The sequence below is a fragment of the Lepidochelys olivacea genome, assembly GCF_965140295.1.
Source record: "Lepidochelys olivacea isolate rLepOli2 genome assembly, chromosome: 9".
Lineage (NCBI taxonomy): Eukaryota > Metazoa > Chordata > Testudines > Cheloniidae > Lepidochelys > Lepidochelys olivacea.
The window spans coordinates 50,972,834-51,115,075 of NC_140419.1; the positions used below are offsets into that span (position 1 = coordinate 50,972,834).

At 48.9% G+C, this 142,242-nt stretch overlaps 4 protein-coding genes across 5 annotated transcripts; 3 read left to right on the forward strand and 1 right to left on the reverse strand.

Annotated features, from left to right (window-relative positions):
• Positions 1-2,021: 2,021 nt before the first annotated feature.
• PROCR (protein C receptor) lies at positions 2,022-7,152 on the forward strand. The gene is made up of 4 exons (XM_084638827.1): positions 2,022-2,270; positions 2,954-3,193; positions 5,102-5,383; positions 5,670-7,152. The coding sequence occupies exons 1-4, from the start codon at positions 2,216-2,218 to the stop codon at positions 5,780-5,782; spliced, it is 690 nt and encodes a 229-aa protein (XP_084494953.1). The 5' UTR covers positions 2,022-2,215; the 3' UTR covers positions 5,783-7,152.
• A 12,781-nt stretch (positions 7,153-19,933) lies between these two features.
• On the reverse strand, positions 19,934-39,759 carry DNAJB11 (DnaJ heat shock protein family (Hsp40) member B11). The gene is made up of 10 exons (XM_084640236.1): positions 39,464-39,759; positions 38,337-38,493; positions 32,817-32,914; positions 31,333-31,465; positions 29,462-29,604; positions 28,807-28,889; positions 26,862-26,919; positions 25,178-25,289; positions 24,621-24,780; positions 19,934-20,309 (listed from the first exon to the last, which is right to left on the reverse strand). The coding sequence occupies exons 1-10, from the start codon at positions 39,529-39,531 to the stop codon at positions 20,245-20,247; spliced, it is 1,077 nt and encodes a 358-aa protein (XP_084496362.1). The 5' UTR covers positions 39,532-39,759; the 3' UTR covers positions 19,934-20,244.
• A 273-nt stretch (positions 39,760-40,032) lies between these two features.
• TBCCD1 (TBCC domain containing 1) lies at positions 40,033-60,158 on the forward strand. 2 transcript variants are annotated; one of them, XM_084640234.1, is made up of 8 exons: positions 40,033-40,425; positions 41,094-41,483; positions 43,772-43,927; positions 45,673-46,039; positions 47,269-47,455; positions 47,613-48,110; positions 51,678-51,838; positions 59,609-60,158. In XM_084640234.1, exons 2-7 carry the CDS (start codon positions 41,148-41,150, stop codon positions 51,805-51,807), a joined length of 1,674 nt encoding a protein of 557 aa, XP_084496360.1. In that variant the 5' UTR covers positions 40,033-40,425; positions 41,094-41,147; the 3' UTR covers positions 51,808-51,838; positions 59,609-60,158. The 2 variants fall into 2 exon arrangements, with proteins under 2 accessions (XP_084496360.1, XP_084496361.1); XM_084640235.1 differs by lacking the exon at positions 40,033-40,425 and adding an exon at positions 40,453-40,544.
• A 197-nt stretch (positions 60,159-60,355) lies between these two features.
• CRYGS (crystallin gamma S) lies at positions 60,356-71,493 on the forward strand. The gene is made up of 2 exons (XM_084640237.1): positions 60,356-66,776; positions 71,140-71,493. Exons 1-2 carry the CDS (start codon positions 66,687-66,689, stop codon positions 71,410-71,412), a joined length of 363 nt encoding a protein of 120 aa, XP_084496363.1. The 5' UTR covers positions 60,356-66,686; the 3' UTR covers positions 71,413-71,493.
• Positions 71,494-142,242: the final 70,749 nt, after the last annotated feature.

Below are 142,242 nucleotides of genomic sequence, written 5' to 3' on the forward strand. Positions count from 1 at the left end.
CTGGGGGGTGGGTCTGTGGCAGGGTTTCCTCCCCCTTCCAGGTTGTCGGGGGGGAGTGGGGAAAGCAGCCACTCAGAGGGTTGAAATGTGGCCCCTCAGCCGGCTGGAGTCATTATTTGCAGGGTCTGTGTCCCCTGGGAGCCCAGAGAGTTTGAAGCCCCCTCGCAGAGGTAGTAGAACCTGTCCCAGACTCCCCCGTTCCCCAGCAGTGGAGACAGCTCTATTGCTAATCCCAGACGTTCCCAAAGCATGAGTCAGGCTTCAAAAATCATGAGACTGGCTTCAAAATAATACACGTTGTGTCCTTTCCCTTCGCCTTCTGGCTGCTGTCGAGGGGCACGCAGGTCACATGCTCAGGCTCTTCACCCAACTATGAGGGCGAGAAACTTAGCTTTTGTAACTGAAAGCTGAGGCTGGCTCCCCCTGACCTGCCAGTGCTGGGAGGTCTAGCCCCAGGCAAGGAAGGGGCTGCTGGAGTGGTGGGGCAGGCGGGGGGATCCCCATGGAGGTCACAGCTGAGCGGGAGCCAGGGAGAGCGAGGCCAGAAAACCAGTCATGCTACAGGCCCAGCTGCAATGACACATCTCCGCAGAGCTGTGAGCAGGTGCTGCCAATGGCACGGCACAGGGCAATGGGCCAGCCAGCAGCAGGGTCACCAGGGAGAGAGGCGAGCCCAGGGCAGAGCCCAGTCCTCACAGATCGCTCCCCTTCTTGAAGCCCACTGGGAGTGACGGGGCCCCTCGGAGAGGAGCAGGCCTGGGCTGTGGAGCAGTAGGGGTTAAAGACCTGTGGCCAGCAGCTGAGAGCGGTTTCCACAGCATCCTGCACTACAGCCTCAGCTCCCCCTGTATTGGGGGGCAGAGTGATCATGTGGGGAAGATCCCAATTGTCCCAGGCCAGGCAGGCCGGGGGAGCCGGTGTCCACGCCCAGGGCTCAGCATAAATGACCCGGCTTGCTGTGCCTCAGTTTGTCTGGTCACCCCCCATGTGTGGCTAACTGTACGTGCCCAGGGCGGGAGTCAGTAGCCCCAGCCCTGCCCCTTGGGAACAGGACCACATCTGTTTGCTCTGCCCCCACAGGAGGGGCTGTGTTGTCCCTTCCGTGCCAGAGGGGCGAGCAGTGTAGTGTAACGCCCAGCCCAGGCCAGAGAGGAGAGGGGGGCCTGCAGGGAACTGAGCAGCTGTGCTGAGGGCCAGCCATTTCCTGACACAGGCAGGGAGGGGCTGGGCTGCTCCAGGGGGTGACTCCCGAGCCAGCCAGCTCCGTGGTGCGCCGCACAGAGCCAGAGCATGGTCAGGATTCAAGCACGGAGCAGGCTTCTCTGTCCTCTCTGGAGTAGGCCATCCAGGGATCACTGTGCAGTTCATAGCCAGCCTGCGCGTCCACCCCTGTGCCTCACGTCCCCTTGGAGGGTCCATAGCCATTCTACAAAGGAGAAAACTGAGGCACAGAGGTGAGTGACTTGCCCAAAATCACACAAGGAGTCCGTAGCAGTGGTAGGCATAGAACACAGGAGTCCTGCCTGCCAATCCCCCTGCTCTAACCCATTAGTCCACACTCCCCACCACAGCTTGGAGCAGAACCCAGGAGTCCTGCCTCTGTCCATCACTCCAACACTCCTCATGTGAGCCTGGGAGTGGAATCCAGGAGTCCTGACTCCCACCCCACTGTTCAGCCCATCAGAGCTTGGCCTGGCAGCTGGGGTTAACAAACACTCCCCCCTGGGGGGGAAGTGCTGGGTGCGGGTCCTGGTACATCATGTTTGCTGGGGCCCCATTTCACGCATTACATATATTCAGGGGGGTCTCCAGAGCTCAGGGCCCCAGAATACTTCCTCCCCTCCTGCCATCAGCCCTGGGTGTGTGAGCTCCAGGGTCCAGCCCAGCTGCATTGTGGGGACAGCAGAGGGGAGCCAGGCCCTGGGCTGGCAGAGAAGGGGTGTCAGCAGCTGCGGAAATGGAACAGAGCTGCAATAACAAAGCTGGACTAACATTCCCGCCCTCTTCATCCCTGCCAGCCCCAGCTCCCTCCCACGGCCCTGATTGCTCCACAGCACTGCCCCTGCATTTATATCCTCTGCACAGCTCGGCACAGAGGCATGGGGCACGGGGTCCCTGCCATTGCTCTGCCAGGCTCCGGGACCTCCCACCTCCTCCACCAAGGGCACCAGGCTAGAACTGAGCAGTGACTGGGCCCCCCAGCCAGCCCGCGGGAATGCTGCTACTTCTGCTCCTTGTCGGTGTTCTCTGCCACCAGGGAGATGGGGCAGGTAAGAGGGGTCCCCAGCACCCCTAGTCAAGGCCCCATGCGGCTCTGATGGCTTGGCCATGGAGACAACCCCTCGCTCTGATCAGCCTAGCTGAGAGAGAGTCAGATTCCCAACGATGTGGCCGAGGGATGGGGTGGGGGGGGTCTCAGGCCAGGTTTCCCCTGCAGACACTGTAACAGCCCCCATCCCCCTCCAGCCCCTGTGACAAGAGGAAGTGGCAGGGCATGTCCCAGCTTAAATGCTTTTCCTGCACTCAAAGCACCACAGGAAAGGCTGGTGCCAGCCAGTCTGAAACGGCTCCCGCAATGAGATACCAGCGGTGCTAGCATGACTGAGAGACTGGCAGTGCTGGGCCGGGGAGGGAACAGGATCCCTGAGAGGGGAGGTGGGCAGGGAGGCCCCACAATGAGTGAAGCAAGGCAGGGAAATCCCAGCAGCTGCTGAGCCCTCCTGCAGGAATTCCGTGTGGGCTTCTTTTCCCATGCATGGCTGAGTGTGGGTGAGCCCGAGCAGCTGGCCAGTGCGCCAGCAGGGGAGGCTGGGGCCTTGTTGCAGTGATGGAGGAAGGCCCCCTGGGAGGGAGGGCTTTGTATGGCAGGAAGCCCAAAGTCAGCTGTTGGGGGGGATGTGCGTGGCCCAGCGCCTTCTGGCTCTCTGATTCTCTGGGTGTCTGTTCCTCCCAGCCCTGCACACCTTCACCATGATTCAGCTCACCCACCTCCCAAACAGCAGCGCCATTGAATTTTGGGGGAACGCCACTCTGAACGGGGTACTGACCCACAGCCTGCAGGGCTTCAATGCCAGCCAGCTGCTCCCGCTGGAGCCCCCGCCGCAGTGGCAGGAGAGGGAGAACAGCCTGCAGACTTACTTACACTCCTTCCATGCCTTCGTGCAGGTGATCACCAAGGAGAGGGAGGTGCAGTGTAAGTACCAGAGCGGGAGTGGTGCTGGGGGCCATGGGCCCCTGTGACACCTGGAGCTGGTGATATGGTATGGCCGAGGGGGGGGGGGCAGCAAAGTGGACGAAACAGAGTTCGCATCAGCCAGATGGCATTGGGGGGCATGTGTGGAGTTTGTCACCCATAGATGGGTCAGCCAGGCAGGGTGCTGCGCTGTTGTGTCTCCCCCCCGCCCCCCGCACTGTGTGTATCGTGTGGGCAGGGAGACACAGTGGGGGCATGGGTGTTATTCTTTCCCAGGATTCCCAGGTGAACGTTTTTCAAGTAATTGGTTTTGGTTGAAAAATGCATTTTTGTGTCCAAAACCCAGGGCCGGCTCCAGGATTTTTGCCGCCCCAAGCAAAAAAACATTTTGGCCGCCCCCACGTTTTTTCGTGCCCCCTGCCCCCGGCTCCACCCCTTCCCCAAATCCCGGCCTGCCTCCTCCCCCGAGCGTGCTGCATTCCCCCTCCATTGCTTCCTGTGGCTCCCCGCTCCTGCAACAGCTCCCCTCCGCTCCACCTGGTCCCCGAATACGCCGCCGCTCCGCTTCTCCCGCCTCCCTCTCAGGCGAGGGAGAGGCAGCGCGTTCAGGGGAGCAGGCGGAGAGGAGGGGAGCGCGGGAAGTAAATGGGGAGGGGGATAGAGAAACCGCTTCCTGCCCCAGCTCGCCTCCGCTCCATCACCGCTGCCGCACGGCTTCTCCTCCCTCCCTCCCACGCTTGCCGCGCCAAACAGTGGTTTGGTGCGGGGCAAGCCTGGGAGGGAGGATGGGACGGGGGAGGAGCGGTGGTGGCGGGGCGCTCAGGGGAGCAGGCGGAGGCGAGCTGGGGCGGCGGGGGCACATTTCTAGGGGCGGCATGGCCGGCGCCGGAATGCCGCCCCTAGAAATGTGCAGCCCCAAGCACCTGCTTGTTTTGCTGGTGCCTAGAGCCGGCCCTGCCAAAACCTCAAATAATTTCGGCTTGAAATTTTGTGTTTCGTTCAGACTGAAACGTTACATCACCACTTTTCTACTCCCAACACCGTTTTGAGTTTAAATGTGGCCCGTTCAAAAAAAAACAACCCCAAAACAAGGGTGAGAAACACTTGAACTGGCCGGCTCAAAACAAAACATTTAGGGGGAAAATGGGTTTTGAGCCAACTCGATCCCTTTGAAACAACCTTTTCCCCTGCGTTGTTTGATTCCAGGAGCAAATTGGTTTTGGTTCAGATCCAACCGGATTTTTTGTCACATTTTTCAGTTTGGCCCCATTCCCTGCTTGGCCCCAAGAGCTGCCATAGCCTATCAACAGCAGTGACTTAGATCTTGGCCAAAAGGAAACAGCCAGGTGGGCCAGAGTCACGGCTCTGTGAGCAAGCACTGTGTGAGTGTCTCCTGGCTCCAGGCTGCGCCCACCCGGTGAACAAAAAGGCAGCTGCCACCCAGCTTTCCCGGGACTCTGAGCATGCCACGAAAGGGGAACAGAGACACATCAGTTACCTGGCAGCGTGTGGCACCCAGTGGGGTGGGCAGCATGCTGGAGATGGGGAAGCAGAGAAAGAAGGTGTGGGGGAGTGGGGGATGGCAAGGGAAGGAGGAGGGTAGAGGGATCAGGCCAAGGGAGAGAAAAGGGGTAAAGGAAAGCAAGTGGGGGATAGATCTGGGGAGCGCAAAAGGAGTGGGGGTGGGATCGGGGGAAAGAAGTGAGGGGACAGGGAGATGGAGCTGAGCCCAGGGAGCAGATAGCAGTGGGGAGGGTGCTGCTGAATGCCTCCAATCTGCCTGAGGGTTGCTCTGGCAAAACAAGGAGGCGTTGGGGTGCTCCCCCATGTCCCTTCCTTCTATGTGCCCTCCTGACCCCTGCATCTGGGCCATGCCAGCCTGACCCCTCTGGCTCTGCCCCCTCACAGACCCCCTGCACTTGCGCTGCAAGCTGGGCTGCCAGCTCTCCCCTGATGGCACCTCCCACAGCTTCTACGAGGTGGCACTCAATGGAGACGACTTCCTGAGCTTCCGGGCGGCCAATGCCAGCTGGGCACTATTGGGGCACAAGGAGGGGGACAAGCTGGCCACATTCGCCCATGCCCAGGTGAGCCGGTACCCACAGACCACCTCCGAGCTGCAGTCCTTCCTGGAGACGACGTGTGTGGAGTTCATGAGGCAGCACAGCAAAATGGATGATGCCAGGACCGGTATGTGAAGGGTGGGACTGCTGGGCATGGTTTCCCAGGGGTTCTGCATAGGGAGGGTATTGCAGCCCAGCAATCCCTGCGCCAGCCCATGCCCTCTGCCCAACAGCAGGAATATGAACCCCCTATCACACTGGCAGTGGCTCCCTTCGGGCCCCCAGCCCAGGGGAAGTAGAGGAAACATGGGAATGGAACCTGGATCAGTCCCTCGCACCAGGCCCGGCCCCCACTGTGCGCAGCCCTTGAGAGCGAAGCCCAGCTCTGAGCCCATTCCTCTTGTGTCTTGCAGAAGGACAGCAGAGGCGTTCGCACGCTCCTCTGGTGCTGGGCATCACCTTGGGAGCCTTTGCCCTGGCAGCCTTGGCCGTAGGAGTCTTTCTCTGCACGGGAGGGCGAAGATAGCGGCACCAGAGGAGGCCACCCCCCACCCAGCCCTTGCGGTGCAGCGTGGCGGGGACTCGGCAGCTGTTGCCCCCAGCGAGGGGAAGGGAACGCTGCTCAGTCCCCACCGCTGATCAGCTCTGTGTGTGGATCACCTCCCCTAAAGTACTTGCTCCACAGCTATGCACCTGGCTGGCACCTGACCAGATATGGGGCAGTACCTGTCCACTGCTCCCACCGCACCCTGTTCTTGTAGCCACCCCCGGCCCCCTGCCAGTAGCCATCCGGCTGCCCTCTCCCATTCCTCGCCTGTCCCTATGCGGAGCCCAGGGTCTCAAGCAGTGACTCAGACACCAAGTAGCCCTCCTGGAGCCACGGCAGGATTGGGCCCTTTGTCCGTCCTTGGGGGGCTTTGCCCAGCCCTGGTTTGGAGTACTCCCAGCAAGGGCCTCGGCCCTGCTGGGGTGGGTGATGTGGTTGGAGACGCGGCCAGGACCTTTGCATGGTCCGGGGTGAGGGCGGTTACATTGACACAGATTTCTGTGAGGGACGGGGCTGCCCATTCTGGGCCAGAAACTGGGAGGGTGGCGTGGCGTGGGGGCGTGTCAGCACCCAGGCTAGCTGACACTGAGCTGCGAAGAAGCACGTCTGACCACGCCAGAGAGGAAGCCAACACACCCCCGGGGACAAACCTGGCATCACCCAGCCAGGAGGGGCAAGCTCAGGCACTAGCGCTGGGCGAGGAGGGGGCAGCTGGACCACCAGCCAGCTCCTCCCCTTTGGTAGCGGTGGAGAGCCATGCCTGACTCATAGGCAAGGCCTCACAGACGCTCCCAGTGCTTCTCCTTTGACTGAGCGAGGGCACTGGTGGTTGTAACCAGTGGCACCGGGCGTGGCCATCTGGGTGCCTGGCACGGTTTACGCTCAGCCGGGTCAGGGATGGTTCAGTCTGTGCTCTATTAGCCTAAATCCGGTGTTGTACATCCAGAGTGGACTGTGTGAACAGCCAACAATTTCTTGGCACTGCCTTGGGGTGGCCCTGAATCAGCTCAGGAGCCACCTGCCTCCTTGCCAACCAGAGAGGGGCTCTGCAGTACAAAGAGAGGATTCAATCGTTTGGAGGAACGAGGTTGAGGCCATGCAGCTCAGTGAACCTGCTGGATGAAGACATGCAGCATCCCACACCCCCAGGGGTCAAAAAACAGTGTTGCCAACCCTTCAGGATTGGCCTGGACTCTCCAGGAGTGAAAAATTAATCTAATTAAAGATTATGTCATGTGAAGAAACATCCAAGAATACCTCCAACCAAAACTGGCAACCCTAAAAAGCATGAGTCAGGCTGCAAAAAAGGCACAGGATTTAAAACTCTAATAAATGCTGGGTTCGTTTGACTTGTCTCGTTTCTCTAAGGGGTGCATGCGGGGTCACGTTTTCAAGTGGGTCCCTGCAACCATGTGATCTTGAAACTTCCGTTTTTCAAATGAAAACTGGGTTCTCCCACAATCTCCGGATTCCAGGAGTGAAGAGGGTGGTTAGGAAAAACACCAGGTCTTGTGAGGCTACCGATAAAACCATAAAACTTGGCAACACAGGGGTTGTATGTTTGTTACACTGCAGTTACTTTAACTGTGATTCTAAAGGAGAGAGGAGTGACTCCTTTGGGAAATGTAAATATGCTGGCCAAGATTTAAAATACAATAGGAGCACCATGTCCCAGTTTGTTCTCAATTCATTGCCATTTGGATAATTCAGTTTCATGGGACTTGTTCATTCTTTCCACCTGCTTGAGGGTGGAAGGGGATGTGTAACGGTAGGGGAACACTGGCCCATGTACCCACTTTGGTACACCTGACCGATGAAAGCTGGTCCATTATCAGAGTCAATAGTGTGTGATAAACACCATTTAGGAAAGATTTCTATTAACACTTTTGCAGCTGCCAGACTATTCTCTTTCCACCCATTTGCTGAAGCTGTCACAATTACAAACATAAATCTATTCTTCCTAGGTGTGGTGGGCAAGGGTCCCACAAAATCCATCTGCAAGCGCTGCAAGGGACCCTTTAAAGCCTGATGCATTAATTCTCCACACCTTTTCCTTCTAGCAGGGTCTTGTTTTGCACAAGTTAAACAACTATCAATATGCACATCCAAATCCTCTTTCATTCCAGGCTACCAGCCCATCTTTTTAAGTTTTTCCAATGCCTCTTTTAATTTCGGGTGTCCCCCCACAACAGAACCATGTATCCACCCCAAAGGGAGGTGTTGCATTTGCTAAGACTGCTAAAACCCATTCATTGTCTGGTTTTGCCATAATTAAGCTTCGTTCTTTTTTCAATGGAATGCCCTGCCACTTTGAATGGCATTCTACAATCCATTGCTGAACCAACACAATTTTTGCCTGAAGGTCCTGTAATAATAGCAACCCTTCCTGGTTGTTTTCATCATTTTTTTGTTCTGGTTTTGCTTGTGCCCAGGTGGTTCCTGTCACGAGCACAGCTTCCAATATTGTACCAGTGATTGCCACTTCATTTACAAGCTTATCTGCCTGTTCATTTCCCCATTGTAATGGACCTTTTGCTTTGTGTGATCTTATTTTAACCAGTCTGAACTTATTAAAATTGGCTGCCAATTCTTCCATTCGGTGCCAAAGGATCTTGTGATTAATTTCAGATGCATCAGTTCCTGTAAAAGTCATAGTTTTCCACCATGGAAGATAAATGGTGGTATCTTTATAAACATAACCCAAATCAGTTCCAATAATTATTTCAGTTTGTTTTTCATTCTCTCCAAAACTTCTACAACTGCTGACACATCTGCAGACTGTGTTCCTCCTGTCTTTAGCTTGTATTGAAAGGATTTGCCTATCTCCTGTCACTGAATCCTGTAATTCACTTTCCTTCTTTATAATATAAGCTACCATCCACAAGCCAGATTGTTTTCCCAATTACCTGTTCAACCGGAGTTGTCATAAAGACAGGGTGTGCTTTAGATTCCTCCTGGGGCTCACAAACATGTTTTTGACCAGTTAGGGTCAGACTCCATACAGATCAGGTTCTTTCAGGGTGAGCAACTGGACATTTTCTGTCCTGAGAGCAAAGACCCATTATATAGCCTTATCCACTCTCAAATGAATAAATTTTCCTGACTTAGGATAAATTTGGACACATTTTCCTGACTTAGTAGTTTTCCCAGAGCATGATGGCTTTTAACAATTACTTTACTTGCTCTGATAATTCCCTGGGCTTTCCGTAGTGTCCAGTAAGCAGCAAGAGCAGTTTGCTCACAGATTCCCAGTTTGCTTTCTGGAACCGTTAGTGCTCTGCTATAGAACGCAACCAGTCTTTGTTGGGGGCAGCCAAAGCAGATGCTTCCATTAACCCCCTTTTCAAGCTTTCCCATGCACTAGTTGCTTCTTCTGTCCAGATCCATTGCAGCCTTTTAAGCACCTCATACAAGGGTCCTGCCTTTTCTGTATATCTCACCATAAATTCTCAGCAAAAGTTAGTGAGCCCCAAAAAAGACTGCAAGGATATAGTATCCACTAGCATCAGAAGGTTACACTTCACTCTGTCCTTATCTACTGATCTTCCCCCCTGTGTGCAGAGTCTAATTCCCAGATACTGCACTTCTCTCTGTTTGATCTGGGATTTAGAAGGGTTACATTTCAAGGTGTGTGCTTGGCAGCAACCCAGTAACTGGTGCACTAACCCTTCATGCTCTTTTTCTGTTTCACTTACTACCAAGATATCATCCACCTACTGAACTATCTTTCCCCTTTGCAACAACCCTCCTTTTCCCCAATATATTCCTCTTAGCAGCATGGAATATAATGGGTGCATCGCAGTATGTCATAGGCAAAACATTTCAGCAATACAGTATTGAGTACCCTGGAACACAATGTTGCACTGGGTGGGTAGCACTGGTGGCAGCAGAGGTGAAAGTAAGCCGGTACGCCCCAGCACTGGCAAGAGCCGGTGCACCGTACTGGGGCAGCCCGGCTTCCCCAGGGGGCAATTCAAAGGGCCTGGGGCTCCCAGCAGTGGCTGGAGCCCCAGGCTCTTTAAATTGCCTCCAGAGCCCCGCTGCTGGAGCCCTGGGGTAGTGGCTGCAGGGCTCCAGGGGCTATTTAAAGGGCTGGGGCAGTAGAAGCAGGGGAGCCCTGGGCCCTTTAAACAGACCCCAGAGCCCTAGGGTAGGGTGTGGGGCTCCAGGGGCTAGTTAAAGGGCTGGGGCTCCAGCTGCCTCTACTGCTCTGGTCCTTTAAATAGCCGCTGGAGCCCCGCCGCTTCTCCAGGGCTTCGGGGGCTATTTAAACAGCCCATGGCTCCCCTGCTTCTACCTGGGGAAGCGGCGGGGCTCCAGCGGCTATTTAAAGGACCGGAGCTGCAGCTGGAGCCCCTGCTACTCCAGGGGCTATTTAAAGGGCCAGGGCGGTAGAAGAGGGGAGCCCCGGGCCCTTTAAATAGCCCCTGGAGCCCTGGGCTGCTGCTGCTGCTACCCAGGTGGGGGCTTGGGGGGGTGCTTACATTTCAGGGTGGGCTGGGGCTGGCTCTGACCCCCTCAACCCTGCCCCTTCTGCCTTAGGCCCCACCCCTTCCGGGGGCCAGAGCTGGCCCCAGCGTACCAGTAAGTCACCCGACTTACTTTCACCCCCGGGTGGCAGAGATAAATTGCACATGGAAACAGGCTTCCCTGTAGGACAGTGAAAAATCCTGAGCTGAAATCTCTGTCAGAAATGGGTCTTATGTACTGTCCCTGACCCTGGGCAAAACCTGTGTGTCTTGAATGAGCAACCCTCGCCATCCTCCAGGAAGAGGGATAACCGTTTCTGGCGAAATGAGGTTTGCATTGCCTGAGTCCAGTGGAAGGAGGGGCACCAGGATAGATGAAAGAGGGGGACTTAAATTTGTGGGAAGATTAACTCAGATCATGTTGCGAGCCCATTGTCTGATGTGGTATTTTTTTTAATATGGTTTGCTGCTTCCAGTGGAGGGGTTACACAGGAGAATTAGCGAGGTTGACAGGTCTCTGCATAGCTCCACCATTTGTCATTATATTGTGCACTAGACCACAGAGTGTGGCCAGCAACTCTTGCTGGTGGCCACACTGACCCTTTTTCCTAAAATACTTAATTAACTTTAGGAAAACCAAATAAATATGCTCTTATACACATCCACAGCATTGTAATTATTTATGTAGTTTTTTTTTTTTTGCAGACTCAATAATAAAAAATAATGCTCTGAAAAGGTGTATGTTCATTAATATCACTTTTCACAGCACACTTAGCCCTGGTCTACACTAGGAGTTGAGGTCGAATTTAGCAGCGTTAAATCGATTTAACCCCACACGATGAAGCCCTTTTTTTCGACTTAAAGGGCTCTTAAAATCGATTTCCGTACTCCACCCCTGACAAGGGGATTAGCGCTTAAATTGGCCTTGCCGGGTCGAATTTGTGGTACTGTGGATGCAATTAGACGGTATTGGCCGGGAGCTATCCCAGAGTGCTCCATTGTGACTGCTCTGGACAGCACTCTCAACTCAGATGCACTGGCCAGGTAGACAGGAAAAGGCCTGCAAACTTTTGAATTTCAATTTCCTGTTTGCATGGTCACCTGCAGCTTGCTACGCTGGCCAGAGCTCATCAGCAGAGGTGACCATGATGGAGTCCCAGAATCGCAAAAGAGCTCCAGCATGGACTGAACGGGAGGTAGGGGACCTGATCGCTGTATGGGGAGAGGAATCCGTGCTATCAGAACTCGTTCCAGTTTTTGAAACGCCAAAACATTTGTCAAAATCTCCCAGGGCATGAAAGACAGAGGCCATAACAGGGACCCGAAGCAGTGCCACGTGAAACTTAAGGAGCTGAGGCAAGCCTACCAGAAAACCAGAGAGGCAAACGGCCGCTCTGGGTCAGAACCCCAAACATGCCGCTTCTATGATGAGCTGCATGCCATTTTAGGGGGTTCAGCCACCACTACCCCAGCCGTGTTGTTTGACTCCTTCAATGGAGATGGAGGCAACACAGAAGCAGGTTTGGGGGACGAGGAAGATGATGATGATGAAGTTGTAGATAGCTCACAGCAAGCAAGTGGAGAAACTGGTTTTCCCTACAGCCAGGAACTGTTTCTCACCCTGGACCTGGAGCCAGTACCTTCCGAACCCACCCAAGGCTGCCTCCTGGACATGCCAGGCAGAGAAGGGACCTCTGGTGAGTGTACCTTTTAAAATATTATACATGGTTTAAAAGCAAGCATGTTTAATGATTAATTTGCCCTGGCATTTGCGGCTCTCCTGGATGTACTCCCAAAGCCTTTGCAAAAGGTTTCTGGGGAGGGCAGCCTTATTCCGTCCACCATTCAGAGGTGCCTGTTCCTGCTGGGCTGTTTGCCTATGGCTGAACAGAAATGTTCCCCGCTGTTAGCCATGGGGAGGGGTGAGGGGCTAGCTACGTAGTGAGGGGAGGCAAAATGCGACATTGGAATGAAAGCACATGTGCTGTGTATGTAATGTTAACAGCAAGGTTTACCATGAAAGAGTGTAGCCATTGTTTTAGAAAATGTGTCTTTTTAAATACCACTGTCTCTTTTTTTTTTCCCCTCCACCAGCTGCATGTGTTTCAAGGATCACAGGATCTTCTCCTTCCCAGAGGCTAGTGAAGATTAGAAGGCAATAAAACCACACTTGTGATGAAATGTTCTCTGAGCTCAAGGAAAGGCAGCTGGAGCACAGACCACCGCTACAGCCCCTCTGTAACCAACCACCCTCCTCCCCAAGTTCCATAGCCTCCTCACCCAGGCACCCAAGAACGCAGTGGGGGGGACCTCTGGCCACCCAGCCACTCCACCCCAGAGGATTGCCCAAGCAACAGAAGGCTGGCATTCAATAAGTTTTAAAATTGTAAACTTTTAAAATGCTGTGTGGCCTTGTCCTTCCCTCCTCCACCACCCCTCCTGGTGCTTCTCTCCTCCACCACCCCCACCTGGGCTACCCTGGTAGTTATCCCCCTATTTGTGTGATGAATGAATAAAGAATGCACAAATGTGAAGCAACAATGACTTTATTGCCTCTGCAAGTGGTGATTGAAGGGAGGTGGGGAGGGTGGTTAGTTTACAGGGAAGTAGTGTGAACCAAAGGGCAGGGGGTTTCATCAAGGAGAAACAAACAGAACTTTCATACTGTAGCCTGTCCAGTCATGAAAGTGGTTTTCAAAGCTTCTCTGATGCGCACTGCGCCCTCCTGTGCTCTTCTAACCGCCCTGGTGTCTGGCTGTGCAAAACCAGCAGCCAGGCTATTTGCCTCAACCTCCCACCCCGCCATAAACGTCTCCCCCTTACTCTCACAGATATTGTGGAGCGCACAGCAAGCAGTAACAACAGTGGGAATAGTGGTTTCGCTGAGGTCTAACCAAGCCAGTAAACTGCGCCAGCGCGCTTTTAAACATCCAAATGCACATTCTACCACCAATCTGCACTTGCTCAGCCTATAGTTGAACAGCTCCTGACTACTGTCCAGGGTGCCTGTGTATGGCTTCATGAGCCATGGCATTAAGGGGTAGGCTGGGTCCCCAAGGATAACTATTGGCATTTCAACATCCCCAACAGTTATTTTCTGGTCTGGGAATAAAGTTCCTTCCTGCAGCTTTTGAAACAGACCAGAGTTCCTGAAGATGCAAGCGTCATGTACCTTTCCCGGCCATCCCACGTTGATGTTGGTGAAACGTCCCTTGTGATCTACCAGTGCTTGCAGCACCATTGGAAAGTACCCCTTGCGGTTTATGTACTCGCCAGCTTGGTGCTCCGGTGCCAAGATAGGGATATGGGTTCCGTCTATGGCCCCACCACAGTTAGGGAATCATAGAATCAAAGAATATCAGGGTTGGAAGGGACCCCAGAAGGTCATCTAGTCCAACCCCCTGCTTGAAGCAGGACCAATTCCCAGTTAAATCATCCCAGCCAGGGCTTTGTCAAGCCTGACCTTAAAAACCTCTAAGGAAGGAGATTCTACCACCTCCCTAGGTAACGCATTCCAATGTTTCACCACCCTCTTAGTGAAAAAGTTTTTCCTAATATCCAATCTAAACCTCCCCCACTGCAACTTGAGACCATTACTCCTCGTTCTGTCATCTGCTACCATTGAGAACAGTCTAGAGCCATCCTCTTTGGAACCCCCTTTCAGGTAGTTGAAAGCAGTTATCAAATCCCCCCTCATTCTTCTGTTCTGCAGGCTAAACAATCCCAGCTCCCTCAGCCTCTCCTCATAAGTCATGTGTTCCAGACCCCTAATCATTTTTGTTGCCCTTCGCTGGACTCTCTCCAATTTTTCCACATCCTTCTTGTAGTGTGGGGCCCAAAACTGGACACAGTACTCCAGATGAGGCCTCACCAATGTCGAATAGAGGGGAACGATCACGTCCCTCGATCTGCTCGCTATGCCCCTACTTATACATCCCAAAATGCCATTGGCCTTCTTGGCAACAAGGGCACACTGCTGACTCATATCCAGCTTCTCGTCCACTGTCACCCCTAGGTCCTTTTCCGCAGAACTGCTGCCTAGCCATTCGGTCCCTAGTCTGTAGCTGTGCATTGGGTTCTTCCCTCCTAAGTGCAGGACCCTGCACTTATCCTTATTGAACCTCATCAGATTTCTTTTGGCCCAATCCTCCAATTTGTCTAGGTCCTTCTGTATCCTATCCCTCCCCTCCAGCGTATCTACCGCTCCTCCCAGTTTAGTATCATCCGCAAATTTGCTGAGAGTGCAATCCACACCATCCTCCAGATCATTTATGAAGATATTGAACAAAACCGGCCCCAGGACCGACCCTTGGGGCACTCCACTTGATACCGGCTGCCAACTAGACATGGAGCCATTGATCACTACCCGTTGAGCCCGACAATCTAGCCAGCTTTCTACCCACCTTATAGTGCATTCATCTAGCCCATACTTCCTTAACTTGCTGACAAGAATACTGTGGGAGACCGTGTCAAAAGCTTTGCTAAAGTCAAGAAACAATACATCCACTGCTTTCCCTTCATCCACAGAACCAGTAATCTCATCATAAAAGGCGATTAGATTAGTCAGGCATGACCTTCCCTTGGTGAATCCATGCTGGCTGTTCCTGATCACTTTCCTCTCATGCAAGTGCTTCAGGATTGATTCTTTGAGGACCTGCTCCATGATTTTTCCAGGGACTGAGGTGAGGCTGACTGGCCTGTAGTTCCCAGGATCCTCCTTCTTCCCTTTTTTAAAGATTTTTTTAAAGAATCCCATTGCAGCAAAGCCATCCACTATGACCTGCACATTTCCCAGGGTCACTACCTTTGACATCAGCAGATCTTTGATTGCGTTGGGTACTTGCATCACAGCAGCCCCCACAGCAGATTTGCCCACTCCAAATTGATTCCTGACTGACCAGTAGCTGTCTGGCATTGCAAGCTTCCACAGGGCTATCGCCACTCGCTTCTCAACTGTGAGGGCTGCTCTCACCTTGGTATTCATGCGTTTCAGGGCAGGGGAAAGCAAGTCACAAAGTTCCATGAAAGTGCCCTTACGCATGTGAAAGTTTTGCAGCCACTGGGAATCGTCCCAGACCTGCAACACTATGCGGTCCCACCAGTCTGTGCTTGTTTCCCGGGCCCAGAATCGGTGTTCCATGGCATGAACCTGTCCCATTAGCACCCTGATGCCCACAATGGCAAGGCCCATGCTTTGAGAGAAGTCTGTGTCCATGTCCTCATCACTCACGTCGCCGCGCTGACGTCGCCTCCTCGCCCGGTATCGCTTTGCCAGGTTCTGGTCCTGCATATACTGCTGGATAATGCGTGTGGTGTTTAATGTGCTCCTAATTGCCAAAGTGAGCTGAGCGGGCTCCATGCTTGCCATGGTATGGCATCCGCACAGAAAAAAGGCGCGGAACGATTGTCTGCCCTTGCTCTGATGGAGGGAGGGGCGACTGACGACATGGCTTACAGGGTTGGCTTACAGGGAATTAAAATCAACAAAGGGGGTGGCTTTACATCAAGGAGTATTTCAGGCAGGACTTCACGGAGAGAGGGAGGGGGGAGCAAATGAGTACAAAACAAATCTAGTCTATTGCTTGTTTTGATCCACTCCATCTATCTTTTAGATCTTTGGCTGGCAGCAGACAGTGCAGAAGGACTGCAAGCCATACACATCTCTTGGCTGCTTGGCACAAGACGGCACAATAGGACTGCTAGCCATCCTCATCTCCTGCTTGCCTGGCAAAAGATGGTACAATAGGACTGCCTGCAGGACTAAAGAGAGTGACCTAGTCGACTCACTCCTAATGTAGTCCCTGCACCCATGTCTGCCCAGGCGCTCCTGGCTGACACAGCCAGGAGCACCTCGGACATGACGATGATGGCTACCAGTTCTATTGTACTGTCTGCTGCTACAAGGCAATGGGTTGCTACTGCTGTGTAGCAATGCAGTACCGCGTCTGCCAGCACCCAGGAGACATACGGTGACAGTGAGCTGAGCGTGCTCCATGCTTGCCGTGGTATGGCGTCTGCACAGGTAACTCAGGAAAAAAGGCGCGAAACGATTGTCTGCCATTGCTTTCACAGAGGGAGGGAGGGAGGGGAGGGCCTGATGACATGTATCCAGAACCACCGGCAACAATGTTTTTTGTCCCATCAGGCATTGGGATCTCAACCCAGAATTCCAATGGGCAGCGGAGACTAAGGGAACTGTGGGATAGCTACCCACAGTGCAACACTCTGGAAGTCGACGCTAGCCTCGGTACTGTGGAAGCACTCTGCCGAGTTAATGCACTTAGAGCATTTTGTGTGGGGACACACACAATCGACTATTTAAAAAGGATTTCTAAAAAACTGACTTCTATAAATTCGACCTAATTTTGTAGCGTAGACATACCCTTAGTAGCTAGCTGGGAGGCTGTGATAAGTGATACTAACAAACATACACACATCACTTATTACAGCTTCCCAGCCAGCTTGTAAGTCTGCTGGAAAAAGTGATACTTGTATGCTTGTTAATATCACTTTTCTCAGCGAGCCCCAGGACAAATTAAGCCCTGAAGAGGGGCGGGGAAGAGAAGGCAGTGGGAGCCCAGGACGATGTGAGGTGGGGTGGAGAACCTGCACGGCCAGAGCTGGTGGTCAGCGCATGCTACTGTGTGGTCAGAGCCAGGGGCTGTGTAGCAGAAGTCAGGTGTTGGGAGCCCGCTGCTGCACAGCCAGCACCAGGGGTCGGCACCCAGGGCTGGCTCCCGTCACATAGCGGCAGGAGCCTGGGACCAGTGGACAGACCAAGGGGCCAGAGGGAGCCTGAAGTCCCACAGCCTGGCTCCCAAAGTCCCGCCGGTGAAGCTTGCCACCCAACCACCCCAGTGCTGAAGCCCAAGCCCCCCACCTCCAAGGTAGATTAGGGCGACCAGATTGCAAGAGTGAAATATCAGGACACATTGGGCGAGCGGCGCCGGGGAGGGGGGGGGGGGGGGGATGAGAGGGGCGGGAAGAGACGGACACAGGTGCACAGCCCCGACCAGAGCCAGAGGCACATTGGTCCGCCTGGCCTTGTGCTACCAGCATGCCCCTTCCTGTTGCAGGTGGGCCCATGCTGCACCATACAGCTCCCCTGCCCAGCACCCCCTGGATCCACTATGCCCAGGGCCCCCCTACAACCTTTACATCACAAATGCACAGTGCTGTGCACACCCCCCCCCACCCACCCAGCGCCCCCCTGCCCACAGCCCCACCATAGCTGCCCAGCTCCCCACACAGAACCCCCCCACTCACTAGTTTCCCAATACACACAGATTTCCCCTCCCTCCCTCCCAGTGCCCTTCCCCACAGCCCCACCACAACTAAACAATGCCCCACACAGACCCCCACTGCCCAGTGCCCTGACACACACATCTCCCCCACTTTCCAGCACCCCCCAACAGGCACCCCAAAACACACAAACCTCCCCCACTGCCTAACTCCCTCCACACACCTTCCAGACACTCATCATCAGACCCTGCCCCCTTCCTTGGCCGCACTCACCAGCCCTCCTGGGAGGTCTCTGGCTCCTAGGGTCAGAGCAGCTAGGGGAGACTCCAGACTCTCCACGTGCTGCGCCCGCCTCAACCATGAGCTCTCTGGCTCCCATTGGCTGGGAAAAGCACCGATGGGAGCTGCCGGAGCCACAGAGTGGGGCTTGCAGGCGCTGGCATCATGGAGAGCCCCCCCACCCTAAGAGCCAGAGGGACCTGCCAGGGGGCGAGGTGGGGAGTCCTGGCGGTGCTTACCTGGGGCAGCTCCTGTCCCAGGAAGCATCTGGCTGGCAGGTCCCTCTGGCTCCTAGGGTCGGGTCGGGTGGGGGGGTGCGGAGGGCTCTCTGCCTGCTCCCGGCGCCTGCAAGCCGTGGCCCTGCAGCATGCGGCAATCCTGCCGGCGGGCGGGTGCCAGGAGCTGCCCCAGGAAGTGGTGAGCAGTCCGGTCCGGAGGGTCCCGATATCGGAACAAAGGGTGTCCCGACTGATGAAGGTCGGGACGTGGGACAAGTCCCCTAAAATCGGGACATTCCCAATAAAATCGGGACGTCTGGTCACCCTAAGGTAGATTGAGAGCTCACCTTGCTCCTGCAACATTGTGCTGCACCAGTCTCTAGAGTCACTGCAGGGCAGCGCATCCAGGAGCGATAGGGAGGGAGGAGGAGAGGCAGATACTTTGTCCCTGTTTCCCCCCCATTACCGCTCAGGAAGCTGTCTGTTGTGGCCAAACAAAAAGCCTCTCGTGGCCGCATTTGAGAAATGCTGCACTAGAGAGAGCAAAAACAGAGGCGCCTCTATGATTGGAAGATAGTGAGGAAAAACCTAGTTGCAACAGATCCCAGAGCAGCAGATGGGAGAAACAGCATTTCCCCCTGCCATTGTCTAACACCACAGGGGACTGGGGAGTAGTAGGCCAGGGGAGAGAGGCACTGAGCTGTTCCCAAGCGCTTTATGTTTGTGCTACTCAGGATATATTTAAGAAAACTAAACTTGAATCCTCCCAGCTCTTCTGCCTCGAGTAAAAAGGCCCCAAAGTCTCTCTTACAGGGCTACAGTGCAGAGAGAGGGGTGGAGAGTGTTGGCTTTTCAGGGGAGAGGAAAGCAGCACTGCAGAAGGGAGCATGTACATTCTGCTCTGTGAGGGTCAGCACTAGCCCCCAGCAGAGCAGAGGAAAGGAGGTGGCACTTGCCCACAGGTGGGATTAGCTGGCTGCCATTTCTCACCCTTTACCCGCATGGAATGAAGTGCCACACAGCCAGTTTCTCCATCTGTATGTGCTTCAAGGCTTTTTCAGCTACGGCTTCCCAGCGTGCTGGGACACACAATGGCACACCGCCATGGGCAGCTAAACTAAGTGAGCAGAGCCTACTCTCCCTCACAAAGGACACCAGAAAGGGCCAGAGAAACCTCTCCCAACCCAGCAGCACAGCCCTCCTCTCCAGCTAAGAGGCTGCAGAGCTGTTGCATTTATTATCAATCAAACGTAGCACAGCTTGTAGGTCACACACCTATTTTCATTAGGGCAGAGCCTTCTTCAGACACCAAGTGCCTGCTGCTACAATAGAGCCAGTTCTACTTAGATGCATAGCCAGTCAATTGCCATTAAACTTTGAGCAGTTTTATTACAGTGGTCCCTGTTGCACCTGTTCTCTTGGAGGACTAAGTGCAGGGGATACCAAACTATTCCAACCAAGCCTTTGTGTGCAAGGAGATGGGGGAGTGGGAAGAATTCCTAACAGAGTTCTAGTCTGGGCACAGGAAGAGACGGGTTTTTTTTTTTTTTTTTTAGAGCTCTATAAAGCAAAGAAAGGGCAAGGTGATTGCTGATATTTTCAAAGACCAGACTAAGTTCTGGCTTGAAACTTTGTGTGAATTTTGCAGGCAAGAGACTATTTTTGGCATTAAGAGAGTCAGAAGAGGACTGAAGAGGCCATCTTCACCACTGCCTCCAGAACTCCATCCAATGCCTCTGTAGCCGCTCCCAAGGCCCTCACTCAGTTCACTTCTAATAGAAACTGACCTCTTTCAGTGGAGTTGTGTGTTCTGAAAGAATACAGACCATTAGGCTCTGTGGGGAGGGACTGAGAGGAAATGTTAGGGGAAGATCAACATGAGAGACAAAGAGAAACGAGGAAAATACATTGAGAGGGTCAAGAAAAGTAACATCAAAATATATTTAAAAACCAGAATTTCCAATTTGCACTGAGTTTAACACCCCCCTGCCCCCATTTTCTTTGCTTAGGGGCTTTGCTCACTGCTCCAATACCGGGAACTCTATAGGCAGCACCAGTTATGCCCTGAAAAAGGAAATATTTTCCTTAAGCCATCTGACAACCTTCACCATTTGCAAAAATCTGCTTGAACCATCGCTCCATTTCCCTCCTTTTTGTTCTACAATGGGCAGAAGACTGCAAATAAATATCACTGATTTCACTTTTCATTTGCAATCAAGTCCAATTTGTTGTGTTAGTACCCCTGCAGTCCATTGTACACCTTCTGCACAGATGCTTGTTTCAACAGCTGTTTGAGACCTGCCATAGAAAAGGAACAGTTACCACACAGCATGAAAAACCCCGACAATATTTACATATCTGACTTGACACAGAAGCCACTTGGGCACCCCAGCTGGCACATCTAAGCAATGGAATACAAACATCTGGCAGTACAACTATCTCACTGGACAGTTAAACAGAAGGGCAGTACAAGTCCATTCTCATAAGGAGAGGTGGCGCTAAGTGGATAATGCTGTTATATTAAAGCCTTCTTACACGTCCTCCCACAACACAGAATAGGCTGAAACACAAAAGGGCTGGGACCCAATGAGACAGTCACCTCTGCTACGAACTAAGCAAGGCAGCAGATGGGGGTGGGGTGGAGACAAAAGAGGCTGGAGGAGATGCTCAAGATTCTCACACACATACTAACACACCACCCCGAGATCCCAGCGGCATGGGAGAAAAGTCGAGCCCAGGATACATTCTCTGGCCTCCTGTGTTGCTAGAACAATCCACTTACCCAGTGAAATGCTAGACTGTTTTCTTTACATATTAATATGGATACCACACTTAGTAAAGTCATGTTTAAGACTATTTCAATGGATTATTTTGAAGTTGTATTCTGATGTCCTGTCTATATCCACCTCTTGTCTGAAAGTGAGGGCTGGGATCTGATTGGCTGGCATGGGGTGTCAGATGCACTGGTTAGCACTCGCAACACAATATCCCACCTATGTGGGTCACTGTATTAAGGGAAAGACAGACAGACCTGCATCTCCTCCACCTAGTGGCCTGTCTTGCAGCCGACATGGGTGGGAGCAGGGGAGATAGGAAAGAGTGTGTACAGCTCTGCTGGTCTGGCGCTCTCTCTCCTGGATCTCAGCTTCCTGACATGAAAGCAGCAGAAATCCTACTTCACTTAGACTTTTAACCCTGTGGAGTGCTGCACGTTGCTTGCTCCCCTCTGAACAGTCCAGCCTGCTCCTTCAGCTGCACAGACGTTAAAGCTCCAAAAGAGTAATAAAGCCAATTCAAAGAGAAGCAATATAAGTATAGAGCTCAGGTGTAAGCATAGGAACCCTCTAGGAAGTAATCTCTGGCCGGCAGGTGGCAGAGAATCTGGTCAAAGGGACACCAGAGAAGCAGAATAAGGAGATAGTTTCCCCATCTTTAGGAGATGCCCTCCGGCAGGATTCTCACTGCTGGAGCAAAAGAAGCTCATGAGACGCCTCAAAAGAAGGTGCACTTAACATTACAAACAGAAGGGCCAGTGGCCAAGAATGAGAAAAGGAAGGAATTTTTCCCCTTGCTAGATAAACAGAAAAGTACAGGACTAAGTATTTCTTGAATATTTAGGCGCACAGCTGCCATTCAGACAGACAGTCAAGTTATGTTGTCGATCCCCTAATGCCTCCAGTAGCCCAGGGGAGACGTGGGTTGATCTTCTGACATCCTCCAGAGTGGTGTTCATCGTCAGTCAGCTCAGAACACATGAAGGCTCAGCCAGTGCAGTTACGCTACAGCTACCTCCACATATCTTGCTCAACCCTGGAGCACTGACACCGGCCCAAGAGACACAACATTGGCAGCGCTGCTCCCTGCAACAAAGTATCCTCGAGAACTCTAGGGAAGTATCCTAGAGTTCCTATGAACAGAGAGATCCAGCCTGCACAGTCACCCACCCTCCCTGAAGGACAGGAGGAGTGCCACTGAGCGCTCTGTGGCAGCCTAGCATAGGACAGTGTCCAGGCAAGATTGCCAAGCACAACTGGTAACCAAAAAGCACCATCACTCCCTCTGCTTCCAGTGCACTAATACAGGAGAGGGAAATCCAGGGCTCTTGATGGAGACCTAATGGCCCCTCCTGCCTTCGTTTCTTTAGTGAAGGCTCCACCTCCTTAGATGGGCTGGAATGCAATGCCACTGCCTTCAAGTGCTATACGTGAGATGGGGGCTGACACTTGGAGGAGCTCTTTGCTTTGGGGGAGATGTGCCATGAATTCTAGATGGGAAACTACCCAATAAGACTTCGTGGCAGGCAGCAGAGTGTGCACTAGTACCAAGTCTCAGTATACAGACTTCATTGACTCAGGATTTATTCTGCAGGGCATTTTGCACTAGCCTTGTGCCAAACCGACAGAATCTCTCTCTCCGGCATGGGTTGAATGGAATTCCCATCCCCATGCTTTTTAAGTGCGGAGTGACATTTGCAAGCATTCTTCATGTCCCTGCGCATTGTGACCCAATCCTAGTCAGGGACATCGCTCTGCTATGCTGGCAGAGCAGCCTTTCTTCCTCCTCTGACATATATGCCAAAGAGAAAGAGGGGCTCTGAAAGCCCAGCACAGATCAGAGCAAGCAACAATGCACTGGAGACAAGGCTCCTGGGGAAAACAGAAAAACACCTGGGAAGAGAGCCAAAGCTGCAGCACCCATCCAAAAAAGTGATGGAGAGCATGAGGCAGAGACCTCACACTTTTAAAATCAGCCACAGAATCAACAGGAGCAGGGAAAGGACTGAAAGGATGCTGGTGCTGCAGCTGTCAGGAGCTCCCTCACTGACTAGTCAAGAAGGAAGCGACTGGAATATTCTCAAGGCAGCATTTCTACACTCTGATGGTGGCACACGACACCACTAAGGGGCTGGCTTCCACTCTACAAACTCTGGGAGATGCAGTTCTGCCATTCTCACACTAGGAGACAGATGCCCAGGAGGGAGACTCCTGGCAGACAGTATCTTCAGAAAAATGCGTGTGGTGGCCCTGAGCAAGCCCAAAGGTAGTCCAGATGCTTCCCTCTAAGCTGCTTTGGAAGTGGAAGAAAAGAGTCTCTCCTGGAGCATCCATACTTAACTGTGCCAGGATCCAATTCCTTCCCCTATTAGTGGCAGAACATGGTTTCCATCATCCCCACTGGAGGGATATGTGGAAGAGGAACTCCTCTCTGCTACTGCCTGGAGTACAGAAGCAACGCCTGCTGCAGGTGCGGGGATGGGGTGCGGGGAGAAGAAGGTTCTTCTAGCAGTATGACAGGTTTCAGAGTAGCAGCCATGTTAGTCTAGGCTTATGCTCAAATACATTTGTTAGTCTCTAAGGTGCCACAAGTACTCCTTTTCTTTCTGATAGCAGTGTTTCAGAAGCTGTGAAGAAGTGGGGGCTAAAGATGATCCTTCTCTGTCCTGCCCCCAACTTTATGAGAGCTACCTGGCCTGCCAATCTTCACCCTCAATTTAGCTCAGACATTCATCCTCTAAAGAGGATTAAGTTGCAGCAAACTAAGTCCACTTTACTCCTGTGTGAGAGCATCAGAGGGGTGGGGGTTAACAGGTTATAATTTATGCATGTCGATTTCATAGCGAAAGCTGATTTTCCTCAGCATTCCTGCATAGACTTGGCCTATGTGCTTAGGGTAAAAAGAGGTGGGGAAAAAGCATTTATTTCCTGATGCAGCACAGCAGCTTCCACCTTAACGTCAGAGCAATACCCAACGCCAAAGAGAAGTGGAGGGAGATGCTGGGAAACTGTGCTGTTAAGTCTGAGATACCATTCTAAAAAGGGTGAAGCCAGTGCAGGGCTAGGTCCAGTTCTAACCCATCTCCAACAAGGGTGCAACCTGTCCCTTGGATGGGAGCTTTGAAGCGGCTCCAGATTTGTCAATGCTATACAGATATCAGACCAGTGGTCCATCTAATCTAATCTGGTAGGCATCCAAGTACAGCAACTGAAACCAGATGCTTCAGAGGAAAGAAGAAATTGCCCACAGTGCACCTAGCCAATTACATTGTGCCGGGGTGGCCAACCTGAGCCTGAGAAGGAGCCAGAATTTACTAATGTACATGGCCAAAGAGCCACAGTAATACTTCAGCAGCCCCCACATCATCAGCTCCCCCTGTCCCAGTGCCTCCCACACGCTGGCAGCCCCACCGATCAGCACCTCCCCCTCCCTTCCCGCACCTCCTGATCAGCTGTTTTGTGGCATGCAGGAGACTCTGGGGATAGGAGGAGGAGCGAGGGCATGGCAGGATCAGGGGAGGGGGGTGGGAAGGGGTAGAAGTGGGGGCAAAGCCAGGGGGTTGAACAGTGAACATCCCCTGGCCCATTGGAAAGTTGGCACGTGTAGCTCCAGCCCCGGAGTCGGTGCCTAGACAAGGAGCTGCACGTTAACTCTGAAGAGCCGCATGTGGCTCCGGGGTCGCAGGTTGGCCACCCCTGTATTATGCTGTATGCAGGGGTGGGGGGAGAGAATTCCTTCCTGATCCCTACAGGCGGTTATCTTAAATCGCATGACAAAGCTCTATCATTGTTCAGAAAATTCTGAGATGATGTGGTAGGTTTTTAAAGCACAAACCTTCCCGCTGTTCATCTGTCAGCTGCTCTTTGGGGAAATCCACATCAAAAGTAATTATCAGTGAGCCTTTGATGTTGTTGTTATCAAAGTTTGGAAGACCTTCTCCTTTTTTCCACAGTTTGGCCCCAGGTTTTGTGATTTTATCCCGGGCAACATGAACCTACAAAGCAAGGGAAAATTGAGAACAGTGTTAGTATCCGGTTATCCTAAATTTCCTTTATGGCAATATTAGACAGGCATGCTCAATACTGAATATGCCACAAAGCCAGTAATATTCAGTACCAGGACACGTAAGAGCACTGACACAGAGCTTAGGACAACATATGCCAGCACATGCCCTCTAGCCTGGAGGCTAACCAATGACTGTGCCCTCACTTGTAGCTTCTGGAGCAGACTCCAGATAGTCAAAATGGGTCTTTTTAAAATCTCTGGATGAGACAAGATTGTCTAGGGTCAACAGCTGCAACTAGAAGTGGACAAGTCCCTGTGGGGAACAGGGAATTCATTACTGAAATAATTTTGCTTGTAGAGAACATGAAAGAAAACTCTTGCCTCACCTTGTGCCCATCTAAATGGGCAATATCCATTTCAAAGCCTATCAGTGCCTCGACCAGCGAGATAGTGACGTTTGTATACAAATCATCCCCTCTTCTTTCAAAGACAGGGTGCCTGTGAACAGATCATAGGAACTTGAACCGTTGACCTCTCACCTCACCTCTTCTGCAAAAGTCAGGACTAGAGCTGAGCGAAATTGTTTTGGGAAATAGTAAAGTCACAGAAATATGCATTTTTCATGGCACTGAAACAAAAAAATGAGTTCAGGTTGAATTCAACGAACTGTTTTGGCTGAAAAAGAACGGAGAATAAAAATGTCAAAGATGTTGTTTCAATTTGACATTTGAAATGTTTCATTTCAACCTGAACAAAGCTTTTCAATTTTTCATTTTGGCGAGAAAAATTTAGAATTGGTTCAAAAGGAACTGATTTTGTTTTTTTTGTTTTTTTAAATATTTCCATTCAGGCACAGAACTGAAAAGTCAATTATTCAGGACCTCTAGGTTACTTGCTTCCCTCCATTTATGAAAAGGCTTGAAGAGTTCACATAAATCTCAGAAGAATGGAGAAGACATTCATAAGCCTGATTCAGCTTCCTTTTCCTGTGCTAGGGGATGTGCATTACTAAGAATCTTGCCCTGTGAACTGAAAGGAGGGGAGAGGTGTGATAGGCACACTCTAGCCCCCACATCCTCCAAGTGTCCCCCTGCAGTTTCCAGCCCCATATCCATTGGACACTCACAGATTTACCAGGCCTGCTGGTCCCAAAGGAACAGTTCTGTGTTGCACCTTAGAACACAGCTCTGTGTAACATAAAACAGAGAAAGCAAGTGTAACCAAGGCTGGCGGAAGTCACAGTAGGGCTGTAGACAGGCTGCTGGGGTCAGAGCTGCTGACCCAGGGCTGTCCAGCACATAGAAACTCAGGATGCAACCTGCATGCAGGTAGCTGCTTGTGAGCATCCCAAGCTGGAAGCTACAGCGGTAAAGCATTGTAAGGCAGCCATGGTTGCAGGGCAAATGGTGACAAAACTCCTCACTGGTCTGGACTGCACTGCACACCATCACATACAGACCTCACTTCTCACATTTTCCATACATACATCTCACAATGGTTATAATGACCAGTGTGACACAGACTTTCATTAGAGACCTTCCATTACATTCTCTAGTGAACTACTATGTAGATCACAGATGAGAGGATCCCTGTAACCCTTATGCACCCCTGTACCCTTTGACAGCTGGCACAAAGAGGGACCTGGGACACGAGAGCTTTGTCAGGCAGTCCCACATGACTCATCCAGCAGCTTCCTTTTTCCTGTTCTAGCGACGTGTTCCATTTCCTGTTCCATTCACAGGGCAAGAGGTGGAGAGGAGTGTCAAAATACCATGTGATTCATCCAGGAGCTACCATCTAATCTTAGATTTTGGGCCAAACAAAACAAAAATCCTGTGAACAGCTGGCAATAATCTCAAAGTATTCTAACACCCTTAACATATGACACTCTCTGCAGAGTCCTGCCTCCAGCCCTCCATTAAAACCATCAGAGGATTGGCTTTCTCGCCTCACTGATGCTGCTGCTGGGTAACAGGTGCCATTTGAACTGCAAAACTGATACAAAAGACACTGGTAAGTTTTCTGTCTCGTAGCCAGGAGAGAAGTGGGTTAGCTAGGCAGCTTACTTACTTGAGAACTTTTATTCGGAAGCGTAAGTCACCCGGCTCCCCATCTACATGGGGTTCACCTGTGGAAGTAAGTTAGAAATGGTGTGTTACACTAAGTCATCAACTGGGGCTTCACCAGCAATTAGCCAGCTTGTCTGACATCAGAGAGACTCGGCTCACTAGATGGCTTGGTCTTGTATTCTTCTTCTAACCTGAAAAAACCCACACCATTTTTATGAAAGACTCCCTACCTACATGCAGCATTCTTAGATGGAAGACCCCAGACTTTTGGAGTCATGTCTCAATGAACACTGGAGCATGAAATTAGTGCAGAAGAGTCACCTACAGACTGTGTGCGTGACAGATATGGCAGTGTCCTGCCACACCCTTGGGATACTTTATTGAATAAAGTTTAAGTATCTTTGAGACCCATTGTGTTAAATGAATGGTTTATGTATTATTGTGGTTGTCAGTTGCAATTATATGTAACCTCTCTGGATGGAGGGGATGGGGGAAGAGAGCAGACAGATGTGAGACTTTGAAGTTCAAAGGACTATATTAAAAATGTGCCAGATGAATGGATTTGGAGGGACAATTAATATTAAGGGGATTTCCAGGGGAATACCTAGGGAGAGGTTGATGCAAATTCTTCCCCTCTGGCTATGTGAAAACCCAGCCTTCTGAAGCTACGCCCTGAGGAGCAGATCATTGTCTTCCGATTACCTGTTCCCAGAGATGAGATCAAAGGCCTGAACTGTACAAAACCAGCTGAACTGCTCAGCCTGGGTTCTGGTTCTGAATCTGAGAGTTATGAACTTGTAACCACAGAGAAAACCTAGTTGTGGGTATTGAAGGACTAACACCTACCAGAGCCAGACTCCTGGTAAGCTTTTTAGCATCTGGGTAGGTTCTTTTATTTATTTTTTTTTTAATATGTTTTCTCTGTAATACTTTCACCTTAACAATAAATATGCTTGCTAAGAAAGAGCTATGTGGTAACTTATAACCGTGGGGAATAGACTAGTCATAACCTCTGGAGAGAAAGCAAAGCGCAGATGCTGGTCTTTTGGGCAGTCTGGCTTGCTGTTGACATCACAGTGTAGAACGGGAACTGCGCAGCCTTGAAGATCCCTCAGTCAGAACAGAGTGAGATGTGGGCCTCTGCCCTAGAGAGATGACTTTTTAGAAGCTGGAAACCTCTAAATGGGTGCTGTTGAGGGACCAAAGTGAAGGAGCACAGGAGCCACTGCCATGAACTGTGACAACGTGGATTATCCAAAACCTATACAGCTATAGTTGAGATACTGTGTAGCACTGCAGCTCACTTTGATGACTAAAGGCAACCAAGGGTTTATTGGGACATGAAGTCATGATATTAGTTAATTCTGTTAAATGGCTAGAAGAAAAATTTTTGCATAATGGAGACTTGCTGATAAAGCAGGTTCTAGGCAGAAACTGGGTCTGTTTCTGAAGCACGTACCTTTCAGCCCCCTTGGAACGTCAAGGGCAAGCTCAGGCATAGGGTGCAGTGATGTAGGATTTAGCATTCTGCTATGTTTTCCCTTTCGGCTTCCTGCTTTGACTCTGTCAGATCTGAACAAGTGATAATGGCGAAAGACTCCACATGCTTGGGCCAGGGGACTTGCATACACACTTCAAATAGAGCTGAGCATTATGGCAGACATATGTCACAGGTCCTCTTTCTGATAGGAATGCTTTCCCTTCCTGTTTCCAGATGTCTAATATAAAAGCAAGGGGGCTGAACTCTTTGAGCAGAGCGTTACTAAAATTGACTGCAGGGTGCAGTCTCTAGATTGAGAGAATGCATAGGACAAACCAACGGCTTAAAAAGGGGCAAGTTCAAAACAATACCCCACAGCAAGCACTGAGATTCCTGAATGCTGCCCTCATCATAATCATCCTAGTGTTACCAGAGCTGATCTTTATGGTGGCAGCTAGTGCCATACCTTCCCCGATGAAGGGGTACTCCATGTCATCCCTCACGCCTGGCTCTATCTCTACCTCTAGTGTTCGCTCTTCATTCACAAGCCTGGGGAGATAAAGAGAAACAAAATAGAAGAGTGGATGCTGTGCTCAGCAAGAAGACAGGTTTTACTCATTTTATTGGACTAGCACAGGCTACTCCCACAGTAGCCTGCTGCTTCCATCATTTACTACCCACTACGCAGAGTGGAGGGCAAAAGGTGTCTCTTACACGGTCTCCACTGGTCAACCATCATAGACAGCAAAGAGCTAAGCTACTGAAACCATCCCATGATCCCATGTACACTACTACTTCAGCAGTCCCCACCTCCACATATCCCAATAGTACTCCTGTCCAACTTTAGCCTCTTTCACAGCAGTGCAGAATGGCCTCTTTAGATGGGTGTAAAGTCAAGGAGAGTGGAGCTAAAAAATGCAAATTAGAAAAATCATCTACCTAATCTGGTTTCTCATTCCTGCCACAACTGCAAAGTATACGATAAAACCAGCTGCTGTTTCCCAATAAGCCACCCCGCCACATGGATCATACTGGTCACACATGCATGTCCTTCCCCCATCTAGTGGCCAGTTGTGATTAGCTATCCATATCACAGTATAGGGCAGAAACACAACACTCACTTGACATTGGGACACTCATCACAGACAACTTCTTGAGTCATCTGGAAACGCCCAGGGCCTAGCTGGGTGGTCCTCATCTCCTGCCGGCAGTTGCATTTCCGTTTGCCAGGAGCCTGCCTGGCCACTGGCTTGTTCCTAACAACCTGCAAGAAACACATACAGCAGTTTCATATCAAGCAGTCACACTGTATAATGATCTCGAGGCTTTGCAAATAGCTGAGTTCCTTCAAGCAACATTCTAGACAACAAGCCCCATGATATCTGTGCTGTACCCAAAACAATTGCCTTTGATCTTGGAAATGCCTTCCTGAATACAGTCTTCAGTTCACTACCTGAAAACCCACTGTGTCCCTGTTATAGTCATGTTCCTTTTAAGCCTGCTTCCCAATGCTTATCCACCTTTCTAAATAAAAATGGTAACATTAGACTGAAACATCTGATGCCTTCAATGAATTATTTTGGGAAGCTGGCTAAAATTCCATTCATTTTACAGTGACTAGGAAAGTTTTTTCTGTAAAGATATTTTTAGAATTTTTTTTTTTCTTCCACATTCACATCTCTGAACAAGCTTGATTTAAATCCGGCTGAGGCACTTGTCACTGAAGACAACACCTGAAGACTGCAAGCTGTGCAAGTGCAGTACTTGATGATTCTTCTTTTTAACAGTATGCCACAGTGCTAAGCTCCTGGCTTTATTTCAAAACATACCTTTATAACTGTTTTTTACTGGGTTTGAGGTCTAACAGGATTTCTATGTCCAGATGCAAGTACTTCTGATGTGCATGTGTGTCCATTTCCATATTATTTGGATGGGAAAACAAATAATTTTTTACACCGAAGAACCCAAGGAAATGAAACGTGAAAACTGTGTTAATCAATGCTGAGATTCAGGAAATTAAGTTATAGTTCCTAAATCTACCACAATTTGGTCATACTTTATATATTAAGGTATACAGTTCATATACAATATTGTATATTGCTGTTTACACACACTGGGCATATCTACACTGCAGCTGGGAGGTGTGATCACAGCATGTGTAATCTAGGTAGATCAAAGGTAGCTCCAGTAACATTAGCAGTGAAGATAACCATATCCACCCAGGGCATACTTCAATGGCTAGCTTGTTGCAACATGTGATGCAATCACACCTGACTGCAGTGTAGACACACAAACCCCTTAAGTTAATGGTTAATTACCTTGGGAACCGTAATTTTGAGTTGCCTGATTTACATACTTGAACCCTTAACTCTAATGCTCGATTAATATAGCTTTTTTGCATTTAATTCTGTACTGGGGATTGCCAGCATCAGAGACATAACTAGTTAAATGAAAGAAAAGGAGTACCTGTGGCACCTTAGAGACGAACAAATTTAAATGAAATCATCGTATATTTGCTAAACACAGAATGTTAGATGTCTGTTGTGACAGAGATGCTTGGCCATGTAAAAATTAAGTTAGATTAATAGTGTGGCAACTACTTTGTTGAAAGAGGCAGGATTTGATATGAGAGGACCTGACTTCAAGAGACTAAATAAGCTTACATCTCGTTTAATGTTTCATCTCTTTGCTGCAGCTTTCCATTGGGTTTCAAAGTGACCTACCTGGGAACTTCCCTTTCCCCACAGTGCTTTTGGTTCCAAGAACAGTACCAAGTTACTTGGCAGCAACAGGAGGATGCACAAGAAATCCCAGCATTGCCTCTCACCCATGTCTGTGTTGTACCTCACCTCTCCTCAGACACACTGTTAGGAAGTAACCCATTTCCATTTCTTTCTAAGAATGCACTATTCCCACCAACAGTTAAGCCAGCAGTCACCAGCAAGCTCAAGGGTTGAACGGGGAGGCCCCAGAAATAGACTGTTACACTTACTTCCACAAAGTTTCCTGAATACACTTCCTCCAGTGTAACTTCCAGGTCCACAATGATGTCACTTCCTCGTGGAATATTCCTGTCTTGCTGACGAGGACTTCCTCCAAACATGAAACCAAAGTCCCCAAAGAAGCTACAGAGTAATGGACATTCATTAATTCAGGAAGAAGTTTAAGTTCACTCCAGCTATGTGGCTTTACAAACAGGATCTCTGTTAGAACACAGAGATCAAATGCAGCAATAGGCTCCCTTGAAGACTTTTCTCACCACCACATAAGATGCACTGTTAAGCAAATTGACCATTGGCTGATATTCCTTCAAACACAAGTTGCGTGCTTTCAAAAACGAACAGAAATCAGTTATTTCAGAAGAGATTGCCTCCAAGTCATCACAGCTGGGAATAAATTTTTGGCACCACATCTAAGGTACTTATATGGCTCCAATAACCCTAGTATCGGAGTGCTTCACAGTCTAACATATTTATCTCCTGTAAAGCAGGAAGTGCTATAAACCTCATATACAGATGGGGACTGAAGCACTGAGACGCTAAGTGACTTGCATCCTCACAAAGGAAGCCTGAGGTGAAGTAGGAAATTGAACCCAGGTCTCCGAAATCCTAGGCTAGAGCCCTAACCACTGGGACATCCTTCTATGCAGTACCAAAGTTCAGACAAGGGCAATATTTGAGGGTGGACATTGAGGGGTCTTCAAAAGTGCATTAACTGCCTTTAGGGGAATCCAGCCCTAGCTGGCAGAGTGTTTAGTGGAGGAAGAGACAGAAACCAAGCATGGCCTTTCTTTTTATTCAGTCAAACTAGTCAATAAGGGCTGCTCTCATCCTTCAAGCAGACCACACCAGCAGATACTGGCACCCTAAAGGACAACTATAGCAAAGATCTCTCTATTAGAAATGAATAATCCACAGGTTTACCCTGAAGCCAGAGGTGCTGTTGGAAGTGTGAGTGAATGAAGAGGTCAGATTTTGCTGTATTTAAACCAGGAAAAACCAGGAAAAGATGCTGTACAGTTTTCCTTAAAAACAACCAACCCCCCACCCATTATCTGTGCCAGTGTAATTAACTGCCAGAGGATACAAGAAAGATTCTGCATATTTAATACAATTACAAATCTATTATACCTCACTCACACTCGCAAATCTGCCAAGTGAGTAATGCTGATTTGTGGCGGGAGAGAGAACAAACATGGTCTTCATGCTCATTACTCAGTGGAAGAAGGGGTGGCATGTGTGTGAAAGCAGCAGCTAGGATATGAGTGTTGAATACACCTCTCAGATTACCCTCTGTCATTAGCTGTCAGTGCTGATTCATTTATCTTTTGACCAGGGAAAAATGAGAAGATCCAGGCTACTAATAACAAAGCATCTGGTCAGTGCTGGAGTCTGTGAAGTAGTATTGGTGTCCTTATATTATGGACAAAATTAGTCTTCCCTGCCTGCAGAGCAGTTTGCCAGGATGAAAGCTTACTGTGAGAAGATGTCTCCATGGGAACCCTGGTGACCATCCTTCAGTCCCTCCTCGCCATATGTGTCGTACTGCTTTCTCTTCTCCTCGTCTGAGAGCACCTGGAAGGGCAGAGGATGTGGGACACTAAACATTAGTGCGTAAGCGAACTAGGTTATTTAGACAAGGCTTTTGAAATGAACCCTGCCGTTATTCCGAAATGAGGAACAAGACAGATTGTCATGACTCCATAATTACCTTTAAGTCAGAAGTTTTCAGTATAGCAAGAGCTATAAACCTTTATTTTGCATTCATCTAATTGAAACAGCAAAAACCAAGACACAATATAATTCAAAACTATTTCAATTTTTCATGGTGGTCCAATGGAAGACGAATTGGTAGAACAGTAAGAGTCCAAAAATACAGCCCTTTTGGCAGTCTTTCACAGAAGTGTGTGTCACCCTTCTTTGTAAACCACATTGCTGCTGCTCCTCCTGCTCCTTGCTCTAATATCAGTGATACAGAAGGAGCATTTGTCTCGAGATCATTTTATAAACTTTAGACAAAATCTCAAGTCTGAGCACTGATGTGAAGCCACTAAATATGACGATAAATCTGCCACGGCACAAACATTGGCACTCACTTCCGGGACAACATGGGGTGAGGGAGGGGAGGGAAGAGAGCAAGAGAGAACATGAAAGCAGTGACCTCAGCTGCATTAAGGTGGAATAACTTTCCAAATGCATGGAATGTGTGACAATCAGATGTACTGATCCATTGATCCAAAAGCATATGAGGAGGCTGTTAAAAGTTTTGCATCAGAGTAGGAGTTTGATGAATCTGGGATACATACAGCTTTTGGGTATCTGTTGGAGATGGAAGCAAAAGCCTTATGGAGTACTGGAGTGTGTTATTGACAGTGTTATAATCAATATTAAGGTGAAAAGGAAGGCACAAGTATTTCCTTTTAACTTCATATTTCCATGCTTTTCAGGTTTCAAGGGGGTAGCATACATCCTGATGCAACCTTAACTGCCACTAAATATAGCTTTTGTTTGCTAATTTATCTTGGTATTAGAAAAATTACCAGCAGCAATAGCTATAGCTAGGCTCTTAAACAGATATTAAATATTTACTACATCTGTTGGGGCACGTTCATAACTTTCCAAAATAACGAGGCGTCCGGTGGCACCTTAAAGACTAAGATTTATTTGGGCATAAGCTTTCGTGGGTAAAAAACCCCAATTCTTCAGATGCATGGAATGAAAATTATAGATCCAGGCATAAATATACTGGCACATGAAGAGAAGGGAGTTACTTTACAAGTGGAGAACCATTGTTGACAAGGCCAATTCAGTCAGGGTGGATGTGGTCCACTCCCAATAATTGATGAAGAGGTGTCAATACCAAAAGAGGGAAAATTGTTTTTGTAGTGAGCCAGCCACTCCCACTCCCTATTCAAGCCCAAATTAACGGTGTTAAGTTTGCAAATGAATTGTAGCTTTGCACTTTCTCTTTGAAGTCTGTTTTTGAAGTTTTTTTGTTGAAGGATGGCTACTTTTAAATCTGTTATTGAATGTCCAGGGAAATTGAAGCATTCTCCTATTGGCTTTTGTATTTTACCATTACTGATATCTGATTTGTGTCCATTTATTCTTTTACATAGAGACTGTCCAGTTTGGCCAATGTACATGGCAGAGGGGCATTGCTGGCACTTGATAGCATAAATCACATTAGTTGATAAGCAGGTGAATGAGCCCAATGGTGTGGCTGATGTGGTTGGGTCCTCTAACGGTGTCGCCAGAGTAGATATGGGGACAGAGTAGACAATGGGGTTTGTTACAGGGATTGGTTCCTGGGTTAGTGTTTCTGTGGTGCATAGTTGCTGGTTTCTGTGGTGCGTATTTGCTTCAGGTTGGGGGGGATGTCTGTAAGTGAGGACTGGCTTCCCTCCCAAGGTCTGTGAGAGTGATGGATTGTTTTTGTGGATACAGACAAACATGGTTACCCCTCTGATACTTTCCAAAATAGAAACCTTCCATACTGGAGTGTTCCATGCTTGGTCTGCCCAGAGCTGAAGTGCTTTGTAAAGTTGGAATACTACTGGTTAAACGGTTTTAATTTAGGGGGAGGAGGCAAGAACCAGACCTTTCCTCCAATTTTATTTTTTTTAAGACCTCGCTATAGTAAAAATGGCTGATACATGAAACGGCCATACTTTTCAATGAGGGCTACTGCTTTGTGTGATTTTGTTTTAATTAAATGGGAGATTTGCAGATGGTCCTTATTCTACATGTACAGTGAGGGAAGATGGGCCGTGCATACACGCACAGCTAACAAATATACACTGCTTGGTTGAAGGCACTTACAACAAGGTCCGATGTGAGTGAGTTTGTAAATTCTGTATGCCACTCAGACATTCCCACATCACCTTTTGTAAACACACATAAGAAACACTGCATTGATGCAATACGAAGATCGCACAGTCAGGAAGTGCAAGAACTAAAGAGCCCAACAGCAACATTAAATCTGCTGCATTGCACATATCATATTTTCTAATTTTAGTTCTGCAAAATATTTAAGAACACAATGGACATGTAAGAGTCAATATTGGTGATGTTATCTGAATTTTTATGTTTCCTTAATGGGATTTAGTTGTGCCACCATGGTGCCTTAAAGAGATTAAATTTCAAGTTGACCATGTCAACTTAAAAAAGAAATTAATGAGTTTAATGTTTCAAAGACTACACGTGCCCCTGAGTCTCCCTGCTGATTTTTGTGAATTTACAATCATACTTTTCCCATTTTTCTAAAGCTATTATTGTGTCTGAGATGCACAGAAAGATGGAAACCTGATTATACAGGGAAAACAGTAAAATTAACTGTACGAAATGGAGTCAAAAGTGTCAGGACCCACATCCTGCGAAGACTTACACATGCTAGTAGCCCCATTGATTTTAAATGGGACTAGTCATCAATGTAAAGCTAAGCATGTGTGTAATTCTTCAGAGATCTGGAACTTTAAGTTTGAAAGAAAATAGGTAAATATTTTTCACATTGAAGAAGTAATGAATTTCATGATTTTCTGTTTGCAAGAGACACAGAAAAAACCCACTTCCCAGGATAATTTAAGAATTTCCATTCAAAGTGACCAAATAGTTTGCTTTAAAAAGAGGTCAAACTCAGCAAGACCAGTAGAAAACTTCCCCGTATTGTTTAACTGAAAATTAGATCTTCTCCTTTCATGCACTCATGTCTATGTACCTGTGCAGCAGTGCTTCTACAGTGAGGAAAGCACCAGATGTGCAATGGCTACAGTTGCGGATCTTAGTCAGTTGCACAGCATTAGGGCCACCATTAAACCACTGCAGAAGCATAAGTGTGATCCGTATCTGTTCTCCAGCACAGTATCTACTCCAGAAGTTTTACAGACATACATACACCAAATAAATAGATTCTTACAACTAAATAATGTGCTGGCCCAGGACAGCTGCTCACTCCTCCTCTACCTGAAAATTACTGTCAGTTCCTCCTCAGGGACCTCTCTCTGCTCCCTTGAGGCTTGAATGGAAAGGGATAGAGAAACAGCCCCAACCACAAGAGCACAGGAGGAAGAGGAAGGGCAGCAGCTGGTTAGTCACCTAAGATAGGAGGATCCAGCCTGCAATAATTTGAGGTGTGTCCAATATTAAACATGGGGGGTGGTACGAATATGAGGATTGCATAAAGTGCATTTGGGATGGCAGGGCTCACCTCTCCTTCTGCCTGGCATTCCACAAAAAGCCCAGGCAGCTAGCACCTCACTAAATTCTTCAGTTGACTGGGTAGGGGCCCCCGACTTCAATTCCTTTTCCTGGGCCACAAACAGCCGAAAAGAGGAATACCTGTGTTGTTGCACCATAAGTGACAGACAATAGTTTTTAAGGATGTTCTCTCACTCCGTGAATTAAATACAGATTGCAAAATGGGTTTAATAGATGTGAAAGCCAGAAGGGAACATTACAATCATCTAGTCTGACCTCCTGCGTACCACAGGCCACAGAATTTCAGCCAGTAATTAAGCCTGAATCAAGCCCATATCTTGTGGCTGAAGTGAAACACATTTTTAGAAGGACATTCAGTCAAAGTAAAGGCTTTAAGTGAGAAAGCACCATATTTGTTGATAATTAACCATTGAAACATCTTGCCTTCACTATTAGTTTGATTCTGTGTCTAACCTGAGTTAATGTAATTTTAAATTTCAGCCAGGGGATTTTGTCAATACCTTTGTCTCCCAGATCAGGGAGAGAAGATGTTTCTAACTAGGTACTTATATACACCACAATCAAATAATCTCTTAATTGATTTAAGAAGAGAACATTAACTCACATAGTGAGAACACCCTTAAACCAGCTTAAGATTGAAAACATTAATTGTGCCATAAGCAACAGACGATAAAAGCCAGGTATCACAGAGTTTGATCATTTGTCACATATTCTGACAATTGCCATTACACACTGACAGGTTTGAAGACTTAGAAGCATGCTTCAGCTCCAAACTTAAGGACAACCAGGAATCAAATTTCAAACCTGTATCTTAGTAGCCTAGAGACAAATGCTAGGGATGGAATAGGGCAGAGGAACTACAAATAATTTTAAATGATCTATTTCAGGTACAACTATGAAATCCCAGAATAGCATATCCTGTCTGAAGATTCCAAAAGAATGGATCGAGATGTCCATTTTATTAATCATGCACTAGTTTCCCTTCCTCAGCGAGAGAACTAACTTTACACCAAAGTTTTGGTGCTCTGAAAGAATAAGCTATTGTTTTCTAGAGAAGAAAATTTAGCCACCTCTGTCCTCGTACATCCTGAGCATCCACAGCAATCAAGCTGTCTTTGGTCCCAGAAAGTCAACTACTGCAACATCTCCTGCAAAATGAAACAAGATGTCCAGATCCCTATATGGGAATTTGCAAACTCCATCAAAGGAAACATTCTTTCTCTCCTACAACATGCAAGAGAGGATAACTTAACTCTGAAAATTAGAATCCAAAAGTTGGCCTCTGACCACTGCTAGAAATGTCAGCGACAGCAATCAGGTTAACGCACACCAGGCTCTTTATGATTTTTCACTATCACCTCCACTGCAGTTTCTAGTCAATAAACCTGTCTTTTCACTTTTGTTGCAACAATTCGTTACCAATATTGCAATGTAATCATTGCTGACTCCTCCTGATTTGGGGGAGAGATAGCTCAGTGGTTTGAGTATTGACCTGCTAAACCCAGGGTTGTGAGTTCAATCCTTGAGGGGGCCATTTAGGGATGTGGGCCAAAAATTGGGGATTGGCCTGCTTTGAGCAGGGGGTTGGACTAGATGACCTCCTGAGATCCCTTCCAACCCTGATATTCTATGATTCTATGAATGCCAGCTTCAAGGATGTCACTGGGAAAGAGCACTTGTTCCACTCTCCCGCAAACGATGAGATTGGCAGAGATGCCAACAATACAGGAAAACCATGTTTGTGTTAGTACTGGGAGCAGATACTGATTAACTCACTGACCTCATAGGCAGCACCCAGATCCTGGAACTTTTCTTGTGCTCGTGGATCATCAGGGTTTCGGTCCGGATGAAGCTGCAAAGCCAGTTTCCGATAGGCCTTTTTAATGTCTTTTACTGATGCACTGCGGGATACTCCCAGAATCTTATAGAAATCCCTCCTGAGAAATACAGAGCAAAATACAGAGGAAAATAAGCATCTAGTTGTGGCCTCTGCCACATAGAACTATTCCATATGTGCAGCACATCTACCACTCATATAACACCACCACCACTGTAGCATCCAAACAACTCAACCAATAATGAATGCATCCTCCTGGCACACCTGGGAGTTTGAATCAGTGCTATTAGCACCCTTTTACAAAGGAGGAATTGAAGCAGAGACATTCAGTGACTGGCTAAAGACAGAGCGTGTGTGTGTGTGTGTGTGTGGTGGTGACACTGACTGTGTGCGTAGGTGTGCATGTGTAACAGGATAGTCAGAGGCTGTGTGTGGGGGATGGATGGTGTGCTGGGATTTTCAGGGGCTGTGTGTGGGGGATGGGCAGGAGCCAAGTTTGGAAGATGGGAGGACCAAGATAGTTGGAAGCTGTGTATGAAGAATGGTCAGCGGCCAGGTGAGAGGTCGGGATTGTCATGGACCGGGGGGGGGGGGAGAGAGGGCTGGGCAGGGGCCAGGTGTGGGAGTGGGGGGCTGGGATTGTCAGGGAATGTGTGTAGGGGATGGATGGGGAACCAGGTGTGGGAGCAGGGGGCCAGAATAGTTGGGGGCTGGGGAGGGGCCAGGATAGTCGGGGCAGTGTTAGGGAGCAGGGAGATAGGCAGAGGCCAGGTGTAAGGAATGGGGGCCCGAGATAGTCGGGGGCTGTGGGGGGGGAGGAGGGGATGGGTGATGGGTGGAGGTTGGTCGCTGCTTGGGGTGGGCGGGGCGAGAGTGGGAGGAGAAGGAGGGGAATGGTGTGGGCGGAGACCGGGGAGGCCCGCGAAGGGTGGGGGCTAGTCGGTGCCTGAAAGGCCGGAGGCGGGGGCTCGGAGTCGGCCTAAGGGATCGCACCCCCTTACGAGGAGCGGACCTAGGCCCCCACAGGCCCCGCTCCCCCGGAATCCCCGCCCGCCCGCGGCCGCACTCACCCGGCGCTGGCCTCCCCGAGGAGGTAGAGCAGCAGCAGGCAGAGAAGGCCGAGGCAGCTGGGGGCCATGACGACGGCGAGGCCTCGCTCCCCGCCGAGGCTGCACGCGGCTGGGACACGGCTCACTTCGTCTGGGGGTAGCGCGGGGGACTTCGGCCGGGTCCCGCAGCGGCGACGACTCAGTCACCGGTAACCATAGATATGAACCAGAACCCGGCGACGAGAGCGGTCCAATCAGACTGCGGCACAGACCGCGACCCTAGTCACACCTTGCCAATCACAGTCGCACACTTCAACAATCGCCCGGCCGTACTGGCTAATAACATCAGTCCACGTCAGCAGTGAGCCTCCTGACCAATCGTGACTATTTGCGTCACCTACCCCAGTGTCCAATCAGAACGCCAGGAAGGACAGTGACATCACTATCAGAAACCAACTAAAAGTGACTGCTCAGAGAGTACTGCTCCGGGTGATAGCCAATCACAGGCTGCCCGTGCCTTCCGGCCAATCACGGAGCGAACAATACTCTCACCTCCACGCTCCTCAAACGCACCAATCAGAACCTCGCTACTATGAAGGCTAGCGCAGGCGCTTAAGTTCCAGCAAAAGACTAGTCTGTGCTGCAGGCTATGTCCTGGGGAGCTTGTGTAAACCGCCCTCTCTTCCTCCCCCCGCAGTGCTCTGGTACTGGGGTCACGCCAATCACTGATAACGGTCATATGTAAATCAGGGGGCGGAGCAGCGCGAGAGGCCAGGCTGGCTGCAGCTCGGTCGGACGTTTATCGTACGGGGCCTCTGAGCCGTTACTTTGCCTGCAGCAGCGGCCAGCCCATGAGGAAGAATAGAAGGCCACGTGCGGCTTAGGGGTCTATGGGATGGAGCCTGTCCTGCCGGTGGTCCGGAAGGGGCCTGGGCGGGGCACGTCTAGCCAATGGCTCGATGGTGTTGGTGGGATCTGCCTAGGTAACGTCTCGCTGGTCTGCCGGCCGCGGCCGCTCAGTGCGCATGCGTGGTTGCTACGTGCGGCTGGGGCGGGAGCGGAGCACCCTGGCCCTGCTTAGGGGCAGGCGCAGCCCGCGCAGGTGAACGCGGGCTCGGGGCGCGGTGGCCGGGGTTGGTGTCGGCCCTGGGGCAGGCGGTCCTGGAGCTCGCCCGGCCGGCTACCGCCCCCAGTGCAGCCCCTCCTGGGGCTCGCAGGCCGGCCGCGCCCAGGCTTCCTGCCGCGGGGTGCAGGGAGCCTTCTCACCCGGGCCGGCTTCCCGGGGGGGCGGGGGACTCGTTCTCGCCTCAGACCCGCCTCTGGGCGCCGGGGGCGGCCTGGCCTTCCTTTGTAGCGCTCATGGCTCCCCCAGCAGGCCGGAGCTCCTGGGTCTGTAGGAGTGGGTTATGAAACACGTGCTATGTCGGGTTGCCCCTTGTAGCAGAGGCTTTCCAAGCATGGTTCCGCCGTTGGTCGTTTGTGGTCTGGTTGGGCTTGTGAGTCCCAAGCCTGGCCCAGGCCCCCTGCACTAGGTGCTGTACAAACCAGGGGCAAAATGCTGGCCCTTGCCCCAAAGAGCTCACTCTGGCCTTGGCGCAAATGAAGCTGAGTGTTTTTGGATCAATGTCTGGTGTTTTGTTTTGTTTGTCAGATCTGCAGGGAAGGCAGTTCAACCCTAGATGTGGAGTTCCCAGAGCTGGTTAAAATGGATCAGTCTATGGTGCACCTCTGGGTGAAAACAGAACCCTTCATAGTGGGGGCTTTGCAGATCCCCCCTCCATCCAAGTTCAGCATGCACTATCTCCGGAAGATGTCCACGTATGTCCGGACGCGGGCCAGTGAGGGCTGTTATCCACGCCTTTTCTGGCCTATGTGGCGGCACATTGCCTGTGGGAAGCTGCAGTTAGCCAAGGATTTGGCCTGGCTCTACTTTGAGATATTTGGCAGTCTAGTGGAACGGACTCCAGAGGAACATCTGGAATGGGCAGAGGTGGTGTCCAGCTGCAAGTCAGAAGAGGAATTAGAGAAGCAGAGGAATAAGGCATGAAATATAATGTTGTAATCTTTCTCTGGTGAACAGTTTTAGGCATTAGAGCATGGGCTGTGCCAGTCAAGGTTGTATGATTAGGTCCTTTTGCTACTCATGCACAGTCATTTGGGATCACGTCCAGCCTTTTGATCTAAAGTGTTGTACAACCACATTTCCAGCAGCCTTTTTCTCACACTCTTCATGGCAGTGAAGCCCTAATCATTCTGCTAACTGTGCCTGTGAATGCAGATCGCGCTACCATTCAAGTTGTTAGTTGTTAGTTGTTTTCTGTTTGACTGGGGTAAATAGCAGTAATCAGATCTGCCCTTCAGAGTCACATTGCTACTTTTCCACTTTAAAAGACAAGGTAGCATTACAGGTAGCATTAGGACCTGCTTTGAGCAGGGGCTTGAACTAGATGACCTCCTGAGGGCCCTTCCAACCCTGATATTCTATGATTACAGAACAAATGCTGTTCAGCAAGATTACATATGGTTGGTATAACCAATAGACACTTTTCTAGAGTAAAACATTTGACATAAAAAATAACAGGGTCTTGCTTAAACCCTCAAAAGCAGAGAAATCCCAAGTCTGGTTTGTTCCTAACATCCTACTATTTTTCTACACAACATGGGAAGAGGTGCACAAAGGAGACTTCTGTAAAGGTGATCTGCAGACGATTTAAATTAGACTAGTCCTTTTTTGCTGGTTTATGATGTATAAAATAGATTTGAACATCTACATTTTTTTCTCTGTTTCACTTTATCAGGATTTTCAGCTATTTTTCCCCTGGTTTTGCTGGCTGACTTGTAGGGAAAAGGGGGAAAAAAAGAAAGGTCTCAGAATGTATGTTCCGCCACAAAGGGTGGGACCATTCAGAAAAGTTATCCTTTAACGTGTTAGTTGGTCTTATCAGAAACGAGATTTAAACAGTCTAATTAAAAATCCACTCCTCTTTTTCTTGCCTCTTGCAATGTCATTTTGCTTATTCTCTAATCATTGTAATACTAGACAGGACCTGAATTTGTAATGGGGCATGGCGGAAAGCAGAAGAAAGCTTTTGTCCTCCTTTGGATACAAAAAGTTTGGGCTGTTTGTTCTTTTTTAAAGAAGGTCCCGTCCCCTCTCTCTCCCCATCCCCCGAGGCACAAGTCCAATATTTTTCCTTTGCATGTCACTGTTAAATAACTCTTTCCACACTTTTTGATAAACTTTAAACACTTTCAGCATTTATTGATTGTGGCCCTGGTGGAAGGGTCTGGATCAAGGCTCGTTCTTGTGGGAGGAACCTGACCTCACTTCCTCTGGTCTGTACTGGAAAAGCCAGTGGTCTTCTGAAATTGAGTTTGTCAGAGAACAGCATTACGTGTGTGGTGCAAAGAGGCATGCTAAGGAGTGCACATATAAAAGATCCATGTGATAGTCCTGAAATCAATTGAGCTTAAACAGCAAGCTCCCTAGTCCATGAGTAGCTGTCCATTCATTATTTGCACTGGCCCTCTGGGTCTTGTGTTCATTCACAAAGTCTATGTGCTATTATCTAGTGGACCTTTGGTAGCACTTGCTGTAGTCAAGATTGCAAAACAGGTTTGTTATAACCATGTTTTTGCACACTGATCTTTGAAATGTACAGCATTTAGGGGGCACGATTTGAACACAGATCAGCCATTTGAGCTAGAGGGTGAAAAACTATATCCATTTGAAAACCATTCTAACACTCATTAAAGACTACACTTAATTGTGTGTGTGTGTTTTTTTTTTTAATTTGACACTTGATAATGGCCATTTTTCATTGGAGGGCCTAGTGCTTTTGTTTGATGGTGTCTCAAACTATGCATATTGAGCCTAAGGAGAAGTGTTTTTAGGAAATTGTGGGAAAGTGGAAAAAAAGGTTTGAGAATGAGGGTCTTCCCAAGGTTACCAATGGCATATGCAGTGACAAATATTGTGATGTAGACAGTGAGAGAGGCTGAGCTTTTTGCATTCCTGTAATGTGGTTAAGGAGGGGTGTATAATTAAAAACAAGGAAACGGAAACAGAAACCATGTAGAAACCAAGCAAGCACTTGTCAAGCCCATAAACCTAATTTCTGGGTGTGTCTGTAAACTACAGCTTTCTTGAGGATTGTTAATAGCTGATAGTAACAGCACATACCTATTTGTGAAGGGGAGCCACAATCAGTTATGATATTGTAGATACCCTGTTGTCTACGTTCTAAAAGAATAGGCTCTTTGGTTGAATTATTGCATGCATTGGTCATGTTCTGGTATGTGTTAATATTGTGTTCCCCTCTCGGCCAGCTGTCAGTAGACTCTCTGCAGTTCCTGCTGTTCTTGTACATTCAGCAGCTAAACAAGGTTTCCTTGCGGACATCTCTGATTGGAGAAGAGTGGCCAAGTCCCACGGACAAATCTCAGTCTGCCAACCTGACTGGAAAATCCACCTGTCAAAATAAGGTATTGTTTGTAACCCTGTCCCCACAGAGGTTACTGTGAGGGAGGGGCTGCAAAGCCTTCACCTTAAAGTGGGGTGGGGAGCAGATCTGCTTTGTGGGGGAAGTGAACTCCTACCCAAGACTTATGTATGCACCTAGGGTGCACTTAGCTCAATTGACTAAGTAATGAATTAGATGGTCACTGTAACATTAATTTTGAAAAATCTAACTTGCCCATAAAAACTTGCAGCAGACTGAACTTTCACATCCAGTCTCAATCTGTGATATTTTTTAAAATTTCCCCCCAAAATCTTTGCCCTTTAAATTAGAGGAGTGTAACAAAGCAGAAAATGTTCATTTATTTCAGAGGCTGCTCCTCCATAATTACATGTTCAGGCTTCTAGGGTAACCATTCTTAGAGTAATTTCTGAATAAGTTACACAAAGCTGGGAGTCAGAGAAATAGATTAGTTAACCACCTACATTCGATTATATTTGACTAAGTCTTGTATCTCACATTCTGAAGTTAGCCAGGTCTGCTGCACTACCATGTTCGAAAGTGAATTACAAACTGACAGCAGCACAATAGAGACACTGAGCTGACCCCACACCTTGAAAAAAGTCCAGTTGCCAGGGTCAGCAGGATTTTGTCAGGGGTGTGACATCAATACCATGCATGTTGTAGTGTCACATGGAACAAGAACTGTTGAACTGCAACTCAAGAGCATCTGAAACTAAAAATAGGGGTTAGTGGACTTTAAACACAAAGACTTATAATAGACAAGAGGGGGAAGTGCTTATCCAGGGCTTTGTGCTGAATGCTTCTCTTTACACATACTGTTCAGGGCATTCAGCATCATTCTATAGCGGATGATTTTTGTTAACTGCAGTTCAAGTTCAAAACTAGACTGGTCCATCTTGTGAAACTTCATGAGTAGATAATGGATCTGCCATATCTATTTCAGAAGCTTCATTCCCCCGCAGGGTGGGGGATTATAGTCCTTGGGGTTATCCTTTTGTGAACCATTGAGGGAATGCACCTACTTGCCGCTAACTTTCTAGGTATCTGGAATGGGCACTCCAGGTGACTGTACCTCTTTGGTGTGGTCCAGTGAGGCCCATCCAGCATAAGCTGATGTTTGTTAGAGTTTTCATCATTGGCTGTCTCATATTCTGGTCTTCCCTTGCTATGGAGACCATCTGCACTTGAACTATAATGATCCTTTGAGATGAATATTTAATGAGATTTTTCCTCAATGGACTATCTGAGGTTTTTCCCACAACTCCTGAGTTAGTACTTGATTGCATCTATTCTGAGCATCCAGGTTCAATAGGAACCATAATTGCCTTCATGGAGGCTTAGACTGTCAGGTGTTTGTTACAGTTCATTCCAGCCCTCATTTCCAAGCACCTATGTGCTGAACCTTTTCATGAAGAGTGGAGTGGTAATCCATTTCCTTCTCTCACTCTAACTAATACAGTGACAGGTTGGTCATGGCCACAGCAAGTAGAACTACTGAACCTCTTCCACTCTGAAGGTGGCTAGTGGATCCAATGTCCTTTATTTGCTGGGGGAGTCTGTTGTGGGTGTAAGAGAAGGCCCGCAGAATCAATGGGGTTTGGGGGAAGGAGTGTATTCTGCGTCTACTGCTTTCTCCTTTTAGAGCTGCTGTGGGTGGGATCTGAGCAGGATGCAATGGATAGTGCATTAGGAAAGTGTCTCAGCCTGGTAAGAGCTCCTCTGTTTGTTTTTGTTTTGATTTCTAAGAACTGGAATGATTACACCCACCAAGCGTTTGTGCAGAACCACCTGTTGGATCTGCTGGAACTGCTACTGGACCCGGACCAGCTCACGGCCTCTTCCCATTCCACTCACAGTAGCTTGGTCTCCCCTGAAGCTGTTCGAGCTCTCAGCTTTCTCATTGAGGGGACCGTGAACAAAACCAGGACTGTCCATCCTCTTCATGAGCTTGCTCTCTGGCAGCCCTTGCATGCGAAGAACGGCTACTCGAAGATTTCCAAAGCCTTCTCTTTCCCCAAGCTAGAGGCCTGGCTGAGGGCCTGCCTGACTGGGAGCCCATTTGGGACGTCTGCCTGCCTCAAGTCTGGGAAGAAACTTGCATGGGCGCAGCAAGGTATTTGAAAGCCTTGGCTTTGCTCTTTAGTTTTAGGATCAGACTCCTGATCCACCGGAACAGAGGAGAGTGGAAAGTTGGTTTGTGGGCATTGGTGCTCTTTTGCCTGTCCTCTTCTTTACAGGAGAGAAGGGGGAGTTCACAGCTGAAAGAGCTGTTCATGCAAAATGCCTTATCCTCCTGTTTCCAAACTCTCCTATTTAACACTCATTACTCCTTCTGTGTTCTCTAGCTTGCATGTGTCCCCCTTCCCCACTTCAAGTTGATATCCAGATCCTGTGTGGTGTATATTGGCTGTTGCTAGCAGGCTTTCTTATTCTTAAAGACTCATTTGTTTGGAAGGTGCATTCTCCTGCATAGTGAATGTTAATGCCCAAGAAAGCAAACGATTGATTGCACAGGCTAAACCCAGGGTTAGGTGGAATTGCTGTATCGGCTGCTCCATATAGCTCTGTCAATGTAATTCAGACCTGACTAGTGTTACTACTTTTCTGTTCCTAAGTGGGGATTAACAGATAAATGGGGTGGCTCTCTAGCTGTTCAGGTACTTCCATGGCCTCAGTCACTGTTGTATCTGAGTGCCTCACAAACATTAATGGATTTACTTTTAAACACCCCTCTGAGGTGGGTCAGTATTATTACTCCCATTTGACAGATGGGAATTGAGGCACAGTGTAGATTAAGTGACTTGCCCAAGGTCGCAGAAGGCAGTCTGTGGAAGTATTTGCACTGCAACTGTGACCGCAGCATATGTTGATGTACCTAAACTATCTATGAACTTCTGTCTGTGGGAGTCAGAATGAAGACTCCTGATCTCATTTAACATGCAATTATAGGTTTTCAGAGGGAGAGAAAACTAGTCTTAATCCATTCCATCAGTAAGAATGGAAGAACATCCTGTGGTAACAAGTGCCCTGAGGGCTGTATACCTACAGGGAGCACACCACTTGGTAAGAATACATTGGAACAGACATGCTCCTATTTCATCAGCACAGTGGTGAAAATTTGCAAACTGCTGTAAATCTCAGTTTGGCAGAAAGAGCCCTGATGTTCAGGAGGAATTTTACAAAGAGAGTTGGGATCTAAATCCCAAGCATCAGGATGACTTTGTTTTTTTGATAGGATATTTTCTCTGTGGCTGCCTGGTGAAATGTGATGTCATGGTCCGCCTGCTTAGGAAATATGTTCAGACTTTTTTTGTGCTAATGTGTGTAACTTTTGCCTTGCAGTTGAAGGAACAACCAAGAGAGCAAAGATTGCGTGCAATGCCCATGTGGTCCCTGAGGTTCACCGCATGGTGGTGATGAGCCAAGTCTACAAACAGACGCTGGCCAAGAGCTCGGATACCCTGGTGGGTGCTCATGTGAAGATCCATCGCTGCAATGAGTCCTTCATATATCTGCTCTCTCCTTTACGGTGAGTTTACATTCTCCTGGAATGCAGTGAAACCTCTTCGGGTGGGTTGCATTGGTATTTCCTGGTTCCCATTAGACATGGCAACCCCACTTGAACAGTGTATGGCCTTGTCCTGTTCTTGGGGATCCTGGCTTACTGCGACCTTTCTCTCTTTCAGATCTGTGACCATTGAGAAGTGCAGGAATAGCACTTTTGTCCTGGGCCCTGTGCAGACAGCCATTCACCTCCACAGCTGTGATAATGTCAAAGTCATTGGCATCTGCCACCGTTTGTCTATCTCCTCTACGACAGGCTGCACCTTCAACATTCTCACGCCTACACACCCTCTCATTCTCTTGGGTAACCAAGCAGTAACTTTTGCCCCTTATCACACCCATTACCCAATGCTTGAGGACCACATGGCCCGGATGGGCCTGGCTACAGTGCCTAACTACTGGGACAGTCCAATGCTGGTGTGCAAAGAGAACAGTGATGCCAGTGTCTTCCGACTCTTACCCCCCAATGAGTTTTATACATTTGTCATTCCTTTTGAGATGGAAGGAGATACGACAGAAACGCCTGGGGGGCTGCCACATGCATACCAGAAGGCACTGAGTCAACGAGAGCAGAAGATACAGGTTTGGCAAAAAACTGTGAAAGAGGCAGGGCTAACGAAGTGAGTAATTGGCTTCCTCCAGAAGGGGAGGAATGTGTATTTAATGCTCTGAAACTCAACTTGTCCATACAAGTACAAATCTCTTTGACCTGACATCACTGAACAAAAATGCTCTTGCATGAGGTCTGTTTATCTAGTCCAGTGGTCTCCAACCTTTTTATACCCAAGATGACTTTTTGAATGTGAGGGCAACCCAGGATCTACCCTGCCCATTCCCTGAGTCCCTGCCCCTTTTCCGAAGCCTTGCCCTGCTCACTCCACCCGTTGCTCGCTCTCCCCCACCCTCACTCACTTTCACCAGGCTGGGTGGTTGGGGTTTGAGAGGGGGTGCGGGCTGGAGCCGAGGGGTTTGCAGTGTTGGAGGGGGCTCCAGGCTGAGCCTGGGGCAGGGGGTTGGGGTGCAGGAGGGGATGAGGGGTTCAAGCTATGGGAGGGAGTTTGGGTGCAGGAGGGTCCTCCGGCCTGGGGCAGAGTGTTGAGGGGCAGGAGTGGGTGTGGGGTGCTGGCTCTGGGATGGGGGGTTGGGATGTGGGCTCCCACCAGGCGGCACTCACCTCGGGCAGCTCCCGGTCTGCGGTGCAGTGGGCTAAGGCAGGCTCCCTGCCTGCCACGGTCCCATGCCGCTCCTGGAAGGGGCCAACGCGCCCCTGCGGCCTGGGATGTGGGGGAAGGGAGGGTCACGGGCTCTGCACGCTGCCCCTCTCTGCCGGCACCTCCTCCGCAGATCCCATTGGCTATAGTGCCCCATTACCGGCCATTGGGAGCTGTGGGGGCAGTGCTTGTGGGAGCAGCGTGCGGAGACTCCTGGGTGTGCTGACCTCTTCCGAGAGTGGTGTGGGGCCGGGGCAGGCAGGGGGCCTGCCTCAGTGGCAGCCCCACTACACCACCCGACTTCTAGCCATCGTGATCTACTGGGAGAGTCTCCAGGATCGACTAGTCAATTGCAATTGACTGGGTGGTGACCACTGATCTAGTCTGTGTTTTATTCATGAGTACACTGGGGGTGTGAGGAGCTGGCAGCATTTGGTATCCTGCTTTTGTATTGAAAACTCTAGCCACCTTATTCTGTTTGAAGGAAATCTGGTGTGTGTGTGTGTGGGAGTTACAAGCTCATAAAATACAGGAAAAATGTGCAAAGATCTTATGAAATGAAAGCACATATGTACTGTGTGTGTTAACTACTCAAACACAAAATGAGAAGCTTGTAGTTCTGTAGGTAAAACATATTAACACACTCAAGTCTCCAATCTACTAATTAGGCCTTACTTTGCTTTTGTAGCTTATCTTGCATAGTAATCTACCCTTTTAGCAATTTACTGCTTTTTCAGCACCTAGGCTGTTAAGAAGTTTTAAATAAGTTAAAACATGTTCTTTTGATGCCAGTTGGCTGGATAGGAGTGCAGGACACCAGATATTGACAGTTCTGAATTTAGTTGGTCCTGTCTTCAGGATTTTACTCTTGGTATCATTTTGATGCAAACAAACTGTCTCCCAATGTTGATAAATGCAAAGTAAAGCACATTGGAAAACATAATCTCAACTATACATATAAAATGAGGTCTAAATTAGCTGTTTCCACTCAAGAAAGAGATCTTGGAGTCATTTTGGATAGTTCTCTGAAAACATCCACTCAATGTGCAGCGGCAGTCAAAAAACAAACAGAACGTTGGGAATCATTAAGAAAGGGATAGATAATAAGACAAAAATATCATATTGCCTCTATATAAATCTATGGTATACTCACATCTTGAATACTGCATGCAGATGTGGTTGCCCCATCTCGAAAAAGATGTATTGGACTTGGAAAAGGTTCAGAAAAGGACAACAAAAATGGTTAAGGGTATAGAACAGCTTCCATATGAGGAGAGATTAATTATGAGACTGGGACTTTTCAGCTTGGGAAAGAGATAACTAAGGGAGGATGTGATAGAAGTCTATAAAATCATGACTGGTGTGGAGAAAGTAAATAAGAAAGTGTTATTTACTCCTCATAATGCAAGAACTAGGGGCACCAAATGAAATGAGTAGGCAGCAGGTTTAAAACAAACAAAAGGAAGTATTTCTTCACAGAACATGCAGTCAACCTGTGGAACTCTCTTTGCCAGAGGATGTTGTGAAGGCAAAGACTATAAAAGGGTTTAAAAAAGAACTAGATAAGTTCAGGGAGGATAGGTCCAGCAATGGCTATTAGCCAGGATGGGCAGGGATGTAAAACCATACTGTGAAGTGTCCCTAGCCTCTGTTTGCAAGAAGCTGGGAATGAACAACAAGGGATGGATCACTTGATGATTACCTGTTCTGTTCATTCCCTCTGGGGCACCTGGCATAGGCCACTGTCAGAAGACAGGATACTGGGCTAGATGGACCTTTGGTCTGACCCAGTATGGCTGTTCTTATGTTATTACCTCCTTCACAAACCCACAGTGCGAGTAGAACTCTGGATCTTCAATTTTAAAGGCTAGAAGAGAAGGAAGCAACAATAGCTTGTGTTTCAGCTGGTTTTTGTTTCCCTGATCTGGGCTCAGCCTGTGGCTTCTAGATTTGGAGTCAGTAAGCCAAGTCATGGAGAGAGTCCCTAGCTTCTCTGAATTGTTTAATTTTGGATGGTCTCAGTCCTCAGTTTAGTTAGATGAAGCCAGGGTTCCAATGAAACTGAGTGGTATCATTGGTCTGTGATTTGTCAAGTCCTTCTTTTGTTTAGTGCATGAAGAGTCCCTTGTCATGAATACTACATTTGATCAAGGTGCTCTTTGGACTCGGTGCAGACTTCAAGACTTGCATAGATTGGAGAATAGCATTGGTATCTGACAGTCTTTGATTCAGAGTTTATATTGCGCTACATTACATCTGTCTATTCTTGAATCCTGACTCCTCCAGTGCCTGTGTGTGTGTGTCTTGTTGAGTAAAGGCAGAACTTCAGACGTGAGTGATTTAATACCATTGACGTTAGGGGTTGGGTAAGTAGCATAGGGGTTAATGTGTCACTCACTTCTCTGGCGATACTATTTACATTTTGCCTGGGTTACAAATGGCAGACATGTATAGACTTAAGTTTTATGTGATGTAGGTATTTTTAGTAAAAGTCACAGGATGTGGGCAATGAACAGTAAATCACGGAAACCGGAGCTCCGCCACCTGGGGCTGAAATCACAGAGGTCACACAAAATCACCGAATCCCTAACCTTTGTGACAGACTCATGGCCTTAGGTATAATTTCCTGTTTGTGCTCTGAGAATCCTAGGGCAGAAGTCCTACAGGTCAGAGGTACAGTAACAGCAGTGTGGGGAAGTCTGCGTGGCTTATTTCAACGCCAGCAGTCTCTCTTTCAGAGGTATTCTAACTAATAGTTTTTATTAGGTGAATTCAGTCTTCCCCAGGTGGGCAGTATGGGAAACAAATCCAATGGCTTTGTTAGGCGTGGTAAGTGTAGATCTGTTGCTTATTTTCAGTGAGGATGGAAAAGGCTACTCATTTGAGTACCCAAGGAGAGATGTTTGGAAGTGTGGTGTGAATGCTTACAAGACTGTACTTCACTTGCTATGTTGCTGATGTTCTGGTGGGTTTCAGGGATCAGAGGAAGCAGTTCCAGGTGCTGGTGGAGAACAAATTCTATGAATGGCTAATTCACACAGGACATCGTCAGCAGCTGGACAGCCTCGTGCCTCCTGCAGCAGGCTCCAAGCAAGCGGCAGGATAGGATGCTCTCCTTTAACAGAAGGAAAGGAAGGGTGAGTACTGGGACAGTTTCTCTCCTGCTACATGATAGAGAAATTGTCATACTACTTTACATACATTTGTGTGCACATGGTATCCAGATGGGAACAATGAGTGTGAAATTGTCCGTGGGCCTCCTCCCAACAGCCTGAGATCTGGCTTTGGTTTTCAGTTAGGAGCCAAAACCTCCTCTGAGCTTCTATCTGCTCCCTTGTTTACTCCAATTCTTCCTTCCGTCCCCATGGCCCTTCTGGCTGAAGAGCTCTTTATGGGTCTCTGATTTCAGTTTCTGACAGAATAATCTTGAAATGAGGTTGAAGTACTTCACTTATGCCTCTGGTCTGTGTATAGTATCTGTCTCTGACAGACCAGCCTGCATGTGTCTGCATAGACAAGATACGTGCTTCAGGTATAGTCTGAGACCAGATCAGTTAGAACAGCCTAATTGTTCTGATGCCCTTACTTGCCCTCATCTCCTGCTGCTCACCAGGTACCTGAGGGCTTGTCTACATGGGGGTTTCATCCACAGTAGCTCAGGTCAGACTGGTGTGAAAATGCCTGTGCACTCACGATGCAATTCCTTAGAGCGCAGTTATACCACAAACTCTGGAATCCTCTTTCAAAGTGTGTTATGTTCGATTGAGTTAGTGCAGTTGGTTGTATGCACGCAGTGCTGCCATGCGCTACTTTGGCAGTTATTCAGCTGGTATCCCACATTGCTGTGCGTGTGTCCATTATTGATCTGTCTGTTTACCTGTGCGCCCTCCACTGCTCTGGGTTGAAGTTGACTGGATGTTCCTTTCCCTGTTTAAAAATTGCCATGGGAACAGAGTTTTCCCATTTGCTCCTGGATTCAGATATATCGGCATTCCTTTACACTCCAGCAGCCTTTACAACATGCCTTGAGCACCCACTTGGAGCCTTGCTGTGCCTCAGATCTCATCGCCACCTGGGGATCAGTGCAGCAAGTTCTTGTGGCCAGCCACCAGATAAAGGATCTCTTTGTGGACATTGCTAAGTAGAGGTCCATGAGGGGCCATAACCAGGATGCTGACCACCAGTGTGGGATAAAGAGCAAACAGCTCAGGAAGACTTATATTAAAGCCAGGGGTGCCAGGAAAAGATCCAGCAGTGGAATTGTATTCTGCCTATTTCTTGAGGAACTGGATGGGCTTTTGATCAATTACATCGTTACCAAGCCCAAGGAGCTGTGGACCCTGATGCTCTCCCTGTAGACTGCAGACAAGTGGCAAAAGTCATCAGAGGAGGAACATGAGGAGGGCAGCGAGGGGCTCTCCCCAGAAAGTCAGGATCTCGTCAGGAATCAGGACCCTAATTCTGGCTATGTGGGTGAGCCAGAAACCAGGTTGAGACTGAGAGGCAGATTACATGCCCTCCATAGGATCTGTCTTTACAATGTATTATTGTTATGACACCACTGTGCTAGCTTCTGATCCAAGTGTCCCATGGCTACAGTCTTTTTTGGTGGGTGGGAGCTGGGAGCCTTTCCAAATTTCCAGTACCTGCCTCCCTTTCTTATCCCACGTTTTCAAAATGGTGTCTACTCCAGCCGAGCAATTGGCTTCTGTCTCAGGTGAAAACTTTTCTTTTTTTTTTTCTTTTCTTTTCTCCTGTCTGTCCTGTCTGGCAAATACGAGCTCCCCCCTCGCCCCCAAAACCCCTGTCCATCTGCTCAAAATAGTGGCTGGCAGCATGGCACAGCTGCAGTCTTTACTCCATCTCTCACTCCCTAGCTCCCCTCCCGCAGCATATTGGAATAATGAAAACACTCAGTTGTACAGTTTTGAACCATTTGGGACAGTGGCTCTGGGCAAAGGGGTTTGGTTAGTATTCTCAGATGACGTGGGCATTGCATGCCTGTAAAGCACTACTCCTACAGCTCCCTGCTGAGGCATAAACACGCATTTGTACAGGAAAGAGGTCCACCTTACGGACAGCTTTTAATGTCTTTCCACAGGCTTATATAGAGAGAGGATTGGAGCAGTTCGTGCTTTGGACAGTCAGTGCAGAACCTGATGTTTTTCTCTACACTTTCAGCATGTCTGCAGGGGTGATAAAGTAGAACCAGAGAAATTGCTTGACTTCCACCCCCTATCTGCACTTTATCTGAGATAGATGCACAGTCATTGCCCTGGCATTCCCTCCACTCTGGCCACACTTCTGGGGGACCAGCTTGGTGAAGAACTTCACAGTGATGTCACTAGTGTGCCTTTGCCATTGTGAATAAGGCTGTTCTCTGTCGCCTAGTCACCTGCTTCAGTGTAACATCACTGAGTCAGGCCACGGATTACTATCCCGCTCGTTCCATATGCTCCCCACTAACTCCTTGGACGCCATAGAAACAACCCCAAGGCGCAGCCAAATTGCAAAACCAGAGTGGGAACATAATTCCCAATCCCACCCTCAGCTTCCGAGGCACAGCTGCAACTCAAGCCAATCTAGCCCTGCTATGCACACACGGCCTGCTGGCTATGAGGGGCCCACCAAGACCAGAAGAATCTTGGGGGTGGTGGGGTGGGAATGAGACGTGTTAAAGAGGCTAGCCTAGCCTGTCCAGAATCCCACTAACATCTGCTTGGCTCGGTTTTTTCACTACTCCCTCAGCAATGGCACCTGCAGTGGCCAGACCTTCAAGGTCAGGGCCTTTATCCATGGCTGGTAGGGAAGAAACAGAGAACTTGGGATGAAATATCCAGCTTTCATTGTAGACTCCCCTCCCCACAAATAAAAAGAAACCGGTGAAGAGCTGGTGATTGTATTTGATGTCAGAGAGGGAAGAAGACCAGGAGCTATTGAACAAGAGGGTTGAAGTGGCTGGAAACAGTGTCACCATGGCTAGGGACAGCGTTGCTATGGCAAAAGGCACTGTGGAGGAAGAAAGAGAAATGCGGGGGCAACTCGGGGAGGTTTCACTTTCTGCTGAAGTGCATGCTGTGAGTGGGCACACAGACAATCCAGTGCCCTCAGCCAGGACCCAGCCATGTTGTTCTTTGAGTGATTGCTCATATTGATTCCAATTAGATGTGTGCAGTCGTCAGAAAGTTTTTCCCTTAGCAGCACCCATCAGGTTGGCTGTGGAGCCCCTTGGAGCGGCGCCTTCATGGTGCTCAATATATGACCCTGCCGACCTGGCACCTCCTCTGTTCCTTCTTACAGCCAGTGATGATCTTTGGAAATGTGGCATCTTGCCTGGCAAGTTCTACCACATTTTCCTAACTTTGTTTGTTTGTTCTCTATACATATTAGTTAGTTTAATTGTTTGTTAGTATTAGTAGTTAGCAGTTGGGCTGGGGGGTTTATCCTCTGTCCCGACTGCTTTTTCTTGGGAGGGCTGCCATGTCCAAGTCCCAGGGGTTCAAGTCCTGCAGCAAGCCCGTGCCAATGGGCGACCCCCGTGACGGTTGTTTAAAGTGTCCGGGGGAGGCTCACCAAGACAATTGGTGCAGGATTTATAAGGGGTTTTGCCCCAGAACCAAAAAGCAACGAGACTTTTGCCTTATGGAGGTGGCACTTAGACCTCAGCCTCTGCCAGTGCAGCAGGACCTGGCGCTGATTTCATATGGTGCGTGGTGATGGCAGCAGTGGTGGAAGTAGCACCATGGGTGGACTCTGGCAGAGACCTGTGGCACCGCCGCTCCCCAGCACCGAAACTGGCAGGACCCAGCATCGCTTCCACTCTCTGGCGCAGAAGCGGCACCGGAAGCAAGGGAGGAGCAGCTCTCCGTCCCAGAGGTCCACCCCTCTGGAGCCGGCCAACGGGGCACGTCCTTGTTAGGAGCACCCAGTGCCGAAGTCTGCAGAGACAGCACCGTCGACTTTGGCCCCGCAAGGGGGACCGTTGAGTCTGGTGCCGTTGGACTCTCCGGTCCAGGTCATCGAGGAAGTGGAGCTGGCCATCCACCCCGGACACCTTTGAGGCTGCAAGGGACCTCATTGCCATGAAAGCACCCAGGTCACCCACTCTTTGCTCCAAGCTTCTGATACCACATCGTATGGCACCGTCTCGAGGCAAACCAGTGATGCTCCAGCCGTTGGCACTGCTGATAAAGTTTCGGCACCACTCTAGGTTGCGCCAGCGCTCCCGCTCGCAGCGCCGATCCCCATGTCAATCCCCATCATGCAACAGGTTCCGGTCCCAATGCCGCTTAGCGACCCTGCGCAGCTCCAGGTTGCGGCATCGCTCCAGGTCGCAGCACTGCTCTCCAGCCCTCGACATGAAGAACACGTATTTCCATGTAGCAATTCGTCCCGCACATTGGCACTTCCTATTCTTTGTGGTCAACCGCAAACATTACCAATTCGCTGTCCTACCATTAGGCTTCTCAACAGCCTCCCAAGTGTTCACCAAGTGCATGCTGGTCGTGGCTGCTTTCCTCCGTTGACAACAGGTGCAGATATACCCCTATCTCGGTGCGGCCCCTGAGCAGCCAGTCGTCAAGGGATAAGTGCAATCCCAAATCTGTTTGGTCAGGTGCACATTTGTTCGACAGGGTCTCCTCCTCAACTTGGGGAAGTCGACCTTGGAATCGACCCAAAGAATAGAATTTATTTGGGCAGTGTTAGACTTGTATCAGACACAGGCCCTTCTACTGGAGTCCCGATTTTGAGCCATCACAGACATAATTCAAAGCCTCCAACAATTCCCAGCCGCAACAGCAAAGGGTTGCCCGAGTCGCCTCGGCCACGTGGCTGCCTGCACTTACGTGACCCAGTATGCCAGGCTGTGGCTCAGACTTTTGCAGGCATGGCTTGCTTCGGCCTACTACCTGGGGCGCAACAGCTTGAATTCAGTGGTCACGGTGCCAGGGCAGGTCCTTACATCCCTCCATTGGTGGCTCCACCCTTGGGCAGTGTGTGAAGGAATCCCCTTCCACAACCCTCAACCTTTCTTGTCCCTTGACACGGACACGTCGGCTCTGGGATGGGGGTGCATCTGGGAGACCTCCAGACGCAGGGCCTGTGGTCCCAGGACGAGCTCTCCCTACATAGCAACATCAGGGAGCTGAGGGTGGTGCACCTAGCCTGCTAGGCCTTTCAGGCCTGAGTACAAGGCCAGTGCGTAGCAGTTACCACCATGTTTTACATCAACAAGCAAGGGGAAGCCCGTTCCTCTCCCCTATGCCAGGAGGCCTTCCAGCTGTGGGAGTTCTGCATAACCCACTCCATTCACCTGGAAGTGTCCTTTCTCCTAGGAATTCAGAACACGCTGGCGGACTGCCTCAGCAGGTCCTTCTGCACACACGAGTGGTCCATCTGGCCGGATGTCATACACCTCATTTTCCAAAGGTGGGGGTTTCCCCAGGTCAACCTGTTTGCCACCCAACGCAACAGGAAATGCCTACTGTTCTGCTTCTTCCAGGGTCACAGCCCAGGCTCCCTCACGGACACATTCTTGCTATCCTGGAGAGGTCGCCTGCTCTATGCCTTTTCCCCCATTCCCTCTCATGCTCAAGGCCCACAGGGAGGGGGCAAAGGTAATTCTGATAGCTCCAGCGTGGCCTCGACAACCCTGGTACAGTACTCTACTGGAGCGGTCACTGGGCGCACCGGTCACGTTACCTCTCCTCCCTGACCCAAGCTCAGGGCAGCGAGAGCAATTGCACCTGGGAACGTGGCTCTTTTGAGTCATCCAGTGCCCCTGATAACTTCGAGCCCTGCCACTCAACACCAGACACCCCAAGAACAAGAGGCAACAACGAGGCGTGTACTCACCCCTTGTTGTAGTCTGCCGTCCACTGCACTGTCACTTTAAAGCTTTGTTTTATTGTTTAATTAAAGCTTCATTTCTGCTGGTTTAAAAATCCATTCAGAAAGAGTCAGCGATGCACTTTATACAGGCAGTCCATTCATTTTGACTAAGTCAGAGGTTTTTACAAAAGGGTAAAGGCACAGACAAGATAAAATAAGGATTGCCACATCTACCACCTATCAAAGAAACAGCACAGCTCACAATCCATTCCCTTTGGGATAACAGCTGGATGTATAGCTGCACATTTTCAGGCCTGAAACTCCAGGAGCCATAGCCTGCATTGACTGTTCCCATTTTCCGTTGGGCATTTTGCTGGCTGCTCAGACCCCTGAGCAAGTGTCTTCACCTCAGCCTCCCACCCATTGGAAAGCCTCCCACCCTCTCACTTACTATCTCAATTATTGCGCAAAATATAACCTGCAGCATGGGGTTTTTCTTTCTCCAGCTTCTAACCTATTCCACAAACAGTGCCACTTTCCTTGCAGGTGGCCAAGTACACACTCTGCTGTCATTCTGCAGCTACTGAGGTGATAGGGTCATGAACCAGGGCAGCAGCAGCAGAGTCTCCCACGATAACTGGAGCAATTCCCACACCATTAATATCCAGAACGATGCTGGGGGCAAATTCTCCTTTATTCACTCAGATAATTAGAGCTGAGTGTTGAAAGAGCCTAGCATTGTGGGACTTTCCAGACCACCCTATGTTTGTGAACCTGCCACAGTGATCAACCAGCCCTTGGAACACCATAAAGAAATATCCCTCTGGTCATACACTCGGAGCCATGGTGTGGGGGACAAGCAGTTGGCATGTAGATCCCATCAGTTGCCCCAATGCTGTTTGGGAACCCCACACTTGAAAAGCCATCAACTTTCTCCTGAATGCTACAAATTGGCTGGTTATGGACCAGTAGCATTTGGAGGTGGCCAGCTTGCACATGGCATTGGCGACCAGCATGTCTATGGGTTTGGGCACCACATGTTGGTATGCTGCCGCTGCAGCTCTGGGGCTAGCTCAGTGCAGATATCAAAAAAGATAGTCCTCGCCATCCTGAAATTCTCTCATCACTGCTGGTCATCCCAGGTCTAGGGAACGATCCTTTCCTACCAATCCCCACTGGTTTCCCAAGCCCTGAAAAGGTGTTGCACAGTGTTCCTGCTCCAGGAACAGCTCCAGTAGTAGCAGTTGCTCTGTGTCATCCTTGTCTTCGTCCTTGTTCCTCCACCACTGCCCAACCTGCTGCCAAAGGAGCTGCTGCTGGAGCTGCCACATCTGCTCAGTAGTGCAGTGGGTGAAGTCCAAAGACAAAGCCAAGTCACTCAGCTCGAGAGCTGAACTACATTCCAAACAGCCTCTACCTGTATGCAGTTGCCAGCATAGTGGTGTGGAGCATTGCTGGGTCCATGCTGGCTGACAGCAATTTGCAAATGGCACTCGCCTCTCCAGAAAGAGGGGAATGATGGGCTGGAGAGAGCTGAAGCATAGGATGTTTTTGAATTTACTCCAAGTCCTGGAATTCCACTGCCGCCTTCTATGCATCCCACTGCATGCAGTGAGAACATCCCCAGCATGCACACTGCTTAGCGTTGAAGCAAAGGACCGTGGGATACCCTCCGAGAATGCCAAGTGCTTAGTGCACAGGAAGCCCCTGCCATGTGGACACACAGATGCAAACTGAAAGAAGGAACAGCCAGCCCATGTGCACACTATTAGTGCAGCTTGCATATTGTGCATTAATTCTGCAGATTAATCGCTCTGTAGACAAGCCCTTAGCGGCCACTTCCATGATGCTTCAAAGAATTCTTTCCCTTATAATCTCTTGAATTTCTTAGTGGTGATGCACAAGGAGCCAGACACTTGCCCATGGTATGGATACAATCACCACGCATTTGAAATAGTTTGCTAAATGAAACTGATCATGCTCTGGGTTTTTCTCCAGCAAGCTGTTGGCCTGGGAAGGGGAAGTCACTGAATTGTTGGATTGCATGGTTGGAGTGAACTCATGTTTTGTTACAGAGTTGTGAAGATGGATGGTGACAAGCTGACAGTGGTTTCCAGTGAATACTTTGAGGCCATGCTGGTTAGACATTCCCATGGTGTTGCAAATTAATGAGGATATCTGGACCTCTGCATCAGCATGAGCTGGACACTTTTTTTTGCCCTGTTCAAGACATCACTGCATCACCTTGCTCCTTTCCAGGACCTGGGGTACATCAACTGCAGCTGGCTTCAGGAGGAAACCAGATGAAGGATTGCGTGGTAAGGAACGGTGATGCAAAGACAAGCCTGCGGTTTGCTGTGGGCCTCTTAGGCAGGGTGGGTGCCTAGTTAAAATTCTGGGCATGTATGTATCTTGCGAAGGCACTCACCTTGGTGTGACACTGGCCGCAGGGACATGAGGCTGTTGTGTGCACCTGTCTGGGGAAGAGCTTGTTACTCCCTTTCATAAATGATAATCAAATGTTTGATTTATTTTTTTCCCCCTCTCTCCAGTGTGTAAAATGAACTCGAGGTATTTTTCTATGTGGAGATGGCGTTAGCACTTAAAGGATGAAGTTTCATGAAATTGCCTAGGTCTTTTTCTTTGCCTCCTCCTTGCTTCTGTGAAATGTCAATAAATGGAATTTTAAGCCAAGTCAGGCATGTTTCCTACGAAAAGATTTCTCAGTAATGAGGTGGCCAAGGATTGAGGGGGCTCAGCCCCCCAGATCTGAGCAACCCTAGCCCAGCTCAGTGGGTGAAGCTCTGCCTCTGGCAGTTCCAAGCTGGCTTGGCACGGAGCTGCCTGCCTGCCAAGTAGCAGGACAAGCAGGAAAGTCGCTAGAGGCAGCAGCAAGAAGGGTGTGCCAGGTCCCCGCGTGGTGCAGAGTCCCTCCTGAGTGCAGCCATGCCCAGTGCTGGTGTGGTGGCGGCAAGGCCCTCTCAGCTGTTGCCTGGGTGCAGAACTGGCTCTGGAGTTGGTGCCAGGCAGGGCAGGAGTGAGCAAGAAGGAAGGGGCTGCAGAGAAAGGAGCCAGACACAGCCATCCAGCTCCCAAATAACCCCCCACCCAACGTTGTCCTCCTGCCCCAAATAAACTCAAGCCTCACAAAACCTCCTCCTGTTACAGCCCCCCCACTCATCCCCCTCCCATTTAGAAGAGCCTGCCACAGCAAATCTGTGAATCCTGAGAGTCAACAGGCCAGAGTGGAGAGCTAGGCTCAGCCCTGTGCGTGTGAGGGGGGCTCACTCTCCTATTGCTCCCCAGCCCTCCCCTGCACACAGGCTGGGATGGAGAGAGCAACCTGCACACATGCACTGGAGAGCAGCATCCGACTGTTTTGACTCATTTCTTCCCACCACAAAGAATATTTTCACTAGCCACCTACGGTTCTAGCTCCTGTGATGCTCTAATAACATATAAACGTGGTCATATTTCATGTGGGGGGGGAACGTTAATTCCCTTAGCAACAGTGGGTGAGACATCTCAGTCCTGGAGGTCAGTGAGTATAGTATCAGCCATGGCATCCCTGACATGACAGTAGTTTGATCTGAGCAGCGTTTCTTGTCATCAATATTTCAGCTTCCCACAGTTGAAAATCAGCAGGAGTGGGTCTCACCCTCATTTCCTGCTCTCAAGACAACCAGTCTCCAAGTGTATGTCCACATGGGGATAAAAACTAACCCACGGCTGGCCTGAGTCAGCTTGGCATTTGGGCTTAGGCTCCAGCCTGAGCTTGAAGTCTACGCTGCAATTTTTAGCCCCTCAGCGAATGCCCCTCACGTTCGAGTCAGCTGACCCAGGGGCTTGTGGGGTACGTCTGAGTGACCAGGTCACAATTAGTGAGGCAAACGAGGTAAGCTGCTGCGTGATTGATTGCATGCAACATAGTGAGATGTTTATCTGAACCACCCAACTGGCAAATGTGAAACAGAGAAACCAAATGTGTGGAGCACAAGGAAAATAAAAGGATCTGATGTGCTAGCCTCGATGACATCTGGAACTATGCATGCATAAGTCAGCATTTCCAGAAGGCTCCTGGAGCCAGTAAGTGGGAGGGAGAAGGGGGTTGAGGTATGGTCTGAGGAGAGACAGTGGGGCCACATGTTCAGCTGGTGCAAATTGGTATAGCTCCGTTGACTTCAGTGTAGGAGTGATGTCTGATTGACAGCAGCTGATCTAGCCTTCTGGTGTTCAGCCAAAACTCTCCTAGCCATCAGTGGGCATTTGTTTTGCCTGAGTAACAAGTGAAGGTAAGACTTGGACGTGGCTCTTAGAGGTGTGGGACAAACCCAGCTACACCCTCAGGTTACTATCCTATCCAAAGTGGTGATGATGATTCTGTCTTAAACATTTGCAGGATGATGATTAAAATCTAATTTGGCAACAGACTCTCATAGCTTTGTAATGTCACAATTTTGTCCCCCATAGGACAACTTACTCAAGCAAACTCCCTTTCCCCCATCCCTTGCCCTCCCCCCACCCCCTCCCCAAGTGGAAGTCTGTCCTAGGCCCAGGGAAGAAATGGAGGTGTTGGCTCTGATGTGCACCTACTCAGCACTTAAATGGGGGACGTGGGATAGCAAAAGGGAATCCAGTTCTGGGATTAATATACCGAGCCACTGTAGCTCCCTTCAGTGGAAGCTGGGTCCTAGGCTGGATGGTGGAATCTTCATAAACAGCTCTTGGATTAATGGTGGTGAGTGGCCTCACATGCTAGCAGAAAACCAGTGTGTGTAAGCCACAGACCCTGATACTTAAAGGATTAGGCAGGAAGGAGAATGGAATGCCATTGGGCAGATATCTAGTTCAACCTATTGGCCCCAGGGTGCCTCTGGAGTTGGCAGGGTTTAAAGGTGTGCTGGTTTAGACGGCAGCGTGTGGAATCAAAGGGATGAAATGGATCCGTTCTGACAGACTTGAAATAACAGCGGAATGGTTCAGGCGCTGCTTGCCAAATTCATCTGCTGTCTTTGTCTCTCTAAGCCTTTGGAGTGGTGCCAGCAATAGCTGGAGAGGTGTTTATAGTTATAACAGAGTGACTTCTGGGGGCACAGACATCTGCACCCCTGTGTTCCATGCTTTGTGCCCCGCTCTGATTGTGGTAAGTATTTACCTAGCCCAGTGCATCGCGTCAGTGTAAGGGTGTCCCTAAGGAGGATGTACCTGACTCTGACATGTCCTTCCTGTAGGACTGTGGACACCTCACTTAATCCCTCTGTGCTTCACGTTCCTCATCGTAAAATGGGGATAAAAATCCCTCCTTCGGGTATGTCTGTTAATGTTCTTAACAGCAGTTTGAGCCCCTCAAATGGAGGGTGCTATAGAAATAATGCCCTAGGTCTTACCTAGAGATCCCTAGATCTCAAAGCACTCTACACAGGTCAGTATTTCTTTCCCCATTTTATAGATGGAGAAACTGAGGCACAGAGAGACGTGACTGGCCCAAGGTCACCCAGCAGACTACCGGCAGAGCCAGGTATAGAATGAGTCCCAGTCCAATGCTCTATCCACTAGGCCACGCTGCCCCAGTTCAGTGTTATCACTGCTGCACAGACGTTCCTGTTACTTGCTTTCAGATAGTGTCCTCTAAGCAGAGGCCATTCTCTCCAGCTCTCTTCCCACCTTTCAGCTGAGCATGTGTTTATGATCTCCCCACTGCACCTTGCAACAGTTAGAAAATGTCCTCTCACAAGGCTTGGTTCCTTTTTACAGAGGGACGTAGGACCTCGGAACCTTGGATCCTAGTCGGCGGTGGTCTTTTATTGGAATGTTCAAAGCAGAGAGAGCAGCCAAACTGTGTCATCCCCCTAGGCTTCTTGGTTGGACTGTTTTGGTGTTCTGACTCAGCAGACCATTCTGCCCTGATGATGCAATAGCAAAAAAATAAAGCGTACAATGAAGCCTCCCTTTATTCCCTAATCCTGTTTGCTTTTCTAGAAACAATCCCTAGCCCTAGCATCACTGATTTAATTCTTGGATCCCATTTTCATGACAAAGCGAATGTCTGGTACAAAAGGAGCCTTATAAAAAGGGCCTCCCAGATTCTGGCCCTTTGCAGTTGCTTCTGGAATTCCTGCAGTAATTGGGGTGTAGTGTCTAGAACGGAAAATGTCCAAAACAGGAACCAGGGTAAGTTTGTTTGTGTATCCTTCTGAGGGGACAAGATGCAACTTAGGAAGTTGCTCTTGTTTACAAACATGGCAGAAATGTAGCAGGAGCTTAGGGTAATAGAGCAGAATTTAGCACAGTGGTAGAATAGTCTGTTAATTCTCTGAAAGAAGATCAATGAATAAAAAGCAAGTGATTCAAAAATGTATGTGGCTTTTCCACTGGGGACAGGAGCTTTTCAAACCGAAAGCTCGCTCAGAGAGATAAAATGACTATTTAAAATACAGGGCTGTATTTTGAGTGACAAAGATGGTCTTTCCTCCCTTTTTCTTCACACTGGATATTTCTCTTTCTACTACAGTACATCAGGAGAGCGGAGGTGGGAGGCGAATGCTGTGGCTGTTGGGGAGACTTTCAAATGTGCCCCAGTGCCTCATGCTCTCCTCGGTGTCTTACTGGGGAGAGCTGCTGGGCCGTGAAGAGAGTGGCAAGCTTGCGGGAAGATGCCCTGAGTGTCTGCAAAGCATCTGAGTTCCAAAGCTAGCAGCCAGCACCAGTGTATGCTCCATAGTCAGGCTGTCGAGAAGGAAGCACAGCATGGCTGCTGGGATGCTGATGCCTGACTCTGATCACAGGCGGGGGGAGACCAGTTGTGTGAAATGTGTAATACTGCCAAAGAGGGCACTGCCCAGACACTTGAGCTTCTTCAGGGTATGTTTAGAGTGAGCCTCCCAGCCCAGGGTGACAGACTTGGGCTAGCAGGGCTTGTGCCAGCACTCTAAAAATACCTGTGCAGACAGTGCTTTGAAGGAGCCACTAGGGCTCTGAAGCCCACACCCTTCCCTAGCCGAGCTGCGGCTTCAAAGTGCTGTCTGCACCATTATTTCTAGAGCACTAGCGTGAGCCCGGCAAGCCCAAGTCTGATGCTCCAAAATGCTGGGTAGACCTACCCTCAGACTACAGTACTGTACCCAGGGATGTTGAGAGCAGCTTTCCCACTGACTTCACTTTGGACTCCTAGCAGGTTTAAACCAGACAGGGATGTAGCTCACAACCCTACGTTCTGCCTAGGGATCAAAGTGCATGAGACTGAGAGCCTGGGTGCTGGTTCCCAGTTGTGTGCTGCCTCGCTGAGTGACCCTGGGCATACAGCCAAAATCTGAACTTCTTGCTCCCACTGGGGGACACGCTGGAGTGACCCTTCATTGCTCTGTGTGCCCGTATGTAAAACGGGCACAATGACACTGCACAGGCGTGCTGTGCAATAATATTCTTGTCATCCGCTCCTGTCTCTGAGTCCCATCGCAGCATGAGAATGGGGCACTGCAGGGAGGCAGAGATCTGCCCCAGTATCAGGTGGGCAAAAGAATTTGCTCATGTAGAACTTACTTCACCTCTGGAACCTAAGCTCTTCTAAGCAGGGGGAAAGGTGCTTTGTCTGACAGCTGGTGGTGTTGGGGCTGAGCCTGCTGGCGGACAGTAACTGACTAAAGATCAAGGACAAAGGTTCACTCACTGCTTTGCTAATGTAACTTAAACTCTGTGGAGCAGGAGACTCTAGTGTCCTCTGAGAGGCAGGATGGCTCAGTGATTAGGGCACTTGCCTAGGACTCGGGAGACCCGAGTTCAATTCCCTGCTGTGCCACTTCCCTGCTGGTTAGAGCTGAGACATCTCACTTGAACTAATGATCTGTGCCCACCTGCAGTGAAGGAGCTTAGTAGAGGGCTCCTGGGGAGGAGCGTGTTCCTTACACATTCCTATGAGCTCTTTTCACTAAGACTAAACATACTGATGTTTATTGTTAGTCCATTCTTTGCCCTGTGGACATAAACTTCAGGGGTTCTCAGTTCTCTTTGTGATCATGTTTGAAGGGGGATGGGAAACAGCCTGCAAACAGGAGCAGTGAATTGTTCTCTCTGACTACAAAACTTTGATTAGGGAAGTCAAATGTATCTTACAAATTTCACTTCTGAAACTTTGTTTCAGTGGCAAAAAAAAAGATGGCCAGGTTATGGCACTATAGCATAGGATGTGGAAACAGGCTGCTGTGTGTTATACATAGAGACTCTGAGAACTATGAAAGGGAAAATCATGCAGTTAATAGATAAGGCCCGATTATGCAAACATGCACGTGCTTAGCTTTAAAGCACACGAGTAGCCCTTTCACACAGTATTTGGAGGACTGGAGCCTAAATGTCTTTACCTCTGTTGCTAACCATCCCAGAAATAATTAAAATGACAATTGATGTGAACCAAACTAACTTTTTCCCTCTCGATGGTTTGTTTACTTTTTGCATTTCCCTTAGCGTGGCCAATTAAAACAGACTGTTTCATTCTTCAAAATTAGAACAGGACTGTGGCGTTTGGGTTGCAAACAGTGGTGCCAACCCTGCAGTTCTTGTTACAAAAGCTAGCCTTCCCTCGGGCTACTCGCTCTTCTAAGGACTATTGGTGGGCATGAGGCGTCACAGGATTGGGCCCACAGCACGCAATTTAAACCAAAGCAACACTTCCCTCTCCACCCACCCCAATTTTTTTTATTGCAACTTTTTTGAATGTCATTCAAACCATTCTAATAATATTAAGCGTTGTCATTTCTTCCCAGGGCAGTCCCCTTTAACTGCTCATGGTTAATGATGCGCCTTTATGTTAAAGGCAGTAGCTAAGGAGTCAGCCTTGTTCAAATGGTGCAGTTTCAACTAACACATGCTTGCTTCAGTGACAGCACTTGCAGTTCTCACCCCCTCAGCCTGACTCTTCGCTGCTTTTGCCCAAGAGCCATCGACTGAGCCGTCACCATCTGTTTGGGAGAAGGAACCTCCCCTCTCTCTGCTTTGCTTGTGTTTCAGATCACTTTCTACGAAGAAAAGCATTTCCAGGGCCGTCGCTATGAGTGTGACAGTGACTGCCCTGATTTTCACACCTACCTAAGCCGCTGCAACTCCATCCGAGTGGAGGGGGGTGCCTGGGTTGTCTATGAGCGGCCTAACTTTGCAGGGAACATGTTCGTTCTGACCCACGGCGAGTACCCCGAGTACCAGCGCTGGATGGGCCTTAATGACCGCCTCAGCTCATGCAAAGCCATTCACTTAGTAAGTCTGACCTTCCCTTCCTCTCCCCAGTCTCCCCCAAAGCACACGTGTTGCTGCTGCTCCTCCTCCGTAACACACGGGTGGGATATTCCTAGATATAGTTGAGAATGAGGTAACAGAATTCCAACAGGTCACATGGGACAATTTCTGCATCATCAGAAGGTTGCAATCTTAGGGGCAAGTGAACAAACCATAACCCTGGGAAGGCCGGGAGAGTAAGAAAACCTTCCCAGGAAAGCTGCAGTGTTTTCATGTAGTACGTAGCTGAAGTTCTGTTGAAATGCTGCTGCAGCTCAGTCTAATCCATAACAGAGGGAAATGCTCTGAGCTTCCCCATGGCCCTGTGAAGTGGGGCAAAGAAATTTGATGTCAACAGATAAAGAGAAACTCCCCCACTGATTTTCAGTGAGAACAGCAGTTTGCTTTGGGCAGGTTGTAGGTAAGTTTCAGTGGATACCTCTAACAATTGAGGTGTCGGTGTAATTTTGTTTGGAAATAACATTGCTGCAGTTTGCTTCTAGGCAGCTGGGGTTTGGAATTTATACAGGGGAGGTGGTTACTCTGTACCCTGCTTTCTTGAGTTTGCTCCTCTACTCTCCTTGCTCCTTTTCCCTGCAGACGCAGCTTGCAGCAGCTGGTGTGTACACAGGGTGACATTTCCCTAAGCACTTATGTCAGTTAGGGGCACAAGCCCCCTAGGAATTTCCATCCCTGGGATTTGTGCTCCCCACTCAGTTGCTTTAGAGAATCTCCGCTGTACGGCCTGTGCCAGCCTGCGTTTGTCTGAACCTCTGTAGCTTGTTTCCCACTCCGCTCCCTTCTAGAACTGATCTCCTGCTCGTTCAGTTTCAGTGCGACTGGCACTAGAGAGAGGAGTTGGCTGGCAGGCAGTAGCTCAGTCCCCCACCCCCACAGGTGGGGTGTAGGTAAGGGGATGGTTCCCCGAGGAGCATTCTGCTGGTGAGGGCTTGCAGGTGCCTGCCTGTGCACAAATCCCCCACCCCATCTGCCTAGTTAAAGTTGATTGAAAACAAAACCACTTGCCCCCTCTTCCTAGGGATTCAGAGTATGTTTGGAGATACAAGTCAGCATGCTGCCTGCTTTCCCCATTGATTCAGCTGGACACAGGCTCCATCCCTTTCACTCAGTCAAAGTTCCTGCTGTTTCATGACGTGTGTGTGGCCTGCATGGATGGAGCTCGCTGTCTGTAGCAGGGGCTGGGAAGGACAGCGAGGATGTTAAATAAAGCCAATTGCATTTTGATACAAGACTTTTAGTAGAGGGCAGCGTCCCCTACTCGTCGAGGGGAGAGTCCCCGTTGCCCCATGCTGGAGGCAGAAAGGAGCAATGAAGTGGGTGGAAATGGCTCCTAAGAACAGCTCCAGCTCACAGAGGGCTGTTCTTGCTTCTCAGGAACTTTAGCAGAGCATGGGGAGCAGTCCCTCAACTGCCCAAGACTAGAGAGTACAAAAGGGGAATTTTAAGCACAGTCTCACCTCAGGCACCTGCACTAAATGCAGGAACATTGGATCTAAGATTTCTCATTCTACCCTGGTTGCAAATTGCTCCATCCAAGCATTTAAGTAGCTCCTGCTAGCACTCGCAGAGCATAGGGCCTGGCCTTTGGAATACTGGCAGTGCCCCTGCTTCACTGAGGAATCCATGCTTACCCGCTCTTACACAGGAGTGGAAGTGAGCTCTATCCTGCAGCTTGTGCTGACACCAGCTCACCTTGTGGGCAACCTGCTGAGTCAGCAAGGGGCAGAGAATGCTCAATAGTGGTGCGAAAGAAACAGCTGACACAAGGTGGACGGGAAGGCTGGTTCCTTTCCAGAAGTTTAGAGGAAGGGAATGTGGGGTAGCCTGGCACTTAGGCTGGCAGGGTGTGACAGGGTAATTAAGGTGTCTACCCCTGAGTACAGGCACATGGGACCCTAAGTGACGTGCAGGCAGTTTTCCCAGGGCATCCCCGTTCCTCAGTCTATACTGAAAGCTCCCATGGCTATCAAAGGAGAGCACAGAGCTTGGCTGGCTTTTTTGCCCTTCTTTTAAAGGAAGGCTTTGCCACTTATGCTCTGCCTGCTGGCATGAGGAACCCATTGCCATGACTAGCCTGTGAAGAGCAGGGAAGCTTTCATCTGCTGCTGGCATTTATGTTACCCTCTCCACTGGCAGGGAATAAAAGCCAGGAGCATCAAAAGTACAGGCCAAAGCTGATTTTGAAAGGGACGCAGCTCAGCAGTGTTTCACTGATGGTATAGAGCACCCCTTTGCATCATCCTGCATGTTTTGGTTGGAAATGTTTTTATCTGATCAAATGCTGCTTTGTAGCTCTGTAGTTCAGCTGCCCTATGAACTATTAAGTATGGAATAAAGAACATCCCTAAAAACGCAGGTCACGGAGCAGGTGCGGGGGCCATGTCTCAGCGTAATGCTGCAGGCAATCGGTGTGCTTAACAGTGATGCCCTGTAGCAACCAATAACTGTAAACTAAGAGATGATAAACCAGTGTCCAGCCAGCTAGTGTCCAGAGCATTGCCCCTGCCAGAGGAGGGAAATCTAACTCATTAAACACTGCATGCCTCCATCTTCTAGAGGCAGGACTGGGGCATGAGCAGCTGCTCCAGCATTCTCTAGCCAGAGCATACCTTCTTCTAAGGGGCTCTGGAACAGCTGGGTGGGCCCCTGAGGACAGCACCTCCCCTACCACTGGTCTCAAAGAGCTGCCCCTTCCCGCTTGCTTTAACAGTGGTAGAGCCCTGCTGATATTCTATAATTAAACACTGGGTGGAAGTATTTAACTTGTAATTCTGACTGTTAACCCAGTCAGCTGTGCCCTGGTTTAGAGTCTTTGGCCTCCCATGCTGCCTTCACCTATGCCAAGGCCTTGTAGCGGTATGTGACTGCTTTCAACTGTGATCGGTGCTTGAAAGAGCCAGCTGATGGGGGCACTCAGCTAGGGGGGTATTAGATGAGTGTGAGCTATAGGAAACTTCCCCACATGGGCATGGGACTCCAGCGCATCCAAGGCAGCAGTGAAGCGTTCCTTTCCGGTGGGGAGGGCAAGAGGAACAGGCTGCCCTGAGGAGAGGCAATTCATCACCCCTATGGGAAATGGTGGCATTCAGGCTGGTGCTGGTAACAGACCAGGGAGGGAGGGATGAGGTGGGCCAGGCTGCACAGGAAGCTGGAAATTAACACTCTTGTAGCGCTTAAGGCTATTCAGTGCTTGAAATCTCAGCAAATATAATGTCTTGTACACGTGAAATGCGAGTACAGGCTGTCACCATCTCATTGACTCCTTACTGCCCTGGGCCACACAGCAGCTCCAGTTCTGAAACCTGCAGCACCGGAAGGGTTACATCAGTCAACCTCCCCCACAGAGGGAATCAGTTTAAAACACTGAAGTGCAGCTGGTGCCAGCCAAAGTGCATCTCTTATCCATCATCAGCAGTGCCCTGGCTCTGCCCCCTTGAGCCTGGGTCTGCCCTGCCCGGCCCCCCATCCAGTCTCTTCCACCCGAGGATCCTAACGCTGGCATAGCAGGGTGGCAGCATCTGGCACTGTCTGCAGATGGGCCAGTGACTACATGAGGTGTAAAGCAGGGGAGAATCAGACCCTCTGAGCCTGCAGGGCCATGCTTATGTGTTAATGCCTCTGGGCAGTGGAGGAGCTGGTACTGGCACAGCAATAAACTCCAGACGGTTTGGGGGAGCCCAAGGGCACCTTGAGGAGCAATAAACTAACTCAGGTGAACTGGAAAGCCAGTTGATTGTTTTGGTCGGGCCTGGATTTTATACGCCTGGGAGCTACCTCTTCCCCCTCCCCCTATCCTCTCCTAGTCACTACATTCCCATCAGTGCATTCCCCGAAGTTGGGGGGAGAAGGGAGGTTTCTTGCCTCTCAAGCATAATGAGGCCCCTTTAATTGTCCACCTTTGATGCTCATAAACAGCACAGTCCCATGCAAAGCCAGGATCTCCATGGCCAGCAGCATCGTGCAGCCTCCATCCAAAGCCACTGGGACATGAAGAAGGAGCTTGCACAGGAGCGCAATGAGCAAGGGGGTTGTGGTATAACAGCTGATGCTACTCGGAGTTCTGGGAGGGAAACAGAACCTCCTGCTCTACTGTGTAAATCAATCCCTAGCTACCAGGGATTAGGACAAAACCTTGGGAGGTAGATTACCCTACATCCGCCTGTTGTGGAGTCCTTTACCCTTCTCTGGAGCATCTGGCAATTGCCAGAGGCAGGATGCTGGACTCCTGTCCGATTCAGCCTGGCAGTTTCTATAGCGAGAGGAGAATGAGCTTGAACTGTGCTGCTGTGCCCAGCAACGTGTGACTCTCTATCTCCTGTTTCAGTCCAGTGGAGGCCAGCACCGTATTCAGATCTTTGAGAAGGGGGACTTTGGTGGCCAGATGTACGAATCCACAGAGGACTGCCCTTCAGTCTTGGACGAGTTCCGCATCCGGGAAATCAACGCCTGCAAAGTGCTGGAGGGGGCCTGGGTATTCTATGAGCACCCCAACTTCCGGGGCAGGCAGTACCTCTTGGAGAAGGGGGAGTACCGCAAGCCCGTTGATTGGGGGGCTGTGTCCCCCACTGTCCAGTCCTTCCGCTGCATTGTAGAGTGAGGGGTGGGGCAGCTCCCCGGCGGGGGCTGACACCCCTGCTTTGCCAGGGAAACTGAGTGGAGTCTGTGAATAAAGCTAGTGGCTGAGGCAATGCTCCCTGTCCTGCTTATTTCCAATCAGTGTGGCTCTGGTGGTCAGGCCCTGGTTGGGTGCACCCTGCAGCCACCCCTCACTCCTGCTAGGGGCTAGACCTTTGCTACCATTCTCCCCTCCCTGACCTGTGCCAGCCTCTTCCCTCCTGCACCCCAAATCCCTCATCCTTGGCCCCACCCCAGAGCCTACACCCCCAGACAGAGCCCACACCCCAACCCCCTGCCCCAGCCCAGTGAAAGTGATTGAGGATGGGGGAGAGCAAGCGATGGAGGGAGGGGGGCTGAAGGGTGGGGCCTCAGAGAAGGGGCAGGGCAGGGGCTTTGGGGCAGCGCAAGGGTGTTTGGTTTTGTGCAGTTAGAAAGTTGGCAACCCTACACCCTGTGCCAGCCTCTCCCTTCCCCGTGGCACCAGTGCTCCCCTCCCTGCCCTGTGCCAGCCCCTGCCTGGCTAGTCCTGCTGGGAGCCTTGGCTCCCAGTGCCCCAGGCCTGATTCTCCCTGGCCATGCAACTGGGGGTGGCCTTTGGGGGCCTGTGTATTCAGTTCCTGGCCTCAGTCACCTGCCCTGCTTCCAAAGAGGGCCCCTGTCACTCGCTCCAATGGCTGCAGCTACAGTTGGTCCCTCACCTGGAGGCAGGCATATGCAGCCCAAGGATCGGGCTGTGAGTGGCAGGAGCAGCTGGCCACAGGGATATGGAACTGGGGGACTGGCACTAGCTGCGTGAATGAATGGTGACTGGCCACCTACCAAAGGTGATAGCATGTGGGGCCTTGTGCCTGTCGTGCCAGCCTCCTCCAGCGCTGCGCACCCGTCCCACCAGCAGGATTGAGCCCTCATCACAACACCAGCCGTGCTAAAGCAGAGAGCTGCCCACAGGGGACAGACTTGTGGAGGAACTAGGAGGGGGAAGTCGAGACGAACCCGAGAAAGTGAGAGCAAGAGGGGAAGGATCCCAATAAGGGATAGAGAGCTGCCGCCCCATTTTCTGCAGGGGCAGCCAGGGAGTTTTGGTAGCTCAGCCTCTTTGTGACCAAGACACCTTGTGCCTGCGTGGCGGGAGGAAGGGAGACTCAGCTGAGAGACAGGATCCAGGGAGAGCCAGACAGAGGTGGGGTTGGGGAAAGAGGAAGAAAAGGGAGATGAAGGTGAGAGAGCAAACAGGTGAGAGAAACGAACGACGTGGGAAGAGGAAGGAAGGAAGAAATGGGGGGACAGCAGAAAAGGATATAGCTCAGGTGGAAGCAGGGCCCTGCCCATGCAGAGCCTGTGGTGGGAAATTATTCGTATGGCTCATGGTTAACTATTCATGTTCCAACGGTGTAGAGAGGCCCTAAAGGAAATCAGGGCCCCATCCTGCTGGGAGCTGCACGTATGCACACTGAGAGAGTCTCGCCCCCCCAGTAAGCGTACAGCGAAGGCCCTGCCTCTGCCGATTGCCGGAGCGCCTACCTCTGATCTCCAGGGGTGCCCCGGACCAAATGGGCCTGCTCGTGTCATTAAAGCTGACCGCATGCTGTCCATCTCTGGAAGCCTGGGGCCATGTACTGACATTGCAGCCTGTGCGGCTGGAGCCACTCGCATTCGCTTATCAGCATTTTGTCTTTCTACCCTTTGGGGTGGCACAGAAATATTCTTGGCCTAGAGCAGGCATGCAGGTAAGGCCGACCCCGGTGAATACCTCCACGAGGGAAAGAGTGAACTGTTCCTTGGAAGGTAGATAAACCCCCTAACCCACAAGGGACCATTCTCAGATGCAGCAGGTTTTCCCCGCCAGAGGGTCCAGCTGCCCTGGTTCCTGGTCTGGGCCTTTCTCCTGAACAGGTGTGTTTCCTCACTGTACCACGAGGTGTCAGGCTGGCTCTGCTGGGCCCACCGCCACTGATATAGAATCATAGATATAATCATTCACATTTCCTGGGCGATGCATCGGCATGCAGAACATGACAAATGTCCATTTTGCGGGGCATTTTCTCCGCACTGGACTCTGGGGAGCCAGCGAGTTTTTTGCATATCAAGCAAGGGGATCGGGGACTTTGGATAATGACATTTGCTGCTTAAAGAGAGCCCCTCCCAGCAATGGCCCTGCAGTCTCGTCCAGGTTGATAGATGAGGTTATTACGTGGCAGTGAGGCAGGTTAAGTGATGCTTGTCAGGCGCTGCAAGGATACGGCCCCCTGTGAGTACATTAGTAATTGGGGGTGGGGCACGTGGGGAAGAGTCCTGCTCCAGAGGAGAGAGGGTCTGCTACAGCACAGAGAGGGAGGCAGGGGGTGGGCCTGCATGCCCTGGTTATTGGCAGGCAGTAGCATCTGATTGCTTTCCGGGCTGCTGTAAGGGAAGGGCCTGGTGGGCAAGTTCAACAGGGGAAGGGGGCCTGTGGCACAGCACCGGTCATGGGCACAATGTGTTTAGAGAGGTGGCTGTGGGGAGAAGCTTCTGCAGCTGGAAAAGCAATCAGCTGCCCAAAGCAGTAACAGCCTCTTCCCCCACCTGGACAGCAAGGGAGCGGAAAAAACCCCTCCTCCCCGTCCTGGAGCAGGAGTGCACAGGGCTTCCTCTGGCTCACATGTCCCGCCCAGCTAGGCCCAAGCCGTGCAATCACTGCCCTTAGTCTTAACCCAGAGTGCTGGACGCAGAGAGGGCCCAGTGGCTGCTGAGCTCTGTGGGCTGATCCTTGCCAGCTGTCTGGACAATCATAGAATCATAGAATATCAGGGTTGGAAGGGACCCCTGAAGGTCATCTAGTCCAACCCCCTGCTCGAAGCAGGACCAATTCCCAGTTAAATCATCCCAGCCAGGGCTTTGTCAAGCCTGACCGTAAAAACCTCTAAGGAAAGAGATTCTACCACCTCCCTAGGTAACGCATTCCAGTGTTTCACCACCCTCCTAGTGAAAAAGTTTTTCCTAATATCCAATCTAAACCTCCCCCACTGCAACTTGAGACCATTATTCCTCGTTCTGTCATCTGCTACCATTGAGAACAGTCTAGAGCCATCCTCTTTGGAACCCCCTTTCAGGTAGTTTAAAGCAGCTATCAAATCCCCCCTCATTCTTCTCTTCTGCAGGCTAAACAATCCCAGCTCCCTCAGCCTCTCCTCATAAGTCATGTGTTCTAGACCCCTAATCATTTTTGTTGCCCTTCGCTGGACTCTCTCCAATTTATCCACATCCTTCTTGTAGTGTGGGGCCCAAAACTGGACACAGTACTCCAGATGAGGCCTCACCAATGTCGAATTCCTGCTGGTCGCTCCCAGGGAAGCGTGGCACATTGCCCGTCCCTCTGGCACGGTCCTTTGCTGCTTTCCTCCTTTGCACTCAGCTTTTCCAGTGTGTTCCTATTCACTCTCAATTCTCCTCCTCTCTCCATTTCTCTGTCCCCTTCTCCCTGTTGTCTCTCCTTCCACACCATCAGCCCTTCAGTCTACTCTTCCCCATCAACCCCCCCTCTTCTCTCCCCTTTCATTCTCTCCCCTGTCCAGCACTCTGCTTTCACCCTCCTCCATCGCTACTGCCTGCCCTCAGGCCTCCAGGGGTCACTGCCATGGCATAGGCAGTGCGCATACTTCCCTTGGGGCCAGCAATCTCTCTCACAGGGCAAGAAACACAGCTAGAGCAGCCCCGGGCCCTTGGCTTCTCTGCTCAGCCACTCTCATGGCTCTTTGCAGGTGGTGATGGAGCACTGCCTTGTGCAGAGAGGGGGAGCATTGTGTGGGGCACACCTTCCTCTTCACTAACACCCCAGGACAAGCGGGGCTTGCAGGTCCAGACAGGCAGCGTGGCCCTGCAGTGGAGCACTGTGCTGCCCCCTGTATGCACACTCACCCTCATGGTACAGGATGCCCTGCCATGCACACAGTGCGATCCCCTTGCCATGCATTCAGCAGGGTCCGGCCTGTACACACGCTGTCTCCTCAACACACACATTACAGTGCAGCGCGCTTCCTGTGCACACAGATGGCACCTTTCAATACCTTTATTGGGGCTCCCCCTCCCAGGGTGTTCCCACAACCTGATGTCCCTCACCCTTGCACAACAGTGACCACTGAGGCAGATTTGAGGATATTTTAGGGATGATTAGATCATCTAGTCTGACCTCCTGCACATCAGAGGCCATTGCATTCCACCCCAAACAACTCTGGGTTGAGCCCAATGATTGAGTTTGACTGTAGCAAGGAGTGTGGCCTTCCTTGGAGATTGACAGGTGGGAACAGCCAGACGCCCCCTGGTGGGTGGAACCTGGAAGGCCTTGTCCACCCTGCTGAAAGCAGAAGGGCAGGATAGGAACCGGAAATACAAAAGGTGGGCCCTGCAGCTCAGTTGAGGTGGAGCTGCTGAGGGAGACAGATGCTTCCAACCTGCTGCTAGAGCAGGAGCCTGCAGAAGACCTCTGCTGTTCTGAGGACTCACCAGAGCTGCCAAACATGCCTGATGCTGAGGAGCTGCTGGGATCGCCCCTGGCAGTGTACCCCAAGGAGATGTAGAATGACCCTGGGACTCAGGTACACCCCCAGGGGAGGGGAGGAAGTAGGTCAGGGATGGCTGACTCTCGTCTGGCTGTATTGCTACCTGAATGCAAGTCAGCATGTTGTGGCTGGATTCCCTGCTGACCCAGTGGTGGAATTCTCTGCCCTGAGCTGGGACCCGGTGGAGTCGGGTGGGCCTGGGTCCCCCTAACCTCTGCCACCCCACCCCTGAGGTGGCAGCTTCCTCACCATAGGCCAGGAGGCACGTGTTAGTCTACCGTCTACCAGAGCTAGGATGCCAAACCATTTACGGCTCTGCCCTTCCTAAAGGCCTGGGCCCTGATGGCAGATTAATGCTTGGCCCTGCCAAGAGAGCCTGAGTTCTAGAGACAGCTACTTTCCCCCTTTTACAGATTACTGTTCTGAGTGTATGACCGTGAGGAGGCGTGGCCTCCCTTGGAGATTGACAGGGAGGGATGGTCACACACACCTACTTTGACTAAAGCATTTCAGTCCTCAGGAGACTAAAGTGTGCACCGCAGGCAAAGAGCTTTTGAGTTTGCAAAATCAACAGAAATATATATTTTTAAAAGTGGTGTGTCCTCTCTTTTTCCCCCTTTGTCTTAATGAGAGTGTGAGATTACTGAGGGAAAGACCTATCTTTTTAGATTTGTCAATCACCTACCATGCTTGGGGGGCACAATTCGAATAGAGCTGGGCAAAAGATTATGGAATCAGAAATCTGTACTGAAATTTTGAAATTGGAAAAAAAAAATACTTGGCAAAGTTTGCACAGATTTCCCCCTCTCCTTTCATATTTACACCAGTTGTTGAGCTGGTCAAAATTTTGATTTCTCATTTCAAAATTGAAAAGGGGAAAAAAAATGGCAATCCTCCTCCCTGTTTCAAACAGCAGGCCTAATCCAATGACCATAATCAATAACAGAGCATTATTAGACACATTTTTCATATGAAGCAACTAAAGAAAAGTTCAATGAACTGGCTGAGAGGTAGTGTTGTCTAGTAGGTTAAGCACTGGCTGTCTGACCCACAGACCTGCAGTCAGCTCTCAGATCTGGCTCTTATTTGCTGTAGATTTGTTTGCTTTTTTAGCATCTCTGACCAGTGTTCATAGTGATGGTGCTGAACGCTGTGCAGGGCACATTGATAGGGTTGCCAGTTTTGTTTGGACATATTCCTGGAGGCTTCATCACATGACTTCATCTTAATTCCTGGAGACTCCAGGACAATCCTGGGGGTTGGCAGCCCTACACGTGGGATTGGCACACTTAGGTCTGTGCAAGTGGCTTATTCTTCCTGGGCCTCGGTCACTCTGTGTCTGAAAAGAGGCCAGCCAGCCATTCTCGCCTCCATAGAGCATTGGAGCATGTACAAATGAACAAGTGCAAAGTAGCACGCTTAAGCCCATTTCACAGAAAGAGAACTGGGAACCTGGAGAGCTGAGAGAGATGGCTGGGTGGATTTGAGTGTAACCCTTCTGCCAGGTGCTAAGGCCAGTCACAAGGGCTGGTTTGAAATGTGTAGGGGTCTTTCCTGAAAAATAAATAAAACATCTCACATAGAGCTGTCAATTAATTGCAGTTAACTCACACAATTAACTAAAAAAAATAATAATTGTGATTTAAAAATGTAATCGCTGTTAATCACACTTTTAATAGCATTGTTAAACAATAGAATACCAATTGAAATTTATTAAATATTTTTTGATGTTTTTCTGCATTTAAGTATATTGATTTCAATTACAACACAGTATACAAAGTAGACTGCTCACTTTATATTTATAGATACTAAGATCAGAAGGGACCATTATGATCATCTAGTCCGACCTCCTGCACAATGCAGTCCCCAGAATCTCACCCACCCACTCCTGCGAAAAACCTCCCACCTATGTCTGAGCTATTGAAGTCCTCAAATCATGGTTTAAAGACTTCAAGGAGCAGAGAATTCTCCAGCAAGTGACCCGTGCCCCATGCTACAGAGGAAGGCGAAAAACCTCCAGGGCCTCTTCCAATCTGCCCTGGAGGAAAATTCCTTCCTGACCCCAAATATGGTGATCAGCTAAACCCTGAGCATATGGGCAAGATTCACCAGCCAGATACCTAGGAAAGAATTTTCTGTAGTAACTCAGATCCCACCCCATCTAACATCCCATCACAGGCCATTGGGCCTATTTACCATGAATATTTAAAGATCAATTAATTACCAAAATCATGTTATCCTATCATACCATCGCCTCCATAAACTTATTGAGTTTAATCTTAAAACCAGATAGATCTTTTGCCCCCACTGCTTCCCTTGGAAGGCTATTCCAAAACTTCACTCCTCTGATGGTTAGAAACCTTCATCTAATTTCAAGTCTAAACTTCCCAATGACCAGTTTATATCCATTTGTCCTTGTGTCCACGTTGGTACTGAGCTTACATAATTCCTCTCTGGTATTTATCCCTCTGATATATTTATAGAGAGCAATCATATCTCCCCTCAACCTTCTTTTAGTTAGGCTAAACAAGCCAAGCTCCTTGAGTCTCCTTTCATACGACAAGTTTTCCATTTCTTGGATCATCCCAGTAGCCCTTCTCTATACCTGTTCCAGTTTGAATTCATCCTCCTTAAACATGGGAGACCAGAACTGCACACAGTATTCCAGGTGAGGTCTCACCAGTGCCTTGTATAACAGTACCAAAACCTCCTTATCTCTACTGGAAATACCTCGCCTGATGCATCCCAAGACCGCATTAGCTTTTTTCACGGCCATATCACATTGGTTGATCATAGGATGACTATGACCGCCAATACTCCAAGGTCCTTCTCCTCCTCCATTACTTCTAATTTATGCATCCCCAGTTTATAACTAAAATTCTTGTTATTAATCCCTAAATGCATAACCTTACACTTCTCACTATTAAATTTCATCCTATTACTATTAGTCCAGTTTACAAGGTCATCCAGATCCTCCTGTAGGATATCCCGGTCCTTCTCTAAATTGGCAACACCTCCCAGCTTTGTATCATCCACAAACTTTGTTAGCACACTCCCACTTTTTGTGTTGAGGTCAGTAATAAAAAGATTAAATAAGATTGGTCCCAAAACTGATCCCTGAGGAACTCCACTGGTAACCTCCCTCCAGCTTGACAGTTCACCTTTCAGTAGGACCTGCTGTAGTCTCCCTGTTAACCAATTCCTTATCCACCTTTCAATTTTCATATTGATCCCCATCTTTTCCAATTTAACTAATAATTCCCCATGTGGCATGGTATCAAACGCCTTACTGAAATCTAGGTAAATTAGATCCACTGTGTTTCCTTTGTCTAAAAAAATCTGTTACTTTCTCAAAGAAGGAGATCAGGTTGGTTTGGCACAATCTACCTTTTGTAAAACCATGTTGTATTTTGTCCCATTTACCATTGACTTCAGGGTCCTTAACTACTTTCTCCTTCAAAATTTTTTCTAAGACCTTGCATACTACAGATGTCAAACTAACAGGCCTTTAGTTACCTGGATCACTTTTTTTCCTTTCTTAAAAATAGGAACTATGTTAGCAATTCTCCAATCATATGGTACAACCCCATAATTTACAGATTCATTAAAAATTCTTGCTAATGGGCTTGCAATTTCTTGTGTCAATTCCTTTAATATTCTTGGATGAAGATTATCTGGGCCCCCCGATTTAGTCCGATTAAACTGTTTGAATTTCGCTTCTACCTCAGATATGGTAATATCTACCTCCATATCCTCATTCCCATTTGTTATGCTACCATTATCCCCAAGATCCTCTTTAGCCTTATTAAAGGCTGAGGCAAAGTATTTGTTTAGATATTGGGCCATGCCTAGATTATCCTTGACCGCCACTCCATCCTCAGTGTTTAGCGATCCCACTTCTTCTTTGTTTTCTTCTTATTTATATGGCTATAGAACCTTTTACTATTGGTTTTAATTCCCTTTGCAAGGTCCAACTCTACTTGACTTTTAGCCTGTCTCACTTTATCCCTACATGTTCTGACCTCAATAAGGTAGCTTTCCTTGCTGATCCCTCCCATCTTCCACTCCCTGTATGCTTTCTGCTTTTTCTTAATCACCTCTCTGAGATGCTTGCTCATCCAGCTTGGTCTACAACTCCTGCCTATGAATTTTTTCCCCTTGCTTGGGATGCAGGCTTCCGATAGCTTCTGCAGCTTTGATTTAAAGTAATCCCAGGACTCCTCTGCCTTTAGATCCATAAATTCTTCAGTCCAATCCCGTTCCCTAACTAATTTCCTTAATTTTTGAAAGTCAACCCTTTTGAAATCAAAAACCCTAGTTGCAGATTTATTTTTGTTAATCCTTCCGTTCAGTTTGAACTGAATTAGCTCATGATCACTTGAACCAAGATTATCCCCTACAACCATTTCTTCTATGAGGTCCTCACTACTCACCAAAACCAAATCTAAAATGGCATCCCCTCTAGTCAGTTCAGCAACTACTTGATGAAAGAATCCATCAGCTATCGCATCTAGGAAAATCTGAGCCCTATTATTATTACTAGCACTCGTCCTCCAGTCTATATCTGGGAAGTTAAAGTCTCCCATGATCATGCAGTTTCCATTAGTATTTACTTCATTAAAAAGGGCTCTATCCATATCCAAATTAGATCCCAGCGGTCTATAGCACACCCCAAGCACGATCCCAGGGGAGGCTCTAATAGTTTTCTTCTGCAATGTAATTTTTGCCCAGACGGACTCTGTCTTATCCATTCCATCGCTTCTTATTTCTTTACATTCTACCTCATCATTGATATACACAATGCTACTCCACCACCTTTACCTTTATTTCGGTCTTTCCTAAACAGCACATGCCCTTCAATACCTGTAGTCCAGTCATGACTACTATTCCACCATGTTTCTGTTATCCCTATAATATCTGGTTTCACTTCCTGCACCAGTAGCTCTAGTTCCTCCATTTTGTTAATAGGCTCCTCGCATTAGTGTACAAACATCTTAATTTTTGCTGTTTGGCCCCGCTCACATTCTGTACCCTATTAGGCACGGTCATTCTACAGCCAGTATAACCTATTAGACTGGTATCCACACTGCCCTTCCTCCTTATATACATTCTCCTACCCACGGTTGTATCCTTTCTTACTTCGTGTTCTTCCCTCTCAATGCTAAAATCCGGCATGGAGATTACCTGGGCATCTCCCAACCATCTCCCCCAAATTCCTAGTTTAAAGCTCTCTTAATCAGTTGTGCCAGCCTCCATCCTAGAAGTCTATTTCCTTCCCTACTCAGATGAAGTCCATCCTGAGAGAACTGTCCTCTGTCCATGAATGCCTCCCAGTGGCCATACATCCCAAAGCCCTCCTCATAGCACCACTGCCTAAGCCATCTGTTGATAGTCATAATCTTGTCACACCTTTATGCCCTTCTCTAGGAAGAGGCAGAATCCCACTAAAGATCACCCGAGCCTCAATTTCCTTAGGCATCTTCCCCAGCCTAGCATAGTCTCCCTTAATGCTTTCCAGCGAGAATCTAGCCGTATCATTTGTTCCCACATGAAGGATAATTAGGGGATTCTTTCCTGCTCCCTTTAGGATCCTTTTCAACCTCAGGTCTACATCCCGTATCTTAGCACCTGGAAGACAGCATACCCTTCTATTCTCTGGATCAGCTCTGGTTATAGGCCTGTCTATTCTTCTCAGTAAAGAGTCCCCAATCACATAGACCTGCCTTTTCCTGGTGACGGTGCTATTCTCCAGTCTATCCCCTGTTCCCTCTGGCTGCAAGTTCTTTCCATTCCTATTCTCCCTTGTAATCATCTTCAACCCATCCTGTATCCTCCTGGGGCTCATATTTGGTGTAGTCTCTATTGACTCTTCCCCTTTTCCTGTAGGGCTAGCCGCTCTTCTTCCTTGCCCTTCCACCTTCAGTGACTACCTGCTGAGCCCCTTCTTCATTTTCAAACTCTGCAAACCTGTTCTTGAGCTCTATTTCTCCTTCACTAGCCCGTCTTTTCCTTTGCCTGGTTCTTTTATTCACATGCTTCCACTGACCACTTTCCTCACCCAGTCTCCCCTCAGAATTCCTCAGTCCTGCTTCCATCTGCAAGTCTGAGCTTTTCCCTTGATTAGTTTTGATTAAATATTTGCACTGTAAAAATGGCAAACGAAAGAAACAGCATTTTTCAGTTCACCTCATACAAGTACTGTAGTGCAATCTCTTTATCGTGAAAGTGCAACTTACAAATGTAGATTTGTTTTGTTACATAACTGCACTCAAAAACAAAATAGTGTAAAACTTTAAAGCCTACAAGTCCACTCAGTCCTACTTCTTGTTCAACCAATCGCTAAGACAAACAAGTTGGTTTACATTTACAGGAGATAATGCTGCCCGCTTCTTGTTTACAATGGCGCCTGAAAATGAGAGCAGGCATTTGCACGGCACTTTTGTTGCCAGCATTGCAAGGTCTTTACATGCTGAATATGCTAAACATTCGTATGCCCCTTCCTGCTTCGGCCACCATTCCAGAGGACATATTTCCATGCTGATGATGCTAGTTAAATAATGCATTAAGTACATTTGTGACTAATTCCTTGGGGGAGAACTGTATGTCTCCTGCTCTGTTTTACCTGCATTCTGCCATATGGTTTATGTTCTAGCAGTCTCGGATGATGACCCAGCACATGTTTCTTTTAAGAACACTTTCACTGCAGATTTGACAAAATGCAAAGAAGGTACCAATGTGAGATAGCTACAGCACTTGAGCCAAGGTTTAAGAGTCTGAAGTGCCGTCCAAAATCAGAGGGACAAGGTATGGAGCATGCTTTCAGAAGTCTTAGAAGAGCAACACTCTGATGCGGAAACTACCAAACCACCAAAAAAGAAAAATCAACCTTCTGCTTGTGGCATCTGACTGACTCAGAGGATGAGAATGAACATGCATTGGTCCATACTATTTTGGATGGTTATCGAGCAGAACCCGTTATCTGCATGGACGCATGTCCTCTCGAGTGGTGGTTGAAGCATGCAGGGATACGTGAATCTTTAGTGCATCTGGCACAAATATCTTGTGATATTGTAAACAAGAAGCGGGCAGCATTATCTCCTGCAAATTGTAACCAAACTTGTTTGAGCAATTGGGTAAACAAGAAGTAGGACTGAGTGAACTTGTAGGCTGTAAAGTTTAACATTGTTTTATTTTTGAATTCAGTTTTTTTTAATACATAGTTGAACTTACAAATGAAGAATTGTCATGATAAAGAGATTGCACTACAATACGTGTATGAGGTGAATTGAAAAATGCTATTTTTACAGTGCATATACTTAAAATATAAAGTGAGCACTGTACACTTTGTATTCTGTGTTGTAATTGAAATAACTGTATTTGAAATGTAGAAAACATCCAAGACTATTTAGATAAATGGTATTCTATTGTTTAACAGTGTGATTAATCACGATTCATTTTTTTAAAAATCACTTGACAGCCCTAATCTCATGCTGTCTCACTGGCTTTGGGGAATAAAAATACAACTTTTCTGGTCACCTCTGCCGGCGGTTCCTTCCCCCAACACCTTGCAAGCATCAAAGTCTTTTGGGCACATGGCACACAGGAATATGCTTTATGTTTAGGGAAAAAGGTGAACACTCCAAAGAAATGTGGGGGAAACCCTTTTTATATAGGTATGAAATTGATCAACTTAAATGTCACAATTTAATAAAGCTTGAGAGAGAGATCTTGAAGTTAAAAAAAACTGAAAAAATGGGACAGGGGCTAATAGGTGCCTATATAAGAAAAAGTCCCCAAAACCAGGACTGTCCCTATAAAAACAGGACATCTGGTCACCCTACTCCAGGAGGGGTTTGGTCATTGCCACCGGTTTCAAGTGCTAACTGTCCAGAATGCTCTCTCACCACAAACTCCCCCCTGCCCAATCAAAAGCCCTAACCACTGACCCAGTCAGTCTGCCCAGGTAGGCAAGGGGCATCTCTGGTCTACCCCGGTCCTGACAGAATGGCTCCTCCAGGGCCTACTCTGAGGTGCAGCCAGCTGGGATTTCAGCAGTCTAAAGCGCTGGAAAGCTGGCTCAGTATCGCAACAGCCAGGTCTGCTCCGTCCTGCCAGCCCCACTAGGCCTGTATGATGGCCACTCTCATCAAGTCGAACTTCACCATAGAGATCTTCATATCATGCATAGTACAGGGTTTTCACCTGGGGGAGCAAGAACCAGCTCCTTGACCCCCAAGTCAAAGGCCTTTTACTTCACTGAGCCCAAACTTTGTTAGCCAGCCAAAGTCCGTTTCTTGTAAGCTCAGGATGATCACTCCCCTCACCCAGCACACATCCTGCACAACTGCTATACGTTGGGCCAGAGGGAGACTGGGCCCACGAGAGAGAGAGCAACTTTCAGGGCACTCAGCTGGGATGGGAGAGAACCGGTATCAACTCCTTGCTCCAATATGAAGTTATCTTTGCAAAGTGGATGAGCACCAACAGGAGAGATTGAGGGTGTCCTTCCCCGCAGCGGAGCCAGTAGCTTGGTGGTCGGGCACTCTCATCACCAGACTGGCACCTCTTCCTGCTCATTCTGGGGATTAACTAGAGGCTGACATCCCCCGTCTGCAGCTTGCACACCATCACTACATCTCTGCCATCCACCTGCAGCCCCTCTCACAGCCTCAGGAACCATGTAACTGTCCATATCCCCCCTTCCCAGTGGTGACTGTAGTCAATTATCCTGCTACTTGCCCAGTGGTGAGTGTAAGAGGATCCAGGCCCATCCACTACTCCAGGTCCCAGCCCGGGACTCTGTGGATAGCAGCCTCCTGCTGCACCTAAAATTCATCTGACCATTGCTATGTCTCCCTGGGCCACTTCCCCATGGCTCCAGCACCTTCTTCACCCTTCCTCAGGGCCTGTAACTACCCATTCCCAGCAGCCAGCCAGGAACTCCTCTTGCTCCCCTGGTCTCTACCTGCAGTAGCTCTGTCCAAGCTGCCACAGGTCTCTTAGCCTGCTAGAGACACAGTCCTCACTTCTTGAGCTCCAGGCAGCAACTGACTGAGTCTGGCCCTGCAGCTCTTTTTATACGGGCCTGCTGGGTCCTGACTGGTTGCTCCTCACAGCCCCTCTCCTATTGGCTGCTTTCTGCGCAGTCTCCCTAGGGCTCTATTAACCTCTTCTCTGCCAGTGGGGGGTGGATGCCCCATCACTTGAAGGAGCACCCCCTTCTGGCCAAGATAGGAATCAATGCGGTAGCTGTTGGCAGCCTTCTTGTGCTGGACGATTGCTGCAACTGGAGATGGGGGAGGGGGAAGGGCTTTATACAAATCTAGTGGGATGTCTCGTCTTTTCTCCATGTTTGGGAGCCCTTCCCAGAGGCTGGGAGCAGAGATGTGGATGTTAAATGCCCCTAGATGGAACCCCACGCTCAGGAGAGAGAACGTTCCAAGGGTGTTGCTCTACACGGCAAACAAGTCAGCTTGAGCCACTCCATGGTTCTGCTGATCAGGGCAGAGCAGCCAGGTCTGTGACAATCTGTTCCAACGGGCTAGCAGCAGCCTGTAACAAGCCACCCCTGTAACACCCAAGAGCTGCTCCCTGCCACACACACCAAACGATCTGAGATTCTCGCATGGCTGAGTGAGAATGTGGTGAGTCTGATTCCAGTGTGCAAACCATTTGCTTGCCTGATCCATTTGCCCTTACGTTAACATTTTCTTTTATTGGAGCACTTGGTCTGCCCACCACCAAAATGCAATTATCAGAACGCCTTTTTTTCCCCTCCCCTGAATGGCTCTTGCCCTCTGGTGAATTTTGCATTGTGCCCCAAATGTTGGCAACTCATACCAAGAACAATAAAACGTGCTCAGGGTTTTTTTTGTTATTATTTTATTTTAGATTACTTTTTCCACTGGGGGCTCCCTTGTCAAGGCTGCCCACAGAACGGAGTGCATATGTATATGAGCCACAGACTGAGGGAAAGAAAGTGAGCAGGCAATCCAAACCCGGGCTGCTGATGCCTTCGCTTGACAGCTAATTTCCATTTTTCAGTATCAGGGGGTCTGTTCCAATAATTGGCATGCAGATTGTGTCTGACGGGCCTGTTATACAGAAGAAAGGAATCTGCTAGTTAGAATAAGCCAACCCCAGGCTGATGGATGGGGCATAAGGAGGTCATTTCAAAAGAGAATATATATATATGTGTGTGCATACACATATTTCACATTTCATACCCTCCCCCCTCTCCTACTATCTTTATCCTGCAAACTCTAATCTAGCATATTTCATTGAGATGACTCCTTCTCCGTTTCTCTCTCTCTTTCCCTTTTTTCCCTTTAAGGGATATTTTTGACAGCACCCACTCTTGGCTTTAATAATAAGATGGTGGGGCGTTGCAGAAATTTAAAGTGGTGCCATGGTTCATTTAACAGCTTGGGATCATCCAGAACTGGCCCACATGTTAATTACACTTCCGGAATTAATTGGCGTGAGGCATTTCTCTCTTCCATCATCCTTAATCCACTGGGCATGCGAGACGTTCTGATAGCCTGGCAGAAATCATAACACGTCTTTGCTGCCTCTGTTTGGTCTAAATTGTTATTATTCCTGTGTGTTCTTAAATGATAATTCTCACTGGCTTAGGTCATGTATATGTCAGTCACAGGCATCAACTCTTTTCCCCTTGGAATGCCCCCTCCCACCCCGGGCTATCCATATATGCAATGGCCAGACACTAGAACAAACCGAGCCATTTCATGGCGTCTCCATGCAGTGCGTGTGTGTGTGTGTGTGTGCACATTACCACAGCTAAAATTCACACTAGGATGCTGATGATCTCCAGCTACACCATCACATCCATAAAGGGTTAAGTTGATCTCAGGAGTTGCTAGGAAACAACATCTTGTCTTCGGGATCACTGATCAGCCAGTGAAACTTGTTCTGATGGTTTGATCTTGCGTGCCATTAGCTGAGTGAGTTGTCACTTAGTATCCCCTTGGAGGGCAGAGAACTTTGAGAAGTGAGAGTAGACTTTGTTTCCATCGCTCAGCTAAATAGGAATTGTTGAGCCCTGGGTTCCAACCTGGGGCTCCAGCATCTACACTGCATTATGTGGGATTGAGTCCAACTACACATATCCCAGACTTCCTACTGCCCTCCCCAAAAGTGGCCACTCTAGCCCTTTGTTTATGGTGCAGTGTGGGAAAGCTTGACTAACCACCAAACTGGACTAACCAGCGGAAAAAGAAAGTCGGCCTGAGGGATTGTGGGATACTTTTAGTGGACTCCCAGAGCATGAATCCAGTGGGGCTGTGTCTACACTGCAAAGCAATAGGGCTTGAACCCTGGGTCCTGGCTTGACCCAGGCTTGGACCCTTGTGGGGTCCTGGGACACTGGGTCCAAGCCCTGGGTTAGAGTGATTTGTGTGTAGATGGAAGGTAGGTTAGGCTTGAACCTGTGTTCAAATTCTGGGCTTACACTGCAGTGTAGGCGTGCCCTGGTCAGTGACTAAATTGGTTATTTTGAAAGCTGCCTAACCTTTGTGAAAGCAAAGGTAGTCAGTCCACTGGACAATTCAGCACACTGTACACCTCCGGTTTCTCAGGAGCACACACCAAAGCACAACCTGAACCTGGCCCTCTGACATTTAGGAGAACAATAACAGACTTGTCAAGTACACGTCTGTCTGCCAGTAATATGCCGTACCCTTGGTGGCGGGGAAGGTTTTCATGGCATGATCAGGATTAATTGCATTACCTATGTATGAGTGACAAAAGTCCTGCAATCAAATCTTGTGAAATAAGTGTCAGTAAAACCATTCCACCCTGCCCCATCATCCTGCCATTCTGTCCAGGCCAGGCATTTTACAGTACATTTGACATGATGGGGATTCTTAAATTGAGACTGGCCCTCTTTCTAAAACTGCTTCATTTACATGGCAGAGAAGAATAATTCCCGTCATTGCAGTCACCTCTGGGTGAAGTTCTCTGCCGTGTGCTATGCAGGAAGTCAGGCTGGATGGTCATAATGGGCCCTTATGATCTTCACATGGGATAGCATACCGGTACTTCTCATTTCTCCATCTGTAAGGTTAGATTACCTTAATACCTAACTGCTCTGTTCTGCAAAAGGACCAACTATAATTACATTGCAGATGGCCTGACATAGCTGTTTTGTACACAAGCTGTTCTATGCCTAATCCTTGGCTTCACGACTTAAGTCAATCTCTCTGGCTATTCGAGATCAGGATGGGACCTAATGTGGGAGGAAGACTGTCCCATTTCTGCCATCGCAGGGTTCCTACACCTTCCTTGGACACATCTGGTCCTGGCCACTCTCAGAGATGAGAGACTGGGTTAGATAAACCTCAGGTCCGGTCCATTATGGCAACTCCTATGGTCCTAAGAACACTGTGATGTCTTTTAATCAAGCAGAGCTACAAACATGTTTTTACCATTAAAAGGGATGCTGGGGGCTCCTGCCTTCCCAGGTCCCGTTTCTAGTCCTGATTGTCAGATCCCAGCCTTGAAACCTGTCACTGCTCCAGGACTGACTATTGCCTGTCCTAAATCTTAGGCCAATGTAATGTGCGTGTGTGAAATTTATACTGCCATAAAGAGCAGATTCCCATCTCCCCCTGGAACACATAGCATTACTTCTAGCTCTGAAAGGTTGGAGACAGCAGCCCTTAGAATTGTGACATTTTCAGAACAGAGAAAAGCTATTTTACATCACTCTCAGACATGGTTATGGCTCCGGCATGAGTGCAGTTGGACTCATTGTAACGAAAGGTGCCTGAATATACAGGTGGTGAGATACCAAAAATAGTCATCGTAATGTGTTTAAAAACTCCAAACCCCCTGTGGATTTTTTTGTGGACCACAGGCAGTACATACAGCGTGTAGGGTGTTGGGAGCGTGGAGTAGAAGTGTGATGGATTCTCATTTGGGACAATTAGCATAACTGAGAAGATGGCTAATCCCAGACTCAGGACAAAGTGCTTGTCCCGCACCTCCCCTTCTCGTGGTTATATACAGAAGTGGCATTCATGTGTCAAACTGCAGCACCGTGGGATAAATGAGCATTTGAACTTCTGGCCACCTCATCTGCCCTGCCTGCTAATCTGCCTCCACCGGGACTACGGATCGCCTTCTAAATATCTCAACAGCCACAAAGAGCTGCCGTTTAAACAAAGTAGTCTCACAAAATAGTTCCTTTTTGCTCCCAAATCTGGAATTTCTCTATAAACCACACATTGATCTCAGTCCCAGCATGGGTGGTATTCAGTCCTGGACCAGGGACAGTTTTGTGGTCGGCAGGAGGTCAAACTAGGCCACTGGAGTAGTTCTAGCCTGTACAATTGTGAATCTCAGTGGTGACCTGCCAGATTTAGAAATGTCAGCTGGGCTGGGGAGAGTCCCAGCTTCCTCATGGGACCCACAGTACGTCCTGCTATTCCCATTTATACTGTGACCTTGTTATGCATGTAAGCACTCTTGGACGTCAGCTGTAGTGGTTTTTATGGCTCCCTCTAAGCCCTGTGCGGTGGGACTCATGGTAAGGAAGACCCCGATCCTACAAGCTACTCCCTGTGGGCAGAACCCTATACCATGCAGAGCCTCACTGACATACAGGGGCCTCCATGTCACCACAGGGTTCTGCCTGTGCAGAGCAGCTTGTGGGATTCGGGGCCAAAAACTCCTGTCATTCTAATGCCAGGTGATCCCAAACCTATTTTTGTTAGAACCTTTGTGAATGGGTTTCCCTGCAACATGTGGGGCCCAGGCAGGAGGAAACGGGCTGATGTATAGAGGTATGATCAGCCCTTGTGATTACCTCTGTCAAACAGCAATAACGAAGCAAAGAAATCCTGTTTCTGAAACTACAATAAATCGTTGCCATTGTGTTCTCCCAGTTCCTAAAATAAACTGGTCTCCACTCACTCCTCTTCCCCCTCCCCTGTCTCACCTTGGATTCAGCACTAAAAAACTGTAAAAGACGTTAATAAGACAGCAGACGCTTTATGCCAGAGGGTATGAGTGATACGGTTGGAAATGAAGAATATTCTTATGAATGTTGTCAATTTGTTACTTCTCATGGCTGGTGGCAGCTCAGCAAGGGGCATGGTTATCTCTGAGCCAGAGCATCATAGCTCTGGGTTTCTGCCTGGACTCTTAGATATTGCTTCATGGCCCCAGTGGGACATTCACAATTTCTTTTTCCTTTAGAACCGTTAAACGGCTATCAGGTCCTAGCTGCCTGCCTGCACGATGGGGCAGCTACCAGATGGCACCGGTCAGTAGCGTAGTGCTCGTGAGAATGATTTGAACACCTGGCCTACACCGTGTGGTACAGGTAAGCACATGGCCAATAGTGCCAGAACATGGGCACGCTCCAGGGGGTGAGCGGCTGGATTGTCTGCTCCCTGGACAGCTCTCTGACCCCTGGAGTTGGTCGCCCTATTAATTAGATTCCTCTGAAATCTCCGGGGAGGGGGAATCTTTCCACAGCTAAGGCTTGTTTAGGCTCCTTGAGACCTCAGCTATTTAGGGCGATTAGGTACAGAACTCTCCCTTTTAGGGGTCTGTCCCCAACCTTCTCCTGGCTGGACAGGACCGCTCAGTTCCTTCATGGCACCAGCAAGGAGAGGCCTTTCTCAACCCGTTTTCCCTTCTCCTTACCCTTTCAGGGTGCATGCTGTTAGCAATAGCATAGTTAGGTTTGCTGTTCTATTGTCTTCCTCCACCGGGCAGTTGCAGATGTCGGGGCCTTGCTGGTTGGTGTCTTGTTGGAGAAGAAATCATTGATGTGGAATCTGGATATTTACTTTGTGCAACTTGTATATTTGTCACTGTACCCACCAGTCCTTGAACAGAGGTGGTCACAAGCAGCATGCAGGTAAGCCCCTGTCACTGACATCTCTACTCACACACTGCCTTGAGAACTGACTCTAAGAAGAAATTAAGGCAGATAGCAAGCTCTCTGGTTGCTTGCCACAGCTCCCCCTAGGATCCCAGAGCCCAGGCTCCACACCAAGCCCAGAAGTCTACACAGCACTGAAACAGCCCTGGAGCCCAAGCCCTGTGAGCCCAAGTCTGTTGGCACAGGCCTGTTGTGGGTTTTTTTTCTCTGCTGTGTAGACATACCCCTAGTCAATGCAGATTTGGATGCAGAGTTAGTGAAGGGACTTGGAAAAGGTTGTGATGTGGTCAGAGCAGCAGGCAAGGAAGGTAAGTTTGCCTTGTGGGGTGCATTTTGGACAGACTGGAAGGTTGTGAGGCAGGTGACTGAAAAGCCAAAGAAAATGTCCTAGAAAGCAGATGCTTGCCAGATGCGAGTCTGCACAGATGTGGAGAGGTCAGGCAGAGAGGTAGATTAGGGAGGCAGTGGCTAAGGATTTGGGATAATAGTGCGCATATTTCCTGGGCTTTGCTAGTGCTGAGAATTTCAGGATTCCATACCCCCGCCCCCCTGCCATCTTCTAGTGTGAAGGGAGCCCCCAGCTCCAGCAGGGCTCCTCAGATCACCATTGGGTGGGTGAGAAAATCCAAATATTTGTCCCATGGCCTCAGTGCAAGGAGGGTGCCAGGGCCATGCACAAGCTCAAGACCTGGAAGTATTCAAGAAATTAAGAATTAGGGCTAACAGGTGCCTGGAGAATTCGTAATTTTCAGGGTTATACTTTCTTCTATAGCACATTGACAGCACAGTTAAAAAAAAAGCTGTTTCTCATCCCCGTTACTGATGTGACCATTAGGTTTGCTGGTGTCTGATTTTCGACTGGAACGCCTGGTCGAAAAAGGACCCTGGTGGCTCTGGCCAGCACTGCTGATTGGGCCATTAAAAGTCTGGTTGGTGCTGGGCTGTTCACATCTTTCCTGAAATGTGGCACCAGAACTGGACACAGTTGAGACCTAATCAGCACGGAGTAGAGCAGAAGAATTACTTCTCATATCATAGAATCATAGAATATCACGGTTGGAAGGGACCTCAGGAGGTCATCTAGTCCAACCCCCTGCTCAAAGCAGGACCGATCCCCAATTAAATCATCCCAGCCAGGGCTTTGTCAAGCCTGACCTTAAAAACTTCTAAGGAAGGAGATTCCACCACCTCCCTAGGTAACACATTCCAGTGTTTCACCACCCTCCTAGTGAAAAAGTTTTTCCTAATATCCAACCTAAATCTCCCCCACTGCAACTTGAGACCATTACTCCTTGTTCTGTCATCTGCTACCACTGAGAATAGTCTAGATCCATCCTCTTTGGAACCCTCTTTCAGGTAGTTGAAAGCAGCTATCAAATCCCCCCTCATTCTTCTCTCGCTTACAACACTGGGCTAATACATCCCAGAATGATGTTTGTTTTTTCCCAACAGTTACATTGTTGACTCATATTTAGCTTGTGATCTACTGTGCCCCCCAGATTCCTTTCCGCAGTACTCCTTCCTAGGCAGTCATTTCCCATTTTGTGTGTGTGCAACTGACGGTTACTTCCTAAATGGAGTACTTTGCATTTGTCCTGATTGAATTTCATCATATTTACTTCAGACCATTTCTCCAGTTTGTCCAGATCATATTGAATTTTAATCCTATCCTCCAAAGCCCATGCAAAAAGTCCCTCTGCTTGTCCTCTGGAAGAGCTCTAGAATAATCAGCCCATACTTTTCAAGTTATCAGCAGAGGGCACTGAAGGCAAACGTATCTTTATTATTCTCCCCTGGCAGATGCACCTGTGTGTGTGTGTGTGAGCTCTAATTCGCTGCTAGCCCAGATACTGAATAAAGAGCTATCTTGGTATGGCATTGACTCCAAAGCCCATTTTTCTGGGGTATGTTTTCAGGTGTTGGCCTTCTGAAACCTGGAAATGCATGTTGTGAAGTAGGGGCATTGTCTGTAATGGACCCTTTGGTCCCTTTCTTTTATGTGGTGTGCTGTTAAGTGGTGTCACATAACGCGGCATTTGAATGTCCGACTCCCAGTGGAAATGTGCTGGGGTGGGTGAGCAGGTGGGCTTCTTCTTGAAACCCACCTTTCCTTGCATTGGTCCCCAAGACACAGGAGCAAAGACTATCTACTCACGCATACAGGACTGCAAGTGCAGCAAGCAGTTTGCTGACCCAAGCTTCGTGTCCCTGCTCTTGTAGAAACATGGCACAGTTATGATGAGTGCATGTGGCCAGATCGAGCTGTTTGCATCTGTCTATCTGTCTATCCATCACCAGGCAATCTGAGCATTTAAACAGGTTTCAGAGTAGCAGCCGTGTTAGTCTGTATCTGCAAAAAGAAAAGGAGGACTTGTGGCACCTTAGAGACTAACCAATTTATTTGAGCATAAGCTTTCGTGAGCTACAGCTCACTTCATTGGATGCATCTGATGAAGTGAGCTGTAGCTCACGAAAGCTTATGCTCAAATAAATTGGTTAGTCTCTAAGGTGCCACAAGTCCTCCTTTTCTTTGAGCATTTAAAATGTATTAGGATGGACGAACTGGCAGAGTCTCTCTCTCTGCCCCCTGCCTTTGTCAGGGGAAGTTCAGTGCTTTGCTATGAAATCCACCTACACTTCGGTGGGAATGCAAAGCGGCTGATAAAGTTCTTTCTCCAATGTGTAAGAGTCTCCCCCTACTGGTCAACAGGTTAATTGTTCCTGTGTAGCCTCAATTGGTGTGGAAGGTCCTGGCCGCTGTGGGGGGTAGGGAGGGGATGATCTCTCCAGCAGCTTGGGCCAGTCCCATGGAGAATGGGACCTTAACTATGACTCCCTTTTCAGTGGGAGCCAGTGCAGAGGCCTGGGGAACTGTGGCCTATGTTGTTAAGCAGACAGTACCAGAAATGATGCAAAACTTGGCAGCTTTGCGGATTGGATTAAAAGCTGTTTGGATTGAAGACAATGTGGTATTGTCTCCCCCCCCCACTCGGATTCGCCAATGCTGCACTATTTAACTCCAATGCTTAATAAATACACGGGAGAAAGAAAGTCTTTGGTAAACATTCAGTACTTTCAATGCAGCAGTGACGGGCCTGTCTAGATCTTATCTGAGGCCCCCAACAAGTCTTCCAGCAAAATCTAAGGAGACTAGATTTGATATTCCTGATGTTTTGAAAGTCCAAAGGAGGCGGATAGCATTACTTAACGAAAACCAACCAACCCAAACTAACAACCTTACCCGCAAACCTCCAACCATCAATACTGTCTACACCATACAGGAGCAGTGCTCTCTATAACCTATACGATAATGCGCTGCCTTATCTACATGAGGGCTCTGAGATGCTGGTAGTGGACCTTATGGGAGTGCCAGGCACTTTTGTCCCAGGCCCACACTTGTGCTTTACGCCACAGCTGCCATTTCACTACCCTCTGAGTAACTAGCCCATGGTATGTGGCACCCCTCCCTGAAGCCATGTCTTGGGGACATTTCAAAAGGCCTTCTGGGAGCCCGGGGGGCTTTTGGGAGAAGAGGTCAAAATTCCCATAAAACCCTGGATGGGATGGGCATCATTTCCCAGTCCTTCGCTCAACATGGAGGCCAGGGGGACTGTTCAACTCTTGTTCCCTGTTGGCACGGTTACTGCTGGTGCTTTGGAAAAGCAGATGCATCTGATGCTAATGCAGGGGGCAGAGGAGGGTATTTTGGCATAGTCAGTGAGGAGCCAGAGACCGAGAGCAGAGAGGTTTCTTGTTGCAATGGTTGAACGCCTTTGCAGCCCCAGGAGTGCCAGATCCATGCTGTACTTCGGCACCTGGCTCACTAGGTGGAGAACTGCGTTGGGCCCAGACCTGCGATCCCTGGTGGTGGGACCAAATCATTCTCCAGACTGCTGGGTCACCTTGGGCAAGTCACATCTCTTTCTGTGCACGTGTGAACCGAGGCTAATGGTGCTGCCCTCCTTTGCGAAGCATGGTGAGATCCGCTGATGAACCATGCTCGGCGAGAGTTTGGCGTAGATTGTTCAGTCCAGAACCAGGAAAGAGATGCTTCTGTACCTCTGCAGGGACCTCACCCTGCCACTGCAGCACCAGGCCACTCAGCTGGTACAGAGAGTGGCAGTTATTGGGGGGGACTCTGGCTACCCTGGTAACCAGTCAGTTAGGCACCAGTTTGGGGGTGAGGCATTTGGGGGAAGCTGCTGTTGTGAGTTCCCAGCATTACCTTGAGATTTACACCATGTATGTGTTTAGATGTATACAAGAGCTAAAAAGGGCCATATCATTGCTGAGCCAGTGTTTTATGTCTAAGAAGTGACAAAGTCCTAGCAAGGAGAGAGAGAGGGAGATGCTTCACATCTCACAATGTGATGGCCTGAAATTGGAATCTCTTTCCTACAGCCAGGGCAGATCCTAAGGAACCCTTGGGGTACTGCAGTTAAAGTTATGGCTCCTTCACAGGACTGAAACATTCACAATGGCTGCCTGGATACCTCTGACAGAGCAAGCCAGAGTATTACGCTAAAAGAGGATTGCCAACTTTCTAATTTCTGAGACCCGGACACTATAGCAGGAGCGCTGGAAGCTCCCCCTGCTCTGCCTCTTCCCCCAAGGCCCTGCCCCTGCTCTGCCTCTTCATAGAATCATAGAAGATTAGGGTTGGAAGAGACCACTAGAAGGTCATCTAGTCCAACCCCCTGCTCAAAGCAGGACCAACATCAACTAAATCATCCCAGCCAGGGCTTTGTCAAACTGGGCCTTAAAAACCTCTAAGGATGGAGATTCCACCACCTCCCTACGTAACCCATTCCAGTGCTTCACCACCCTCCTAGTGAAATAGTTTTTCCTAATATCCAACCTAGACCTCCCCCACTGCAACTTGAGACCATTGCTTCTTGTTCTGTCATCTGCCACCACTGAGAATAGCTTAACTCCATCCTCTTTGGAACCCTCTTTCAGGTAGTTGAAGGCTGCTATCAAATCTCCCCTCACTCTTCTCTTCTGCAGACTAAATAATCCCAGTTCTCTCAGCCTCTCCTCATAAGTCACGTGCCCCAGCCCCCTAATAATTTTTGTTGCCCTCCCCTGGACTCTCTCCAATTAGTCGACATCATTTCTGTAGTGGGGGGACCAAAACTGGACACAATACTCTAGGTGTGGCCTCACCAGTGCTGAATAGAGGGGAATAATCACTTCCCTCAATCTGTTGGCAATGATCCTATTAATGCAGCCCAATCTAATGTTAGCCTTCTTGGCAACAAGGGCACACTGTTGACTCTCATCCAGCTTCTCATTCACTGTAATCCCCAGGTTCGTTTCTGCAGACTGCCATTTAGCTAGTCGGTCCCCAGCCTGTAGCAGTGCATGGGATTCTTCCTTCCTAAATGCAGGACTCTGCAGTTGTCCATGTTGAACCTCATCAGATTTGGCCCAATCCTCCAATTTGTCTTGGTCACTCTGGACCCTATCCCTACCCTCCAGCTTATCTACCTCTTCCCCCCAGCTTAATGTCATCCACAAATTTGCTGAGGGTGTAATCCATCTCATCATCCAGATCATAAATGAAGATGTTGAACAAAGGTGGCCCCAGGACCGACCCCTGGGGCACTCTGCTTGATACCGGCTGCCAACTAGACATCGAGCTATTGATCACTACCTGTTGAGCCCAATGACCTAGCCAGCTTTCTATCCACCTTATAGCATAGGCACCTACTCCGTGGGTCCTCTGGGGCTGGAGTACCCATAGGGAAAAATTAATGGGTGTTCTGCACCCGCCGGCAGTCAAGCTCTCCTCCCCTCCTACCCCATCTCCTTCTCCCTTGAGCGCACAGCATCCCCGCTCCTCCAGCTACCTCCCAGCGTTTCCCACCCAGCCGCCACCAAACAGCTGTTTGGCAGCATTAGCATGCTCCGGGGTGGGGGGGAGGAGCGGGAACATGGCATGCTCAGGGGAGGAGGTGGGGAAGAGATGGAGCCAGGGCAGGGACTTGGGGAAGGGGTTGTAATATTGGCAGGGAGGGGGTGGAGTTGGGGTGGGAATTTTGGGGAAGGGGTTGGAATGGGGGCAGGGAAGGAGTAGGAAGAGGTGGGGCAGGAGCGGGGCCTCATGGAAGGGGTGGTGTGGGGGCAGGGCCAGGGGCAGATGTGGGGTCGAGCAACCACGAGAAAGAGGGGAAGTTGATGCCTATGCCTTATAGTTCATTCATCCAATCCATACTTCTTTAACTTACTGGCAAGAATACTGTGGGAGATTGTATCAAAAGCTTTGCCTTAGCCCTGAGAAGACGACAAGGCTCCTTTAGAAGTCCAAGAGAAGGGCTGGATTTAAAGGACCCAGAGCTGGGGCTGAAGACCCTGGTGAGGGCAGACAATTTGGTGATCTCTTTGCTACTCTGGCAGGGGTCCATATTGACTGAGTGACCTATCCGGAGGGCTGAGCTACTGAAGACCTGCCTATTCAGGCTGGCAACCTACAGAAGGTGCCAGGAGCAGGAAAAAGATTGCAATAACACACCCAGCTGCTAGGAGGCACTTAAAGTGTGTGCCACCCTGTCACAATCCACCACAACCTCCAAATCTTTGCCAGAGTCACTGCTTCCCAAGATAGTCCCCCAGCCTGTAAATACTTTTGTTCCTAGATATACACACGTATATTTAGCTGTATTAAAACACATATTTTGCTTGAACTGTTTCGACTCAGAGAAAGACCTAAGACAGGAATAGGGTGTAGAAGTGACTCATGCAAGCAGAGAAAAGCAGGCAAAACCCAACTTTCCCTTCAAGAATGTTGCCGCTTGCCCAGAATTGCTGAGGTAGCTAAATTAGGGGGAGCATTAGGGTGAAGAGGGTTTAAGATTGTGCTTTGGTAAATGTTATGTTTCCTGGAGTACACATGGGAGTTAGATAAAAACATAAATACTCTAGCTAAAAGTTTGCACTGTAATGCTACTTTCATTTCTAGAATTCAGAATGATAACACACAAGAACCCCAAAACAGAGGGAGACAAAGCAGACTGCTCCCTAAGGCAGAGGCAGCACTCATTCCACCTGACTGTAGGCTGGCTCTCTGAAGACTGCTGGTAAGCCCTTATTACAAGGCTTGCCCATTTTCCTTGGATGTATTCCTGGAGGTTTCATTACATGATGTAATCTTTAATTAATTATTAATCTTTCATTCCTGGAGACTCCAGGACAATCCTGGAGACTTGGCAACCCTAGTTATTGCACAGTTGCCTACAAAGCACTCAGCCTGCAGACAGAACCAGGAAGCGTCCCTGAAGTTTAAAGTGACAACACAGTTTTCAATACACCACAACAAACCTTTCCACCTTCTGTAGCAGAAAGTGGGCAGTTCCACAGGTAGTCACTCTTTGCTTGCTGTCCTTTTGTGTGGCAGTGAAAGAAGAGTCTCTCTCCTCTTCTGTTCCATTCATTCTTTCACTACTGTTTTTTAAAGCGAAGCTTGCAAAGGAAGACCCCGCACGAGAGGTTGAAATTGCTCCTAGCAACTGCATTTCACATGTCCTGCTACCTTTTATCACATTTGCCACCACATTCGACTAGGCTTTGTGAGTAGCCCTATGTCACGCTGGCTCAGATCCCACTTCATAAAGTCTAGCACAGTAGTATGCTCCATTCAGAGATGAGACTCAGTGGGCACCAACTCCTATTTCAATTGCCATTCCTGCCTCTCCTGGTCCTCCTCCTCCTTCAATTGCTGTTCTATCTGCCACTGAATCTGTGGGTCCAGGTTCTTATGGACACCTGGCCCCCTCCAATCAGGACTCAGATGAAGATTTCTGTGTGATCTGTGGATAATCTGCAATTGGTTGGATGAGTCTTGGGCTTTTTTGAGACTAGCAGTTTCTGGGGTTTCCCTGTAGCCCAATGTGAGGCTGTGAGCAATGGCTACGGATCTGAGTCCCCACCCAGGTTCCCTGTAAGCCGTACGGCCACATGGCCGTAAAGCTCCCTATTAAGCCCCATTCAGGGGTTAAGGGCTGCAGCGGGGAGAGATGGAGAGGGGTGAGTTTGATGGGATCTTAATCAAACATAATTCAATACTGATCAGTGTTTGAATTTCAGTCCAGGAATCCAAATAAATTCCTGGCAGGCTCTTACTCTGTCTTTGCATAGAATTCCAAATGACTTAAAATAATCGAAAAGGCCTTTGGCTTTTGAAGATTTCCATGGCACGATCCGTGAATCACCATTTGTCTTTTAAATTCATCTCCTCAGGTCCCCTGCCTGCCTGCTTTTCCATGGCGAGCTCTGGGCCATGGAATGGCTCACCAGCCCAGAAGATGATGGAGATATATTTTTCCAGAGTTAACCTTTACAGGGAGTAAAACTGAGGTGTTATTAGGCAATTACCAAAAGAAGAGGTGATGGAGCAACTTGGGGAAACTATCCTGTAATAAATCAGTTGGGGGTGAACCAGGAAGCAGTGAGGGAAAGTCAGAAGGAAGGACCAGCCAGGCACTTTGGTTTTGTTGCAGCTCTACAGAAGAACCATTTTTTGGCTGCTCGAGTTGCGTCCTGCTGGGCTGTAGTTGTATGTCGTGGTGTTATTCAGCAGGGCTCCACTTGGTGGCACTGCTGCCCTTCTTCTCCCCCGGCAAAGATGCAGCCAGAACAGGTCATATGTTAGGAGAACAGTAAAGCTAACTTATGGGTAATAATTAAATCTGTGCAAACATTAGTTTGAATAATATTGAATCACTTAGATTTAAAACCCTTTTCTTGCCTGGATTGGCAAAGCTTGGGCACGCTGGTGGAGATAGTGCCAGGGTGGGCATGAGGACCAACTGTAGTGTGGGTTTCCAGTGAAGTTTGGCAGGTAGGTGGTCGTGAGATGCTGCATTGACATCTGGCAACTGAATTCCTGTCTCACGTGGCAGATCTCCACAGAGCATTCGGTCGCCTGCGTCACCTTCTCCACTTGCCAGGTTCTTCACAGCTGACTCATGCCTAGCAGCTTCACACTGGGGAGATGCTCTGGTTGTAGCCGCTGGCAGCCAGCCTTTGGACTCGCTGTACCTGGAGACACCCCCAGAGTAGACAAGTAAATCTGACATGAGCTGTGATTAGCACTCATGCAATATGGCTTGGTGTCAAGCAAGGCTAAGTGCTACGGGTACCTATTCCTGTCTACACTAGATGGTAGCACCAGTTTAGTCACACCAATGGCAGAGAATCAGTGGCTGAAAGCCCCAGAAAAGACAAGGCCTTAGATATTCCCACAGATCCTTCTCCAAGTCCAAGCAGCAGAGGTGCAAATTAATACACCTTTTTATGCAATTAAATGTGTGTATATTTTTGTCCCTTTTTTGGTGGGGGGACACCCACTTTATATCATTACAGTCATGTCTGTTGTTTTTTAAGAACACTATTTCCTATGGAATCTATACTAAAATATCCTTTTAATTTTTATTTTTCCATTCTTTCTTTTGGAACATCATTTTACTAACAGAGTTCTTCATTACAGCAATTTGTATGACTCTCCATCAGAAAATGCACAGGGATTGCAGACAGGGTCAGACCTGAGGTCCCTCTAGTGCCGTAGTGTAGCTCAGACAGTGGCTAATACCAGATGCTTCAGAAGGAGATGAAAGAAACCCAGTACTGGATAATGCTAGAATAACCCACCCAGTGGGGAAGGTTTCTCTTAAGTCCAGGCAGTTGTTAGTTGATTTATGCCCTGAAGCATGAAGGTTTACATCCTTTATAAATGTTTTATCCCATCTAATGTAATGGTCAGTGATTTATAAAAATGTCAAATCCAAACTAGCTCTTGGCCACAGTAATGTCATGCGGCAATGAGTTCCTCTGGCTAGCTATGCATTGTGGAAGAACTATTTCCTTTTATCAGTTTCAACAGCATCACCTTCCAGTTTAATTGATTGTCTCCCTTTGGTTTTCTGAGAAAGCGTAAACAGTTATGTTCTCTACACCATTCTTTATTTTATACATCTCCTGTATAAGCTGAAGGGTCTTAATCTTCCTCTCTCCTTCTGGAAGGGGGTCTTCCCATGCCTTGGATCATTTTATTGGACTTTTTCAGGACCTCTGCTCTTTCTGCTAGACCCATTTGGAGATGGAGGCAACTGGAACTGAAGACAGTATTTCAGGCGAGGGAGTACCATTTATTTCTATAATGTCAGGGCTATTGTCTAGCCTCCTCTCTTTGTTTGTTGCATTACACAGAAGTTTTCATTGAGATGCTCAGATCTCTTTCCTGAGTTGATGCTGTAGTTTTAGAATCCATTAAGTTGTAGAATCCATCCACTGAATATGTGTAAAAGTGGTTGTATCTAGTAAGTATACATAGAGATAGATGAGCCTGACCCCACTGAAGTCAAAGGAGATACATCATAGAATCATAGAATCATAGAATCATAGAATATCAGGGTTGGAAGGGACCCCAGAAGGTCATCTAGTCCAACCCCCTGCTCAAAGCAGGACCAATTCCCAGTTAAATCATCCCAGCCAGGGCTTTGTCAAGCCTGACCTTAAAAACCTCTAAGGAAGGAGATTCTACCACCTCCCTAGGTAACGCATTCCAGTGTTTCACCACCCTCTTAGTGAAAAAGTTTTTCCTAATATCCAACCTAAACCTCCCCATCAACTTACACCGGCTGAGGATGGATCTGACTTTACATATTGAATGGTGGGGGGGCAGAGTCAGAGAGCTAGTGGGACATTTAAGGACCTACAATGAGTCCATCTGTGTCCTGGGCCTTTGACATCCTGCCTCATGGGTGCAGCAGGTTCTCTAGAGACCAGATCTCTGTGGTGTCTCGACCCTTGCACTCCTCAGCCCTGTTGCCCGCGCTGGCTCCCTTCTTCCACAGTCCCCTGCCCTGTTGCTCTCCTATCAAACACTTGCTACCTCCTTAGAAACGACAACAAAGGGATGGAGAGGAGTGAATGTGGCGCAGAAGGTAAGCACTGAGGGGGACGAGGTGGATGTGACCAGAATGGAGTCCAGAGTGTGGAAGGGCATGTGTGGAGGAGGCTCTGGGGTGGCACATGGGGAGTATGAGGGAGGTGTAGACAGACTGCAGAGGAAGAGCAGGGATGAAGACATGGGAGTACAGGGGACAGGTGCTCCCATTTAATGCCAACTACCATCAGGGAAAGTCCCATCCACCGTCTCCACATCCAGTTCTCAGAGTCAGACTTGAACCCTCACCCTTACCTCCAGCCCTGGGCCCAGTTACAGTAGTCGGCGATCAGCACTTCTGCACTGAAACCACAGAGACCATCTCTGCTAAAGTCCATGGATCTCCAGATTTCCAGCAGCTGGGGATCTGGGTCCAGAGGGCATCCCTGTAAGAGCCACCCCTGTCGACATTACCACGCTGCTCTCTCCCCATCTCTGGGCTCTTGTCCTCTTCTTTACTCTTTCCTACAGCCAGCTCCAGATGCTCCTTTTCTCTGTGCACCTTACCTAGAGACAAACTGCATCTTTCTGTTCTACTGGAAACAGCGATTACTGGCTGCTTCCTGTTGGAGACTTCCTAGGAGTTCTCTCTTGCTCCTCTTTGCTAGCTGTAGCTTAAAAACAACATGTCTCAAAGTCAGTTGGATTTCCAAGAACTGGGAGTTTGGCTGGGTTGCCGTGGAGGCTGGGTGGCGGGTGGGTTGGTGTACACTGGTACTGGCAGGGCATGCTGTGCGGTGACCCTTAGCTTAGGAACATACTTGTGGAGATAAGTAGTGTGTCCAGACCCGCCCGTTGCAAGCAGAAGGAGGGCTGGACACAGTGCAGCTGAGCAGCCGGATGGGGAGTAAATCAAAATACACTAACAAACTGACACACCAATCTGCCCATTTTGCAAAGCACATAGCTAGCAGTGCACCCCCAATGTGTACACAGAGGCTGGAATGCCCCCTTAGCTGTCCCCACCTAGCCATGCTTACTGCAAATGCCAGGGGCCAGTGTGCAGGATTCCCAGTGCATGCAGCTGGCAGTTAATTTCTGGCTGTCTGTGTGTCTTTCACTGCACCTTTCCTAGCCATGGATTCTCAGAACCCAGCCCCAGCCACCATCCTGCCCCCTCACAGTGTCTTTCAGCAGCCATGGAGTCAGGGCCAAAATCACCTTGCCCAGGGAGAGCATCAGGACAGTGGCAGTAACACTGGGGCCACTGTCCCACCTTGCCGAATCTGCAGGAGTCCCTGCCCTGACAATGGAGCTGTCGGCTGCCCTCCTGCCTGTGTGCCATCATCCCCCAGGAGAGCACATTGCCACCCCCTTCCCAGGCAGCGCAAATCCTTCCCGGCAGGTAGGAGCAAATCCAGTGATGGCAGGGTGACCACTGGAGAGTCACTGAGGGGGACGTGGGATGGGGTGCAAGTGAACAGGAGGGCACGGAGGGAGTACGACAGATGGAGGCAAGGAGGTTGCAGGGGAGGGGAGGACTAGAGGAGCGCATGGAGGGGCATGACCAGGAAAAGGACCATGACCTGCTATAGGCTGTGCAGGCCTTAGAAGAGTTAAGAGGGGCGCACCGACGGGCTGGTCACGAGCTGGATCGTTCTATCCAGAAGCTGGCTTAGGCCTTGTAAGTGTGCCCCGACAGCCTGATGTCTGTGACAGACGCCCCTATGTCTGCTCTTACCCTGAATCTAGCACAGCAGGCTGTCTCCAGCGTCACCCCAGGGATGCTGGGTGAGCGGAGACCCCTCGTGAGTCCCCTTTCTTCTCTTTTGAACTAGAGCAGCTCTCTTAGAAAAACACTTGATCAGGATTTACAAATTGCCAGTGATGGAGAATCTTCCTCCCCCGCCCCTTGTGACCCTAGGTAAATCATTCCAATGGTTAATTACTGTCACCGTTAAAAATGTACACCTTTTCTCCAGTCAGATCTGTCTAACTTCACCTTCCAGCCATTGGATCTTACACCCTTTTCTGCTAGCTTGAAGGGCCCATTATCAAACATTTGTTCCCCATGTAACTACTGATAGACTATAATAACGTCACTCCTTGACCTGCTCTTTATTCAGCTGAATGGATTGTGCTCTTTGAGCCTTATCACTAGAAGGCATGTATTCTCATCCTGTAGCCATTCTCCTGGCTCTCCTTGGGACCCGCTCCCATCTATCAGCATCCTGCCTGAGCTGTGGGCACCAGAACTGGACACAGGACTCCAGCAATCGTAGCATCAGGGCCAAACATGGAGGTACAATTACCTCTCTAGTCCTACTCAAGATTCCCTTGTTTATGCATCCAAGGATCACATTAATATGAGTGTTCAATAGTGTACGGGGCGGGGGACAGTAAAAATGGCCAATGCAGTTCTGGACTCTGTATGGAGACCCCACACCAGGGGACAAGGCCCTTTCAAAGTACCCTTTGGGATTACATTCTGTTTCAGGTCCCTCCACGCCAGGAAATTGGAGGGAGCAGTTCAAAGAAGATGAAGGGGCTGGTGGGGCTCATTGAGGGGGAAAAGGAAAAGAACAAAAATATCTTTGGCCTGGTTAACCGCTGAGTGCAGGCCACATGATAGCGGTCTGCTGGGCACGGGGGCGGGGGTGTGCGCCAAGGAAGCAGACGGATCATTAAGGGTGCTCTGGAGGGAAGGGGAATAATGGAACGAAAGGGAGCAAAGGGAAATGTGCTCTTAATGCAGCCCACATTCCCATTTATTCTATAACATTATCAATTACATTTGGATTATTATTACTTATCCAACCCATGGAGCGGCACGGCCAGCTAGTTCCTAATGGGGAACCGTTACAGGCAACTTATTAACGAACAATGCGTCATTAAGGGGGGAGAGCTTCAAAGACTCATAAATGCATTTCAAAGGACACAATATGCATAGAGCCTGCAATTGTATATCTGGGGGACATGGCAAAATTCGTAACGAGGAATAGACTGGGTTCAGTGTAATTAACTAATTCTTGATCAAAGGGGTTTAAGAACGGAATGGTTAGGGAATTCAATTGTGGATTTCCTAACGAACTGGTGTATGCCCGAGCTGTTGGGCATATTTGCTTATGGAAAAAACAGAGCAGCGGGTCATGCCTGTAGTTTCTAGGGAGGTGTAAAGAGCTAAGCCCAGGGAGAGAGCACCCCAAACAGCATGTGGCCCTCAAGAAGCATGGAGCCACATGCTGTTTGGGAGAGAGAGGGCCTGATCTTGGCGAGACATGTAGCCTTATCTATATTTCTGGTTAGAGCTACCTCACGAGTGTCAGCCTAAGGTAGAGACAGGGCCATGGCAGGTGATTTCTGCTTACATACACCTGTTCTCAGAGGTGTTCAGTTCAGCGTGGCGAACGTTGTTGGAAAAGTAGTGGTAGCGTCCTGTACCATGTCAGTCTTGATTACCTGTGTGTCAAATCCTCCACCAAGCAGCTGTCTCTTGAGGTGCTGGTACAGTTCCCAGTGCAATGAGGCCTGCATTCAGCTGGGGCACCCAGGCACAATCATAATACAAACAGTCAAAGAGAGCATGTGGGCTGAGATCACAGAGTCCCTGAGGGGGAAAAGGCTTGAATTGTTCCCTCCTGAATACAGTAGGTTTAATTAACAGCAGAAGCCACCAGGGCCAGTCTACACTACTGTAAAGAGCTCACAGTCTATAGGTATGTGGGGCAGGAGGGGATGCAGGCACAGAGGTGAGGTGACTGGGAGGTGAATTGGAGGATTGGGCCAAAAGAAATCTGATGAGGTTCAACAAGGACAAGTGCAGAATCCTGCACTGAGGACTGAAGAATCCCATGCACGACTACAGGCTGGGGACCGACTGGCTAAGCAGCAGTTCTGCAGAAAAGGACCTGGGGATTACAGTGGATGAGAAGCTGGATATGAGTCAGCCGTGTGCCCTTGTTGTCAAGAAGGCTAACGGCATTTTAGGCTGCATTAGTAGGAGCAGATCGAAGGAAGTGATTATTCCCCTCTATTCAGCACTGGTGAGGCCACATCTGGAGTATTGCGTCTAGTTTTGGGCCCCCCACTACAGAAAGGATGTGGACAAATTGGAGCGAATCCAGCGGAGGGCAACAAAAATGATTAGGGGGCTGGGGCACATGACTTATGAGGAGAGGCTGAGGGAACTGGGATTATTTAGTCTGCAGAAGAGAAGAGTGAGGGGAGATTTGATAGCAGCCTTCCCCTACCTGAAGGGAGGTTCCAAAGAGGATGGAGCTCAGCTGTTCTCAGTGGTAGCAGATGACAGAACAAGAAGCAATGGTCTCAAGTTGCAGTTGGGGAGGTCTAGGTTGGATATTAGGAAACACTATTTCACTAGGAGGGTGGTGAAGCACTGGAATGGGTTACCTAGGGAGGTGGTGGAATCTCCCTCCTTAGAGGTTTTTAAGACCCGGCTAGACAAAGCCCTGGCTGGGATGATTTAGTTGATGTTGGTCCTGCTTTGAGCAGGGGGTTGGACTAGATGACCTTCTAGTGGTCTCTTCCAACCCTAATCTTCTATGATTCTATGACTTGTTCAAGGTCCAACAGCCGGACTGAGGCAGAACCAGGAACAGACCCTCTGCCTCCACATCTTCGCCTTTTGTTATGTGGGGCGGAAAGTCTTGAACGAATATACCTCCCTTCCCTTGTAATTCCCCCCACTCGCAGCTCTGCCATGCTGCTAGGACAGTCCCAGAGCTGACAGGATGTGGAGACACAGTATATTAGCTCTTCTTACGCTGGGGGCTGGCCAGGTCCTTGGCTGCCTCAGAACGCAGGGAGTAAAAGGTGGCTTTAAGAAACCTAGTAGTTCAGACCCATCAGGTAACTCTGCCCTGTTGCACACCTGTACTAGCCCTATTTATATGTTAAAACACCACATCACCATTCACTCTGTGCTGGTATACACAATATGGAGGATGCGCAATGTGGCCCTGGGTAATGTTATTATGGTGCAAGAATTTGAATTGCATGACCTTTGAAGGTGGAATTTCTGTTGCATTCCCATTTGTTCCTGGAGGTGATATATATTCATTATTAAAAAAACTACATTAACAGATTATTAAGATTGTGTATAAAAGTCAGGAAATGCCCGAGTTAAGGTCTGGATTATGGTTTACTCTATTTACATGATCACATATATTTCTCAAATAGTACAGTTTACATCATACCATCGTCTTCTACCCACCTTAGCCCATCTTGTAATATTTTACACTCCTGTCTTGCACTAATTTTAATGCTCATGACACTCCACTATCTGACACAGACCTTTTTATGTTGTTACCTGCGCTCTAATTGCTCCTTCAAGGTGCTAAGCAGTCTGGCCAGGATCCAGCAAAGCACTTACGTACAGGAATAGCCTCTCTGAAATCAGTGATCCCAGAGGTTAAGGGCAATGGAGAATCAGGCCCACTTGCTTTAGCTTTATGTAGTCAGCATTGTGCCTGGCTTCTTCTGCCATCTCCCACTGGAATATTCATACAGATTTGTGCAAAATCTTGCCCCAAGAAAAGACTATATTGCTGTCGGGTCTTATCCTGAACTCACAAGCAGTCAGAATTGGGTTTTTAGTTAAAAATATAATTGTTCTTAGTCTATGAAGGGGGCATTTTCTAGTCCTGCAGTAGTTTCTTTTATTGCAGAAAGTTGGTTTGCTCACTTTACAAAGGAAATGTATTATGAATTTTCCCTTCATTCCTCTCCTTTTTTTCTCCACGTTTAACAACTGATTTGTGTGTTGCATGAAAGTTACACAGTTCTTTAGATGCATTTGCTATTTTATTTTCTTTCATTCAAAAATATGGCAGTAATCTTTTTGTTAACATGAAAGATAAAGGATTAGTAATGCAAGATGCAGTTTTCTTGTAACCTTCTTGAAAGCAGACTATAGTTTCTTATCTGGCGCTAACATTCATTTTCCTGAAATGAAAAAAAAAAAAGACTTCTTAAAACGAAATAAACTATATTCGATTCAGACAAGCATTGCTAGCAGAGAAATTTATTGCAGCTAGCAGAATTGAGAAGCTAAACAGAAGTCCTTCTTTTCCAGCAGTGGATAATTTTTAAACAAAATATATATACAAAATTTTGCACATAAAATACAATTGCAAAAAGAAAAGGACCGTGACCAAGTCCTGCATTGATCATAAACTAAATATTACAAGACATGACTGTCCAGTTAATTCCACCAACCACATGAGTCCAACAAAGCATGTGAAAAATAAAAACCACAATGAGATATGACTCTGCTTGTCTGGTGAGTCTGAAATAGCACTGCAACAGGGAGATCCAGAACCTAGACCAACTAACTAGGCTGGGACAGGCTGGAAGACTAGGAGGCAATGGAGAAATTATCCTGGATGTAACTCCACTGAATTCTTTAGACTGACATCAAGGATGAATTCAACCTAACAGATTCATCTCTAGGGGAATGACATATTTCATTAACCCCTTGTATGCACTGTGGAGGTTCTACCTACTGCATAGTGTAGCATCCTATGGAAGATCAAGTGGTACATTATATGAATTCTTTTAAACTAGGCATATCAAACCCCCCCATCCCCCAAAAGCAACATTTCTGATTTCCCCAGCACCACTGAGAATTATGGCCCAGCTCCTCAAATGTGCCTAAATACCTTTTGAGGAACTGGGCCTACTTGTTCAATAAAAGCCTTCTGCTATGCTGATGGGAAAGTGACCGTTACGTGCCTGTTCTTTTCATCTTTGAATGGGTCACAATTTATATTAGGGTTCCATTTTTAAATGGTTTAAAAGCGTTCTTTTATTAATAGATGTTTTCATAAATGATTAGTCAATTGTTCTAGGTTGTCCTAGAGTCCAACAGGTAGTTGGTAGTTAGGGTTTACAACCATCTGAAACACCTTTTGACCGATGTGCATATAACTATAACACATACTATCCATCTCTGTAACATGCTTATAACATCTATTAACCTGTATAAACCATATATAAATGGAACTTAATCTAAAGCGTGACCTTAGTTTGTCTAGGCCAAATTCTCAGTATAAATTGTATTGACTTTCTTTTCATAATGAAGATGTTTTTATAGTTTAAGTATTTAAAAAGTCTGCTGGGAGGAGAGGGAGCTGGAATGAAGGTCTGGAACTGGAGGAGCTAGGGGGCAGTGTACCATGGCCCCAGAAGGACTGCAGGACCTGGTAGGACCAGGGGAAAGTGCAGAGTGTAGGCGCTCTGAGCAGAGGGGAATCCTGGGAACACAGGGTAACTGGAAGGTGACATGGATCCCTGGGGCTCGGGGATGACAGTCCAGCTGCCTGTGCCAGCTCCTCACAATTCCCCTGTATGCATGGTGGCACATTGCAGTGGGGCTTACGGAGGTGAGGTTGATGGAAGCCTCTGCCTTTGAAGTACTACTACAGCCTCCACGTTCTGCAGTCTCTGAGAGGAGGACATCACTGGAACATGGCTGAAGCCGAGAGGAGGGTGAAGCCTGCTGACAGCCCCCTGCGCAAGCTGCTATTCCCACTGTTCTGTTTGTGTACAAGTCCTCTAACAATGAGAAAGTCTTGAGCCGTAGATGGTCTCCTTTGCTCCATTCATACATTTCAATCTTTAGAATTGCAGCACACCATTCAACTGAAGAAGAACGGAGATGATTGGTTGAATTACCATTAATGTCACTAAGACACTACAATGCTTCAGAATGTCCCGACTCTGATTATGGTCAGATCAGTGAGATGCAAAGATCACTATTAATTTTGCTTAAATACAAATCTCATTTCTTCAAAAGGAGCTTATTTACAAGTAGCAATGAAAATGTATGTGAGAGAGAATTTTTGGCTCTAGGAATTTTGGATAGGTAGCTAGAAGGTCCCCTGAACGGTTATAATCTCAGGTTGAATCCATTGAAAAAAGGGAGTTATTCAAAAATGTTTCTTTTGCAAAAATTATTACGGTTTTAATCAGTAGAATCTTATAGAAAATTCAGTCAGCCCAAATGTGCTAAAATTGGAGCTTACATTCTAAATGTAAAATGAGTGTAAAATCAGGGACTACTGTAATTTCAAATCTCTATACATCTTAAAGAGCAACACCATTTGGGAGCCTTCATAATTGAGTCATCCTTAGAGGACTGTGACCACTACAGCTATTTTATTCAGAATTTGCTTGACTAGTTTGTACAAACCTATGCTAGCATTTTGAGTTTTTCACAAACTGTTACAAATATTAATTCAAGTATTTGATATTTCAGAATTTGCAGTTCAAGTGGTATGATTGGTCAGCTCATTCACATGGTATTGTGTCTATTCCCTGATTGGATGACCTAACCTTTCTATAAACTCTACTTGAACGAAATTTCATTGAGTTGTGAAACCAATGTAATTGCTTGATCAAAGAAGGATCTGAGCTCCTTCAAACTCAGATCTTAAGCTAGTACTAATAACTCACTGGTAGTCTATACACCAAGGCAAAAAAAAACAGTTGGTTCCAGAAAAGATGGAGCATTCTCATACAGGAAAAGTTGATATTAAAAGAGCCCATTTGCAGAGTTACCTTGAAATCAGGCAATCTTTTTTTGAATTTGCAATGGAAGACCAAGCAGCTAACACCCCCTCCTCCATTTGTCTCATTTTGGCCTACTGTATTCAGAAATCCTCTTCATCATAGATTTCATGTAGTTTTCCTGAATATGCACACACAGATGCCATTTCCCATATTCCTTCAATCTGACCCTGGTTAGAACTGGTGCAAACTCCAAAAGAACACAAGGTGTGATCTAGTGACAAAGGGCCCAGGACCCAAAGGACATTGGTTCTAGTCCTAGCTCTTCCTGCTTGATGTGAGATTTTGTGCAAGTTGCTTCCTCCCTTTGTTTATCTTGTCTATTCGAGGTCTGGCCTGTTTCTCCAGCCCTTAGAGCAGTGATAGAATGTGCGTATAGGAGGAGTAAACAGAGATCAAAGTGGGGGAAATGGAAAAAGAAAAGCTAGGGGGCCCAAGAGAGAAGAAAGGAGCAGGAAGTGAAGCAGGACTGGGAGTGGGGCTATGAGTGTTAGTGCAATGGCCACCATAACTGTGAGCTTCTCCCAGGGTCTTTTAGGCACTATCAGTCTAAAGTAAACAACTTACATTTCATGGAGGCTTAATTCTCTTTGTAGGCAAGATGGAATTAAAACAAACATTGACAGTGAGCCCAGAGTAGTCCTCATGGCAATGTGGCTCCTCCTGGCTAAAAGCAGACCCAAGAATAAACAAAAAAGGAAGCCATTCATCCTGAAAGAGGTCAGCTATTCCTGTCCTTCTGCACCGAATGCCAAGAAACCCTATTGCCTCAATTTCAACTCTCTGTATGAGCAAGGGGAGAGTGGTCATTGTGGACTTAATTACTTGTTTTTAAAAAATGTGATGGCTTTTAAAGGGTTAAACGGGACTTACATAAAAAGGACTGGGTTTAAATAGCAATTAACTAATGGGTCCTCAAGATGCAGAACAAAGTGCTTTTCCCCCAGCAGGTGGATTTGGCTAATGCTGATTTAGCATAATAAGGAGCTAGCATTCTCATCTTTGTTTATAATCTAATTTGCTGTGGATACTTTGTTTTGCTCCTGAGAAATTTGATATTTTCTGTTATCCAGAGAAAGAATAATTTCCTTGGATTGCATTCTGCTCTGTCCTCTGGACTGGACAATTTAAATGAGATTCTAGTTTTTCAGGCTGAAATCTGCCTATGGACTTTAATGGGTCTCCTTGTCTTGTGCTAACAGATGTGTGATTGCATTTAAGGAAAAGTATGTTTTCATCTCAAAGAAAAATCCCCCAAACCCAATCTCCCCTCTCCCCACTCTCCATGCGGGCACACATGCAATTTTAATATTTTATATATTTCATAAGCTTTTATGCCTCTAAAAGAGAAGTGAATTTGTAGAGCGTTGAGCTGTACTTCAGAGGTAGGAAGTAATTCAGGGTGAAGCCTGTATTAATCTCAGGTGAGAGAGATATTTAAATTCAGGCAACCAGTGAGAATATCAAATGGGGAACTCTTTACAAAAATTTCAAATTGTAATATGCAAAGCTTACAGAAAAGAAACCCCAAGGGAACAGCTTTCCTCTTGAACATTTTGTTCCCAACATCTTTTTGCCATTACTTTTTTTTATTTCAAAAACCCTCCCTTTGCCATTTTATATTTTTAAATTAAATCTTTCCATTTTTAAAACGAAATTCTTTATGGCTGCAGGACTGCAAGGGGGGAGGGGGAGGGGATGCAGGCGCTGGGGTGGGGAGAACGGCACCCAGGTCAGAACTTTAGCTAGCACAGAAGTAATAGGCAGCACTGGGGAAACAAAGAATAATTGCTGCTGCCAGGGGCTGCCCCAGCCTGTCTTCTGAGCATAGGCCAACAGGGATGCAAATGGCAAGCTGGAGATAGCAAGGGCCACCCAATCTGTTCCAGGAACCAGCCTCACTACGCTGTCTGTCAGGACCTGACTGGCCGGCTTTGACCCAAAGCCACTAAAACATGCCACCTCAGTCCAGTCCCCGGCATCACCACCCCCAGTTACCAAGATTGGGAACACAGCACACTGTTCACCAATGGGCCCGTACATTGCATCTTTCTTTCCTTCTGATCATCCTTTCAGATCAGAGTCAGGCTTCCAGTAGCCCTGTGGACACCTGAGCTGCCGGAGCTGCTTACTGACACCCTCTATTAGCTTGTGAGTGGCATGCACAGAGTCACTGAGTGAAATCTCCTGCCACTTTAACAGCACCACCAGAAAGAGAAGGGCAGCAGCCAAGCAAGGGGGCTTAGATTTACCCCAGCTCATGGGACCCAGAGCAGTCGAACACCCTGGGAATAGCTCACATTGCTCAACCACCTGGGACATAGGACAGAGCCCTATGGCTGTGAATTGTGGGGTGGGTGAGCATAGGATGGATGTTATGGCCCACATGCCATGCTGAAGTATGGGCAGAGGCCAGTGGGGTTCAGGAGCTGCCAGGTCAGGCCACTTTGGGTGGAGCAAGCACCTGGATCACAACAGCAGGTTGTGGAAGGAGGAGAGAAAAGGTGGGCGACTGAAACTGGAGCCAACAGGCTGGCTCCCTCCCACTGGGGCATGGGAGAGGGAAGCAGACCATGGTGCTGGTCACAGAAGCAGAGACTGCTGGAGACCCTTCAGTGTCAGGGGCTCCCCTGCTGGCTGCAGAGCCTCCAGGCTGTTCCCCTGCAGCCAAAGCAACAACCCCCCCACTGTGCCTGCCCTCCCATGGGACAGATTGCTGGGGAGTACTCCCAGAGGCGCCCTCCTTGGTGTTCAGCTCTTATCTTCATTTAAAGAATCCTTATTGGGGTTACAGGAACAAACCATCCTGATGTGTAGAAAGAATAGTAAATATGGCAGGCGAGCAGCTTGGCTTAACAGTGAAATCCTTGCTGATCTTAAACACAAAAAAGAGGCTTACAAGAAGTGGAAGATTGGACAGATGACCAGGGATGAGTATAAAAATATTGCTCGGGCATGTAGGAGTGAAATCCGGAAGGCTAAATCACATCTGGAGTTGCAGCTAGCGAGAGATGTTAAGAGTAACAAGAAGGGTTTCTTCAGGTATGTTGGCAACAAGAAGAAAGCCAAGGAAAGTGTGGGCCCCTTACTGAATGAGGGAGGCAACCTAGTGACAGAGAATGTGGAAAAAGCTAATGTACTCAATGCTTTTTTTGCCTCTGTCTTCACGAACAAGGTCAGCTCCCAAACTACTGCACTGGGCAGCACAGCATGGGGAGGAGGTGGCCAGCCCTCTGTGAAGGAAGAAGTGGTTCGGGACTATTTAGAAAAGCTGGACATGCACAAGTCCATGGGGCTGGATGCGTTGCAACTGAGAGTGCTAAAGGAATTGGCGGATGTGATTGCAGAGCCATTGGCCATTATCTTTGAAAACTCATGGTGATCCGGGGAAGTCCCAGAAGACTGGAAAAAGGCTAATGTAGTGCCAATCTTTAAAAAAGGGAAGAAGGAGGATCCTGGGAACTACAGGCCAGTCAGCCTCACCTCAGTCCCCGGAAAAATCATGGAGCAGGTCCGCAAGGAATCAATTCTGAAGCACTTAGATGACAGGAAAGTGATGAGGAACAGTCAGCATGGATTCACCAAGGGAAAGTCATGTCTGACTAATCTAATTGCCTTTTATGATGAGATAACTGGTTCTGTGGATGAAGGGAAAGCAGTGGACATGTTATTCCTTGACTTTAGCAAAGCTTTTGACATGGTCTCCCACAGTATTCTTGTCAGCAAGTTAAAGAAATATGGGCTGGATGGATGCACTACAAGGTGGGTAGAAAATTGGCTAGATTGTCGGGCTCAACGGGTAGTGAACAATGGCTCCATGTCTAGTTGGCAGCTGGTATCTAACGGAGTGCCCCAAGGGTCGGTCCTGGGGCCGGTTTTGTTCAATACCTTCATTAATGATTTGGAGGATGGTGTGGATTGCACCCTCAGCAAGTTTGCAGATGACACTAAACTGGGAGGAGTGGTAGATACGCTGGAGGGTAGGGATAGGATACAGAGGGACCTAGACAAATTGGAGGATTGGGCCAAAAGAAATCTGATGAGGTTCAACAAGGACAAGTGCAGAGTCCTGCACTTTGGACGGAAGAATCCAATGCACCGCTACAGACTAGGGACCGAATGGCTAGGCAGCAGTTCTGCAGAGAAGGACCTAGGGGTGACAGTGGACGAGAAGCTGGATATGAGTCAACAGTGTGCCCTTGTTGCCAAGAAGGCCAATGGCATTTTGGGATGTATAAGTAGGGGCATTGCCAGCAGATCGAGGGACGTGATCGTTCCCCTCTATTCGACATTGGTGAGGCCTCATCTGGAGTACTGTGTCCAGTTTTGGGCCCCACACTACAAGAAGGATGTGGAAAAATTGGAGAGAGTCCAGTGAAGGGCAACAAAAATGATTAGGGGTCTGGAACACATGACTTATGAGGAGAGGCTGAGGGAACTGGGATTGTTTAGGCTACAGAAGAAAAGAATGAGGGGGGATTTGATAGCTGCTTTTAACTACCTGAAAGGTGGATCCAAAGAGGATGGATCTAGACTATTCTCAGTGATAGCAGATGACAGGACAAGGAGTAATGGTCTCAAGTTGCAGTGGGGGAGGTTTAGGTTGGATGTTAGGAAAAACTTTTTCACTAGGAGGGTGGTGAAACACTGGAATGCGTTGCCTAGGGAGGTGGTGGAATCACCTTCCTTAGAAGTTTTTAAGGTCAGGCTTGACAAAGCCCTGGCTGGGATGATTTAGTTGGGGATTGGTCCTGCTCTGGGCAGGGGGTTGGACTAGATGATCTCCAGAGGTCCCTTCCAGCTCTGATATTCTATGATTCTATGATTCATCGGCTACCTCTCCACTGGGTGACAAACAGCCAAAATAGGGAACAACGGCTTGGAAGTGGAACTGTCTCCATCTTATAGAGTTGTAGACACATCAGGCTGGAAGGGACTTCAAGACGTCATCCAGTCCAGCCCCCTGTGCAGCAGCAGGTCCAAATAAACCTAGACTAGCCCTGGCCGGTGAAGATGGGAATTCAACAGCGGGGCCTTGTCCAACAGCAGGGACTGAAACAGGGACCTCTAGAGCTGAGAGCAGGAGTCGCTACAAAGCCAGGTGTTCTAGCTGGGAGTTGTAACAGTCACATCCTATGTGGACCTGCTGAGCCTGTAACTCATGCTGGCTGGTAGGTTACAGCAGCACTGACAGATTGGATGGCGGGTAACCGCAGAGCTGGTTGTTAAGGACAGTTTCTCACCAGCTGGAGTAAATGAACCAGCCTTGCAATTTGAGAAGAGGTGCAGAGCTGTGACCGGCAGCAGTGCTGCTGCGGGCAGGGCCAGTGCCTGGGAACAGACCCGCACTGAGCAAAGCCAGTCTGTAACCACACTTCGCAACAGTGTGACAAAATCCAAGGAAACGCCCCCTATGGCCAAACTGGGTATAAATCAGGGGGCTGTAAATATGCAAACCCCTCAGTTCGGGGTGGTTGGGGAAATTATTGAGACAGTGTTTGTGTGGTAGTGCAAGAAGAACAGAAATGTTTTGGTTGCAAGCTATGACAACTCCATCAGGTAATGCTGCCAGATAGAGGGGGTACAGGAGTACACAGAGCAAATGTGGCATTCTGGAATTTGGGAGCCTGAGAGTAATTGCACCCCCCCCCCCGCCCCAAAGGAGCATTTTGCACTGTGCTTTGGAAGTTAACAAGGAGGTTCCTCTCCTTTGCAAATGGGTTACCTTGGTGTGCAAACAGGGGAACAAAGATGGTGGGTTTAATAGAAGCTCCTTCCCCTTCTGGCATGGACACATTCTTACTGTTCTCCACTCAGTTATTGGTCATTGTAGCAGACAAAACCCGTAAGCCACATACCTTTAATTCTGTTTCCCAGAATCCGCGATGAGACCAGCACTGGCTGATCCTGAACCTGCTGCACCTGAACGATTTATTCTTATGCTGACAGTGCTCCAGAAGCAGCATTCAGACTCTGATGCATGCATTCATCCACCTTTTGCCCAGCCCTGTGCCCAAGCTAGGGTAGAGGCTGGCCGGGCAGGAGCAATTGCTCTAGCCCACTGCAGGAGCAATCCTCTGGCGTGTTCGTGCACCTGTGTGGGACCTGGGGCTTTGTACCCTCTCTCAGATTCCTGTCCGTCTGGAATAAGCAGACACCTCCTTGAGTGTCGTCTGGAGATGGCGGTAGCAACAGTGTGATTTCCTCTGGGTCCATGCATCCATCCATTCCCTGAGGCTCTATGCAGGGGTTCTGGCTGGCTTGGGTCAGGCCCCCCAGATCCTGATTGGCTAGTGTGTAGCCAGACTGCTTCAGCCATGCTTGTCTGGCTTGCGGGAAAATAGCTGGCCCTCAGAGTCCTTGCAAGGCAGCTGGGCTGGGGTGTCCCATGGTGAGGTTGCCATGGGTGGTTTGAGGTACAGCATGTTTTATTGGCTGCTGGTGCTTGCAGCTGGGTGGGCCCCATTCATATTTCCAAGGAGGGCATTTTTCTGGGTCATCCCTCTCACTTTGCCAGGCCCAGCGGCCTCGGGCCCAGGTTGTAGTCTCCTTTTAATGTCATGTCCATGCAGCATGTGGCTTTATGGGTGCAGTCAGAGGTGAGCCTTGAGCCGTGAAGCTCAGCTGTGAGGCCAGGTTGACAGTGGCATGCCCCAGTGCTCAACTGTGGCTGGCGGCTATGCAGGGGCTGAGAGAATTGAGGCATGCCCTGCCTGACCACATTAGACCTTTGCTTGTGGCTCTGGATGGTGGACAGCCCTGGCTGCTGGCCTGATGCTCAGATTTTGACGTAGGTTGGAAGGGGTGAAGCCACTAAACCCCTATAAAAAGAACAGGAGTACTTGTGGCACCTTAGAGACTAACAAATTTATTTGAGCATAAGCTTTCATGAGCTACAGCTCACTTCATTGGATGCATTCAGTGGAAAATACAGTGGGGAGATTTATATAGACAGAGAACATGAAACAATGGGTGTTACCATACACACTGTAATGAGAGTGATCAGGTAAGGTGAGCTATTACTAGCAGGAGAGCGGGGGGGGGGAAGGGGGGAAGAACCTTTTGTAGTGATAATCAAGGTGGGCCATTTCCAGCAGTTGACAAGAACATTTGAGGAACAGTGGGGGGCGGGGGGAATAAACATGGGGAAATAGTTTTGCTTTGTGTAATGACCCATCCACTCCCAGTCTTTATTCAAGTCAAAGTTAATTGTATCCAGTTTGCAAATTAATTCCAATTCAGCAGTCTCTCGTTGGAGTCTGGTTTTGAAGTTTTTTTGTTGAAGAATTGCCACTTTTAGGTCTGTAATCGAGTGACCAAAGAGATTGAAGTGTTCTCCGACTGGTTTTTGAATGTTATAATTCTTGATGTCTGATTTGTGTCCATTTATTCTTTGGACACTACAGTGCTTATGCTCAAATAAATTTGTTAGTCTCTAAGGTGCCACAGGTACGCCTTTTTTTTTTGCGGATACAGACTGACACGGCTGCTACTCTAAACCCCTGTGTGGACACACTGATTCAGATTTAAAGTGGCCTTAATTTGATTTAGTTTAATTCCTTTCCAAAGTCTCCCACCCAGTTCTTAAAAGGACAGATCCCATTAACCAGATACAAATAATAAAAATGCAACAGTGCAACAAATATTAGCACAACATCCAAATACTCTTCTAAATACACTGGGCTGCAATATAGTGCACTGCCAACAGGGTCCTCCCTGTAGACTTTATACCTAGGTGTATACTTTTTATTGACTTCCACAGGGGCTAGCAGCAGGGTTTGAACCCCACTTTTCAGCGCCACAGGACAGACTTTTCCCTGTATTAGCTACAGGTGTAACAGACGTGGATGTGACTGTGATTGTTGACAAAGCCCAGAGTTGGCTACATTCCTGAGGCATTGATGCCCCTCACACAGGTCAGGATGTGGGAGGGGATGGGATGGCAGGCCAGCTGGGTGAGCCAATACCGGAGGATTGATCTATAGTCCTTGCAGCTGGTATTAGCCATGGGAAAGAGGTTCCCAAGCTTTCTGTGGGAGCTCTAGGGTTGCCTGATTGGAGCTGAGAGATGCTATATGTGACGGGTTCGGTCACAGAGACCCCCTTGGAACTGTCACCTGACATGCTGAAATTACCTCTGAGCCCATTTTCCCTGCCAGCTTGGGACTCCAGAACCCTGCCTTGTTGAGCCAGACACGCTACTCCACTGCAACACAGAGCCAGGGTCTGGGCCATGCCCCCAAAGCTGCAGACTTTAACTGAAAACTACTCAGCAGGTATTCCTGTCTCCAGCACCCAGCTCCCAATGGGATCCAAACCCCAAATAAATCAGTTTTACTCTGTATAAAGCTTATACAGGGTAAACTCATGAATTGCTCCCCCAGGTATTAATCACTTACTCTGGGTTTAATAATAAACAAATGTGATTATATTAAGAATAAAAAGTAGGATTTAAGTGGTGTGACAGAGTCGGGCCAGATGGCTACACGAGAGTAATTTTTTTTTTTTGAAGCAGAAAAGAATTTTATTTGTGTAACACTTACAAGGAAATCACCAAAAAGGATCAAGCAAAACTATGCAACAAAACAAAGGCAAATGCAGGGTATAACACAGCAGCCTTCAGGAGGGAGAAGTATTCAGGCTAGCCTGGGCCCAGAGCCGGGGGGCTTCCTCGACACTCATGGTCTTCCACCCCCTCGAGTTACCTAGTGCCACGCCCAGTGTCACCGATTATTCCTCTCCAGAGAGTGCCCGACAAGATGGGCATGGCTGCAGGGTGGGCGGTTTGGGGGTGGGGGGGACGTACACCCACGTGTGATAGGACCCCTCCTAGGTGACAGTGATGATGGTATCCACAGCGGCAACGGCTGGGGCTGGGGTCTCTCGCTCTTCCCCTCAATCAAAGGGTCAGACGGAGGGAACCGGACAGGGTCACCAAGCAGAGAACCCCGGATAGCACCCACCGCTCCTCGAAGGTGTCAAGGGAGTCGGTGGACGCCGCCCAGAGGAACTCCGCCCGGATACGTGAATGCACTGAGGATTGGAAAACAGCCCTACAGTTGCAGGACGCTTCATTGGCCAGCCTCCTCTCTCTGGTTTTACAAATGGCTGTTTTAGCTAGGGCTAGGAGGAGGTTAACCAGGAGAGCCTGCGACTTTGTGGGGCCACGGATGGGGAGTGTGTAAATAAAAAGGTGAGGGGAAAAGTGCAGCCAAAAGCGTAATAAAATATTCGTGAGGAGCCGGAAAAGGGGCTGCAGCCTGGCACACTCTAAATATACATGTGCCAGGGTTTCCCTCACATTGCAAAAAGGGCAAGTATCCGGGATGGGGGTGAACCGCGTCAAAAACATGCCCGTGCTCACAGCTCCGTGAAGGAGCTGCCAACTAATGTCCCCGACGGGCCTCGGGACCAAGGTGGAATACAGGCTGGCCCACTGGGGCTGCTCACCCTCCAAAGGTGGCAGGAGGTCCCGCCACTTTGTATCGGGGCGGGACACCAGGGTGTGGGCGTGAATGGTGTGAAGCGTGAGTCTATATAGATGTTTCCTTGGTACGGTTTGGAAGCTGACCGGCTGCAGTTCGTGCAGCTGGCTCACAGTGAAAGGGTGAGGGGTTTGTTGGGACCTACGGGGTTGGGGCCCAATTGAAAGGTCCGGCGGACTTGGGGTAGAGGGCGGGCGGGGTGCGCCCTCGCGCAGGGCTCAGTTGAGATAAGTCTGAGCAGCGGGTGTCAAGGCGGCCTTCACGTCCTGAAGTACGCGCTGGGGGGTATGAGGTCTGGAGAGTCCCATGCGCCGAGCGAGCATCAGGGGATCCAGCCAGTCTCCCCGGTCGTAGTCCAGGAGGTCTCCGACTCTCGTGACTTCCTCCAGGACCAAACTCTGGCGCACCGAGCGGGACTCCGCCACCTGCACACGGAGCTGGGGGTTGTGTAGCAGGGGCTCCGCGAGGAGATGTGCTCCCACGGTGACCGCCACGGACCTGGTCGAATGCCTTCTCCTGATCGAGAGACAGGAGGGCGAACGACAGACCTTCTCTACGCCCGAGTTCCAAAAGGTCTCGGACTAGAAAGAGGTTGTCAAAAATGCTGCGACCCGGGATAGTATAGGTCTGGTCTGGGTGGATCACGTCCGTCATCACGGACCCTAGCCGCAGCGAGATTGCTTTCGCTACGATTTTGTAGTCCGTGCTAAGAAGTGAGACGGGACGCCAGTTTTGTAAATTGCGGAGGTCCCCCTTCTTCGGCAACAAGGCGAGCACTGCTCGCCTGCACGAAAGAGGGAGGACCCCGCCCTGCAAAGACTCAGCCCAGACAGTGGCTAGGTCTGGGCCAAGGATGTCCCAGAACGCGCGGTAGAACTCCACGGTCAGCCCGTCCATGCCTGGAGATTTATTGGTGGGCATGCGACGGAGGGCTTCCGAGAACTCGGCCAGGGTGAGAGGCAGCTCTAGTCAGTCTCGGTCGCCCACGCTGACCGTGGGGAGTTCCTCCCAGAGCACCCTGCAAGCGCCAGGATCGGTCGGATCCGGGGAGAAAAGGCTTGTGTAGAAGTCACGGGCCCTCCCACACATCTCCACCGGATCCGTGAGGGGGACGCCGTCTTCTGCTAGAAGGCAGGTGACGTGTTTCTTGGCCCCCCTCGTTTTCTCCAGGGCGTAGAAGAAACGAGAGCCACGATCCATCTCCCGAAGGAGGCAGATGTGGGATCGAACAAAGGCACCTCTGGCCCGATGGTCCTCGAGGGCCCCGAGCTCCTCCCGCTTCTCTCCGCAGAAGAACGGGTCCTCGGGGCTGGCGGCCAGACGCCTCTCCATCCCTAAGACCTCCCGTTCCAACTACTCTATCGCTGCATTTCTCCATCGGCTGGTGCCCCGGGTGTAGTCACGGCAGAAGAGCTTGGCGCACACCTTCCCTAGATCCCACCATCGCCGCACCGAGGGAAAGGCACACCGCTGCTCTCGCCAGGCCAGCCAAAACTCCCGGAAGGGCGTCACGAAGCCCTCATCCTCCAACAGGCTGTTGTTAAAGTGCCAATAGGCCGGCCCCGGCCTCTCTGCATGGAGGGAGGCTGTTATAGTGGCTAGATGATGGTCGGAAAAAGAGGCCGGCCGAATGTTGGAGGAGTGGGCCTGTGAAAGATGGAAACGGGATAAATAAATACGGTCCAAATGAGAGTGGTGTGACCGATGGGCCTCCACCCGAACAAAGGTGAATGTGGAAGTGTCATCTGGGTGGTGGTCACGCCAGATGTCTACTAGGGAATGATATTCAACTATTTCTCGGAGAATGTTCGCAGCGGCCGGGCTAAGCTCGGCCCCGAGCGGTCCCGTTCCTTGAGGGTGGTGTTAAAGTCCCCTCCCAGGACTAGGCACTCGTGAGAATCTAGGGTGCCGAGGAAGTCGGACACCCGCTGATAGAATTATGGCCGTTTCGGGCTCGTTGTCGGGGCATAGATATTAACAAAGTTGACCACGAGTCCCTCCATACGGACTTGGAGATGCAGCAAGTGGCCCGGCACGGCCTCAGTGACCCCTAGCACCTCGGGCTGTAGGTTGGGGGAGAACAGGGTCGCCACTCCAGCTTGCCACATCGTGAAGTGGCTAAAGTAGACCCCGTCCCCCAACTCCAGCCGCCAGCTGTCCTCGGCAGTCGGATCTGTATGGGTCTCCTGCAGGAAAACTACAGAGTACCCCCCTTCCCAAAGGTAAGAGAGCACCTGGGACCTACGGAGAGCCATCCTACAGCCCCTGGTATTCAAAGTTGCGATAATGAGAGGTGTCACGCGGAGGGCTGGGGGGGGTGGGGGTTCCTTATTGGCGGGGGTGTTTGCGGCCCCGGCGGGTCGCGCAGCAATCCGTGACCCATCCCGTAAGTTAGTAAATCATTACAGAAGCCACAGGCCCGCCCGTAGGCTGCAGCACCGCGCCTTCCTTGCCCTCTACCCTCCTTTATAAGGGCCCTTGTGACCTGGAGGATTTGATCAAAGTCCCCCCATAGCTGGAGAGCCAGCTGTACCCTGTTGCGGGCGCCACGGATGTTTTCTAAAAACTTCTGCAATGCATTTCGCAGCTCATGGGGGGGTGGGGTTGCAATTTCCGGGTTGTTCGTGGGGCTCTTGATGCATCCTCGTGGTCTGCTGAGGCGGGCAGGCAGGGTGCGGACCACCGACGGGGCGTCTGACAGGCTAATCTCACCTTGGGGTAGAAGGGGATGGCGGAGGGAAAATTGCAGCTCCTAATGGGTCGTGGCAGGAAAATGCAAAGGCTGCTCCCTGGGGGAAATCCGCAAAAAACGGAAAAGAAATAACCCCAGGGGTGGCAATAGCATTGCAGGAGGAGGTGGATTGGGCAGGGACAGGGGTGGGGGCGGGGGCAGAGGCAAGGCTCTGGGCTTCGGGAGGCAAGCAGCTGAAAGGTGGTGCCTCCTGAGCAGATTCGAGGGTTGAGGGGTGGGGGAGGGGGCTCCCAGTGATGCTAGGCGCAGGCTCTGTGGTGGATTTGGTGGCCATGGCATCAGGTGGTGGACCACCTTCTGCAGGGTGCTCTCCCGGGAAGGCGGTTAGGGGGAGGGAGCATGGGGAAAAGGGGACTGGGGTGAAGTTGCCCAGATCGAGGCCAGCCGGCAGTACATTATCCTCTCCCTGGGTGACCGGAGTCAAACCTAGGGCCTCAATCTCCTCATACATGGAGGAGAGGTCGTCTTCAGCTACCCCGGGGGCCTCTCCTCTGGGGCCCGACTCGACGGTCGCTTTGGGGTTCATGGGGGGTTCAGGTGGTATCCGGGTAGAAGGGGCTTCCTCAGGGGTCTTGGAGGGGAGGGTCTCCCGTGGAGGGGAGAATCTACCTTCCAATGCCATTCTGTCTTCCCCTCCCGACACCAGCGGATGGATCTGATTCGTGGGCATAGCAGAAGGCTCAGTATCAGTGCCTCCCTTCCTGGTCTTCCGGGGGGCCTCCGCATCGGATGGGTGCAGCGGAGCTCGAGCCTTCCGCTTGCCTCGCTTCCCCTGGACTAGGGTCCAGCCCTCCATAGCGTCGTCTGGGGGTTGGTTAGCAGGGGTCGTGTCGCGGGGCAGAGGCGATAGTTCAGGGGTTTGGGGGGGTAACAGTGAGGCAGCATGAGAGGCAGGGGGTTCTCCTTGGGGCGGGCCCTCTCCTATACCTTTGCTGCACCCTCCTCCATAGGCTCTGCTGGATTGTTAATAGCAAGGGTGGGATTCCCTTGCTCGTCTGGGCGTTGCAAGGGAGGTGTCTCTTGGGCCCAGACGGGAGCAGCGGTGGATCGAGCAGGAGGAGAGGTGGTTTCAGGTGCCGGGCGGCCAGGGGCGTCAGCAAAGACGGAGCCCATGTCCTGCTGGGTCTCGGGTGCCCCTCCCCGCTGGGTCAAAGGGCAGTCTCTTTGGACATGCCCTGCTGAGCGGCAGAGGTAGCACCGGGCCTCTCCCGTGGAGTAAAAGACCCGATAGCGGGCTCCCTGGTAGGGGACTAGGAAGGACCCCTCGAGCGCCTCTCCGTCATGCGCTGCCGGCAGCGGTAGAAGCTGCACTTGCCGGCGGAACGAGAGGACGTGACAGAGGGTGGGGTCCTTGCAGCCCAACGGGAGAGGGCTGATGACAGAAACAAGTTTCCCCAGGGTGGAGAGAGCGGGTCACAGGGTGGCATTGGGTAGAAAGGGAGGGACGGAGGTGAGGACTAGGCGAACGTCCAGGTCCTCTAGCAGCTCCAGGGGGACAAACACCCCCCCACCGCCAGGCCCTTCTCCACCGCCTCCTGGGCGGCAGCCTCCGATGCTAAGAAAAAGACGACCTTCCCATACATTTTGGAGGCCGCCACGATAGCCGTGGGTCCTACCACCCTCGCCAACGCCTGCACGTATGTCTCCACGTGGGGCGAGGTGGGGACCAGGAGGCAACGGACGCCGTGCTTCCTGGTCATGGTGGGAAAGGGGCCCCGGCCGCTATTGATGGTAGCGGAGGCGGTGGGTGGGCGAGATGACGAGGCGGCAGGCGGGGGGGGGTGGTGGTGCCACTGCCCGGGCATACGTCCTGGGGGCCGGGGGAGGGACGCTCGCAGAGCTGGTGGAGGGAACAGTGGGGAGGGACGCCATGGTCGATGACGAGGCCACAGCGGTGGGGGCAGCCCCTGCCATGGAGGGCCTGGTGGTTTTAGCGGGGCCCTTTCCTGTCTTTGCACCCTGGCCTTTCCGGCCAACTGGGGGGGGGTTCCTAGAATCTGGGGGGGCGGTGGACGTTGCAGTGGCAGTAATCGCCCGGGTGCCTCCTGCTGCCGATGCCCCAGTGGGAGCTGGGGCAGATGTTTTGACAGCAGTGGTAGGGGGGAGGGCTGGGAGGTTGAGCGGGGTGGGGGTGGGGGAGGGGCAACTGAGGTTGTGAGAGGGGCCTCACCCCTCTCATTCCCCGCCATTGTGAGCAGGGAGAGACGGGAGACACCAGAAGGAGGAGGGGGGAGGGGGAAGCAGATTAACCACTCCTCCCTGCTGGGCTGCAGGCTGGGGGGGGTGCCAAATGGGTCGGACTGGACGGAGGAGGATGACAGGAGTTGGGGTCTGGTAATAGGGGCAATCTGTAGGGTAAACAGTCCTGGGGGGGGGGGGACATGGACCCACACACGTTTGGCCAAAGAGTCTCGTTTGGTCGGCTGTTGTATCCGGTCCGAACGGCAAAATTCAAAGCAAACAGCTGAATCCAAAGGCAGATGGGAAGTTGCCAGCAGGGACGGACAGCGGGGGGGCCGTGATGGTCGTAGTAGTGTTGTGGGGGGCACCGATGGATCGGGGGCAGCTCCGTGCCACACCCCCGTGCCCCTACAAAGGCAATTAAAACACAGTCAAACTCCCTCCACACGAGAGTACAATTCAAAAGTTACTCAGTCTTACGGCCCCCTCCATGATGGTTCGTAGCTTCCGTGGGTGATTTTTTTCTGTCCGCTATCTTCTCTTCCGGCTTCGTAATGAGGCTTTCAGCAGGCCAAGAATGTTGCAGAGATAAGAAGAATCTTCCTAGCTCGGTACGGGTTTAGAAATAACAGCAAAACGGCTGGATCTGGGGGCTTCCACTCCCCTCCTCCGGGTAGCGGGTCGGCAGTCCTCCCCCGCCCCTCCGGGGGTTTCAGCTGGAGCAAATAGCAGTGTCCGAGAGCAGGCGTGGGGGGGGGGGGGGGGCTGGCAGCAAGCTGGCAACCGACCAGCACTCGAACGGCAGCAGAAAAACAGCAAAAACAAAACCAAAACGAAGAAAAAGCGTCTGGCCCGGTCTGGGGGGGGGAACTAAAGCAGGGTCAAAAAGTAAGAAAAATCCAGGCCAGGGGGCTTTAGGAGAGCATAGAAAGCAAATAGAGTAGCAGCAAGCGAAGGAGGTCCCTTTTCCTTGGGTAAGGGAGCAGGGAACGTTTTTTTTTTTTTTTTTTTTTTTTTGAAACAGAAAGGAAATTTATTTGTAACAGTTACAAAGAATACAAAAGGATAAAATAAAAAAAACTTAGCAACAAAACAACGCAATCAAAAGGTATAACACAACAGCTTTCAGGAGGGAGAGGTGTTCAGGTTAGCCCAGGCCCAGAGCGGGGGGGCTTCCTCGACACTCGTGGTCTTCCACCCTCCTGAGTTACCTGGTGGCCTAGAGCGGGGGGGCTTCCTCGACACTCGTGGTCTTCCACCCTCTCGAGTTACCTAGTGCCGCGCCCAGGGTCACCGACCCTCCCTCTCCTGAGAGTGCCCGACAAGATGGGCACGGCTGCGGGGTGGGTGGTTGGGAGGGAGGGGGGTACACCCATGTATTATAGGACCCCTCCTAGAAGACAGTAATGATGGTATTCACAGCAACTAACGGCTGTGACTGGCGGCTCTCGCTCTTTCCCTCAATCAGAGGGTCAGACGGAGGGAACCGGACGGGGTCACCGAGCAGAGAACCCCGGACAGGAGCAGGGAACGTTTTTTTTTTTTTTTTTTTTTTTTTTTTTTTTGAAACAGAAAGGAAATTTATTTGTAACAGTTACAAAGAATACAAAGGGATAAAAAAAAACTTAGCAACAAAACAACGCAATCAAAAGGTATAACACAACAGCTTTCAGGAGGGAGAGGTGTTCAGGTTAGCCCAGGCCCAGAGCGGGGGGGCTTCCTCGACACTCGTGGTCTTCCACCCTCCTGAGTTACCTGGTGGCCTAGAGCGGGGGGGCTTCCTCGACACTCGTGGTCTTCCACCCTCTCGAGTTACCTAGTGCCGCGCCCAGGGTCACCGACCCTCCCTCTCCTGAGAGTGCCCGACAAGATGGGCACGGCTGCGGGGTGGGTGGTTGGGAGGGAGGGGGGTACACCCATGTATTATAGGACCCCTCCTAGAAGACAGTAATGATGGTATTCACAGCAACTAACGGCTGTGACTGGCGGCTCTCGCTCTTTCCCTCAATCAGAGGGTCAGACGGAGGGAACCGGACGGGGTCACCGAGCAGAGAACCCCGGACAGGAGCAGGGAACGTTCCCGAACAATCAGGAACCTTCTGGAGACAATTAAGACAGGCTGATTAGAACAGCTGCAGTCAATCAATAAGCTGCTAGAATCAATTAAGGAAGGCTAATCAGGGCACCTGGGTTTTAAAAAAGAGCTCACTTCAGTTTGTGGTGTGCGTGTGAGGAGCTGGGAGCAAGAGGCACTAGGAGCTGAGAGTGAGAACGCAGACTGTTGGAGGACTGAGGAGTACCAGCATTATCAGACACCAGGAGGAAGGTCCTGTGGTGAGGATAAAGAAGGTGTTGGGAGGAGGCCATGGGGAAGTAGCCTAGGGAGTTGTAGCTGTCACACAGCTGTTCCAGGAGGCACTCTAGACAGCTGCATTCAACAGGGCCCTGGGCTGGAACCCGGAGTAGAGGGCGGGCCCGGGTTCCCCCCAAATCCTCCGAACTCCTGGTCAGACACAGGAGGAGTCAACCTGGACTGTGGGTTCAGAAAAACGGCCAAGCTGAGGGCTGCCATGAAGCTCCAAGGCGAGCAAATCCGCCAATAAGTGCAAGACCCACCAAGGTAGAGCAGGAATGTTGTCACAGTGGTTTCAAGTAATAACAGATAGAACAAAGTAAGTTACCAAGCAAAATAAAACAAAACACGCGAGTCTAAGCCTAATACATTAAGAAACTGAATACGGGTAAATCTCACCCTCAGAGATGTTCCAATAAGCTTCTTTCACTGACTAGACTGCTTCCTAGTCTCGGCCCAATCCTTTCTCTTGGTACAGTTCTTGTTAATTTCAGCTCAGATGGTAACTAGGAGCTTTCTCATGACCACAGCCCCCTTTGTTCTGTTCTACCCCCTTTTATAGCTTTGCCCCAAGGCAGGGATCCTTTGTCTCTCTGGGTTCCCACCCCTCCTTCTAAATGGAAAAGCATCAGGTTTAAGATGGATTCCAGTATCAGGTGACATTCTTCATTACCCACAGGCTGGCCCCCATGTCCACAAGAAGGCTTGCAGGTAAATAAACCATCTACAGCCAATTGTCCTAGTCAATGGTGCCATCAAGATTCTAAACCACCATTAATGGCCCACACTTTGCATAATTACAATAGGACCTCTGAGTTAACTTCATATTTCTAGTTTCAGAGTAAGAGCCGTGTTAGTCTGTCTTTGCAAAAAGAAAAGGAGTACTTGTGGCACCTTAGAGACTAACCAATTTATTTGAGCATGAGCTTTTGTGAGCTACAGCTCACTTCATCGGATGCATACCGTGGAAACTGCAGTAGACATTATATACACACAGAGACCATGAAACAATACCCCCTCCCACCCCACTGTCCTGCTGGTAATAGCTTATCTAAAGTGATCATCAAGTTGGGCCACCTTGATTATCATACACATTGTGAAGAGAGTGGTCACTTTGGATGAGCTATTACCAGCAGGAGAGTGAGTTTGTGTGTGTGTGGGGGGCGGAGGGTGAGAAAACCTGGATTTGTGCTGGAAATGGTCCAACCTGATGATCACTTTAGATCAGCTATTACCAGCAGGACAGTGGGGTGGGAGGGGGTATTGTTTCATGGTCTCTGTGTGTATATAATGTCTACTGCAGTTTCCACGGTATGCATCCGATGAAGTGAACTGTAGCTCACGAAAGCTCATGCTCAAATAAATTGGTTAGTCTCTAAGGTGCCACAAGTACTCCTTTTCTCTTTTCATATTTCTAGTTTTAGATACAAGAATGATACATACATACAAATATGATGACCACACTCAGCAGCTTATAAGCTTTGTAATGATACCTTACAAGAGGCCTTTTGCATAAAGCATATTCCAGTTACATTATATTCACATTCCAAGCATATTTTCATAAAGAATATGAAGTGCAACGTCACACTATGTTCCAAATGTTTATGAAACTGATCAAGTCAGAAAACCTTGTCAGAAAACCTTGTCCATTTTGTGAGTAATTTTCTGAGCTTTTCACTCTGACTTCTGGGGCTAGGTGAGCTTCTGCTAAGCCAGGAACCTTTGATGTTTACTTGTCACTACTTTTTTCATTTTCCGAGACCTAGCTTCATTGTTTTGTTTCTCTCCTGCAACAGTTTGGCATCCTTCACACATACTGCAGTACCATGAATTCACTTATCTCGATGCTGGTTAAGAATATGCCATCAGTTACAGCAACAGAAACAAAAGTCTGGCCTCAGGTCCTGATAGGCAAATAAAGGAGGAACATATAATGAGGATTCATATGTTGTTTCTTTAAATCAGCAGTGGGAAGTCAGAGCAGAGTGGATCCAAGCAAGGCTCTACAAAATTCTTCAGTGACAGAGAGGGAGAGACAGAGTTACTTTAGTGATGCTGTTTCCTTATTCTAATGAAGTACCTTATTCAGTGTTACTAGAAAGCATCTCTTTCTGTGATTCTTTATCATGGCATGTTTTTCAGCTATTTTGTACTTTGAAATCGTTAAATAGGCTCTGTTATTGATTTGAGATTTAAACAGCTTGTTAATTTATTGCTGAGGGTGTGGGAAATCAACTTAATAAATGTGCATGGTATGTTATGTATTATAACACACCCACACAGGGTAGCATTTATTTGTATGTGAGCCCCATATTGATATCAACCCTCAAGCTGAAAACCAGCTCCCAGGTCAGTGAACATGGTGACAGATGACATGCTATTTTCAGCTCTGTCAATTAATTAAATGATACATTATGCTTATGAGGATGAAATAGAGAGACTCTAGATTAAGTGTCTCAATTAAGTCTTTAATTTGGATTTAATAAGTGAGTTATAATATGTTAATAAAAGATCAATTAGTTGTTGAAAGAGCATTGATCCAGGTACAATAAATACATCAGGGAGACATCAAGTTGACATTGAAGTAACTGGAGATTGCATGCACAACACATGTACAATTAGGCTTTTAATACAGTAAAACTGGAATGAAGCTGACACATTTCACTGACATTAACTCGAGAGTGTAGGAAAGTTGTGATGTCTCTTACGACATGTCCACATAACAGTTCACATTTCTGAGGTGGATTCAAGTCTTCCCACCTGGAAAGCAATAGATCTCGCAGACATATTTTGGTGAAGTTGTGGCAAATATGTGCGACAGAACTTAAAATGTTTGTAATGATAAAACTTGACCTATATATACCTTTCACTATATATCAAATATATGCGATGGCCCTAGTTTGAAATATATTTGAAATGAATGACATCAGCAGGTGTAAATCAGCATAGTTCCATTGACCTTAAAATTTTTTCCCAGTGGTCCCATAACCGCCTTTCTCTGGGATTCCTGAACCTTCTTTATCTGAATCAGCTGAGACTGGAATTCTTAGAGACAGGAGACTGGGCTAAATGGGAGCTTGGTCTGATCTAATATGGTAATTTCTGTACTCTTATGGAGCTGCACTACGTTATACCAGCTGAGGATCTGGCCCTATATTTCACAGAAGCATAAATGTGAAATGTCAAAAAAAAACAGATAATTTTGTAATATTTTAAATATATTTATAGATTTCATCGATCACTCACACATCTGTCTGAGTACAATTTTAACTTAGCATGGCGTGAATCTATAGGAAATGTTTGTGCTCTCTGTAGGTAAACCTAGCTCAGTAATTCTTGTAACCCTAAAAGATATTGGGGAGGGAAGTCCGTTTTTCTTTTATTAGGGACATTTTTCGGGAAAATTGCAAGTCATAAATGGCATCTGAGCCTCCAACTCATGTTCTCCCATATACACGTAAGCATTCCTCTGCAGTGAATCCAGCTGAATATGGATGACATCATTATGTAGAGCTGTCCTTTCAAGAACAGACAACTGGGTTTTTAAAGTGGCGACCTACAGCATACAAACGATGGGTTTCAAGGAAATAAAGAAGATGATTTGAATAGCATACATTTATAGAATAGAAGATTCCCCTCCCCACTTCTCCATTTCTAATATCTTTCCAAGGGGCAGGTGTTGAGTTGAAATGAGCAGGAACCACAGATAATATAAGAAAGAGACGGAGGAAAAATAATAAAACCACAAGAGGGAAAATACCAAGAGATTGAAAAAGAAAAGGAAAACCCCTTTTTATTTGTTGTTTCATTAGGTTGAATCTGATTTTATAGTCTCTAAAAGAGGCTAAAATATAATCTCCTTTGGTGTAATGTGTGTGTGAAGAAAATGTGTCATCAGCAATTCTTCTATACTCTACAGCAGCATTAAAAAAAATTAGCAGGGATATTCATGCAGAGCAGCAAAGGGAAACAAACAGGCCCATGTTTCAAGCCTGGGTTCTCATTTAAGATTTGGTGTTTTTAAACTTTTTATTAACATTTTTAGGGCCCCATTGCACTACATGATAAGATGCACTGTAGAGGCTCAAAGTTAGCACACCAAGCCCACTTCTACTTTTACATTCAAAAGGAAGGTGAGGAAATCAAGACTAAACAAGAGGAAGAAAGTCTTGGAATATGTATCTATCAGTCTGTCTAGCTTAGGGTTTTCTAGATTAGTAGGACTTCATGATTTGAGGACTTCAATAGCTCAGACATAGGTGAGAGGTTTATTGCAGGAGTGGGTGAGTGAGATTCGGTGGCCTGCATTGTACAGGAGGTCAGACTAGATGATCATAATGGTCCCTTCTGACCTTAATATCTATGAGTCTGAGTATATTATGTACTGCACTAGCACCTAGAGGCCCCAACTGAGCCCAGGGCCCATTGTGATAGGCACTGTACAGACACATGGCAAGAGACAGTCCCTGCCCCAAATTGCTTACAGTCTGAAAAGACCACACAGACAACTGGGTGAGTGGAAAAAAGGCATATTAGCCCCATTTCACCCATGGGAAACTGAGTCAGAGACAGCATGACCTTGTTTGCCCAGATTTTGACCATCAATGTAGCTACATGGTACAAATGTCCAATGTAGGCAGGCTAAACCTCTCTAAATACAATTTACGCCAGTGCAGCCTGCCCTGGTTTCAACCAGGGGTGAACTCCACTGCTGCAAAACGGCTGGGAACTGATGGCTGTACCCAGGGCAAATCCTCAGCAGAGGCAAGGCTAGAGTATCTATGCATTGTCCAGCTAATCAGATCTTCATTTGCCGTGGGAGTGTTCCTTGTACAATCAGGTGTCAAGTTACCAGCATGGGTGTGACTATGTAAATGAGTTGGTGTAAAGTTAGCATGGGAGTAGGTATGTAAATAAGTTTGGGTAAAGGTGTGCATTCGGCCATGTAATGAGATGATGCTGGATGGGCATATTTATGTAAATGAGCTGATGTAATGTTGCTATGGGTGACGCTATGTAAATGAGATCTATTGATATGGGGGGAGGGATAGCTCAGTGGTTTGAGCATTGGCCTGCTAAACCCAGGGTTGTGAGTTCAATCCTTGAGGGGGCCATTTGGGATCTGGGGCAAAAATTGGGGATTGGTCCTGCTTTGAGCAGGGGGTTGGACTAGATGACCTCCTGAGGTCCCTTCCAACCCCGGTATTCTATGATTCTATGATACCAGTATGGGAGTAGCTATGTAAATGAGATAATATGACGTTGGTAAGGGAGTGGATATAACAGAGTCTATTTCAAGCTCACACCTGACAATCTTCCGACAGAAAAAGTAGAATTAAAGTGTACTTACATTCTAGTAGCTGGATATTTCCCTCTGTCTTTTTGACAGCACATGTTCCTGGAGGTGAGTGCCTTTATTTTTGGGTGCTCAAACTGAGACACCCTAACGGGTCCTGATTCTCAGAGGGTGGGTGTCAGCACTGTCTGTTAAACAGTCTCCTTTATGTTGTCTCTGATTGGGCACCCAAAAATGGTGCCCCTCCCACCTGACCCACGAGTCACTTTTGAAAATCTTGGCAGTGTTTGGTGTGGCACTTTAGAGATGTGTAGGTGTTAGACAGCCGGGCAAGCTCTCTGCTCATCTGGTTACAGGAGAGAAACGTCCCTTTCTGGCGTGCAAACGTGGTGCATTACAATGGATCTGTGTGGTACCAGGAGAACAGCTCAGCCCCTGACTGAGTTCCGATCAAGGAGTTAGTTTGGCCTAGAAAAACATAAGCCACTGTTACATGGAGCAGGTTTGGATTCAGTGGCCCAGGAAGAAAACACTTGGATGGGGTAGAGGAGAAAACAGGAGCCTTCAGTGAGTTTAGAGAGACACAATAGGGATTTCCCATAGGAGCCCTTGCCTGAGCACTAAGGCCATAAGGGGAATCCACACTTGTACTCAAACCAGGCCATTATTATCCTGTGTTATTTACCTTCTAGCAGTTATAACAGGAGACTGGACTCTCCTCGGCTGTCTTAACAGCCAGGATGAGACACTGGAAGCAGCTGACCTAATGACAGAACCAGTCTGTGAGAGCCTCGGTCACTGAGTTTGTCCCGCCCTGTTTTAGAAAATGAGTCTCGGCGGCTGATGATGACGATTTACACCAGCGTCAGAGCAGAATCAGGCCCTTTATTTCTTGTTTCTGGGATGGCCTGTGCCTCACTTCCCTGGGTCTAGTCAGGAGGTGGAACACTGCCGGACGAGCATTGCTCACTGGAACCAGCTGCCTGGGGCTTGAGTCCCGAGGGGACGGCCTGTCTCCTGAGACCAGGGGAAGTCAAGGTCTAAAGCCACCTTCGCTCTTGCGGAGAGCTGCACATCACCAGGGGTTTCCTTGTCGCAGTTCTTCTCTCAACAATTAATGGTCCTCTGCCATGCAAAGCACATGGCTGGGGCGGGAATTCCTGTGCTGAGAGATTCTGTGCTCTTCTACCTAGTGCATGATTCATTTCTCTGATCATGTGTCTCAGGCACAGCGACAAACCGCACGGCACCCAGGGACTGAAACGTACAGAACGTGGCATGCCCCCAGCTACCCAATAGGGTGGGGCAGGCCCGAGGGTCCAGCCTTTGAGTTCAATGGTGAAATTCTACTTGGGTTCACTGGGACAGGATCTGATCCCAAGGGAGTAGGATGGAAGGGGGTGATGGGCAAGAGCAGTGAGAAATAAGGACTCCATCCAATTCCCATTGAAGTCAATGGGCCCTTCCAGCAACTTCCAGCTTCCATTGATTTCCACTGGAGCTGTGGTTGCTCAGTGCTTCTCAAATTCAGGCCACAGGCCAAGATAATGTTAAAGAAGAACTTAGAAGTGTATAAATAGCAAACTGTTTGGGCTGGGGACTTTCACTGGGTGTGTACAGTGCCTAGCACAACAGGGCCATGTTCCCTGTTAATAATATAATATATAATATAATAATAATAATAATTATTATTAATCATGTTTCTTAAGGTAATGTCTGTGGGGGGGCTAGCCAGGAACGGGGCTCCGCAGTGCTAGGCGCTGTACAGACACAGAGTAGCACATGGTCCCTGTCATGAGAGGTAGGTAGATCAGATAGACGCAAGAGGGGGAAGGGGTGGAACTCACCAGCAAAGTGAACAATGGGATGGCAGCAAACAGCAGGCTAGTGTTGTGATGTTGTTTAATTTATTGGATTTTGCAGGTTGGGCCCCCCAAAAGTGATGTGCCTCCACTGTTGACAATACTGACCATGTGGCCCACTACTTCCGTGCTTCCTTCGCCTTCCATGCCAAGCATCCCAACCCAAGCTGCTAGCAGATAACATCTCCTCCCTCCAACTAAGATGTTTGGCTGCTTTTTATCTGTCTGTCTCTGTGGTGTCTCTCTGGGGACTTTTTATAGCAGGGATTGATTAATTTAATTGATGACTAGCTTTGTATGTAGAAAAGGAGTACTTGTGGCACCTTAGAGACTAACCAATTTATTTGAGCATAAGCTTTCGTGAGCTACAGCATGCATCCGATGAAGTGAGCTGTAGCTCACGAAAGCTTATGCTCAAATAAATTGGTTAGTCTCTAAGGTGCCACAAGTACTCCTTTTCTTTTTGCGAATACAGACTAACACGGCTGTTACTCTGAAACCTAGCTTTGTATGTGAGGATTTTATAATCCTTGCTATTTATTTTTGGAATAATTGCTACTGTTTGTCACGATTTCAAGGGAACCATAAAAATAAAGCAACTAGAGAACAAAACCCAGGGTAACTTGATCTGCTAGCTGTTTCCCTCTGTGTGCTACTAAGGGTGACAGCTGATGGTGGAATCTCCGGGAGCCGTGGATGTTGGGGAGGGCTGGACAGGCCTGGAAAGCAATTCAGAAACAGGTCATCCAAGGTCCATGCAAATTGCTCAAGGCTTCTGGGCTGGCCCCTGATTCATGCACATATGGATCAGGGGATTCTGGGGGCCAAGCAATGCATGGCGGGCTGGCGGGGGATGGGGTTTGCTGACCCACCCCGCATAATACAAAGAGAAGTCTCCACTCCAATGTGTGGGAATAGCCTGCCCAGGGGACCATACGGGGTTCAGATTGCTATGGGGTTCAGATTGTTCTTTCAGCTACTGCAGTTAGATAATTCCCTGTGTGCTGGAATATTCACTGATAGCAAGCGCTAAGGTGTGGCATGGTGAATCTTGTGGACTGGCTGCCCAGGCGTGTCCGTCATGACAGAAATTCTCCCCACGGAGCACCAGCTTGCACTGTGAGCAAGTTGGTGTATGAAGCAAAACACATGGTAGGAGAGAAAGCGGGCCAGCTGCTTGGCTCTGGGTACTCGAGGGAGAGCAGGGTTGTGCCCTGGGAGCAGCTGGGCAGGGGTGGGTTGCGCTGTGGCTTCCCCAGAGCTGGCTGCTCAGGCATGCGGCATCCCATAAAGGACTGTGCAAATTGCTGCCCTCCCCCCATACAAGCAGGGAGTCCCAGGAAGAAGGGTGGCTCAGAGCCCAGCGTAAGGGGCAGGGCAGCTTCACACTGCCCGAGCAGCGCCAGAGCCCCAGAATGCCCCTCACAGCTTCCCCAGCATCCCGAGGGATTTGCTGTGGGGCCAGCACTCTTGCCTCCCCACGGGGCTGCTGGCAGGGAGGGTGCAGCCCCGTGTAGCTCTGCCTGCTCACTGGAGCGCACCCGCAAGGGGTGAAGGCACACACACAGCCAAGGGCCAGGCAGCACGGGACTCCTGAGGGCTACTAGATCAGCTGCTGCAATTAGAAGAGCTGCTCAAGGGCTAGGGGCTTGGCCCTCAGTATGATGCGTCTAGAGTGACCCGATGTCCCGATTCGATCGGGACAGTCCCAGTATTTGGGGCTTTTTCTTATATAGGTGCTGTTACCCCCCCACCCCAATCCCCACCCCAATTTTTCACACTTGCTATCTGGTCACCCTTGATGAATCACATAACTGCACCATCCCAGGAAGGCACGGTGCCTCAGAAAACCCCCTCCTGTAAGGCACAATTTCTGGAGCTCCTGTTTGTGTGTGGAGAGTGGTGAGGAGGGGAATATGCTGTGCCAACCCGTTACATGTCACCATACTCCCCCCTTGCAACTCATGGTGTGCTCCCTCTACTCCTTAGCCCTTGATCACAGAGCTGGTGGGGTATTGGATACGCTACCCCATCCCTGCCTGGACCAAACAGCTGGGTAGGGGTTGTTGGCTGCGTGCAAAGGCCAAGGGCTGAGGGTGTGAGTTCTGATAAACATTTTCCAGTGTGTCTCCTGGGGGCCTGATCTGGCCACCCGTGGTAGCAGTCGGTCATGTAAGTAATCCTGGAAACTCACTGGGCAAGAGTGAGTGATGCAGGGCCAGCCCCTGAACTTGCATGTGAAGAGCAGGGCTTCCTATTTATCATGGGAGGCCACCTGGATGGCCCTGCTGAGCAGCTTTCAGACCCAACAGCACAAGGTGGGGGGTTGAGGATGCTACAGACCAGATCAGGCCCTTAAACCTCTTGAAGGATCAGGTCCATTAAGGAGTCCCTCTAGCCTTGACCCGGTGCCCACTGCAGCCTGTTGAGACTGACATGGCATTCTAACTGATGCCAGCCTTAACTTACAGCTGGAGATACCAGTGAGATAGGGGCCTAAGTCCCATTTTACAGTTAAATAAAGCACCAGAGAGAAACCCTCTAGATTCTGAGGAGGGCAGAGGTCCAGGTTAAGCGATCTTAAGCATGCGTTAATAATCCCATGATTCATTACAACATGTTCAAACAAAATCAACTTCCACATCTGGATGTGAAAGCTGGAAACCCAGCACAGGTGCAGATGGGCATCTCAATGCCATCCAAAGCAACCCCCTCTGGAAACTGCTAGGTATCAAATAGAACGAACAGACAATAAGTGCTGAGATTCACCAGAGAGTGCCACAGCCCCTTCTCTTCGATGTGATCCAGAAAAGAAGATGGAAATATCTGGGACATGGGCTGAGACTGAAGCCAGAGCATCCTCCATGGCAGGCATGCTATTGGGCAGCTGGAGGAACCCACAACTGGGGCTGACTGAAAGAATTCTTCATTGAATCGTACTCCTAGAGGAAGAACGTTTGGATGTAAGAACACGGAGGATACGCAGAGAGCAGCCCAGGATAGACCGGCCTAGCAGAGCTTGCTTCTGCTCCCAGCGATGTCTGATCAAGGGAAGGATCCGGGCTCTGATTGAGAACAGTCCAGCCCAGGTTTAAGATCCACAGTGATAGTGTTTACCCTGCTATGAGCTGCCTTTCACAGCCATTTAAAAGGTAAGTGGGCACTGGACATGCTGTTCAATGTCATCAGATAATTAACAACCCTAATTGCTATTTCACTCTCTAATTGCCCACACTTTGAGCTAATCAGAGAGGATGCCATTACACACCACACTCCCAAAATTATCCTCAGAAAGGAATTCTGAATCGTTTCTAGGAAGGCTGTATCAGACAAACCCCAGTTTTCATGGATTCCCAGTCTCTGATTCATAGATTTAAGCCAGACGGGACCACTAGAATCATCAAGTCTGACCTCCTCCATCGCAGCAGCGTTTCTTGTACAAAGACATTTGTGATAGATATGGCAATTTCCTGCAATGTCTTTGGAAGCTCTTATTGTATTAAATTTATGTATCGGGGATGTGGGCCAGGGATTGTATGTAATTCCATGGGGAGGGTGACCGCCGTCCACCCAGGTCAGGAGCTAAGAACAGTGGGGCAAATTCATTCAAGTTGTATCCCCTCCAAAGAGGCACCATCTCCTGGGAAGGCTCACATATACTGGTTCAAGCTGGATTCTCTAGCCATCATCAAACACAGCAAGGACTTTTGGATAAATAGCCTGAGTTTAAACTGACTCAGGGCTGGCTTTCTGACCCAGTAAACAGACAGACCCTTCTGTCCAAGGGCGGCCCAATCCTTCCTGGGAAGGGTTGGAAGGACTGACACCAACCAGAGTCCTCGTGGAGATGGGTTGGGACAGGTGATCCGTGGGAAGCATCTTAGCACGCATGTAGGATCTTTTATTATTTTTAATATGTTTTCTCTGTAAAGCTTTCACCTTAAGAACCAATGGGCTTGCCTAGAAAGAGTTGTGCCATGACTTGTCAGCGTGGGCAGTTAGGCTCTGTATCACCTCTGAGGAGGAAGCAAAGCAGGCCAGCTTAGGCAGTCTGATGTGCTGGGGAACTCAGTGTTGGCAGGGAACTGTACAGTCTGGAAAAACCCTGGTCAGGAGGGAGGGAGACGCAGGTCTCTGCTCCAAAGAGGTGACAGCTGGGGAGCCGGGAGCCTAGAATGGGTGGCCTGTCTGGACCATGGATGGGAGAATATAGGTGCAGTGGCCTTGAGCTGTAACAAAATCTAGTCTGGATTTAAAGACTTCAGGCACTGGGAAATCCATCACATTTTTGGGAAAGTTGTTCCATCCTCAGTGTTTAAAATTTGCACCTTATTTCCAGTTTGAAATTGTCAATCTTCAACTTGCAGCCACTAGATGAGCGATTTCACTGGTACAGAATAATAAGGAGTAAACTTTTGTCTCAGCTCCCCATAATATAAACAGCAACGATCTTGCGCTACCACCAGGAGTAAACTGAAAACACCCAGTGAAGCCTAGGCGTCCATGTTTTTGCATTTGTACCCTCCATTTATCCTGTTCGTGGAATGCAATCCCCAATAAGAACTCCACTGGGATGGGTGCAAGCAACCCTATTTCCACATGCTGCTTTGCCAAAGCATAAGCAGCTGGAAACGGATCCAGAGTTACTACAATCTCCCTGCTGCCCGCTAGGGGCTGCTGCTGCATTTTCAGAGTGGCCAGCAGCTGCCTATATCCCTGTGCTCCGCACTCGCAGACCAGGAGAGCCCTGCACCAGTAGCCAGGAGAGAACTGGGTGGGCTGGGCTGGCTTCACATGCCAGCCTCCTCTCTGCATCCCTGCCAGAGGAGGGACAGCAGCAATGCAGAAAAAGCAGCTTCCCTTGAAGGATGGAGCTTGGTGGCATGGGACTGCTGGAGTATGCTGTGTGGGAAAGGAGGGGGAACAACCTCCCTCCCCCTCCCGAGCAATTCCCCATCTTTACGATCCCACATTTTCAAATGCCTAGCAGAACAGATGAGCCTTGGGGGAAGGCCTGAAGGTGATCAGATTTGGACTGGGGGGTGGGAAGTGAATTCCAAACAAAGAAAGGTGACGGTTAACCTGTGCCCGGGGCAGATGAAGGTTGCATGGCACAGACGATTACAGGTTCTTTCTGTTGTCTGCGTAAGAGCCATTCAAGAGCTGCTATTTCTGAGCAGTTGTTATACCAGCCTCAGAGCTTCAGAAATGAAGAAGGCTTCCACATAGGCAAAGAAAGCCATTTGGCTCCAAGCTCAGCACAGAGGAAACAGTTTCTGAGGCTTGGAAAGGCCTACTTTTACCCCTGCCAGCCCTAACTAGGTATCCGCATTGAAAAACACACACATCTCTCTGAAACCATTCTCAGTAGGGCAGTCCCAGAGCACAAGTATCAATGAATTAGGGGCTTTGCTGTACCACCACTGGTCCTCACCTTCTTTTATGCTTGCCTTAAATAAACATGGTGGGAATCTATTGCATTTTACGTTTTTTTCCCCTCTAATGACCATAATGAAAGATTGGTGGAGGACAGTTTAATATTATGGCCAATGTTAATGCCACTGGGATACAGGAAGAGTGTTCCCCTCTCAGTTTTCCATGAGGAATGCAAGTTATCTAGGCTGTTGTCCTTACCGGTAACATTGTAAGAGAGGGCCTGTCAGATTCACCAGTGTTTTCCAGGAGTTATCACAGATATGGTGATTCCAGAACAATCAAAGCATTAAGATCAAACTGCTGGTCCAGTAAATGGTTTATCTGTAGATGCTACCAAGAGCATGAATCCTGGAGATAGGACCCCAATATTTCAAGTGTGTCTGTTTGACAATTAGGGGAACATTTCCAAAAGCCCCTAAGTGACTTAGACACCCAAGTCGCACTGAAATAACCGGAATCCAAGCTTCTAAGTCACTTAGGGGCTTTTGAAAATTTTATCCTTCAGCATTTAGGCCCAGACCCTCAAAACGATTTAGGTGCCTCAATTCCATTGGTTTCATAGGATGTAGGTACCTAAATACCTTTGACGCTCTGGCTCTTAAGGACTGATCCTATGCATGCTGAAATCAATGACAAAGCTCTCAGTTTCATGGAGGAGGATCAGACCCTGAGGGGGTATTTGCCAGGACAAATAGTAAATAGAACAAGAGGTCTTGTCCAAAGGAACATATAACATGCTAATTCTCCTGCAGTTACAGAGGGCATCTTCTTGTGACTGATCAGGGATTACAGACTTCTTGTAAGAGATCGGTGCCTGTTTGTTCCAAGGGAAGAATTTACACAATTCCTAAATGTTATAACTAAATTCCATCTATTCCCAAATGTTCGTCTCTCAGCAAATACTCCAGCCCTTGCAGCCTGATGTAGTGTGACCAGTGAATAAGTCCTTGGAATGGGTAACCTACCCCACTGCCTCAGGCAAACCCACCCAGAGATGTGTGATCTTAATATCATTATACAGAGAAACCATTAGGGAGTAAAACATATCTGGCTCCTCCAGAAGGACGCTGGTTATATATAGCCCGCAAAGCTAGAACTACAACTAGTGCTTCTACGATGGACTGCATTTCCCAGCATGCCATGCTCCCTTCAATCACAAATTGAGGGCTGCAGGGAAGTAACAAGATCCAGACTTGTCCCTTATGACTGACCAAGGAGAGGTGTTCCAGCCCACTGGGCTCACGGATCCCCAGTTTTGGGCCCTAAGCATGGCACTATTTATACACCACAGGCCTTCCCTGAATCCATCTCCCCCACTCAGTGCAACAGCTACCTCTTCCCCTCACAGCTCCCTGCCCTGGGGACAGGGGAGACAGACAGTGTTAGGGTGACCAGACAGCAAGTGTGAAAATCAGGACAAGCGGTGGGGGGTAATAGGAGCCTATATAATAAAAAGACCCAAAAATCAGGACTGTTCCTATAAAATCGGGACATCTGGTCACCCTAGACAGAGTCCCTGCCTCTCCATAGTGCTCTGCTCGCTGCCCTGAGGGGGCAGCTAGGCTGAGCCCCCTCTCCATTGGGTGCCGTTCCCTGCCCTGAGGGGGTAGATATGTAATCAGTGTCTGAATGAGACCTCCCCTGACATCTAGTGATAAGTTGGGGGAGGGGGAGAAAGACTTTAGGAGCACACTGTGTTTGCATAGATACGCCTACTCTGCTTAGGTGTGCAGCAGATCGAGCTGCTTTGCCCAAATGATCATTTGTGGCTGGTTTTGGGTTACAGATCACTCTAGTAGCACCCCTTGATAATCTGAACCTTATTCCCTGATAACCAGAAACTTCTATGCTTAAACTCTGTACCGTTTTCTTTTTACTTCAACATTATCTTAATAAAATTATTAAATTTGAAAGCAGGAGTAATGAAACATTGTTATCCTGACTGTATGAGTAAAGGGCAGCAGTACTGTGTTTAGTATGCCCTGACTGAGGAAGTCACCCTAAACAGCGTCTTGCGTTAGGGGGTAGGGATGCCAAAGCTTATTGATTATGAGTAGGGGGTGGTCTAGCTGGTATTTGAGCTGTCCCCTTCTGATGTTTAGAATCATCTGAGAGTCCTTGTTTCTGCTCAGTGATTTTTTTTAGAGTTAATGTTGTTCGTAAGGTGGTCTAGGGCTAAGACCTTGTGTTGGACGAGTGTTGTAGTAGAAGGCTGGGTAGACGCTATACTAGCAGTGAGGTTCCCCAGTGCAATTACTGGGAAGTGGGTTAAATGGTGGAACCTCAGAATATGATATTGCAGAAGTGGCAGGCAGTGGCTAGCAATGGCAGAGAAAAACAGCTGCAAGCCACAGGCAGGGCTGGAGATGTTGCTCAATGCCCCCCCCCCTTTGGTTTGGAGGTGAACCCCATGAATGTACCTCTGGAAGGTGGGTCATCGCTCACCAAGGCCCAGGCCTCTGTTGCTACCGACTCCACTTGGCAGAAGAGTTACCAATACACTGATCCCCAGCATCTCCACA

Coding starts and splice junctions, on each gene's coding strand:
- TBCCD1 (XM_084640234.1), top strand. CDS start 41,148: ATGGATCAGTCTATGGTGCACCTCTGGGTGAAAACAGAACCCTTCATA. Junction 47,456..47,612: donor TATCTGCTCTCTCCTTTACG/GTGAGTTTACAT, acceptor TCTCTCTTTCAG/ATCTGTGACCATTGAGAAGT. Junction 48,111..51,677: donor AAAGAGGCAGGGCTAACGAA/GTGAGTAATTGG, acceptor GGTGGGTTTCAG/GGATCAGAGGAAGCAGTTCC.
- DNAJB11 (XM_084640236.1), bottom strand. CDS start 39,531: ATGGCCCCCAGCTGCCTCGGCCTTCTCTGCCTGCTGCTGCTCTACCTC. Junction 26,920..28,806: donor GTACCCCTTCATCGGGGAAG/GTATGGCACTAG, acceptor TTACTTCCACAG/GTGAACCCCATGTAGATGGG. Junction 24,781..25,177: donor CCCATTTAGATGGGCACAAG/GTGAGGCAAGAG, acceptor CTTGCTTTGTAG/GTTCATGTTGCCCGGGATAA.
- CRYGS (XM_084640237.1), top strand. CDS start 66,687: ATGTTCGTTCTGACCCACGGCGAGTACCCCGAGTACCAGCGCTGGATG. Junction 66,777..71,139: donor CATGCAAAGCCATTCACTTA/GTAAGTCTGACC, acceptor CTCCTGTTTCAG/TCCAGTGGAGGCCAGCACCG.
- PROCR (XM_084638827.1), top strand. CDS start 2,216: ATGCTGCTACTTCTGCTCCTTGTCGGTGTTCTCTGCCACCAGGGAGAT. Junction 3,194..5,101: donor CAAGGAGAGGGAGGTGCAGT/GTAAGTACCAGA, acceptor GCCCCCTCACAG/ACCCCCTGCACTTGCGCTGC. Junction 5,384..5,669: donor AATGGATGATGCCAGGACCG/GTATGTGAAGGG, acceptor TGTGTCTTGCAG/AAGGACAGCAGAGGCGTTCG.